The sequence below is a fragment of the Protopterus annectens genome, chromosome 8.part0, assembly GCF_019279795.1.
Source record: "Protopterus annectens isolate FY-2018-M chromosome 8.part0, PAN1.0, whole genome shotgun sequence".
Taxonomy (NCBI): domain Eukaryota; kingdom Metazoa; phylum Chordata; order Ceratodontiformes; family Protopteridae; genus Protopterus; species Protopterus annectens.
In genome coordinates, this window is record NC_056741.1 from 376,017,782 (window position 1) to 376,161,960 (window position 144,179).

Genomic DNA, 144,179 nt, shown 5'->3' on the forward strand with positions numbered 1-144,179 from the left:
CATATCCTGCAGGAAAAAAAATCAATTCTCCAATACACTAAATTAATGTAATTTAAAGAAGTTTCCTCATACAGGTCACAGTTGTTTAAGTGTCCCATCATTTTATGTAAGTTGTCATCCTTATTCATGACAACAACCCCACCCCCTTTATCCGGCTTCATCACTCTTACCCTTTTATTCTTGGCCAATTCCATTAACAATTTGTATTCTTGTAGACTTAATTACCTTGGCTAGAATAGCTATTTTTGTTTTTAATAAGGGACCTAAAGTCCAACTCAACCATCTTTTCAAAGATAATTAAAGGCAAGGATAAAGGAGGGTTAAAACTACTACTGCGCTTTAAAAAAATGATTAAATGAAACAGTCTGTCTATCTAAAATCATCCCTAAATACAGCCTTCTAAGAAACAATTTCAAATCAATGAGGAGGGAGTCAGTCTTGAAGTGGGCTGAAGGTACAAACGGTTTAGTTTTACTGAGCAACTTGGCATGTTCCACAGTACACTCATAATCACTGTAATTCGACAATTTAAAGTCACCTGAATAGTTGTGAACAAGTGTAAAGTTGTCCGTAAAATTCTCACTGTAGTTTATATCCTCATAAACCACCATCATCTCCACCACTGTGCCTGGTTGAATCTCCTCTGTTGTTGCCATTTCAGCCCCAAATTCTCCCGCCAAACTTTGTATGGGCCATTGTTCTGTTTGGCCCTTTGGTTTCTCATCTGCTCTAATCTCCATACCTGCTCCCCCTGATGCTGGTCTAAAGGGAAGCCATGTTCGTCATATTCTGCATCAGTAGTCAAAGACACACTTCCTTCCATGTTGGTAGCATCCTCTGCACTTGTTTGATTGGTAGATGGAGGTTTTGGATATGCCCTTCCCTCATCATATGCAACCTGGTCCCTTTCAAACTTTTTTTCTTTTCTAGCCCTCAGAGCCAGAATCTCCCAATCAACTGTTTTGAAAATGTCATTGTATTCCCCACTACATTGTGGAAATAACAAATCTTGTTGTAATATGCCATTGAGTCTGTTAGTTTCATGGATGGATACATCAGTCTCTTTTGCATTGTGTTTGATAATACATTCTAACAGCTCACAGCCATGTCTATTGAACATATTAAGTAGTTCAACATAGAAAGGACTCCCTGCTTTGACTCTGTTAGGAAATTTGAAGAGTCTAAGTCCTTTGGGAATCTGTTTGACTAAAACACTTTCTTTAAGGTAGACATTTTCTAGTTGCAACTTCCTACACTTGGTAATGGCTCTTTCACAAGCCAGTAATGTAACAAAAAAGGGTTGTGTGATTGCCAAAAGAGAGGGGAATGTCAAGCCAGGAATTCAAATCCCCTGATGGAAATACATTTACATCTGGTAAATTAGAATTGGACTCACCAGCTAAATTAGTTCTTTGACACACTGTAAGAAGACAGGATGGTGTTTGAACAAATTAATTGGTTTCATTAACCGCACTGTCTCATCTTTGATACAAAGTATTAACTTTGTTAGAAAGTTCTTGCACTAATGAGTGAGCCAACCCACACTGTGGGTAAGTTTCTCCATCTCCCCCACTTTGGCTCCAGAACCAGCCATGCTGCACAGTCACAAATAAGCCAATAACCAAAACACTGAAGACAAAAATCCAAAGCACAAACAGCAGAGCAGTCCCAAAGAAAAAATGAAGGCAAATGTAGGAGCAAATAAATTTAATGCAGACCAGGATTAAGTGCTTTCATAAACAAGTTACTTCATCAGAATCAAATTGCAAAAAGCATACACCATCCTGTTGGACCCCTCCACAGTATCACATGACACATCATTGCCTCTAATAAAAACTCTTAAAGCACCAATACACACTAAATATTAAAACAAACAAACAATAAATTGAAAACATAATCACACACCACAAAAATTCATAATACATAATAAACTGAACCACAATGATGCCTAAACCTTGTAATGCATTTAAAATAAAAAATGATAATAATAATAATAATGTGGAATATGTCAAGGAATATTAAATTAAAATAAAAAAACTAAACACAGTTTATACCACATAAGACTTGAGCCTTAATATACTGGCTATAGACAGTCCCTCATTTAAGCCTGGATGGTTAGTAGCATCCAATCTGAGCAGCCAAAGCAGTTCTCTTTTCTCCAAAATGTCATTCCAAGGGCCCCCCTCTAGTGTCTTGCAACACTTGTTCAAGTACAAAAAAGCGAAAATAGTGGGCAGGGAACTCCATATGATGTTTGGCCAAAGCATTGCTGTAATCCACCTTTATAATGTCATTTTTGTGTCCATATATACGTCCCTTGAATTTTGTCTTAGTTTTGCCAATGTAAAAACATTGGCACAATTGACAGATAGCAGCATACAACCCCACAGTTCTGACAATTACAAAAACCTCTGGACTTGATACACATCCCTTTTATACTAATGTGATCACACTCCAAAATATCAGGGCAATACCTACAATACCTACAATGGCCACATTTGTATGTGCCTGCTCTCTTGTTGCTATGACCATATTCACTATATGTGGGGGCTTGTTCTAAAAAATTCTTAATGATCTTTCCCCTCCTAAACACCACTTTGGGACCCTCATCCAATTTTTCCTTGGTATCCCTAAAAACGGAAAAAATAGGCCAGTTTTTAAACAAAATGTCCCTAATAAGGGGGGGGGGGGCTTTGGTTACAATACTCAGTGAAAAACACATGATTTTTCATAATAGAATTACATAACCCCTCTTTTTTGCCACTGGAACTATGGTATAATTGGATGATGTTAGTGGCACTATGTCCCCAGTCATCCTTTTCCGTATAGTGTCTTCACAAATGGGGGTGACCAAAATTTCAGGGTAACCCCTCTTGAATAGCATATCTTTAAGTTTTTCACATTCCATTACCAACATTCTGGCCACCCCCATGAACTGACCTTTTACAATTCCCAGTTTTTGATGCAAGGGGTGATTACTCCCAAAGTGAAGTAAGCTGTTACTATAAGCAGGTTTTCTATAGATGGTACTAACCCATTTCTCACTTTCATTGTCCTTGGAAATAGTGACATCTAAGTAATGAATGTACTCATAATGGGCAGTGTGAGAAAACCTCAAAAAGGGGGTAGAAACATTAACAAATTCCATGAACCCCTCTATATCTGCCAAAGGCCTATCCCAAATGATAAAAATGTCATCCAGGAAGCACAAATACAGCCTCCATGGCTTTACTTCAAAGTGGGTAAACTAAATTTTTCTTTCCCATTGTAATAAAACAATGTTAGCAAAAATGGGGGGCACATGAGACCCCCATAGCTACCCCTTTAGTTTGATGGTAGTACTGTCTTTATAGAAACACAAAATTGCATTTCAAAACCATTTCCATGCAAGAAACTAAAACATTCACTTTGTTGTTGTTAAATTCAGTGTGTTCACATAAAAATTCATGGAACCACTCAAGTCCCAATTTATGAGGTATCATGTTAAATAGTTATTTGACATCCAATGTTAGAAGTACACAATTCTTGGAAAATTCAACCTCCTTCAATTTTAATAAAAAAATCCCAAGAATCTTGGCAAATGTGACCAAAAGGTTTTAAAACATCCTTAAGCAACGTGTCTGCATATACGCCAAGGGAGTGGTTTTGGACTTAATGGCACTGACTATGGGATGCATAGGTGGATTGGTGGTGGATTTGTGAATCTTTGGGATCCCAAAGATACAAGGCACCACTGGATGTAAAACTTGTAAAAAACTTGTGAACTTCCCCGGTGATTTCACCTGTATCAACCATGTCCTGTAGGAAAAAAATCAATTCTCTGATACACTAAATTAATGTAATTTAAAGAAGTTTCCTCATACAGGTCACAGTTGTTTAAGTGTCCCATCATTTTATGTAAGTAGTCATCCTTATTCATGACTACCACCCCACCCCCTTTATCTGGCTTCATCACCCTTACCCTTTTATTCTTGGCCAATTCCATTAACAATTTGTGTTCTTGTAGACTTAAATTATCTTGGCTAGAATAGCTATTTTTGTTTTAATAAGGGACCTAAAGTCCAACTCAAGAATCTTTTCAAAGATAATTAAAGGCAAGGGTAAATGAGGGTTTAAAGTACTACTGTGTCTTAAAATATGATCAAATGAAACAGTCTGTCTATCTAAAATCACCCCTAAATACAGCCTTCTAAGAAACAATTTCAAATCAGGGAGGAGGGTGTCAATCTTCAAGTGGACTAAAGGTACAAACATTTCACCTTATATGTAAATGACCCCTTAAAGACATCAGGTGTTTCAGCTAAATGGCAGTTCTGAATACCTATGTTTTTTTTCTTTTGTAAGTCTGTTATGGATACATTCAAGCCAATAAAGCCAAACCCCACTAGCTGTGGACATGTATGTTTCAGCCTTATTATGGTTTCATCAGCACAGCTTAAGTAGACTGTTTGGCTAAACTTTGGAAACACAGGGTTGCTGTACCCAGCTGATGTCCATAACCATTATGGTGTCTGCAAAATATCCCATCTAACAATCTAAAACAATGAGTAATAAGACATGTTCACAGGTAGTGGGCTTTAGCTTTATAGCCATGTCTATAGCTAGTGGGGGTTGGCTTTAGTGCCATGTATACTCTGCTGATGAGGCCATAAGAAGGCTGAAATATGCATGTCCACTGCTAGTGGGGCTTGGCTTTATTGACCTGAATGTGTCCATAACAGACTTAAAAAAGGCAAAAAAGAAAGAAGTCATGAGCATTCAGAACTGCCATATTGCTGAAACACCTGATGTCCTTAAGGGGTCATTTGCATGTATCCCATGTTGCCTCTGATACAAGAGGTTTTAAGGAATCACATAATGGAAAATCTACCTTGGTTATATTTTTCTTTCAGTTTTTACTTATTGGTTTGACTGTGTGACCTTGTTACTTATTGTTTTAGTTTGTTAGTTGGGATATTTTGCAGACACCCTAATGGGTATGGACATCAGCTGGGTATGGTAACCCTGTGTTTCCAAAGTTAGCCAAACTGTCCATTTATGCTCTACTGATTTTATTTTATTTTATTTTATTTTACATTTGTCAACCGGGGGTGTCTGACTGAGCCGAAAAGGCCCTTTTTCAGCAGAGGCCCGGGGAGAAAAGCTCCACAAAGAAAAATTACAGACACATTTAGTTATTTAGACATAATCAGTATACACACAAATTACAAGAGACATGTTTTTACAGTGGTATGCGGCACAAACAATTACAGTGGAGAGAACAATCAAAAAATATATTAATTTTAAAAATAAAGGTAAGTAATAGATTTGTGGTGTACAGCTAAACTTTGGAATGTAGGTAGAATACATACATAGTACACAGGTACAGTACATACATTGTAGATTAGCCAGTGTTTGTGAGTAAGATTGAAATGAGGCTATAAGAAGGCTGAAACATGCATGTCCACAGCTAGTGTGGTTTGGCTTCATTGGCCTGAATCTATCCATAAAATACTTAAAAAAGAAAAAAAAAATCATGCACTTTCAGAACTGCCATATAACTGAAATACTTGATGTCCTTAAGGGGTCATTTGTATATATCCCATGTTGCCTCTGACACAAGAGTTTTCTTAACAACTTTATTAATTTTTAAATATAAACAAACATTTTCATAAGATATTCACAAATATTGCAACTTGAATAAAAATGAAAAAATTTATTAAACAAACATAACTAAAGCATTTACAAAGACACTCACAAATGTACGTTATATGAATCTTAGTGTACATTAACAATTTCTTAAATTAATAAATTATTTTCCTAGTAGCTCATGTAACTTGTTCCACATATTATATGAAGATGTATTCCTGATGGATCTTGATTTAATGGTCAATAGTTCCAAATGACAAACTTCAATAAGAACGTTTTTAAATTCATGAAAGGAGGGAGAAGTGTCAGATTTCCAATTTCTTGTTACAGTTTTCCTAGCAACTGCTAATATAGACCAAACCATAGTATTTCATTTTCTTTATGCACTCAGGTATTGGCATGTTAAATAGAACCATAGATTTAGAAAGTATAAATATGTCTGAAAATAAAGCTTGTAGAAAATTACTGATGTCATCGCATTACTTTTTTAAGAGTATGCAATCAAAAACATACGAGACCAATCTGCCGTCACTTCTATTTTACATCTCCAGCAAACATTGTTATTTGTACTGAATTTACTTATTATATAAGGAGTTTAAAAAGATCTATACACAAATTTCCATGCAAATAATCTCCATTTAATCGACAAGGTTGTCATATTAGCTGATTCTAATATAATTTTTTTATCTTGATCATTAGGTAAATAATTATTATTTGTGAAAAAGTAATTCCAGTAACTTTCAGGGTAACTATTTGTTTTATTTCTAACAAATTGATATATGTGTGACAGTTTACCTTTAATAGAAAATTTATGTTGTGTAGATAGAATCAAATAATGTAAAAGTTAAGGTATTGCATTTTTAATTATATTTGACATTAGATCAAGTTTATTTAAGAGAAATTGTTTGCAATCTTGTATATCTAATCATAAGTGTTTATCTATTTCAAATTCAGCAGTCAAATAGTTCAAAGATTTCAGTTCATCCTTTATCATCAGTTGAGACAGTATATTAGGTTCTTAACTTTAAACATTGACATTTTTATATAATAATAAGAAAAATAACTCCTTGAGTAATGGCAATGGGGAAAAGAAAACAAAAAACAAGCCTTATACATAGGGAATTAATAGATAAAATTTCCAAAAGTATTTAAGAGAAGTAGTGTATAATTAGATTTATACACACGGTGAGTATATGTGAAAAATAATCTTTTAATAAACAAATTAATTAGTCATTTGTCACTGACAAATTTGGGGAGTTACAGATATATGAATTATAAGAGAGTATCTCTAGATTTTTTTCCATTTAGCAGTATATTCTGTATCTATAAGAAGAGCTACAGATTTAATCACAGATGAAACTGAATATAATTCCAAATTAGGTAAACCTATGCCCCCATTAGACCAGTCTCTCATGTGATAAGTTAATGCTATCCTAGGTTTATTTGGGAACCATAACAATTTTAGAATCATCGAGTTGAAATTTTTGATTATTGATTTAGGAGTAGGTAAAGATATTGATTGTATGATATAAAGTATTTTTGGAAGTAAAATCATTTTTATAATTGAGAGTTTTTCTTCCATGGTAAAAGGAAGCTTTTTCCATTTACTTATATGATTTTTCTATTATAGATAGACTATGACTATAATTTAGTTGAATAATATATTTGATATTTTTAGTAATTACTATTCCCAAATAAGTTATTTGATCTGGTTGTGCTAAATATTTTTTATATTTATTATCTAGTATATAATTGCTTGAATAAATAGGAAGTATTTTGTTTTATTATCATTAAAAGTTAATCCAGATTTTTTTTTAAATTTTCCATAGTTTTAAAAAAAACTGTGGAAATAGATGAATTATTTCCCCCCAAAGTGATAAGAATATTGTTACTGAATAGCTGAATTATGGATGTCTCATTAATAGTTAACTTAAAACCTTCAATTTCTTCATCCATCCTAATTAAATTAGCCCAAGGTTCCATTATTAATGTAAAAAGTAAAGGGGGTAAGGGACAGCCTTGTTTGGTCCCTTGGTTATCGGTATTTTTTGTGAAATACTAGTACCAATTTTAATATAAGCATGACTTCCTTTATAGATGTGTGTGTAATAAGACTTATAAAGTTATTCAAGAATGTTAACTCTTTCATTAGTATAAATAAGTAATCCAATTAACTAAGTCAAAGACACAGTTTATATCAAGACTTATTAAAGTTAAACTTTTGTTTAAGTTCTTTGCAGATTCAATTAAAGTTGTTGTTGTGTCTTTCAGCTTTTCCCGGTTAGGGGTCACCACAGCGGAACTCCGGTCCACTAATGATTGGCAGATAGATTTTTTACATGCTGAGTTGCTAGCCCTGATGCACAACCTTCAACAAAGGAATGCCCATTCACGCATGTCACCACGCAGATTACGCTCTAGCTGAGAATAGAACTGGACAGCGTCTTACTGTGAGGCGACAACGCTACCACAGCACCACCACCACAGCTAGTTCTTTTTATATTATCATATGTATTTCTATTTACAATAAAACCTGTGTGATCTTCATTTATCAGGGTTGGAAGAAATATCTTTAGCCTATCAGCATATATGGCCATAAATATTTTATAATCGATATTTAATAGATAAATTTGTCTATATGAAGAACAATTTGTGGGGTATTTGCTAGATTTTACTATTGGAGATATAAAGGTGTATTCCTAAGAAGGTGGAGGTATGATGTTATTTTGAGAAATAGAAAAAACTTTATGAAGTAAGTTTAATGTTGCTTTGGGAAAAATCTTATTTCAGGAATAATTTCATCATTACCAGGTGCTTTATTTTGTTTTAGTTTGCTAATTAGATTTTGAAGGTCAGTGAAAGAAATAGGTTTATCTATAGAAGCAGTTTGTTTTTCTGATAATCTATTTTTAGTGTAGCTTTTAATGAAGGCTTTAATTTTTTTCTTTTGAATCTGCACTCTGTGCTTTCTGATTAATATTATGAAAACATCTCTAAATTCTGTTAGAATATTCTGTGGATCAGAGGCCATTTTCTTTTTTACTCGAAAAAAGGAAACCAAGCAGCTGTTCACGAATTACTGTAAGCCACAAGATACTGTAATTTTAACATATACAGAGTTTATTTAAAAACAAAACACGTTTTTGTCACTCTAAGGAGAGTGACTTCATCAGAAATGAGAAACACAACAATGTTAAGGCTTTAAAAAATCCGCTTAAAAGTAAATAGTAGTGCTAGCCAATCAACTGATCTCTTTTAGTTAAGAAGGCAATAGCATTTAAAGCAATACCAGCTAGTAAAATGTTAACAAAGCAACTCTGAAGTTCAATGAAAGGAAACAAAGTATACACTTTGTTTCAGATATCAGAACAATTGTCCATAAAACGTTTACTGTCAACTAATAGTAAAACAGGAGTCATAGTTTATAACAGTAGTCCTAAATGAGCCCAAAGTGTATAAAACATACTATTATCTACCCAAGGAAGAGTACTGTAAAACAGTGTACAAGACTATAAGGTCGTAATTGTCTGAATTTAATGTCTCATACAACTCTTTAGTTTCAATAAACAGGTTATATTACAGTTGTCATTAAGACCAGGACAAGAGAATATGTTTAATGTCAACTGCCATTCAAGTTCACGGCATTCCAATAGTGTTGAAGTTGGTCCCCCTCCAATATCATACATTAACTGGTCAATAACTAGAAATTGAAAAGAGTGACCAGGTTTTATATTAATGTGCTTGGCTAAAGCATTTTCACTCTTATTCTTAGAGACCGCATAAATATGTTCGTAAATTCTATCATGAAATTTGTGGTCAGTTTTTCCCACATAGAACGCGTTACAATTTTTACACACAGCTAAGTAGATGATACTCTTAGAGGTACAATCAAGTTTATGTACAATAGAGTATTTTCTACCTGCTATTTCAAAAGTACTACTAGTTTTTACATGTTTACACATCCTACAAGCTCCACAGGAAAAGGAGCCACATATTCTATTGTTGACCCTGAGTTTTTTACCTTCAAGGAGACTTTTTAAGTTAGCACCTCTCCTATAGATAATAGTCAGATGGGGTCCAATTCTCTCCATCAACAAGTTGTCTTTGTACAACAGGTACCAGTTCTTATGTAAAGTAAACTTAATTTGGTCACTGTCATTATTGAAGGTTGTAATAAAACAGGACTTATGAAGATAGCTAGTGGCACCTTGACTCACTACTAGAACATTACTATTAAGGTGCAAAGTACTGTTCAGTGTGTTAGTAGAGTACAGGTCATTGTTCATGTCAACTACATCAATGTTCACCTCATCATTAGTCATCTTATAATTTAAAATGGGGTTAAACAAACCTAACCTACGTTTATTTTTCACTTCTACTATTAGTTCTTGGACAAGGTGAATAGGGTACCCTCTATTCACAAACATATTCTCCAGTGATTGACATTCTACCAAAAAGTCTGCTTCTGTAGAACACTTCCTAGCTGCCCTGACCAATTGGCCCTTAATGATGGAACGTTTCTGTTTAAAAGGGTGTGCACTAGAATAGTGCAGGAAAGAGTTACAATATGTTGGTTTCCTGTAAATAGTAGAACACAACTTATTGTTGACGAGGACTTTAGTTAATTTAACATCCAAATAATCGATACTAGATGTATCAAATTTATGTGTAAATTGGAAAAATGTAGTCGTAGAATTAAAATACTCAATAAGTCTGTCTGCTGCATGACTGTCTCCTTTAAAGATGATAAAAATGTCATCTAAAAATCTTGTGTAATACACAAGAGAGTTTGATATTTCTGGCTTGTCAAAAATTAACTGTTTTTCTCAACAGGCTACGAAAAGGTTCGCTAGGCTCGCCCCATATGGGGAGCCCATAGCTACCCCGTGTTTCTGTAAGTAGTACTGACCATTAAATGTAAAAAAAATTGTTTGTCAAAATAATGTCTATAAGTTCAGAAACCAAATCAATGTCATTAGCTGAAGCATTTTTTTCTATCAACATTAAAGACACCCATTCAACTGCTTCCATGTGTGGAATAGAGGTGTATAAATCGACCACGTCGATGGTCAAAAAGTTAAAGTCATGGTCAATATACAGGTTGTTGAGGCTCTCCAAAAATGACCAGGAGTCTTTGCAGACTTGTGGAATCTGTTTCAGATATTTTTAAAGTATAAAGTCAACTACCTTGGCACCAGGGTATGTTAATGACGCTCTACCATCAATGAGGGGTCTCATTGGTGAGTTCAACATGTCTTTGTGAATTTTAGGGATTCCAAACATTATTGGTAACTTTGGAAAAGGGATGTTAATATAGTTGAATGTATCTAAGTCAATTTTAGCCTCAATAAATAAGTCCCAGAAATAGTTTTTAACTCTAGACAGAGCAATGTTGTATTCATTTAGCGATACCTTAGAGTATGCTGGATTGTCTAACACTAGTTACATCCTATTGTTGTAATCAGTTGTATCAAGGATGACCAAACCACCTCCCTTGTCAGGTTTAATACTCCGCACCATAGAGGATCTCATCAAATTCAATGCTTGTGTTTGTTCGTGACTAGGACATAGGATGGAACTATTGTTAGACAATCCAGCGTACTCTAAGGTATCGCTAAACGAATACAACATAGCTCTGTCTAGAGTTAAAAACTATTTCAGGGACTTATTTATTGAGGCTAAAATTGACTTAGATACCTTCAACTATATTAACATCCCTTTTCCAAAGTTACCAATAATGTTTGGAATCCCTAAGACATGTTGAACCCACCAATGAGACCCCTCATTGATGATAGAGCGTCATTAACGTACCCTTGTGCCAAGGTAGTTGACTTTACACTTCAGAAATATCTGAAACAGATTCCACAAGTCTGCATAGACTCCTGGTCATTTTTGGAGAGCCTCAACAACCTGTCTATTGACCATGACTTTAACTTTTTGACCATTGACATGGTCGATTTATACACCTCTATTCCACACATGGAAGCAGTTGAATGGGTGTCTTTAATGTTGATAGAAAAAAATGATTCAACTAATGACATTGATTTGGTTTCTGAACTTATAGACATTATTTTGACAAACAATTTTTTTACATTCAATGGTCAGTACTACTTACAGAAACACGGGGTAGCTATGGGCTCCCCATGTGGGACGAGCCTAGCGAACCTTTTCGTAGCCTATTGGGAAAAACAGTTCATTTTTGAAAAGCCAGAAATATCAAACTCTCTTGTGTATTACACAAGATTTTTAGATGACATTTTTATCATCGTTAAAGGAGACAGTCATGCAGCAGAAAGACTTATTGAGTATTTTAATTCTATGACTCCATTTTTCCAATTTACACATAAATTTGATACATCTAGTATCGATTATCTGGATGTCAAATTAACTAAAGTCCCCATCAACAATAAGTTGTGTTCTACTATTTACAGGAAACCAACATATTGTAACTCTTTCCTGCACTATTCTAGCGCGCACACCCTTTTAAACAGAAACGTTCCATCATTAAGGGCCAATTGGTCAGGGCAGCTAGGATGTGTTCTACAGAAGCAGACTTTTTGGTAGAATGTCAATCACTGGAGAATATGTTTGTGAATAGAGGGTACCCTATTCACCTTGTCCAAGAACTAATAGTAGAAGTGAAAAATAAACGTAGGTTAGGTTTGTTTAACCCCATTTTAAATTATAAGATGACTAATGACGAGGTGAACATTGATGTAGTTGACATGAACAACGACCTGTACTCTACTAACACACTGAACAGTACTTTGCACCTTAATAGTAATGTTCTAGTAGTGAGTCAAGGTGCCACAAGCTATCTTCATAAGTCCTGTTTTATTACAGCCTTCAATAATGACAGTGACCAAATTAAGTTTACTTTACATAAGAACTGGGACCTGTTGTACAAAGACAACTTGTTGATGGAGAGAATTGGACCCCATCCAACTATTATCTATAGGAGAGGTGCCAACTTAAAAAGTCTCCTTGAAGGTAAAAAACACAGGGTCAGCAATAGAATATGTGGCTCCTTTTCCTGTGGAGCTTGTAGGATGTGAAAACATGTAAAAACTAGTAGTACTTTTGAAATAGCACGTAGAAAATACTCTATTGTACATAAACGTGATTGTAACTCTAAGAGTATGATCTACTTGGCTATGTGTAAAAATTGTAACGCGTTCTATGTGGGAAAAACTGATTGCAAATTTCGTGATAGAACTTACGAACATATTTATGCGGTCTCTAAGAATAAGAGTGAAAATGCTTTAGCCAAGCACATTAATATAAAACCTGGTCACTCTTTTCAATTTTTAGCTATTGACCAGTTAATGTATGATATTAGAGGGGGACCAACTTCAACACTATTGGAATGCCGTGAACTTGAATGGCAGTTGACATTAAACGCATTCTCTTATCCTGGTCTTAATGACAACTGTAATATAACCTGCTTATTAAAACTAAAGAGTTGTATGAGACATTAAATACAGACAATTACGACCTTATAGTCTTGTACACTGTTTTACAGTACTCTTCCTTGGGTAGATAATAGTATGTTTTATACACTTTGGGCTCATTTAAGACTACTGTTATAAACTATGACTCCTGTTTTACTATTAGTTGACAGTAAACGTTTTATGGACAATTGTTCTGATATCTGAAACAAAGTGTATACTTTGTTTCCTTTCATTGAACATCAGAGTTGCTTTGTTAACATTTTACTAGATGGTATTGCTTTAAATGCTATTGCCTTCTTAACTAAAAGAGATCAGTTGATTGGCTAGCACTACTAATTACTTTTAAGCAGATTTTTTAAAGCCTTAACATTGTTATGTTTCTCATTTCTGATGCAGTCACTCTCCTTAGAGTGACGAAAACATGTTTTGTTTTTAAATAAACTCTGCATACGTTAAAATTACAGTATCTTGTGGCTTACAGTCATTCGTGAACAGCTGCTTGGTTTCCTTTTTCCGAGTAACTGAGTGTGTTTTAAAGTTTTTTTTTCCGTTTTTTTGGTTTGTTCATTTTCTTTTTTAGGTGAAAAAAATCTCATTAATATGATTAAGCTTACTAAGTCTTTTAGTTTTGTTAGCCAATATATTTAAAGATTTAGGAATGATTGAAAAATGTTTAAATTTAAATTTCTCTAAGTTAATCATAGTTTTATGATTTAGAATCTCCAAATATTTATTATTTAATGAGATGATTTATTTTTCCTTTACATTTTTATCTTTATTTCCCCTGTTGTTAAATTTTAAATTATCTAATTTAATCTGTATGTCTTGTAATTCTTTATCCCATAATTCCTTTTCCATATTATACCAAATGATGATTCTCCCATATAAGTAAGCTTTTAAAGTGTCCCAAATATATATTTCAAAAGTATCATTAATAGTATTTAACGTAATAAAATTTTGAATTTCTGATGAGAGAAATTCTTTAAAGTCCTTTAATTTTGTAATGTATGCAGGGATTTTTTAATTTGAATATTACACGTTGTGTTAATTATTAACTCAAAGGTTATGGAGTAAGGTTATGGAGTTGAGGTCTGATAAAGGGCAATAAATGACCTTTGATTTAGTTAGACTATTAATCAACTCATTTAAAATAAGAACTTTGTCTATTCTAGAGTCAGTATTATGTCTATACGAATAGAAAGTAAAAATAGTGAATTTGGTTCAGCAGAAATATTAGTATCTTTCAGAAGGTACGAGTCTATAAAATCCTTTAACAATTTATCTGACAATGTAATCTTCCTTTTACCAGTAGTGTTAGTGCCCTTATCATTTAATATGCAGTTAAAGTCCCCTGCTATCATAATGTTACCTTTGGATAAATGGACAATTTAAGTGCTGTTTAACTGTGTTCACCTCAATTCCTGGTATCCAATAAATATTTATAAGAGTAAATATTGTCTTATTCATTTCAATTGTAACAAAGCAAAACATTCTTTTAAAATCTTTATAGACTTCTATTATCTTAGGAAGAGGAATTGTGTTACTCCATAGTATAGCTACTCCTCTTTTCTTTTTTTTTTTTTTTTTTTTTTTTGGAGAATCTTATAAACTTAATAGTAAGGTATATGACTTAGTATTAAGTTTATTTATATCATCATTAGATGTGTCTATTGTGGAAAAACTAAATGTGATTTATGTAATATCAGAGCTTTGGCCAGCTAACATCTACCTGAAATCAGCTGGATGTATAAGTGAATTTAAGTACACTTTTAGCTGCTCTTTTGCATATAGTTCTGTATTTAATTTATTTATTTGTGTTTTTCACTGAATATTAACTCAACTGAAGTTGTGGCTGTCTCTCTACAGAGTACTTTTAAGAATTTCTGTGTAGCCATTGATAGCAGTGGGGTGTAGTTTCAGCTCATCACTGACATCCTGTCTTGCCTTATATAATTGGTACATTTTGAGTTATCTCTGCTTAATATCAGAGCTTTGGCCGGCTAACATCTACCTGAAATTAGCTGGACATATAAGTGAATTTAAGTACACTTTTAGCTGCTCTTTTGCATATAGTTCTGTATTTAATTTATTTATTTATTTGTGTTTTTCACTGAATATTAACTCAACTGAAGTTGTGGCTGTCTCTCTACAGAGTACTTTTTAGAATTTCTGTGTAGCCATTGATAGCAGTGGGGGTAGTTTCAGCTCATCACTGACATCCTGTCTTGCCTTATATCAGTGGTACATTTTGAGCTATCTCTACTTAATATCAGAGCTTTGGCCGGCTAACATCTACCTGAAATCAGCTGGACGTATAAGTGAATTTAAGTACACTTTTATCTGCTGTTTTGCATATAGTATTGTATTTAATTTATTTATTTGTGTTTTTCACTGAATATTAACTCAACTGAAGTTGTGGCTGTCTCTCTACAGTTAGTTCCCACCCACCGTCGCTGTTTTTGTTTTGGTATTAATGTTGGTGGCTTTGAAATTGCCTGCCCCTCTTGTAGATTTGTATTTAGATACTCCTTCTGGGCCCATCTCATTTGCTCACTCAACTGAGTGCAGTGAGATCATATTTTGATTTCAGGCACTCCTACTGTGTACAAAGAGAGCATTTGGGAAGGACAACCCCTCTAGCCTCTTAATCCTGCTCTGTTCCTTCCCTCAAAAAAAAAAAAAAAAAAAAATATGAATCTGCTCTTACTGTAACTGTCTTAGTTGCTCTTCTGTGTGCTATCTGTTCAGTCGCTCTTATTCTGTACTTATTACTGCTTGTTAGTAGCCTTCTAATTTACAGCCTTCTGCACTTGTTTTTTAGTCATTTGTTAATCTAATTGCATTTATTTGAACTGTATTTGCCATAGTGTTGCTACACACTCAGGTGTGCTGGCCTACACTGCAATCTGAATTGTATTTACTGCTGTTTTAGCTGCTTTTCTGTAACAAAAATAAATTTTCTAAGCTTATTTTCTGCCTTTCCTGTAACTAGTCAAGTCCAGATACAGACTCGCTGTATCCAGGACTGTTGGTAAGCTTCTGAGCCCCCCAAGCCTTTCTATGTTGGAGGGAAGCCTTCTAGCTTATCAGTGGGAGTGGTAAGCACTAGGTAGCCTATCTACCATGGGAAGAGTGGGTTTTGGCCCTGTAATTGTAGTTCATTGGCCATTTGGGCAGTTTTTCCATCTCTTTCTACTTTCTGGTTAAAAGCCCGTTTTGCGTTTGGTCCCCGCCTTTCCTATAACTAGTGTAATCCAGGTACAGATTTGCTGTATCCTGGACTGTTGATAAGCTTCTGAGCCCCCCCCCCCAAGCCCTTCTGTGCTTGAGAGAAGCCTTCTAGCTTATCAGTGGGAGTGGTAAACACTAGGTAACCTATGAACAAAAAAACAGTGTTTTGCCAGGTAAAGCACCCTCTCTAGAAGAGAAGCACAAAAATAACACAAAACTTAGAGGTGTGCACCATGAGCTGTAAGAACAAATATCAGTTGAGAAGTCCAAGTAGACAGGTAAGTAAAATCACAGTCCAAGAAAATCGATAAAATCCAGGTTTAATGACAAGACCAAACAAACAGGAAACTGCAGTAGTAAGCGCTTTCACGTTGTATCCAACGCTTCATCAGACATCAAATGCAGTATCAAACGGCTCATTTATATACATAATGAACATCAGCAATTGACAAAAGAACGAATCAGGTGCTGAGAATAATTAAGAGCCATAATTACATACATTAACAAGAACTAAAAACAAACATATAAAAATATGTTTACATATAAAATCAGTGCTTTAAAGGTCTATTCACTAGGAAGGGTCTAAGTGTAAATCTATCATTGAGTCCAAGCCTATGGGCTTGTAACTTCAGAATCCATTTCCCTTCTCTCTCCTCGGTGTTGTTCCTGATGTTACCCAGTCTACCTCCTTTGTGAACTAACTCCAAAACCTTGAATTTAAAAGAATGTGAAGAGTCATTATCTGAAACATGTTTTGCCAAGGCATTAGTAGTATTGGCTTTCTCAATTGCATAGGCATGCTCACGCATGCGTTCACGAAGGGTCCTGGTGGTCATTCCAACGTAAAACAGTTTACATGCCTGACACTCGGCCACATAAACCAAATTAGTTGATGTACAATCAGCATAAAACCTAGACACGTATCTGTGTCGTGTGAATGGATGAACAAAGCAATCTGAAGCAGCTATGAATCTGCATTGATTGCAGGAATGGCAAGGGTATGTGCCTTTCTTATTCAAAGCCCTGGCAACCGCTGGCTTCCTATCGTAACAAAGTAACCTATTTAAAGAATACATATTCCTATAGGCTACGTGGGGTCTAGTATCAACTAGTTTCCTTATGTTCTCATCAAACATCAACAATCTCCAGTTATTGTTGAGAACCTGTAGAACATAGCTGTTCTTATTTGTATAAGGAATGACTATCCTGTTAATAAAGGGTGTGTTCTTGTTTAATGGAGGATCCGTATGTGTTCTCTTAAGAAAGGGGACTCCTCGGCTAGTTCTAAGACGATCACCAGTTCGTATGTTTTTATATACTTTTTGGCTATCATATCCTCTATCTATAAAATTGTTGGCTAGTTGCATTTTGTGATTGTCATAGGTGGTGTCAAGAGTGGTTAATCTAGACATCCTCATGACCTGGTTGGTCACTATGTTCTCATACACATGCCTGGGATGCATACTATTTCGATGTAGCAGATTATTCCTCCAACAATCCTTTCTAAATAGTTCAGTCTCAAATCCGTTGACAGTCTTAATAATCTTCACATCTAAAAATGCAATATCATTATCTGAGTAAGTACAGTCAAAACAAAGAAACTCTGTGGTGTGATTTAAATAGGACACGAATCCTAGTAGCTGTTCTAATGTGCCACCCCATATAATAAAAACATCATCGACAAATCTATTATAGTATTTGAGATGCGTTAAAAATCCATTGTTGTCATTGAGGACATAGGTGTGCTCCCAATGTGCCAGTACCAAATTTGCGTAGGCATTGGCACATGGCGTGCCCATCGCTACACCTTTCGTTTGGAGATAATATCTGTTATCATAGAAAAGGACATTGTATTGGAGAACAAGCTCCAAAAGTGACATCCATCTAATGATAGTATGGCTGGGAAGCAATTTGTGTACAAGGAATGCCCTAATGTATTCCATCCCAATATTATTGGGTATGGACGTAAACAGAGATTTCACATCAAGGGTAACAAGAATATCACTCATGTTAAATAAAGCAGAGTTATGATATAAAGCCAGATTTTCCAAAAAATTGGTAGTATCCCTTAAAATCTGTTTTACATTAGAAACAATAGGTTTAAACATCTTGTCCAAATAAATGGAAATTGTCTCCGTAAGCCATCCCCTACTGGACACAATTGGTCTCAAAGAAGGGTTATCCAATCCTTTGTGAATTTTGGGAAGCCCTCTAAATGAGGGAACAAGAGGACTGTCGACCAAAAGATAATAGTACAATTCCTTATCAATAACATCAGTTAATAATAAATCATATAAATGACCATGAACATCCCTGATTAAGTTGTTAAGGTCATAGTTGTGTATGAAAAAATAGGTTTCACTGTCAGATAGCATCAATTCCATTTTGTTGGTATAAAAGGATTTATCCATAACGACTACGGCACCGCCCTTGTCGGCTTGCCTGATGACTAGATTCTCATTATTTCTCAAACTGGTAATAGCAGCTCTTTCATCTGATGTAGTATTGTAAAAGCATGGTTTTGTTTCTTTATTGTTATAAAGCTCAAATAAATCAAGCTCACAAGCTTGCTCAAACGCTTCTAATAGCGGATGTTGTTGAGGGAGAAAAGTAGATGGCTTTCTAAAAAGCATAGAACTCTTAGCATCAATATGGTGAGGTTCCTGGCCATAAAGCAATTTCAACCCTAGGTTCCTTGTAAACATTCTGATATCAACTATAATGTCAGTCAGATCATTGCTAGCGGAGGGTATGAACCCCAAACCTTTATTCAAGATTGAAACCTCATGTATGTTCAAATTATAGCTAGAAATATTTACCACTAGGTCCTGTGGGTGGACATCTGCGGTTTCTTCGCATGCAGAGCCGTCTCCTCGGAGTTTTTTCTCTTCACTGCCCTTCCCTGTGGAGACCAAGTCCTCTGTTCGAATGGTCTGAAGGGCAGTGGAAAAGAAGGTAGCCCCTCACCTAAACCATGGACCTCATTTTCCATCGAAACTACAAATGTGTCGATGGGAAGTTGCTTGCGTCTAACATCAATGCCCCTAGACCGAGGACTTAGTGTAAATCCAACCGCTTGAGGCTGTACATTCGTTCTGTCATTACCCTCAGCGTGTATCAACGCCTCAACGACAACTTGTTTGGGTGCAGAAATAGAAACGGTATTCACTGTATCTGCTGTAGAGTGCGTGTGTAAGATCTTATCACCTGCACATATTGATGACATCATCGATTCAGTCGATTCCCGTTCGGGAGCTGGATGCAAGTTGGAAGGAACAGCTGACTTGTTGGTTGTAGAATTAGAGTGACGTTTAGTGTTATCACGTGGCCAGGAAAAGACCTGGCCATTCTGAAAGTCTAAAAAGTCCCTCTCGAGCTTCCTTTTCTTTTCTTGTAGGGATTTGAAATCCACAGAAGTCAGCGAATGTTTCAAATCCGTTGAAAGTATGGTCAATTCGTGTTGCCCCACAACACCGGAAAGCTCTCCCTCAATGGCTTTAATTTCTTCAACAAGGGAGTTGACAAGAATATCATAGTGCTCAATTAGGATTTTAATATAAGTGAAACTGGTATCCATGTTGAGCTTCTGCCATTTGGCCAGGAGCTCCGGTTGTGTAGTTCTGAATGTGGACATTTTCAAAACCCTTAAGCCCCTCGGAATTAATTTGAAGCTAAGGCAAGCTTCCATGTGCAGTTTCTGCCACTGCACACTGCGTAGCTTTTGGAGCTTATTCTCCAATTTCCTAGTAATAAGGACGATATTCATATTATTTCTAAAGTCATTGCTAGTATTCTCAGTTCTATTCAAATCGGCAGTAGTTAACTTCAAAAGTGGATTGTCAATGAAAGTAACTAGATCATTCAAACGAAACATGTTGTTAGAAGTATCAACACTCACCGGAGTAACCGGAGTAGCAGCCATGTCCCAGCAAAAAGGTAACAGTAGCAATGCAAATGAACAAAAAAACAGTGTTTTGCCAGGTAAAGCACCCTCTCTAGAAGAGAAGCACAAAAATAACACAAACTTAGAGGTGTGCACCATGAGCTGTAAGAACAAATATCAGTTGAGAAGTCCAAGTAGACAGGTAAGTAAAATCACAGTCCAAGAAAATCGATAAAATCCAGGTTTAATGATAAGACCAAACAAACAGGAAACTGCAGTAGTAAGTGCTTTCACGTTGTATCCAACGCTTCATCAGACATCAAATGCAGTATCAAACGGCTCATTTATATACATAATGAACATCAGCAATTGACAAAAGAACGAATCAGGTGCTGAGAATAATTAAGAGCCAAAATTACATACATTAACAAGAACTAAAAACAAACATATAAAAATATGTTTACATATAAAATCAGTGCTTTAAAGGTCTATTCACTAGGAAGGGTCTAAGTGTAAATCTATCATTGAGTCCAAGCCTATGGGCTTGTAACTTCAGAATCCATTTCCCTTCTCTCTCCTCAGTGTTGTTCCTGATGTTACCCAGTCTACCTCCTTTGTGAACTAACTCCAAAACCTTGAATTTAAAAGAATGTGAAGAATCATTATCTGAAACATGTTTTGCCAAGGCATTAGTAGTATTGGCTTTCTCAATTGCATAGGCATGCTCACGCATGCGTTCACAAAGGGTCCTGGTGGTCATTCCAACATAAAACAGTTTACATGCCTGACACTCGGCCACATAAACCAAATTAGTTGATGTACAATCAGCATAAAACCTAGACACGTATCTGTGTCGTGTGAATGGATGAACAAAGCAATCTGAAGCAGCTATGAATCTGCATTGATTGCAGGAATGGCAAGGGTATGTGCCTTTCTTATTCAAAGCCCTGGCAACCACTGGCTTCCTATCGTAACAAAGTAACCTATTTAAAGAATACATATTCCTATAGGCTACGTGGGGTCTAGTATCAACTAGTTTCCTTATGTTCTCATCAAACATCAACAATCTCCAGTTATTGTTGAGAACCTGTAGAACATAGCTGTTCTTATTTGAGTGTCAGGCATGTAAACTGTTTTATGTTGGAATGACCACCAGGACCCTTCGTGAACGCATGCGTGAGCATGCCTATGCAATTGAGAAAGCCAATACTACTAATGCCTTGGCAAAACATGTTTCAGATAATGACTCTTCACATTCTTTTAAATTCAAGGTTTTGGAGTTAGTTCACAAAGGAGGTAGACTGGGTAACATCAGGAACAACACTGAGGAGAGAGAAGGGAAATGGATTCTGAAGTTACAAGCCCATAGGCTTGCACTCAATGATAGATTTACACTTAGACCCTTCCTAGTGAATAGACCTTTAAAGCACTGATTTTATATGTAAACATATTTTTATATGTTTGTTTTTAGTTCTTGTTAATGTATGTAATTATGGCTCTTAATTATTCTCAGCACCTGATTCGTTCTTTTGTCAATTGCTGATGTTCATTATGTATATAAATGAGCCATTTGATACTGCATTTGATGTCTGATGAAGCGTTGGATACAACGTGAAAGCGCTTACTACTGCAGTTTCCTGTTTGTTTGGTCTTGTCATTAAACCTGGATTTTATCGATTTTCTTGGACTGTGATTTTACTTACCTGTCCACTAGGTAACCTATCTCCCACAGGAGGAGTGGTTTCTGGCTTAGAAATTATAGTTTATTGGCCATTTGGGAAGCTTTTCCATCTCTTTCAACTTTCTGATTTAAAAGCCTGTGTTTGTGCTTGTTTCCTGCCTTTCCTGTTACTAGTCTAGTCCAGGTACAGATTTGCTGTATCCATGACTGTTTGTAAGCTTCTGAGACCCCCATGCCTTTTTGTGTTGGAGGGAAGCCTTCTAGTTTATCAGTGGGAGTGGTAAGCATCAGGTAGCCTATCTACCACAAGAGGAGTGGTCCCTGGTCCAGAAATTGTAGCTATTAGCTGTTTGAGCAGTTTTTTCCATCTCTTTCAACTTTCTGGTTTGAAAGACGCACTTGTACCTGTTTCCCACCTTTCCTATAACTAGCCTAGTCCGGTTACAGAGTTTCTGTATCCAGGATTGTTAGTCAGCTTCTGAGCCCCCAAGCCTTTCTGTGTTGGAGGAAAGACTTCTAGCTTATCAGTGGGAGTGGTAAGCACTAGGTAGCCTATCCTCCATGGGAAGATTGAGTTTTGGCACAGAAATTGTAGTTTATTTGGCCGTTTGGGCAGTTTTCCATCTCTTTCAACTTGCTGCCTTAAAAGCCTACGTTTGTACTTGTTCCCCACCTTTCCTGTAACTAGTCTAGTCCAGATACAGATTTGCTGTATTCCAGGACTCTGTGTAAGCTTCTGAGCCCCCCAAGCCTTTCTTTGTTGGAGAGAAGCCTTCTAGCTTATCAGTGGGAGTGATAAGCATTAGGTGGCCTATCTCCCACAAGAGGAGTGGTTCCTGTCCCAGAAAGTGTAGCTATTGGCCGTTTGGGCAGTTTCTTTCCATCTCTTTCAATGTTCTGGTTTAAAAGCTGCACTTGTGCATGTTTTCCACCTTTTCTGTAACTAGCCTAGTCTAGATGCAGAGTTGCTGTATCCAGGACTGTTGGTAAGCTTCTGAGCCCTGCAAGCCTTTCTGTGTTGGAGGAAAGCCTTCTAGCTTATCAGTGGGAGTGGTAAGCACTAGATAGCCTGTCTACCATGAGAGGAGAGGTTCTTGGCCCAGAAATTGTAGTTTATTGACCATTTGGACAGTTTGTCCTTCTCTTTCAACTTTCTGGTTTAAAAGACCACATCTGCGCTTGTTTCCCATCTTTCCTGTAACTAACCTACTGGGTAGCACTAGAAAGCCTTAAACTGATACAAGCCTTCTAGCTTAGGAGAGAGACTTTGGAGTGATCAAGTATCAGTTTTCTGTACTTTCCTGCTGTACTTAACTGTTTTCTGCCTAAACACAGATTTCCCAGAGTTTATTGTGATTTAAAAACTTGTTTTTTTATTTAACTGTTGTAGGCTACACACTAAAGTGTGATAGCCTTTTCTGATCGTTTGTAGTTGTTTAAAGCTGTTTTAAGTGTATTTTTTACTGTTTTTGCCTTATCTTTTCAAAAAAAAAAAAAAACAAACAAACAAAATTCCTTGTTTCCCCGCCTTTCAAGCTAGTATAGTCCAGTTTTCAGGCTAGTGCTGAATTCATGGCTGTGATACTAGTTTCTGGGTTGCCCATACCTTACTTGGATAGAAGGAAGTTTCTCTGTTCACCTGTGAGAGAGGAGAGCTTTGAGCAACCTATCTGTCCCTGGAGGAGTGGTTCCAGCCCAGAATTTAGTAGTTTATTGGCCATTTTGGGCTAATTTCTCTCTCTTTCATTTCCCTACTATAAAAACTGCATTTGCACAGTTTTTCGCACTTGGCAGTGCTGGTTAGCTATGGTTAAATTATTCCCAGCTTCATTAAGTCTCCTCTTCAGTTTTCTCTCAACCTAAGCACTCAAAAAGCATCTTACAGGCCAGCACTTGATCAGACCTAATAGCAAGCACTAAAATACCCTGACACTGATTGTCCAGCAAGGGCAAGGCTCTTTATTCACCCCTCACCAACCCAGTGACCAAGCAGCTCACCTTACTATTTAGGCATGACCAAAGGGGAACTTCAGGTGCACTCTCCAGTCCAGCTGGTGAATCTGGGTATCCTGAGGCAATGTTACAACTGCCTCATGTACACAGACAACCCTCTTCTCCTACCACAAAACACTAACATATGCGAGAGATGCGATTATACAGCCAAACTGGAAGCTAAGCTGTCTCTTCCCAAGACTGGAACAGACAGTCAAGAGGAGAAGGTTAACACTTGCACCACAACAACAGTCGCACACAGACCTACTAAAACAGCACTGGCAAAAAATACACATAAATACACAAAATCATACTCAGTGGCTCTAAATAAAAACCTGCAAAAGCATCAGAGACCTCTAAAGTAGACACCCAAACAACCTGCACTTCCTGTTACAAACCAGACAACACATAAAACACAAAATCAGCCTGCCGCACAATCACAGGCCTTAATGAAAAATAACATACCTAACACACTAGTAATAGGTGGCTCTATAGTCAGGTACACTGACGTCCCACTCACTAGGCTGGACAAGCAGAAGGTTACTGTTAGCTGCCTGTTGGGAGCCAGAATCCACCACATAACACAAGCACTCAGGTCACTCCAGAACAAGTACAAATATGACTCTGTCATTGTTCATGTTGGTGTGAATGACCTGAGATGTACCTCCCTGGACTACATGAAAAGAGACATGGAAGAGCTCTCTGATCATATAGCCCAGGCTGGCATGACCCTGACCCTGAGTAGCATGCTGCCCTCACCAAGAATGATACCTCAGTATAAAGAAAAAATGATCAATTTCAACAATTGGCTAAGCTTCTGGTGTCATTCAAAGGGGATCCAGTGTCTGTTAGCCTGGGGCAACATGCTCGACAAGCCACGTTGCTTCACAAGAGATGGCTTGCACCTGTCACCCCTAGCCTTCCAAATACTGGCCAAGGCTCTTGCTGTCCCCATAGTGCCTTTTTTAGGCAAGGCTCAAAAGTCAAACCCACCTCCATAAACAGCACAATTAACAAAAAACTGAGGGTTATGCTACTCAATGTCAGGAGTTTAAATCTCAAAATGCACATGCTCGAAGCACTCCTCAGTATGGAGAACGTCAACATCTGTGCAGTAACTGAAACCTGGTTCAAGACTCCAGAGAGCACCCCAGCACTACTGGGCTACAACTCATACCACACGATTCAGCCACAGAACATGGACCAAAACACAAAAGGAGGGGGTTTATCCCTATTCATCAAGGATACCTACACTTCCAGGTTAGTGGCGTAGCATGATACCTCTGAGATCATCCATGTGCAACTAACATCGAGCAAATCTGCAATGCAAATTGTGGCCTGCTACAGATCACCCTCCATGACCCAGGACCACCACTCCACCTTTCTGGAGACAGTGGAAAACATGAAGGTCCTACCGAACATCCTGATATTGGGCGATTTCAATTACCCTACCATTCACTGGGAAAACACTCTAGTACAAATTCCCAGGCCCAGCACTTCCTGGAATTCGTCAACTCAAACGCCCTGGGTCAGCTGGTAAACTCCCCTATCAGAGGTGAAAACATATTGGACCTGGTCATCACCAACATGGGCAACAGGTGTTCTACACCGGAGGTCAACCCGTCACTGGTTAGATCAGACCATAAACTAATCACTCTGGATGTCCACACCCCAACACCACCCCCAACTAAGGAAACCACAGTAAAAAAACTTTTCTAAAGCAAACTTCACCTTACTTAAGACAGAGCCCCCATGCTAAAGCATAATGTTGCCCAAGATGCAGAAACCTTCACAAATGCACTCTATCAGCACCTACAAGGATGCATGGATCGTGCCATCCATAGCAAAACCAAGACTCACTCCTCTAAGAGAAGGAAACCAGTTTGGTGGACCACTGCAATAAACAGGCTATACAATAGAAGGAGGAAACTAGTTCAGAAAAAAAGCAAATCCCAAGAAGGAAAGACATCCCTGATCAGTATCAATAAGAAAATGAGGTCCCTCATGAAATCATCCAAGGCTAACTTCGAAAGAAAAATAGCCAAGGATTCAAAAGATAACCACAAAGCCTTCTTTAGCTATGTTAAGAATCTAAGTAGCAACTTGCAGTTATGCACTGAACTAGTGCAAAATAGCACAAAATATACTGAACCTACTGATATTGCCAACATCCTGGCAGATAGATTCAGTGCAAACTTCACCCCCCTCACCTCCAAAAGGGCCCACAACAATACAGGAAAAGTGTAGTGTCCCAAAAATCACAGATGCACAGGTGAAAACAGCCCTTTCAAAAGCCAAAAACACAGTGTCAATGGGACAAGATGGTGTCCCAGGCTGCGTCTTGCATGAATTACAGAACAAACTAACCCCCCACCTAAACACGCTATTCAACCTCAGCCTCTCCACAGGCTACGTGCTCAGAGAATGGCACACAGCAACGGTTATTCCTCTCCACAAAGGAGGGGCCACAACTGACCCTGGTAACTATCGCGTCATAAGCCTGACTAGCCTGGTCTGCAAGGTTGTAGAGCACATCATCATGGAACTCATTAACAAAGACATTGGGAACCTCCAAACACTTGACCCGACCCAGTTCAGCTTTGTTAAGGGCAGATGATGCCTACTAAACCTGGTTAACTTCTTTGAGACAGTCACCAAGGCCATAGACGAGGGAAAGGTGGTTTACACAGCCTACCTTGACCTTGCCAAGGCTTTCGACACCATTCCCCACTCGGGTATTACAGCAAAACTCACCAGCTTGAACATAAACCCCCTACATCACGAGATAGGTTGCCAACTGGCTTACAGACAGAACACGCAGGGTAAGGATAGCGGGCTCCAGGTCCGACTCTAAACCAGTCACAAGTGGTGTCCCACAAGACTCTGTCCTGGGACCCCTACTGTTCGGCATATACTTCTCAGAAGTACAGGCAAACACAGGAGGACTATGGCTAACCAAGTTCACCGATGACTGCAAACTGGGAGCCATAACTGACTCTCCGGCTGACACAGACATCCTCCAAAAGGGCTTTACTGAGATGGACACCTGGTGTCAAAGTCATGGCCTCAAGCTAAATGCCAAAAAATGCATAGTTATCCCATTTGGAAAAAACAAAACACCCACGAATTACCACATAGGTGGCAGCCCCCTTAATACAGAAGAGATAATAAGAGATCTGGGGACCCAGGTAGATAGTAATCTCTCCTTTGACAATCATATTGCCAAAGTAGTTAGGAAATCCTTCTATGTGGCCCATCTAATTACTAAAGGGTTCGCATCTAGAAATAAAAAGGTTATAGTGCCCCTCTACTCGTCACTCATTAGACCCATCATGGAGTACAATGCCCCATTTGGGATGTATCTCACAAGACACTTCCAACAGCTGGAAAGACCACAAAAGTACCTCACCAAGAGGATTACTGGTCTCAAACATATGTCCTATGCAGCCCGACTGAAAAAACGTTGGCTGTACTCAGTGGCATATCGCTTACTCAGAGGTGATCTTGCCTGACTTACAAAGCTATGTCCAACTCAGAATTGATGGACATGCTCCACCTAAAGAAATCCAAGTCACTGCGAGCCACTCACCCTACTAAGCTAAACCTCGCCACAACAATAAATAGAACATGCTGGAGGGATAGATTCCTGTCACAGAGACTCCCATTGCTTTGGAACAAAATTCCAAATTACATCAGGCAGAGCCCCTCACTAACACTCTTCAAGAGAAACCTTGACAAGTGGATGGGTAACAGAAAATACACCCCTGGGATAACTTCATTGGTGCTGCTTGACAGAGGATCAGTTAATTAATCAATGGGGCGGCGAAAGCTGACACACTCTGGCTAGGCTTATAAATGCCCTCGGGCAGATAGCCTAGTACATTCCTATGAACCTATGAACCTATAATTTAAGATATTTAAGTAAACTTCCCCTCTTACAAGGATTGTTTAAACCATTAATATTAATGGAAATACCTTTTAAAAGAAACATATAAGTCTATTACTATCAATTTGGTATATATGTTGACCATTAATATACCTTGTAAAAAAACATGAATAGAGATCCATCAGGTAAATTATTATTGATAGGAAACAATAATTCAAGTGATGTCCAACTAGTAATCACATTTAAGTACAAGAACACAGTGAATGCCTGTAACGGTTGCAAAAAACAATGGAAATAGAAATACATGTAATTAAAATTACCCAGTCCCTTTCTGGATTAAAAACTCCTATTTCAAGTAGCATTCACTATCCAAATAGCCACCATTCCAATAAAAACAGCTAATCAGCAACTGCCATCATAACTAAGTTCTTTGAAGGTGTTCCTATAAAAGGAAATGAAAAGATTATCATCAGCTTTTATAATACTTTAAACTGCAAAAAATATAAATTTGAAATTGTATTTATCATTTTAAATTAACAAGAATGAGATTAAGTATAAATGTCTCACACTGAGTTCCTATCAGATTATTAAAAGAAGTATGACAAGGGATTCATGTTTTATCATTTTGCATTGAAGTTATGAAATTAAATGAAATCATTAAGCAGTGTAATAATAGCATACAAATTGGTAAAACAATCTTAATAATAAGTATCTATCAAATAAAACTGTCAGTTTTATAAAATTAGAAAAAAACTATATGAACTGAACTATAAAATTCAAATTCAGTTACTATAATCTTATATGCATTTAACTATTCAAAACAAGTGGAACTTTTAGCTGCCAATGCTATAAAACAAAATAGCCATGAAATGCTTACAATAAATAACATTGCATTTTAATGAGTCTTAACAAAAAAAAGGGGGGGAGACATTATTGGTATACTAATATATATTAGTGACACTTCATATTATGATGTCTGGATTTTATGTGAAGGAAAATATCAAGGCTATTGCTCCAGACTATCTTAAATCCAACATTATTATTATGAGCTATTTAACATCCCATAATATGTGTCTCTCTATACTTGTTCTACTTGCATTGATTATACACACGCACACACACACACACACACACACACACACACACATATATATATATATATATATATATATATATATATAGAGAGAGAGAGAGAGAGAGATACTTTTCTTTGTCGAAATGTCATTGTTTTTAAAAAGAAAAGTAGAGGACCACTTACGTGAAAGTGCACTTAAATGAAAGTGCACTTTCGCGAATATCAGTTCAATGAAGCGATAAAAAACACAAAAAGGAAATACAAACATTGCAGGGGGGCAAGCACCCCTCACACCCCCACTACTTAAATATGTTAACTCTGAGATCGCACTACAGTGGGGAAACAGGTAAATTCCCTTTTCCCCACTGTAGTGTGCTTCAGCGCCGCAGTATTTCCTGTTTTGTTTCTTATTGGTTCGTTGAACCGATATTGGTGTAAGTGCACTTTCGCGTAAGTGGTCCTCTACTTTTCTTTTTTGAAATAATGAAATTTCGACAAAGAAAATTAGACCCGTATACATATATATATATATATAACATATACATATATATGTATATATATATATATATATATATATATATATATATATATATATATATATATATATAAAAAAACATCCATCACCATATCCTGAAGTATTTGTCAATTTTTTTTTCTTCTTAATTTTACGACACTCACATTGGGAAAGTTTGACAACAGAAGATCCTACCATCTAACTGATATACATTTCATATTATGAAATACTGAGTAAAAATCATTCAGATTTTTTCACACACCTTTCAAACCATAGCCACTTTATAACTTATATTGTTTATGAAACCATAAAAGTTCAAACAGTTGTGCATAAAACTCATATTTCTACAAGTTAATTTGCTCATATAGTATACACCTAACTCTGAATAAGCATGTTTAGTAGTGTACGAACTTTTCTGCAGGAAGTGGTTTTACCATTAAAAGCTGGATTTTTACACTTAACTCAGGATCTCTTTTACATATAGGTTATATGACTTTAATCACTGATGCATACTCAATATCTTCCCAAAACTGAGAGAAGTGCTTACAAAATCCCCCCTGAATGAACCCTGGGCAATCTACTAGTGGGTGAGGTTCTATACATCACTATAATGCAATGATGAAAAGTTGGTTCTAGTACCCCAAATCATCCTGCAACCACCTGATGAATACATCAAAGTTGTAAGTCAAATACAGTTCAAAGAAGTTCTCAGTGCAAGACAGAGATATGTTCATTGTACAGAATATTACCAGGACACAAGTGCTTTTCAGCAGAATAAAGATACTAGACAAATAGTAGGAGAATCCCCTATTATTGTGTATAAAAAAAGGTAGAAATATAAAAATATTCTGGAACATACATATGCTGGTCCACAAAATGATTATATGAAGAAATGTGGCTCTTACCACTACTGTGTTTATATCCAGGAGGGATGGTCTTTCAATATTAATAATGTAACAGTGAAAATGACCAAAACATTTTCATGTAATACAAAGAAAGTTGTGTATTGTGCAGTCTGCACAAAATGTCCCTGTTTTTACACAAGTAAAACCAAGAGGAAATTGAAGAACAGGATCTATGAACATTTAAGGGACATAAAAAATAGAAAAGAGACTAATGCTTTGTCTCGACACAACATGGAATACTCTTATCATGCATTTAAATGTATAATACTTGAAGTAATTATGTTGGATGCAAGGTGTGGCCCATGAGCACTTGTTTTAGAAAAGCATGAAGCCTTATGGCAACTGAAAATGAATGCCCTACAGTGGCGAGGGCTAAATGATTGTTTCTCACTTGCATGTTTTCTAAAATTAAAAGCACTAGAGAGATGAATTAAAAACTATAAGGTTACATTTTATTTACATGATTTTTTAAGCTTATGTGTTTTCTATTTATTATTTTAGAACTAATATTCTGATTATTATATAATGAATGAAGTTTTATGATTGGATACATGGGGAGGGAGGCATGTTTTTTTACATATGCCTAATGCTATTTAAACTAGAAGGTAGTAGTAATTAAGTTATTCTGAAGAAGTCCTTGATTTAGCAAGGACAAAAACTTGTTTTACTTTTGTGGATCCAATGTATTTGTTGCAATAAACATCTTTTTTTGCAGTATCCCTACTGTGGAATCATAATTGGTCTTTGGGCATATATTGTGAATTCTCTTGCTCCGTTTGTGCCATTTTTTTCTTTTGGTTTTGTGTTGCTTTTTTAAAATTTTTTGGATATGTCCATAGCATTTGACACAGTCTCGCACCAAATCCTGCTAAACAAACTAAACCAATATCACCTATCAAATTCCATCTTACCTGGTTCCAAAGCTACTTAACTGACAGGTACCAAGATGTGAAATGGGAAAATTCTCTCTCTCCTCAGCTGCCCATAACTATAGGAGTCCCACGGGGTTCTATCTTAGAAACACTACTCTTCACAGTCTTCACAAATTACCTCCATACCTCCACACAGCATGCATCTATCATTCAGTATGCAGATGATACTACCTCAATCTGTGCTGCACAAAACATTCCCACACGCCTGCAAACAACTCAACTAGCATTCTCTGATGTTGAAAACTACCTTACCAAAGCCCAACTTATCCTCAGTCCAAAGAAAACTCAGCTTATGATTATAACCAGTTCTAACAAAACCACTGACAACAGTCAATTCACTATCTACTCCACAAATGTTACTCCATTCGCTCCAGTGGCACAGGCTAAGCTATGGGGAATAACCATAGACTCCCACCTAAAATTTGATAGTCATCTCAACTTAACTATTAAAAAAGTACATGCCAAACTGGGATCACTTTACCGTATCAAACCATTTCTTACCAACAACACAAGATCAGCCATTGCTCGCTGCCAGCTTCTATCAACCCTACTCTATGCATCTCCCATCCTGACTAATCTCAACAAAACTGAACTAAGCAAAATGGAAGCCTGCTATAACAGAATTGCCCACTTTGCTGCAAATTGCTCATATAGAACTCATCACTGTACTGCTTTGAGACAGCTCCACTGGCTTGACCTGCCCAGCCTCCTAACCTACAATCAGCTCTGCCTCTGTCATTCTATCCTTTACCTCCTCAATAAGTGTCCTGCCCTCAAAATCTTAGTACAACATCACTCAGCCAAAAGGACTCTTAGATCATCAAGCAAACTACTACTAGAAGCCACCAACAACTACAATAGCTTTGGAGACACACTATATAGTAGTTCAGTGGCTAAAAAATGGAACTCTCGCCTCACTAGCATACAAAACACACCATCCAAAGCCTCCTTTAAAAACCTCATTAGGCAACATCTCAAGGAAAGTTGGCAGTGCCATGACTGCTCCCCAGGCTAGTGAAAGCAGATAAGGTACACATACTAAACCTAGAGTACTTGATAGTAGTTTTCACTTTTACTCACAAACACTGGCTAATGTACAATGTATGTACTGTACCCACCTGTGTACTATGTACGTATTCTACCTATGTTCCAAATTTCATCTGTACACCACAAATCTATTAATTACCTTTATTTTTAAATTAATATTTTCTTGTTTGTTCTCTCCACTGTAACTGTTGATGTGCTGCATACCACTGTAAAAACATATCTATTGTAATTTGTGTGTATACTGATCATGTCTAAATATCTAAATGTATCTGTAATTTTTCTATGTGGAGCTTTTCTCTCTGGGCCTCTGCTGAAAAAGAACCTTTTCAGCTCAGTCAGACACCCCCAGTTAACAAATGTAAAATAAATAAATAGACAGCCTATATTCACTTGCTGGAAATGTTTATTGGTCTGAATCATCCAATATCACCCATATACCAAGGATGTTGCTTCTTGAAATTCAAAAATGTGGAAATCCAAGAAATTAAAAAGAGACAAACTCTCAGCAACTGCTTGATAAAGATTATAGTAACAATGAATCTGAATATAGTTTGTCACATTTCTCTGTGAATTTCCTATGTTCTAAATTTGTTCTAAATATTTCAAGATGAACCACAACAATGTGCTTGTTATGGGTTTTAGCACAATGAAGTATAGCAAAATTCAGTGGCAACAGTTTTATTTTACAGGTTCGTCTATGGTAAAACAAATGTTGGCAAAACAGAAGGCAACACTCAACTTTTACAAAACTTCTTTCTAACTGCTCAGGTTTATCCCAGCATGTAAAATGTCAATCAAAGCCTTTAACCTACACCACTGATCAAGAAATCCAAAACTAACTTTCAACTCTGACGGTATAATTTGTCTCTGAACACTGCAGTATATCTGACTATGTTTTAAGCAGAAGAGATAGCAGGGACCCTGAGAAATTAAAGTGTTTCACCTTTTTATTATTTGTTTTCCTTCCATATGCCTATTTAACTAGATGCGATAGTAATATAGTGTCACCTGTTTCTAAATATATAAATCCTACATTCCTAAAAGCATATTAAATAAGTTAAAAAAAGTATTAACTGTGCATATTCAAGATGAATCAATCATTTTATTGATCCTTTAATCCATTCGGGACCTCTGACTGTGGTGTAACATTCTTTCCTGCTGAAAGGACGTAAATTCATAGTTCAAAGTTTGCTGAAAGTCAGATCGCACCACAATGAAGTCAGAATGAACTATCCAGCATCCAGAAGGCATGAGACAAGCTTCCCCATCCACATAAATGAAGAAAAAGGAGACCAAACAATTCCAGTGGGAAAGTGTGAGTGGTTTTAGCAATTTTTTGTGGAAAAGACATCTCGTTCAGTTAATTAAAACATGTATAGAGCCAGGGACTTTCAGCTCGCAAAACCAAGTCTGTCAATAACCACCCATATGAACAAATGTGTTCCACAACCCACAGCATATAAAATACAAAGTTCACTGTACCAAACACAAAACTATGAAAAAAAAAAAAGAATCATTACAACATATAAACAACCTAACAAATAATATAAACATTCCCCTTTTATAAGACACTCGTTTTCCTTCTAGAGCAGAGATTTATTATACATAAATGTAACATCATCTTATAAAGTTCACCTGGGTTTCATGTCCACAAATAAAACTCCTATATATGAGTCAGCAGTGGAGATCATTCAGGATTTTCTATAAGCAACCCAATACCTGTACACAGTAAAGAGGAAAAAAATACATAACTATTCATTTTTTTTTTTTTTTTCTTGTCAAAAGTTTTCCATGCACCATTGTCAGCTAGTCTTTTTAGACTTGCATTAGCCCATTACATTTCTTCAATTTTACCTAGGATTTTATTTGTTCTAATAAAGGTGAGAGGTGCATCCAAGTCTTCAAAGGTTTTTGGTCCCTCTTGCAAAAATATTTTCAATCTGACCGGAAACAACAGATAAGTTTTTCTTTGGTTCTTTTTTAATCCTTTAACTAAAGGCAAAAATAGCTTCCTTTTAGCTATAACCATCAGGGAATAGTCATTGTCAAAGCAAATAATGTTATCTTTTATTTTAATGGGAGCATTGGCCCAAGCTATTTTAAGCATCATTTCTTTGTCATGAGATGAGAGAAATCTTGCAATCACAGATTTAGTCGAGTTACTCTTATTAGTTTTGAATGACACTAAAGATTTGTGTGCTCTTTTGATGCCATAAGATAAAGCTTCAGGGATATCAAGTACATCATGCAGTCAAGTAGTCAGAAAATTAACCAAGTTGTTGCCTTCAATATTGTCCGGCAAACTTAAGATTCTAATATTATTTTTATGTGACCTGTTTTCTAAGACATCAATTTTTGATTGAAGTGTAATGTTCTGTTTTAATAAAAATTCTGTTGCTTTCTCCTTCCTGTAGTCTGCCATCCATATCATTCAGTGCTTGCTCAATTCCAGTAATTTGTGTCTTCTGTTGCTGAAGATCCTCATGTATGATTTCCATCTGTTTTGAGCATTTCTCCTTGAAAATGTCCAACTTTAAGTCCATTTTATCTATTTTCACCGAAAAATCCTGGATGTTAGAAAAAAGGACTGTAATTCCTTTTTAAGAGTAAGTTCTTGATGGTTAGCTTTAGAGAAGCTCATTTTGAAGCCCACTGATGAGAGAAAATTAGCAAGTTTAATTATGATAGTTTTTAACAAAAAATCCTGCCATAGAAAAATTGAAGTGACAGAGCTGAAAAGCACATCATAGCCACGCCCCCACACAAAAGGTTTTAAGAAATCACATAATGGAAAATCTAGCTTGACTAGATTTTTCTTTCAGTTTTTACTTATTGGTTTGTCTGTGTAACCTTGTTACTCATTGTTTTAATTTGTTAGTTGGGATATTTTGCAGGACACCCTAATGGTTATGGACATCAGCTGGGTATGACAACCCTGTGTTTCCAAAGTTAGTCAAACAGTCCATTTATGCTGTGCTGATGAGGCTATAAGAAGGCTGAAACATGCATGTCCACAGCTAGTGCCATTTGGTTTTATTGGCCTGAATGTGTCCATAAAACACTTAAAAAGAAAAAAAAAATCATGGGCATTCAGAACTGCCATATAACTGAAATACCTAATGTCCTTAAGGAGTCATTTGCATTATTCCTATGTTACCGTTAACACAAGAGGTTTTAATGAATCACACAGTGAAAAATCTAGCTTGGCTAGATTTTTATTTCAGTTTTTACTTATTGGTTTGTTTGTGTGACCTTGTTACTCATTATTTTAGTTTGTATAGCAGATGATTAAGAAATAATAAAAGACGCTGTCCGGTTTGACTCTCAGCTAGAGCGTCTTCTGTGTGGAGAGATGCGTGAATGGGCGTACCTTCGTTGAAGGTTGTGCATCAGAGCTGGCAACTCGGTACGTAAAAATCAACTGCCAATCATTAGTGGACCGGAGTTCCACTGTGGCGACCCCTAACCGGGAAAAGCCGAAAGACACAACAACAACAACTCAGCAATGGTCTGAATTAATTCCTTAGGGTATTATCCACTTTGACCATAAATATATTGTTAATATACCAAAAGAAAATGCTTTAAAAACAATGGATAAACAAGTAATGTACCACCGATTATATCTTTACTTTAATGAAAAAAAAACCTGAAGTGTTTAGAAATAATTAAAAAAACTTGCTTTTGTCCACAGCATTAAATAAAAAGACTTTGTGAGAACAACAGCAAAGTAAATCCTGTTTCACCATTATCTATAGATGAATCACTTGACCATTAATTAATCATTAAAAGCTATTTCAAAAAAATGCTTTTCTTTTTAAAACATGAGTAATAAATAAACAGAAATCATAATACAATTGTAATATTTAAAAAATAAAATCCGTAGCTGTAAAGCTTGCATGTATATTATTATAAATATTATAATCACTTAATTCTAAATAGCAATATCCTTATATGCTGTATTCACCTAATGACATGAAGCATGCATGTATATATGGGTATTTTGTAGCATTGCAAACATTGTTTGGTTGGCTAAGTCTTTTAGTGATAGGTGTGTATTATTTAAAAATGAATATGATAAATTTTATTCATAATTCATTCACTATTACATTTGAATGACGCTTACTTTTTATTCTGGGCTATAATCAAGTTGTACTCATGGTAGAATCTACTTTATCTTAGCTATGGCTTTAGTTTGTGGTGTGAAGCTGGTACCTTTTTTCCTACAGGTATATTAACAATATTGTAACCAAGTAGACAAGTAGAATCAGCACTGCAGAAAGTCTATGATCTGGTCTCTGCAAGTCAATGATGTGATTACTTTTGTTGGCTGGGCAGGACAGCACTATCTGTAGTCATTTAAGCAGCCATGGTTAAGTAGAAAACTAATAGCTCTTTACCAAGAGGATTTTTTTGTTACTCATCTCTGCAACTCTGTGAAGAGAATGCCAACTGAGAGGTTGCCCAGGGCACCGTCTGACCTAGCTACATCTCTGCAAAAACAATTACTGAAGTTCACATATACAAATCGCTTTCTCTCCCCAATATTTTTATGGTACATATGCTAACTGTACTCTCTCAAGCTTAAATGCCAGCTGTGTATGCTCTGACAATATACCAGGCTGTCTAATCAACAGTAATAAGCATGTCCTCTTTAAATTCCCTCCTAAAACTGATCCACTTAAGCATAGGCATAGAGTATGCTCTCTTGATAATTAATTTATCATTAAAAGCTATACCATTTTTTTAAACTTGTGTAAAAGATAAACACAAATCATAATATACTATAATATAATATAATTGTACTATTTCAGAAATAAAATATCTAGTTGTAAAGGATATATGTACATTCTTATAAATATAATAAATTTAATTCAAAGTATTATGGTTACTGCTGACATATTATATCTGATTTCATAAGCTCCGAAATAAAAAAAATATATGGTTTTGTCAAAAGCAGAGCACGTCCACTTAATTTAATAAACTTCTCCAAGAAAGTCACTGAATCTGTAGACAGTGGCCATGTTTATACAGTGTATCTGGATCTGGCCAAGGCCTTTGACACTACTTCAGTGCTAGAATGGTGAATAAGCTTACATACCTAAATGTAGACCCATATGTGGAAAGATGACAAACTGGCTAATAGATAGAACTGACATAGTTAAAATAGCAGGTACCACCACAGAAAGCAAAAAGGTGGTTAGAAGCATTCCTCAGGGCTCAGCACTGGGATCTCATATGCTCAGTATCTGCTTGTTGAATCTCTAAACCATTAACCAAGACATATGACTAACTAAATGTGACAATGACTACAAATTATCAGCTGATACTGTGTTACTACAGCAAATTCTACACAAATCACAATGCAGTGTATTAGAAATAGGTAAGTTAAATACAAGGAAGTATAACATTGTCACCTTTGGCAAATAACTCCTGACAGCAGCTTGCATTATGGTCAGCACCCCACTACAGAATTATATAGTTGTCAGAGATCTCAGTTTCTTAGCAGACATATCATGATCTTTTGACTACTGTGTAGCACAAATATTCAGGAAATCCTTCTGTTTAGCTCAGTTAATAAGTAAAAGTATATCATCTAAGTCAAAACAAGTTATTATTCCTCTGTACTCCATCCTGGTCAAAACAATTATAGAATATAATGCTCCTTTTAGTATGCATCTATCCAAACATATCACACAGTTAGAAAGACCTAGAGGTTCCTAACTGACAAAGACACCAGACTAAAGGTCCTCAGCTACCAAGAAAGGCTTCAAACTCTATCTGTATACTCTCTCATAGACATCTACGTTTTTAGCATTCTGTGCTATTATTGACCCACACTTCACTTATCTCATACACCTTTGCAAAACAAATGGTTGCACAAACACTCCAGCTAAGGGAAAGAATCTCAATCAACAAACAAGACATGCTGAAGAGATGAATTTATTATGCACCATTTCCATACCTCTGGAATAATCTTCCGTTACATAAAAACAGTAAAGAGACAGCCAAAAGCAATTGGATAAGACTGATTAAAAGCACATACATAAATCAAAGTTCAAGAAAAACAACAGTCAACATGGCAAATACAAGAACTTTAATAAAACAAAAACTGTTAAAACCAATATTTAAAATTCAAAAGATTAGTCCTTTCATGCCCTCACCAAATGCTTCTTCAGATCTAAAACAAGAAAAAGCAAGCACCATTTAAATACATTCTTTAAAATCACTGCCTCGATGCACATGATTTCAATAGTGGCTTTAATGGGACATGCTCATTAAGCCCCTTGCCTTTATCACCTTGCAACTCAAGTATCCATTTTGTTTCAGTACAATCTGTTTTAGTTTTAACATCCCCTCCTCTGATGCTTATACTAAAAAGAGAATGATGCCCTTGCTTCTTTTAAGGCAAATCTTGACAATTGGATGGGCACCTGTAAATTTCATTCTCCTCTTGACTTGTTTTGCTATCATGCAGGGAGGATTACCCTGTGACAGAGGACATTGAGAAGAAATATTTTGCTTTGTAAACTCTTCATATCTGCAAATATGTGTAGTGGCCACCAGCAACTTGATTACAGAAATATGTTACTGACAAATTAGTTAACCTCAGGATGTCTCACCAAGATAAAGCTATGTGAATCGAAATCGGACACAACTTAAATCTTTGAAATACCTCTGCCATAGAGTAACACATATTACATACCATCATTTAAACATACTACATGTAGATCAGCATTCTTCTGTGGTGAATGGGCATTTGAACAGTATAAGCAGCTTGGTATTTTCCTTGGTGCCAACAGCACTAAGAAATACAAATTAGAAATACAAAAAACTCCATGTGTTCCTGGAAAGGATATGTTGTTAATATACAGTCAAGGGGGGAGGGTACAAGAGTTAAGACATATAACTATGTAGCCAAGGCCAAAACATATTTGATTCTGCATTTACTTGCTTAGTTAACTTAATTGGCTAAATAAATTTCTTTGGTAGGCTGTTACTTGCAGCTTTCTTTCTAGTCATGACTATTTTAAACATTTAGCAACAGTCCCACACCAGTAAAATAAATCAGTATATTACCTTAAATCACTGATGAACTCTGACTGACAGAAAATACATTAAACAGGCTCATCAATGATGAGTTGCATCAAAACAGAAAAACGTTGAACTAAAGTAATCACAAATGTAAACAACCTGTTATATTTGTAATCACATAAAACTACTCAAAACTTAGCTTTCACACGGGGTGCTTCACACCCCACATCCCCAATGTGGTACTTCTGCCCTCACATCCCCAATAATTTGCTGGACAGCGCAGTGGTGTAGTGGTACCGTTGTTGCTTCATAGCAAGAGGTTCTCCAGTTCAGTTCTTGGCTGGAGTGACTTCTGTGCAGAGTCTGCATGTCCTCCCTGTGTTCTTTTGGGTTTTCTCCGGGTACTCCGATTTCCTCCCACATTGTAAAGACATGCAGCTGAGAAATGTTGCCATTCTCTTTGTACATGAAGGAGTTTCACATTGATAAAGGAAACACTAGTAACATAATTCTGAACTTTCTGAGAAATCAAAATAGAAAGCCCTTAAGGTGGACAATTGCAACTGTCATCTGGGTGAAGAAAAAGACAAGTCTATCTATAAGTAAATCTTTCTTATTTTATGGAGGACAGGACAGCAGAAATGGGTGGCCTTTTGTATGCCACTAGTATATACAGTAGGCAGTTTTAAGATCAAAGAAGTTATCGCCAACAACTGTCATATTATAACAGGTACCCAAGTTTTGATTCTGTTTGTAGAGAAGGCACCGGTGTTTATTAACAAAAAAGATGGAAATAAAAAGAATATTTCAGAAAACATTAACAAAGATATTGTTGAAGTTAAAAAGGGTTTCAGAAGCAAAAAGGGAACTTTTAAGTGTCTCTCATGTTCCCTTTATAGATCTACAGCCAACTGTCCAAGCTTTTCTTGTACTTCAACACAAACGTCTTATGAGGTAGAAGAATATTTTGACTGCAATGCTGAATTAATAGTGTTTACAGTGGAACTGTATGTGCCAGCATTGTGATGCATTTTATGTAGGAAAAACAAATATAAAGCTGAGGAATTACATTTATGAACATGTACATGCAATTAAAGTGAAATGTGAACTTAAAGCCTTATATAAATATACAAAAAAGCTATACATTTTAAGAAATTAATATTTTATGTTATAGATTATATTGTGCTGAACTACAAGAGTAATAGAGATTATTAGCTAGAATTTCCAGAAGTAAAACAGTAAACTGAGTTGAATACATGTATTTGTCCAGGACTGAATGATTCAATTAATCATAAGTATGTGTTGAAGCACTGTAGTAAATATAAAATATGTAAACAATGAATTCTATTGGTTAAGGAGCTTGGTCATATGACTAAGGTGCATATATTTGTATGTGTGAGAAAACATTTTAAGCAGTCTGCCGAAGAGTTCTAAGAACTTTGAAAGCACGTTTTGACTTTATTTTTTATTGTATTAAAAGATTTATTTAAGCTGCTAGGTTTTCTTGTTCTTTTGGTTAACCCTCTTTCTGTGTTGCTTCATAGTTGTATACCAGAGAGGTCATTTTGAATTCTTTGTAACTTCTGAAAACAAACTAGAGAAGACTGTGGATAAGTTCTTGAAGAACAAAATACAGCAGTGAATGGTCATACCTTAAAGAAGAACATGGGATCCATGAGCTAGTGCGGACATTCCTAGGGTTGGCTAAATGCTACAGGAAACTTAGGACTCATATTTCAACAATAGCCAACTCTTCAATTAATTTCACTAAAGAAAAGTTATCTCTAAAAGTTAAATGGAAGGAAGGAAAATGTGTCACAGACTGTGTACTGGGCAAGCTTCCCTGCACCCCCTGTAGGTGGTTGTGTCCCTCACAATCCCCTACTTTTATATTCTAACTTGAGCTTAAATGATCTCACAGAAAAGAAAAATATTTTGTTTTATTGCACGCAAAGTATGTACCTCTTTCCAAGGCTGTATTACCTCAGAGATAGAATATGATAGCAGATAAAAAGTATGTAATGTCTTGTTTCAGCTCACCTCCCTTCAGTGTAGGAAGCCACTTTGCAAAAAATATATATATTCCAGTTATAGATAGTTTGGAATAATATTTTTGATTGGAATATGCCACTAGAAGCCAAAGCAGAACAATAGTAGATATTTTGTCACCAAATAAATTAATAAAAAAATAAATGCTCTCGAGTCTGATAATTTTATGGCAGAGGAGACAAGAAGACAGTTGAGTGCCTTCAGATGTACAGTAAAGCAATTTTTCAAGATTGAAATATGTTCTAAACATGCAGTCTCATCTTACCTGCTCCTTGAGAAAGACCCCAAACCCATATCAGTAAGTGAGCCTTGATCAGATCCACTGTTTGTATAGTTGCCCAATAACAAAAGCATGCCCATTTACCCCCTGCCGGTGTTTATGAGAGTGGATGCCAAGGATCCAAAAAGGACTAGTGCAAATACTAGGTTAGCAAATAATAAAAATTAAGTTTAAAGTTTAGTGAAAGCCTTCAAAAACTTTGAAAGCACTGTGACATCATTGTTACAGCAGTCAAAAGGTATTTTATCTAATAATGACATGATTTCTGCATTTTGATTACATAAAAGTCTTACAGTAAAATTCAGCCATATAATTTATTTAACATTTGTTTACTGGGAAATTCTGACTTGGAACGAAGCCAATTTTCAGCAGAGGCCCAGGGAAAAATACTCCACATACGCATGTCTTTGTAATGTGGGAGGAGACCAGAGTACCCAGAGAAAACCCACACGAACATAGGGAGGACATACAGACTCCACACAGACGGCACTCCACCCGGAGAAGCTCTTGCTGTGAGGTGACAATGCTACTACTGCACCACTGCACCATCTCAAAAAAAAACACAGACACTTAGTAAAAGACAAAAATACAAGACAGAACACAATCCAGATCCTCCCTACTAGTGTTGACAGACTACTCTAATAAAAAAATAATATAAAGCTAATTGTATCCTTATGTGCATTGTGGAGTTCTTTCCTTCTTTGGTCTGCTTGTAAGTACATCTTTGACTTAGTGACACTAATCTTGTCAACAAAATATAATGAACAATATACATGTTAGATATAAGACACAGTTCTACAATGTGTAACCTATTTATCTTATTATAATGAAGGAGACTGCATCTGTGTAAGATAATGTTCTAATACTTGTAAACATGCACTGATATTTTTTTGTCTTTTTTCTTTTTTTTTTTCTTATTAGTGCAACCACACAAGTTGTCAAGCCAGTATGCCATCATCATTTGCCTTGTGACTATTCACCTGTTGTTGCTGGTGGGATTTCTCTTTTGTTGCTGTAAGTAACTTTAACTTTTAAATGTTTCTATTAGCAGAGAAAACTAACTAGATATAAGTAGTTTGTGACATAATGCTGCAAACTGAAATTTGACTAAAGCAGGATCGATGTGTAACCACACACACACACACACACACACACATATATATATATATATATATATATATATATATATATATATATATGTATATGGATCTAGGACAGTTGATCGAAAGACCAACTGTCCGAATCCAACCCTACTGAACACCGTTTACCGAAACTGCTTTCACCGAAAAAGCAGTTTCGGTAAATGGAAGGTAAAACACACACACACAAAAACAAAAAAAAACACACACACCATGTTTACGCAGGGGGGCTTCAACCCCCTGCACCCCACACACTGCTACTTTTATATTCTCACTCTGAGAACGCACTACAGTGGGGAAAAGGGAATATTCCCTTATCCCCACTGTAGTCCGATCTCGCCCACTACCACTTCCCCCCCGATTCCCTGTACTTTTACAAAAGTTTCACAAAAGCACTTTTTTCGATAAAAAGTGCTTTCACAAAATTTTGACAGCCCGGTTCACTTTTGGTGAAACAGTCTTTCGGTAGACTGGCCTAGACCCATATATATATATATATATATATATATATATATATATATATATATATATATATAGCTTCGTATCCTTCACTGAAAGACCATTTCACTGACACCCATTTCACTGAGACCAAATCACCTAAAGTTCATTTCACTGAAAGTTCATTTCACCTAAAATTAATTTCACTAAGAAGTAGTACTCTAAGGCAAATCAAATGTATATGTCCTTTCCCCACTGTAGTGCGATTCTGGTGTTAGTATATATAGTTAGGGGGATGTGGGGGGTGTGGCCCTCCACTTAATTTGGTTTTCTTTTGTCTGGTTTTGTTTTGCATTATTTGATAAAACCCAACTAGGTGGGGGGGGGCTACACCCCACACACACCCCAATGTGGGGGGCTGTGTCCACCACATACCCCCTAACTATATATACTAACACCAGGATTGCACTACAGTGGGGAAAAGGACATTTACCTTTGACTTGCCTTAGAGTGCTACTTGTCAGTAAAATGAGTTTTAGGTGAAATTAACTTTAGGTGATTTGGTCTCAGTGAAATGGGTCTCAGTCAGGGGCAGCCCGTGCTATCACACAGCCGGACTGCAGCCCCTTCAACTTCAAACTACTGATAAAATAAAAAATAAACAGAAAAAAATATTTTAAATTTCGCGCATGCGCACTGCTGTGGAGACAGTCTTGCGCATGGAGCATGCGCACAGCAGTCCTGATTGAGAATCATGGACAGGAGCGCTCCCACAAGTCTATGCAGTTTTAAACTGCATAGACTGCCTGGGAAAATGCATCGGGGTGCAACGTCAGCAGTCAGGGGAAGATCTCACGATGGGCAGGGATTGGAGGTCACAACAGGCAGGGTCAGATTTGCACAGGATTTCTGCTGCAGTCTCATCGGGATTTACGTACTGGATGTATGGTGGATTTGCGGACAGGGATTTGGATTTACTACAGGACCAGGTAAGTGGAGTGTGTGTGTGTCTGTGTGTGTGTGTGTGTGTGTGTAAATGGCTCAGGTGGGATGTACTGGTGATTAGACTCATGGTGGTGTGGTAGGGAATACCTCAGGCTTGAACCCTGTACCTTGTATGCAGGTGTTAAAGACCTGAATTCCCTACCCACCACCATTTGTAAAAAAAATTGCAGATTTTTGCCTCATATTTGATCTGATCTATTCCTCATAATATCTGTGGTTTTTAAATATTGCAATGCTTGAAATCTGATGGTGCAGTGGTAGCACTGATGCCTCACAGCTGTGGGTTCTTGGGTTTGGTTCTTGGCTGGGGTGCCTTCTTTGTGGGGGGGTTGTATCTTCTCCCTGTGTTTGTGTGGGTTTGCTTTTGTGTCCTCCCATGTTACAAAGACATGTCTGCATTATTTCTTCCTGGGCCTCTGCTGAGAATTGTTTTTTTTTGTTCCAAGTCAGACTGTCCTGATTAACAAATTGACAGGCATTTAAATTTCAGACTTCAGGTTTCTGAATGTTTGCTTCCTTACATATTTGATGGTGCAGTGGCAGTATTGTTGCCTCACAGCTATAGGTTTTCTGGTTTGATTCTTGGCTGGGGTGCCTTCTGTGTGGAGTCTGCATCTTATCCCTGTGTTTGTGTGGATTTGCTCTGGTGTCCTGCCATTTTACAAAGACATGTGTCTACAGTATTTCTCCCTGGGCCTCTGCTGAAAATTGTTTTTGTTCCATCAGAAGTAAAATTGACAAGCATTTGAATTTCAGACTTCATATTCTTCAGAAAATACATAGTAAAACAACTTTTTATTCTAGCAATAAATATATAGTAACACAACCTTTTATTATAGCAATTTTTTAAGTTTATGACTATTTGAAATTTGTCCTTATTTTTGGGACTGTAATACCCTGTTATTGGCTTTGTCCAGGTTTTTTGTGCTAAGGTTGACAGCTATGGCAAGAACTGAATTCACTGAATATGTTTGAGGGCTGTATTCCCTCATTACTGGGTTTGTCCAGGTGTTTTGTGCTAAGAGGTTGACAGCTATGGTGAGAACTGAATTCATTAAATGATAGCCATTTAAGTTTCAGTCTTCCTCTCTTTCACAAAGCAGCTGATTTGGCATAGTGGTATGTTGCTCTTGACTGTTTTGCACAGGGACCTTGGCAGTAAAATGTACTGTGGTAACACAGCGTTATTCTTTCACAAAGCAGGTGATTTGGCATAGTGGTATGTTGTTCTGACTATTTTGCACAGGGACCTTGGCAGTAAAATGTATGGTGGTAAAACAGCATTTTATTCTAGCAGCTTTCCAAGATTATACAAGCAATGTTTAATGTGTCCCTGGTTTTTGCCCTTTTGACCCACCCCAATAAATTTGGCTTTTCCAGACTTCTTGTGCTGCGAAGTTGAGATGTAGTTGAGTATTGCGTAGATTTTACAAGGAGCTGAGAGCTGCAGGGGAAGAGAAGTTTAGTGCTGATTATGCTAAGTCAGCTCACATTGCTAATAGCACAACAGGTTGTGTACTTGCTTTTAATGCAGAAGGTTGTTGGTTCTACTCCCATAAGGGGTGAATGCTGCTGTACTGAAAGTTAAGATGCTAACTATGAGCCTGTTATCAGTTTGCCATCCATTTCCTATTGCAATATTACTAGCTTATTTTTAATGTAATTTAGGCAATTTATTCCTCAGGGGCATCAGACACTTTATTTTTCGGTGAAGCCATGAAATATAAAGGTGATTGCTAGCAGCAACCTCTTCATTAGTTACAGATTTATTTAACGTGGAATTATTTAGATGACTTTTTTACTACTTCAGAGATTGTGCATATTATTTACTGATAATGGTGGTCTGTAGAATTGTGCATATTTACTGATAATAGTGGACTGTAGAAGTTTGAGTAGACTTTTATGATGGAAATGTTCTGAACTGGGCAGTTGTGTTTCATTGTTTACTGGAAAAATGTTCAAAGCAATAGGAAGGTGTATCAAAGAGCACATGTATGTTTGATATGCAAGGGGCCTATGATTTAAAAGCAGCCCAGAATTATTTTTTATCTGCCACGGGTAAAATGTATTTTTCTTTGAATGTGGGTTTTAATGTTGTTTCAATGAATGTGAGTTTCAAGGGCAGAGAAGTTTTAATGCCAAGTTTGTTGAGCAGGTGTCTTAGTGTTTGTGCTGTAAAATGCAAAATAAAACTTTCAAATGAAGTTCAAATCATCATAGAAGTAAATCAGTATGCACATTAGTGTTTATGGTAAATGGAGTGAAATAGCAAAGTAATGGATCATTGGAATGGCTGCAGGCGGAGGCTCCATTCGACCATGGTTTTGTGAGGAGGAAGGATGGCAAACTTAGACAGCCCCAGCTGAACTATACCTCCCAACTGTCCAGATTTTCAAAGAATGAATAGATTTTTTGCTTCTTATTTTTGGTTTGTTCCTCAAAAGTTGTGGTTTTCTGGCAAATCATTTAGGAATTAAGTCACTAAATAACGACACACTAGTTTCAGACTTTATAACCTTCAGAAAAATGCATGCTAAAATAAGACCTGTTCTATCAACTGTTCCAGTTTATACAAGAGCAATTTTTAGTTCTGTTTATATGTTCCCTCAATATATTTGGCCTTGTCCAGATTTATTGCATTAACAGGTTGAGAGGTACATGCAAATAAATTGCTTTATAGAATTAGGCATAGCCAAACCTCTCAACTGTCCCTGATTTTCTCTCAAAATGTTGCTCTTCCCCTAATGATCCCTCCACAAAATAGCAATTTTGGAAGAAAACATGGAGGGTTTATAATTAAGAAATAACTGTAATAATCAGATTACTTTTGTTTCAGAAATGCATGTAGATTATTTTATTTTATCAGCTGATCAAGTTAGCAGTACTAATATTAAAGTGTCCCTTCTTTGACAGGTTCCTAGCTGTATTGTGTTGCTATTTTATATTTTTACATCACATTTTTGGTCCATTTTTCATAAAATTGTGTTTTTTTGGCAAATTAGTGACAAATAATTAAAGACTGAAGTTAGAAAATAATGACAGACATTTGAGTTTCAGATTTCATACCATTCAGAAAATTCATACTAATGCAAGACCTCTAGTAGCTTTCTAAGTTTATAAGGGCAGTATTTTAAAAATTGTCCTTATTTTTGGGCCTCTGTCCCATTTCTTTGTATGGCTTTGTCCAGATTTCTTGCTCTGAGGTTGAGAGGTATGACAAATGTGTCAGGGCCATCATAAGTCAGCCAGAGACATTTCAAACTGTGACATACTTGTTGCACCCCACTCCCGCATGTAGTGATTCTGGATGTGTCGAAGCAAGGCAAGGAGTAGTTATGCAGTGTAAATGTGCAGAGAATCCCACCCATCCAAGGTAGACACAAGTACAAGAGTGGCTTTTCATCTGTCCTTGATTTTTACAGAATGGTCTGGTTTCTGCATATTTTTTGTACTGTTGATTTATGCTTATTACTCAAAGTGCCTGTTGCTCTGTGTTTAAGTAGCAATACATTAATGACCATCAGGTAAGCTTGGCTGAGATTGCAAGATGCAAGTAAGCTTTAATAAGCATACTGTTAAAGAATTGCCAACATTGAAAGCCTTTCTGTTGCCATGTAGAGAATACTTAACTAGATAATGTATAAGCCTTGGGTATTGAAATGCATATGCCAGTATTTGTAATAAAGGACAGAATTACATTAAGAGTCTCATTACACTTGGAGACTTCCAGTCATCTCTGCAGGCTTTACCCATAAACCAAATGCCAATCACGTGGTCCATAACCTGTACAGTAATCCTTTTAAGCAATGTATCTTGAGCTTATTTCTTGTTTGCTTTTCATTTTTTACTTTGATCATGTTTTCCCCATGAAACAAGTAGATGTCAGGCAGCAGGTCTTTTTTTGGATGAGGAACATTTTTACAAGTGGGGGCATCAGCGATTTCTACTTTCAGCATGTTACTTGTTACTTTAATAAAGCTGAATATACATTATAATTAGAACTGCAGTGCAAGAAGTGGTTTGAATTGAGTGCTGCTTGTTTTTCTTATACTTGATTTTGACTGGCATTCCATTAATGTATTTAAAAAAAAAGTAATTTATTTTTTCATGCCTCACAACCTTTTTTGTTCCCATCTAGATATTAAGCTGTCATGCAGCTAATGCATTGAAATATTTTTATACTTCTACACTTCATTTTGTCTTGATTGGACTCTCATAATGACGGTTTGGCACCCAGTGCAGTATATTTAGTTTTTGTGGTTTGCTACTACATGTGTGTGTGTGTGTGTGTGTGTGTGTGTGTGTGTGTGTGTGTGTGTGTGGTAGGGAATACCTCAGGCTTGAACCCTGTACCTTGTATGCAGGTGTTAAAGACCTGAATTCCCTACCCACCACCATTTGTAAAAAAAAAATTGCAGATTTTTGCCTCATATTTGATCTGATCTGTTCCTCATAATATCTGTGGTTTGTAAATATTGCAATGCTTGGTATTTGATGGTGCAGTGGTAGCATTGTTGCTTCACAGCTGCAGGTTCTTAGGTTTGATTCTTGGTTGGGGTGCCTTCTTTGTGGGGTCTGTATCTTCTCCCTGTGTTTGTGTGGGTTTGCTTTTGTGTCCTCCCATGTTACAAAGACATGTCTGCATTATTTCTTCCTGGGCCTCTGCTGAAATTTTTTTTTGTTCCAAGTCAGACTGTCCTGATTAACAAATGTTAAATAAAATTGAAAGGTATTTGAATTTCAGACTTCAGGTTTCTGAATGTTTAATTCCTTACATATTTGATGGTGCAGTTGTAGTATTGTTGCCTCACAGCTATAGGTTTTCTGGTTTGATTCTTGGCTGGGGTGCCTTCTGTGTGGAGTCTGCATCTCCTCCCTGTGTTTGTGTGGATTTGCTCTGGTGCCCTGTCATTTTACAAAGACGTGTCTGCAGTATTAATCCCTGGGTCTCTGCTGAAAATTGTTTTTGTTCTGTCAGCAGTAAAATTGACAGGCATTTGAATTTCAGACTTCATGTTCTTCAGAATACATAGTAACACAACCTTTTTTTCTAGCAATTTTCTAAGTTTATAAGATGAATATCTGAAATTTGTCCCTATTTTTGGGACTGTATTCCTCCATTATTGGCTTCATCCAGGTTTCTGTGCTAAGGTTGACAGCTATGGCAAGAACTGAATTCACTGAATATGTTTGAGGGCTGTATTCCCTCATTACTGGGTTTGTCCAGGTGTTTTGTACTAAGAGGTTGACAGCTATGGTGAGAACTGAATTCACTAAATGATAGCCATTTAAGTTTCAGTCTTCCTCTCTTTTACAAAGCAGCTGATTTGGCGTAGTGGTATGTTACTCTGACTGTTTTGCTCAGGGACCTTGGCAGTAAAATGTATGGTGGTAACACAGCATTTTATTCTAGCAACTTTCCAAGAATATACAAGCAATGTTTAATGTGTCCCTGGTTTTTGGGCTTTTGACCCCCCCCCAATACATTTTGGCTTTTTCCAGTTTTCTTGTGCTGCGAAGTTGAGATGCAGTTGAGTATTGAGTAGATTTTACAAGGAGCTGAGAGCTGCAGGAGAACAGAAGTTTAGTGTTTTGCCTTGTTAATAGCACAACAGGTTGTGTACTTGCTTTTGATGCAGAAGGCTGTGGGTTCTACTCCCACAAGGGGTGGATGCTGCCGTACTGAGAATGTTCTCCTTGGTGAAGATACTAACTATGAGTCTGTTATCAGTTTGCCATCCATTTCCTCTTGCAATATTATTACTAGCTTATTATTTTTTAATGTAATATAGGCAATTTATTCCTGAGGGGCAACAGACACTTTATTTTTCGATGAAACCATGAAATATAAAGGTGATTGCTAGCAGCAACCTCTTCATTAGTTACAGATTTCTTTAATGTGGAATTATTTAGATGACTTTTACTTCAGAGATTGTGCATATTTACTGATAATGGACTGTAGAATTGTGCATATTTACTGATAAAGGTGGACTGTAGAATTGTGCATATTTACTGATAATGGTGGACTGTAGAATTGTGCGTATTTACTAATAATGGTGGACTGTAGAATTGTGCATATTTACTAATAATGGTGGACTGCGGAAGTCTGAGTAGACTTTTTTATGATAAATGTTCTGAACTGGGCAGTTTTGCCATTATGGGTGCGTGCGTTTTATTTCATTGCTTACTGGAAAAATGTTCAAAACAAATTTAAAACACCCTCTAACAACTGTACTGTATTGTACAACGAATATAATTTTAGTACAATGAGGAAGGTGTATCAAAGAGCACATGTATGTTTCATATGCAAGGGGCCTATGATTTGAAAACAGCCCAAAATTAATCTTTATCTGCCACTGGCAAAATGTATTTTCTTTGAATGTGGGTTTCAATGCTGTTTCAATGAATGTGAGTTTCAAGGGCAGAGAAGTTTTAATGCTAAGTTTTCATTGTGAGACTGCATTGCTTTGTTTAGCAGATGACTTAGTGTTTGTGCTGTAAAATACAAAATAAAACTTTCAAATGAAGTCCAACTCATCATAGAAGTAAAGCAGTATGCACATTAGTGTTTATGGTAAATGGAGTGAAATAGCCATTGGAATGTAGTCCGATGTAATAGGCATCACAAGGTGGGAGCAGATTGCATGAGAAACACACAAATATGATTGAATCACTAGACAGGCCGCTGATTCCGTACAGTCAAATGCAATGCCGTCGCCTAATGGGCAGCCATTCCCGATACTATAATCATGTAGTCCGATGTAATAGGCATCACAAGGTAATATTGTGGTCCTCGCTCCCACCCAGGGGTGTGAGTGACAGATGCAAGCACCAATGTCGATGCATTTGCAAGTGTGGGAGCGAGTGGGTGTAAGTATGTTTGGCTACCAGTATGCGAGGATTGCACTGGTAAAGCAATGTAGAGGCTAAACGAGTGTAAGAGGCTGTAACCAGAGGTCAGCAGTGCTTAACACTATGCAAACCCACGCACACCTGCTCCCAACTGCTTTAATGTGCCTTACTCCCTCCATATCTAATGGGCTTGTTCTGCCATGCAACCAAATAAATGTCCTTTGCATGGGTCAGAACCAGGACCCTGCACATACAGCTAATGTGTATTACCAATACGCCATGGCGGCTATACAGATAATGGACAGTACCACAAACATATCATACAGCACAGTCATTCAATAGTATAGGAATGTATCCCATCATGTAGATGTATATGTGAGTGTTTATGTCCAGCATATAGGTATATACATATATAGAGATGTATCAGGAACATACCATGTGGCAACAAAGCATTACAAATGATTGAAATGGGAAACACCAGCGACGCCTGTATTATGTAGTGGTGTTGTTCTATGTGATCTCAAGACGCCCTCAGACAGACATGTGTCAGTCATACATGCAAATAGTTGTACATTGGCCGTATACATCACTCTGTGCATGTAATGTACATTAACACAACAGTACCTGTCCAATCATTATGTGTGAACAGTACTCTTGCAAGGTGCTGTGTGCAACATCATCATCATGATAAAGGTAAATGGGGTAACTATAGAGGAACCGGTAGTGTTGTGTGTACAATGGGGTCGTCCTCATCACGTGTACCTGGACCATGTAGGAGTGATGTGCATACCAGGATCGTGCACCTGAGGGACAGGGGTGAGGATAACAGGAGTATGTTGTGATGCATATTGCAAGGGTTTCATGTGTCCAGTGGGCACGTGTGTGTAATGGACAGCTATGTATAGGGCAGATGCTGTCCTAGGAGCCGATTGGCCTTATGTTTCCATAGGTGAGGGTCAGATGTTGGGGAAGGAGTGTAGATATGGCCGTGGAGGATAGCTAGGATTACAGAAAGGACAGCATACAGGGTTGGTATATGACACATGTGGGGGGATACACCCCAGACGGGGATGGGTGTTCGGCATTCACAAGCCCATGGGAACAGTGGAACGGAGGTCCCCAGCCATGGGCAACTGCCACTGTACCTACACAGCTGCAAAGGAGGCAGTGCTGGGGGCTGTCAAGGAGGGACAGCATCACCCTGTAAATGTGACACTCCGCCCTTGAGCTGGCATACCTGGCTTTGGAACCCCTTAAGGAGCCACCAACGCAACATGTCTGGGACCGCATGACAGTAGACATGTACCTGTCTGGTCCCGCTCCCAGGGGGGACATGCTCCATCCTCAGTGGTGGTGCCACCAGAAGGTGGTGCAGAGCCAACAGAGGTTGATGTCTATGGCTGGACCCCAGATGTGCTAGTGCCTGGTGCTATGGTCAGCTGAGGTGGGACAGGAGGTTCTGCTGGGACCTCCCAACCCATTCAGCCTATGGTGTTGCAATTTAAACCCACATATGGCTTAGTGATAGACAACAGCATACAGGATTACCTACGACAGTATGCATAGATATCACCAGCAACCCAACACAACAGATGGTATACATTTGCAGAGGGAGTACAACACATGCATATATACTGCATGCCATCTATACAATGTGTAGTAGACGTGTAACCGCAGCTATGAACGGTTGCCCATTATTGGCTTGTCACTAGGAACCCCACACAGTGTCTGTCATACCACTGTCTCATGTGACACATGTCCAGTCAGGGATGCGATGACTGCCACATCCCTATCATCATGTACTGTCTGCAATCCTCACACCATGCTTCTGCTGTGCACAGATGTGTGTTCAATGTGTAACACAGGAAACAAATGGTTGCACACACTGACAGTTCACAGATGGCCCTACAGATGTGGGTCCCTAATGAACAGAGTGCTGTCATGTCTGTATTATAACATGCAGAATAGCCATTACCACACACATGTTAAACAGGCAGTAGTCTCAATGCAGCATAGCTACACCTACATGCTGTAGTCATGTGTGGCACATCACCCTCCTGTCTTTAGGCTATTTCCCACTGTGGAAAATGATTGAGGTACATCCAGATATCATCTGTGATGCTGTGTCAGAATACCACATCCAGGTACCACTCACAGTGACTGTGATGGCTAAATAACAACATGTTTCCCTAGATAGTGTACTGTGTTTATCATGCGGATGGCTATGGGAACACCATCACAGCTGTACCATATGCAATCTGCTAGAGAAGGACTGCAATAGGTGCAGAGGCCATCACCTGACCATATCCATCACTTACAATACACATGTGCTGCTGCTGTGCAGGTGTACTCCTTCACATCCACCAGAGACTGTGTGGGTGGGATAGGCAAAGTACACCAGGGAAGGGCTTGGAGACTTAATCATAAACATTATCTGCCACACGCCGAACAGTACAGGGGTCAAACCCCTGACTACTCATTACTATTACATGTGCATGACGTTACTACATGTGCCACAAAGGCGACATGTTGCTGTGCTGTAAGAACATATATGCGTGTAGGCGAGTGACATCTGCAACAGAGATATAGTAGACATACATTAGGTGTGGCACACATGGCTGTCCACGTGAATGGATGCCATTGTCACCACAACCACACTCTCTAATGGACACGCATTGACACCTTTGCCAGGACCACAAATACACAACGTATTTACTTAGTTTGCCACACTGCAGTAATGCACAGGACCACATGCACCACAAGGGATATCTGGAGGTTCTATGAGCTAGGGTATGTGAAAGTGCTTGACATCTGTTGGTATGCCAACGAGGGTTATACTGGGAGTGACTGTGGTTGGGAGCATCACCACCCACATGCAGACACAGGGTGCTAGTACTGGCATGCAGGTATGCATTGCTTCATGGGAGTGTAGTGGTTGGCTGTGCAAGATGGCTGTACAAGGCTGGGTGAGGGGTAATCCTTGGCATCGCATCACCCGACAATGGTGTGCAGTGTAGGGGTGTAGTGTCTGCAATGTCCCCCACAGATGGGTACTGCATTATCTGGCCTGACATCCTGGTTACCAATGTGTATGGCCATAGCTTTGCAATGAATGCCATGTCTGTGTTTGATAGTCCTTCAAATGGACATTGCCTGGGATGTGCATGTCCCACAATACTGTACAGTGACATGTACAGGTGTACCTGGTTTGGCAGACACATGTTGTGTACACAGCCTGTTATCCCCCGATATGCCAATACTGGCCTGGTGTGGCAAGACCTGCTTATAGTGAGCAGGTCGACCATGCACCTGCATGGATAGTATGATACAGGTATTCTGTGGTGTCAGTGGCATGGGTCCATACAGGGCACATGTGTACAGCATTGTCTGTCCTCTGTGGATCACATTTGATGGCACCACATTTGTTGCAAGCATTCAGTGTGGAACATAGAGAAGGCACAATGTCCGCATATATGTGCCTATTGTACCACTGTACAGGGTGCCATGTCCTTTGCAGGCCACTGCATTCACATCATGCCTACTATCTGTCATCAGTGTGCATGGTACTAGCAACATAGCGGGATATCCTAGGCAAGTTTGTTTGTGCATGGCACATGGGTGCGGGACATATACCAGGTACTAGTAGGGCTGCATACTTTGTTCACCAGGCCTTTTGCCAGATGTATGGGTATGGCTTGCCAACACGGTCCTGTGGCTGACTGACAGCTGTACTCCTCGTGAGGTGGCCAATGTGTCATAAGACGGATACCATATAGGAAAACTACAAAATCCTCTCCCAAACATGTCCAATAGTAAGACAATCACGGCCACCTCTGCACAGGCTCTGACAGACAAACACACACTTGCCATGTCCTGTATACAAATCCCTACCGTATCACACTGCAGCAATACATGTTTAGGGCACGCACTACAAAGCACTGTACTTGTCTCATACAGGGAGACACACACTTGGCATGTCTGGGATTAGAACACTGACTTAACTATATTATTACACTATAGCATTACGCAGTTACAGAACTTGCTACCGAGATTACTGGGACACAGCATTCCCAGAGGTGTATTTCTAGATGGGTGACATCATCAGCCTTGCTAAAGGTGGGTATAAGAATTGTATGAAGTGTGAGCAGTCTAAAAGCATTACTCAGTTCTCAGGCAGATGGGGACAAACACACACAGACACGGCAAGTCTGGGATTAGAACACTGACCTAACTACTTTATTACACTACAGCATTACGCAGTTACAGAACGCACTACTGAGATTATTGGGACACAGCACTCCCAGAGGTGTATTTGTAGGTGGGTGACATCATCAGCCTTGCCAAACGTGGGTATAAGAATTGTATGTAGTGTGAGCAGTCTAAAAGCATTACTCAAGTCAGACAGCACACACAGCAAGTGTGGGATTAAAACACCAACCTAACTACTTTATTAGACTACAGCATTACGCAGTTACAGAACGCGCTACCGAGATTACTGGGACACAGCACTCCCAGAGGTGTATTTGTAGATGGGTGACATCATCAGCCTTGCCAAAGGTGGGTATAAGAAATGTATGGAGTGTGAGCAGTCTAAAAGCATTACCCAGTCCTCACGCAGACAGGGACACACACACGGCAAGTGTGAGAGTAGAACACCGACCTAACTACTTTATTACACTACAGCATTATGCAGTTACAGAACGTACCACCGAGATTACTGGGACACAGCACTCCCAGATGTATATTTGTAGATGGGTGACATCATCAGCCTTGCCAAAGGTGGGTATAAGAAATGTATGGAGTGTGAGCAGTCTAGCATTACTCAGTCCTCACGCAGACAGGGACACACACACGGCAAGTGTGAGATTAGAATATCGACCTAACTACTTTATTACACTACAGCATTATGCAGTTACAGAACGCACTATAGAGATCACTGGGACATAGCACTCCCAGAGGTGTATTTGTAGGTGGGTGACATCATCAGCCTTGCCAAAGGTGGGTATAAGAAATGTAAGGAGTGTGAGCAGTCTAAAAGCATTAATCAGTCCTCAGGCAGATGGGGGGACACATACAGACACACACACACACAGCAAGTCTGGGATTAGAACACTGACCTAACTACTTTATTATACTACAGCATTATACAGTTACAGAACGCGCTACCGAGATTACTGGGACACAGCACTCCCAGAGGTGCATTTGTAGGTGGGTGTCATCATCATCCTTGCCAAAGGCGGATATACAAATTGTATGGAGTGTCAGCAGTCTAAAAGCAATTTACAGTCCTCTGGCAAATGGAGCCAGACATACACACACACACACACACACACACACACACACACACACACACACACACACACACACACACACGCCAGTGGTGGGAACGGAACACCTGCCTATTTATAGATCACTATTACAATACTACATGCTGACAAGTTGCGCCACACAGACTACACATTTCAAGGCTGTCATTATGACCTTCTAGAAATGCGGACATCAACAGGGATGCTGGCAGTTAAGATGTACATACCTGTGAACCTGTGTTTTTAAAGTAGGAATCCATCCTGACCTGGAGTATGCCCATCTGTGGAATGGATGACTACTATCACTATACAGGGTTACAATGGCCATGCCCATACACAGAGGCACATAACTGACACAAGGTGTCACTGCGCATGCTCACACACTTAGTAGCATAGGGCTGTTCGGAATGCACTATGTGTCTATCTACACAAGGTCATACTGGGCATGCTCATACACTTAGTAGCACAGGGCTGACTGGGATGCACTCTGATTCTAAATATGGAAGGCCATAGTGGCCATTTTATTACAGGTAGACATAAAGAACACATTGTAATGGCTCTGGTGTTAGTAGTTGTCATTGTTAGCAGGAACGCTGCTCTACATATATTTGACACCTGTCTTTTACACAATGTCTGCTGCTGTCCATCACCTTAGATGTACCATCCTATACCAAGCACAGTATCACCACTCACAGTGATGTCTTGCTAGGAGTGGAAACAGCTTGACCAACACAATGAGTCTTGCTAGAGGTGGCAACTGCTTGAAAAACACAATGAGCAAATGTCCTGCTGTACGTATGAGGTTGTCCAGTGTTTGTCATTCTGGGATGACATGGCTGACAGTAGACAGGCCTTTGACACATATCACATGCATCCATGATTCAAGGGAGTGGGGATAATACCCATGCCGCATCCGCCCATACAATGCCATTCCAAGGCAAATGTCCAAAACAGAGGATAACACCATGACACCTACAGGACAACTGCATTGTTTTCTTATACTAACCAGTACTAGAAGTATAGCATCCATAATCACAGCTGGTCACTGTAGATCCAACAATGGGGAGTACTGACATCTGTGTAGTGAGGAACACCTGGCTGATGGCTCTGTAGTGCACAACAGCACTACCACCATATACCTCAGAACCAGACATGTGGGCCATAACACAGGTACGGACTGCTCCAGGTGGTGGTGTCCCCACATACATAAAGGCCACTCACATGTACTGACCGGTACCCCCACGAAAGGCATCACAGATGAGTCATGTGCAGGACACAGTGTCACATGCTGCATTCTAAGATGTAAACCTCAGACACCAACATGCCCTCGGACCACCAACACACATCCATATATGTTGTAGGACATATACGAGTACACCACCATGTGACCCTTGACCAGTGGACTGTACCAAGCTCTACATCAACTGTAGTGAGTACCCATGTACTGACACATTTGCATCATGTGTTATGCAATGCAATGATACCACTGTCTTTAACCAGGTCAGCTGTGCACATACCAGGGGCCCTCAGTACTTTCCAGCATTAGCGGATGACTGTTGCTGTACAACAGTACACACCCTCATGTATGGATATGACATACATGTACATGCCCTGGGTATGTACATGCCACACACACACACACACACACACACACACACACACACACACAACATACATGTAAATAGCATAGCTGTTGTTGTCCTTTGTGCAAACAGGTGGCTATAGCCATTACACACATGCACATGAATGTAGGTCCATGTCCGCTGAATGCTAACAGTACATAAGGTGTGATATCAATGTTGACAGAGGTAACATTCCCTCTGCACCAGTCGCCCATTACACCTATCATAACATACAACAGTCCATGTGTCATGTATGTCATTACACATGTCCACCAATTGCAATGCCTACAAACATGCCCAAATGACAAGATTGTAGGACCTACACACATGTACATGTAGTGTTGTGCATTCAGATACCATGCGTGTGCATTTGCTGATGTATGCAGGTGATGTGTATCCTAGTACATCATGCAGTTGCAATGCAGCCTCAACATTGCTAACTGTATATGGTGATATGCTAATTGTACAGAAAGATGTACCTCAGGTATGGACAGATGTGTGGAAATAACTAAGTGGTGGGGCATCTTTGCAGATGGATGTTTGCTGAGGACAGCTCACAGGTGTGACACAAGCGGTCCTACAATAACCTGTGTAACCGGTAAGCAATGGTTTCGTTAATTGAAGGACATAACACACAACTTAGACAGCGGTTAGGATGACAGCGAAGGTAAATCACTTGACACCTGTTAACAGTTAAGGCATCCCATGTGCATATATCAGCACTGTTGCCAAAGGAAGTGTCAGTACAGTTTGTAATGCATGCAGTACTGCTGTAAGTCTGTCATACATATCATGTGCTAGGCAGGTCACAGTACTGGCATGTGTGGTTGCGTGTGTGTCCATATATGTCACATATGGTGGGGAATACATCTTAATTATTCACTCTCCTGTACACTAGTGTACACATCTGTACAGACTGCAATGTAGAAAGAAGGACATAGGCAGGGGTGTGTATCTCACACATGTGAGGTATCTGTATGTACGTGACATAGGTGTGTTCAATACTGAATGCCATAGTGTGTGTATGTATATATATGTATGCCTGTCTGGTCCCTGGAGTGAGGATGTATGTTACCATACTGAACTGATAAGACCCCTCCCCCCATCCAGGTGATGCATTCTACTATCCGTGTTGATGTCCCCAATCTTAGGCCATACTGACTACCTGTACATGTGTATTCTCTGTGGCACATCATGTAGGTGCACAGTACTGTAATGATGATTTGCACATAGGCAGGGGTCCTCACCTCACCAGTAGCAACTGTGTGCGAGTGTGTGTTACTGTTTTGGTGAATCCGTGAGTGTGTGGGTGTGTTACTGTGTCACTGAATACATGTGTGTCAATACCTGAGTGTGTGGGTGCAGTTGTGTGTTTTGCATCCTGTCATGGGAATGTGTATTACTGATTCCCAATGAGGCATCACACTTCCCACTGACCTCTACCCTTGTAATCAGCTAGACCACTCTCTTACCTCACCACTCCATGTAACTGTACCTGTGATGTCACCCTTTATGGATGTCGTGTCTGTAGCCACAGTAGCTTAATACACAGCTATCATGCTCTTGGATCAGTACACGTGTTTGGAATGTGGGACATTCTCACTGTTATGTGGCAGCTACATGGTGCATGCTGGTATATTCATACATACCTGTGACTAGTCCACATTGACATATCGGACACTAACTGCAAACACTGACATCCACCAACATGTGCAATTAGACGTGAAGGAGGACAGCAGAACATCATGACCAACATGCAGTTACTGTTGTTACACAAGACACATACTGTTAACAGTACGAAATGCATTGTACACCTGTAGTACATGGTATGTCTGCTGCCTGTCAACAGTACTCAACAATTGTAAACTACACTTATCTTCCTAGTCTGTTCACCCTGTGCATCAGACCATATGAGCATGTCCTGCACCAATGGTGTGGATGTCAGAGATGAGGCACAGGCATCATCATATGCACAGGGTGATAATGTTTACCAGAGGCCTAGGCTGCACCATTGGATGACATCATGTGTGCGGGTTAGGGCCTTTGATCTAATTGGGCATGTGTGGATGTTATGCATTGTGTGTGTTGCGGTGCCCTACATATGTTTCCAGTGTGTGCGTGTACATATGCACACAGTTCTGCCATGTGTCTGGCCTACACAGGGGTATTATTGACAGCTGCAGACTGTACCGGCCAGGTTTTACAGTTCACGGTGTCCATCCATGGACATGTGACCTGTGCCTGCCAGGGGTTGCACGGGCACTACCAGGCAGAGGTGCAGGTTGGTTACTGTCTGATGTCACTTGTCCACTGGAACCATGCCCCTGTTGGGACCATCCCAGGCCATGTGCATGTGGCCTGCTGTGTCATGGTGTGGATAGCACAGCACCAGATGCACTGCTGCTGCTACCGCCACTATGGGAGCGGACATGTGAGGTAGCTCGTACACGTAGACCTGAAACAGGTGATGTAGCAGGGCTACGTCCACATGTCCAATGCTTCACTCCTACCAGATGTTCCAACACAGGCAACTCAAGCTCATGGATTATCATGCCATGGTCAAGGACTCCAACCTTGTCACCCAACCGTCTAGCCAAAGCTTCAGGAATCTGCTGTTAAGCATTTACCATTGCCTGGATGTTGTTGTTTAAAGAACAAACAGCAGCCCTCTGAAGCCTCTAATCCTCTCTTTTGTGCCATTCAGCATGTGCCTGTGCCTCCATTACAGCTTGAAACATGCGTCTAGTGACAGCAGCTGCTGCTCTCTGTCTTGCAAGAGCATGTGGGCCAGAGGTCCTCCTACAAGCAGCACTGGCCACGTGCCTGTATGGGGCACCACCAGTCAGTTGGCTGACACCATGGTGTGCAGGCACACCTTCCATAGCCCCCCACACTTTCTGGTTCCAAGCTACCACGTGCCAACTGTCCTTCCTCTATGGCCACTGGTGATGGGGTATGTGCAGGCATGGGATCTGTGTGCGGGTATGAGGGGGATATAGCTGGAATGGCAACCAATGGCACAGTTTCAGCCCCTTACAACTCTGCCTGTGCCTCAATCATACGTTCATCATCACGGCTAAAGTCTGTGGGGACACTAACATCAGATGTACCGCAGGAGGGCAACGCACCTACATCACCTGTGAGGGCAGCCAAGAACTGTACATTACAATCTATACAATAAGACACACACACAGACACACACATGCAAACACACACACACACACACACACACACACACACATGTGATATGACAGAAGGCATGCAACATGCATGTGATATGGCAGACGGCATGCAGCGCAGACAGTAATAGTGGTAGTTGTCATGCATCCCTGCATATGATATGACAGAAGGCATGCAACATGCATGTGATGCGGCAGACGGCATGCAGCGCAGACAATAATAGTGGTAGTTATCATTCATACCTGGGTTGCACACAACAGCATGCATGTGTCATAGCAGATGGCATGCAAATTACACAATCATAGTAGTAGTTAGCATACATCCCTGTGGTACACCATGTAGACCAGCACAGGTTAACAGTACACCTGCCTGATGTGTGGCATATGACCTTGTCAACCACATGTAGTATAACATGTGATCTGCTGACGTGTGCAATGACATGCATACATGTTTAACACAATGGTGTCCTTTCAAATATACAGTGGCTTAATGGTGTCCCAATGCAGTGTTGTCTGTCTGCCCTACAGATATACTGCACATTTAGCTGATGTGCATGGCCATTGCAGGGAATCATGAGGCATCTCTATTGCTATACAGTGTGAGTTACAGACACAGTTCATAGCCATGACTGTGTTCAGATACAATACATATATACTGTGGAATGTGACCCACGTCACTGAGGTGTATACACACTAAACCATGATGTGGAAGTTGTGACACAGGTCACTGAAGGGTATACGGATGACACCCTTGCACATCTGCAACCATATTGCTGCTGCCTGGCAACTATGGCCAGACATGGTGAACACGTTGATATACCTTGCCCCACATGACATCTGTGTACCACACACACACACACACACACACATGAGGAGCAAGTATGACATTGATGTCCGACACCAGCAAGGGAAATGTGCTGTATCTATGGGCTGATGTGTATACTGTACAGGTGACTGCTGTCATGTTGTGACACCCTCAAGATGTTCAATACATCTTATGTGGTGGATTGATGTCACGCCTACACAAGATGTGCACAGGCCTGTAGGATGTCTAGTGTTCCACATTTACAATATAACCATTACACAAAGGCCATAGTTGGACCATGTGTAGCCATTGTACGACAGAGTGTACACACAAGCACATCACGTCTACTGTGTGTGTTGCCTCATGTCTCTGGCCATCCTTCATGGCCATGTGTGTACATGTGTTGGCCAAATTATTGTGATGGGCATCTATTTCACATGCCTGTGTTGTCCCATATGACATACACCCATAGATATCATATGCTCCACTGACAACAGGATTATGCAGACAAAGGGTGGTATGTGGGATATGTTTTCAGGTTAGTTAGGCAGTGTTGCAACCAGGCCACTAGATGTCATGGACATGTCAAGATAGCCCATCACATTGTGTGACATTCATAGCAGGGCTATGATCCACACCAGTGAATCCTGTGGGCTGGCCATACTCCAGCCCACTGTGTAGTACTGTTTGTATTCCCCACATGTGTAGTTCTGATCTGTAGTACATGTCCCTACAGTGAACAGCACCTCCACCATTGTATGCACAGCTGTCCACACATCTGGCAGTGAAAGTTTGTGATGATTCATGTCGGTGAGGTGATTCACATAGTTTGCAAGTGTTGCACATGGGTAGGCATTGTGATGCATTGCAGGTCCGACCTGTATATTGTGACAGGAAAATACATTATGTGTACATGTTGTAAATGGCCACATGGCAGATAGATCTCTGCATTACGATGCCTGATAAATAATAACAGTCTCACCTGCAATGGACTGCTGTCGCAGCGGAATGCCAGAGGTACCTAAATAGGAATAACACAGCAGTATGAGCATTATCCACACCTGCATGATGGCTACAGTGTGCAATATGCAAGTTAACACATACACCAGTACATTAGACTATACTATGGTGTATGCACATGTGTGCATACACAGAGTAGCATACTATAGTATGTGGCATGTGTGTATATATGCCTTGCATATGATGTTACATTACATATTGTACAGTAACACATGCAACTATATGGAATATAGTTGTTATAGGTGCAGTACTGACTTACCAGGCAACTCCAGGCTCAGTGGTTGAGAGACACCCACCTCCACAATATCAGCTAAAGCTTGTGGAGCTGGTTCTGCAGGTGTCCCCAGGTTGGCCAGTAGCTCCTCGGTACATGTGAGTGGGGGCTGGGTTGGTGGTCCACCACCTGTTGCACCTGGTTCCCTGGTGATTGCATTCACATGCTGTTTCACCTGTCTAATGAGGTCTGTACAGTGTCTGTGCACCTGCTGGTATGTGCGGTTGTTGCCACCCACATCATTAACCCTCCTGCGAAGTTCCATCCACAGGACATCCCACTGCTGAACAGGATATCATGATTGTCAAGTAGGTATGGGATGAGGGCCTCATCCTCCAAGCAGGTAAAAGGGGGTAGCCTTGCACACGGCATACCTAGAAGACATAATGATGGAGACAGGTCACAGTAACTCACAGAGACATGCAGAGCTACAGCTGAACATACATGTGTATTGCATTTATTATGTTTAAATAGTTGTATTTGCAAATCTACATGACACTGACGTGTTTGTGTCACACACATGTGACACTCAATGGTGAGTGGATATTATCACCATATATGTGCGTGTGTCACCAGATTACATTGCTCATACTCCATGTGGATGCTGTCTTGATATGGGCATGTCTGTTTGCCTGTACTGGTGTTCCTACCTATCAGCACATGGCTGAATGTGTCCACATAAATGCAGTCAACCTTGATGCTGTGTATATGTCACATATAAAGATTTACACTGCCTTAACAGACATGACCTGTGACCCTGCAGACTTGATCACATAAGGTTTTACATGTATGTGTTCTGCCATATACATCTACACAGCACTGTACTGTAATTCAACATCCTGCTATGTATCACCTGTGTTGCACATGTGATACACATGGGACACTGCCTAGCCAGATGGTATTTGCAGGGATGGATATCAACTATAGCATGTACAGTCAAAGTCAACTAGTAGGCTATATGCCATAGGCCATGTATGAATCTAGGATGAAAGGTTACCTGGCAGTAGCCGACAGTCGGGTCTCTGGGGCCTAGTGGAGCAGTGCCACATTACTGATCCACAGGGTTGATGATACATTTACCATGAGGTCGTCACACCATGTCTGAGAGGGGAGCGATCTACAGCTTAGACGGACAGGAATGCATAGTATGGCAGGACTATGTAAAGTGTATGGGACAAGGATCTGTCCAGCATGCGAAAGGTGGATGTCCATGAAGTATGTGTTTGAGATCAGGATGTGTATGTGTAGCATGTCCAACATCACTGGGTTGGACATGGATTTATTCAGGGTATGTATCATGCTACTTAGTGGAAACGGGGAATGGGAAGACTGGTGTAGGCCATCTGCACATGGCCAATACCCCTTAAAGGAAATATGTGATCTGATATGGGTCACTTGAGTGTTGTGTATGGCTGGACAATGATCTCTATATTCATGGATGGCACCCTGTCATTATTAGGGTTGCCACATATGATTACCTGACAGGTGTGGTGATGTAGCTATCACAGGAAAGACAACTGCCCAGCTGCATCCCTTACACACAAGTGTCCATTACGTTGACCGCTGCCTAGGTGGTAGTTCATGGGTACAGGGATATTAACATAAGGGTGACAATGCAATATGTAGCTGTCAGATTGTAGCCATATGTCACACACACCTCACCCACAAAGCCCCTTCTGTATGTTGTCCACAACATTCTTGTGTCGGCTATTGCTCCTAGGTAATAGTCATTTGCATACTTCAATAGGCAGATGCCTTCTGTTTGTCTGTGAGGTATGGACTACAATGAGGGGGAATACAATTAGTTAACCCTGTCTTACTGTAGCTGCCACTGGTGTGATGAGCATGTATTATTCAGACACCTTCTGTAGTGTTGGTTCTACCAGCAGTCCCGTTGCAAATCACTCCTGTGACATAGGAATGTCCATCTAGTATACTGAGTGTAGGTGGAACACAGTATGGGTGATGATGTCCTATGACCTGACAAGGTTATGATATGCAGTGTGAAATCAACCTTACTGTCATCTACATCTGTACTGCTGACATCAATTATTTGATCAAGGTTCATGGCCTTTCAGACCAGACTCAGCAGGGTAGTAGTGCAGTTCTTCCCATTATCAGTGGTGTCTCCCCCTTTGTGGGTTGTGATACCTGTTGGTGTGCACCATTCAGTGTGTACACAGCCTGACATGGAGCTATGTTTTACATGATGTGTATGTGGAGAACATATTGTTTTGCCATATGTGTATGATACAACCTGTGATGTGGACAGGTCCCATGCAGCCTGAGTGCGGCTTGTACCTGCATAGTTGTGGTTCCATGGGCCCTGTGGTGTACATGGATATATGATTGTGTACCTGTTTGGGGGGGACAGTGTGTTTATGTTATCCAAGACCCTATCTGGATTGCTTATTCATGCTCAGCACTTGTTCAGAACTTGTAAGCACTACGTAAGCTAGTAATTACTACAGCACTCAGTCTTCCTCATTACCTAGAGATAAACAAGTTTTGTACATACTTTTCTCACTTGCTTAGAGTAAAATAGCTCTTGTACTCACTTTTCTCACTTATCTAGGGGAAATTAGTTTTATATTCAGGCATGTCCAAGAGTCAACTGCCAGTGTTCTCTCTTGTTTATCTGATGAATCTGGACATCTTGAGGCAATATACACATTGCCTCATGTACACAGACAACCCTCTCCACCTACCACCCAACACTACAACCTGTGAGAGATGCACTTATCTAGCCAAACTGGAGGTAAAACTCTCTCCAACCAAGCCTGGCCCTGACAGTCATGTGGAGAAGGTAAACATTCGCACTACACCACACTCATCACATAGTCTCACTGAATCTACCCCACCATTAACTGAGAAGACTACTCATGTACCAACTCATTAGCTCAACACTTTCTGGAATTCATAAACACCAATGCCCTGAATCAACATATCCACACACCCACCAGGGGCAACAATATCCTAGACCTAGGCATTACCAACATGAGTGACTGGTGTTCCACACCTGAAGTCAACTCCTCGTTGGTCCGATCTGACCATGAGCTGAACACTGTTGATATCCACATCCCGCCCCCATTAAGGGAACCACAGTATAATATGTCTACAAAGCCAACTTCATGCTTCTTAAGACAGACGTGGTGAACGTCATGACACCCATGCAGATGGACAATACCGTTACAACTGCTGAATCCTACACAAGTGCACTCTATAAGCACTTACACAAGGGCATGGATTGTGCTATCCCAAACAGAACCAAGACACTATACTCCTAATTAAGGAAACCAATTTGGTGGTCCTCTGCCATAAACAAACTGTACTACAGGAGGAAGACACTGTTGCAAAAGAGAGTACAATCCCATGCATGGAGGAGCTCCCTGGTCAGCCTCAGTAAGAAGGTGAGATCCCTTATAAGATCCTCCAAAGTTAGCTATGAAAACAAAACCGCCTCTAATTCCAACAACAACCACAAAGCATTCTATAGCTATGTCAGATATCTCAGTGTCAACACCCAGATCTGCTCTGAGTTACAGCACAAAGGCACAAACATTACAGAACCAACTGATATTGCCAACATCCTGGCAGACAGGTTCAGTGCTACCTTTCCCCACTCCCTCTCAAAGCTGCACACTCTAAAGCCAATATCACATCATCTATGGGATCGGACAACATCCCAGGCTGCGTTTTACATGAACTTCAGAACGTACTGGCTCCCCATCTATGCACCATGTTCGTACAAGAAAAACACACTGAACTGGTCACTTCTTGAGCATACGAAATTTAATAAAACGCTAAAATGACAACGTTTTTCGTCCGACCTCAATAGTTGGACTTCTTCTACCATACAACAGCTGTTAAAATTCAAATGTCTTATTTATAAACTTCCCACCAAACTTTTGAGACACTTATTTATCTCTTAAAGGTATATGTTGTCAAACATTGTTTCTTCAAATGTATCGCTGACTTTGACACTAACCTAAAGTGAGAATCAAATTTATAATCACATTTATACATGTCATGGTTTATGCACGATGTTCAATAATAGCCTCGCATCAGGCTTTGTGCCCCCTGAATGGTGCACAGCAACAGTTACCCACTCCACAAAGGTGGCACCACAATGGACCATGGGACCTATTGCCCTACTAGCCTGGTCTGCAAGGCTATGGAGCACATCATAGATCTCAGTCACAGAGACATTGGGTACCTCCAAACCTTTGACTCCTCCCAGTTTAGCTTTGTTAAGGGCAGACCATGCCTCCTAAGGCTGGTGGACTTCTTAGAGACAGTTACCAAGGCATTAGATGAGAGTAAGGAGGTCCACACAGCCTACCTAGATCTCTCAAAGGCTTTCAACACCATTTCTCATTCTGGTATTATCAACATACCCATCCGCCTGAACATTAACCCCTACGTCATGTGATGGTTTGCAAAGTGGCTCACGGACAGAACCTACACAGTGGGAGTTGCATACCCTAGGTCTGACTGTATACCAGTTACAGGTGGTGTCCCCCAGGGCTCAGTCCTAGGACCCCTCATGTTCGGTGTATAATTCTCTGATGTACAGGCAAGCACAGGAGGGCTTTGGCTGAAAAGGTTTGCAGACAACTGCAAACTAGGGGACATCATTGTTTCCCCAGCTGTTACAGACACCCTCTGGAAGGGTCGCACTGAGACAGATACCTGGTGTCAATATCATGACCTCAAGCTGAATGCCAAAAAGTGCATAGTCATCCCCATTGGATATAACTAATTACCTGTGGACTACTACATAGGTGCTAGTCCCCTACATACAGAAAAGGTAATAAGGGATCTGGGAACCTCAGTAAATAGCAATCTCTCCTTCGATACCCATAATGACAAGGTGGTTAGAATATCCTTCTACGTGGCTCCCCTAATCTCTAATGAGTTCTCATCCAGATCAAAGGAGGCCATTGTGCCTCTCTACTCATAACATATTAGACCCATTAAAGGATACAGCACCCCATTTGGGATATACCTTACAAGACAACTGCAACAGCTTGGAAGTCCACAACAGTGCCACACCAAGAGAATTACTGACCTCAAACAGATGAGCTATGCAGCCCAACCTAAGAAACTCCAGCTGTACTCGGTTGCATACCGCATACTCACAGGTGATCTCTGCTTGACATACAAGGCCCATGTCCAACCCAGTATTGCTGGATATGCTCCACCTAAACAGAGGCCCCTGAGAGCCACATGCTCTAGGGAAATACACCTAACCACAACGATGACTAGGACGTGCTGGACAGATAGATTCCTGACCCGGACACTCCCCATGCTTTGAAACATGATTCCAATGTACATCAGGCAGGGCCCTCACTAGCACTCTTCAAGGGAAACCTTGATGTGTGGATGGGAGACAGACATGTACCCCGGGGATCACTGCAGTGGCTCTGCTGGACAGAGGCACAGGGAACTAATGGCTCTGCTGTTCAGAGGCACAGTGAACTAACCTATGGGGGTGGAAAAAGCCAATACACTCTAGCTAGGCTTATAAATACCCTTGGTAAGACAGACTAGTACCTACCTTTGCACTTATTACATGTCTTATGTGCATGGATAGTTAACTAGCTCTTCCATTTTACTTTGCTATCATGCTGATAAACTGTCGGGTGACTACAAGTCATATGTATCCTGTTATTGTGTATTGTAAATGCCAATAGACATAACTAATGTTTGCCTAACATAACAGTAATGCTATGTAACTTGTAATACATATCTGCCTACAATACTGTACATTACACAGTTATTGGCACAATATCCCACAATGCAAATCATAACTGCACAGTGGGCCAACCTTTGAAATGTTATTCTCAGTAATACACCCATATATATGGCTACTGTTACAATATATCAACACATACTATCCCCTGTTATAGCACATACTTGTTGGACCTGCCCTGTCACAGACAGCGGCTGGTGAGGAATATTTGCGTTCAAAGCCCTTATATAGCATCCCTTGTGGTGTTTGCCTTGTGACCTACAGCAGTACACACATAAATACTACAAGCTTTACTATGCTCAACAATACATCACTACAAGATAACTGTTTCCACTATATGGATTGTGTGCACTTTAAATATTACAGAACAGGTACTAAATACACAGACGTACTGACTGTTCGTCATACCTTATTAGTAACCCGAGGTGTCGTTGACTGTTGATTCAATCCTTTTCAGTTTGTTTTTCAATCTTCTTTGTACGTTCTGCTGGTATATATGGATGGTTTGAATGTGTGATAAGCCATCCTTTTCTAGATAAATATCGGTAACATGTGGTATCCTGACCACTAATTCGTGTTCCAAAGTAGTTAATTAGATGCACATCAGCTGTGCAGTTACTCCATTGGCTGATACCATGGCAACAGTGGTGTATAACCGAGTACTCCTTTTGAGCATTGTCCGTTTGCCTTACTTTCAAGGAGGACAGCCCGGATGTGTTGTTTGTGATGTATTACAACAGCTATATGGAGACAGACAGAGATATATTAGCTTCATGACTCCCGTGGATTGTGTGTAATGGCTAGACAATGTTGTTGCACATGTGAGTATGGCTGTTATATTTCAGAACATTGCTACTTATGCAGGATTTGTTTGTACCTGATACTTCTGCAGATGTTTAAGTCTGGCAAGGATGTTTGGGCAGCTCAAGGCTGTATGGCTATGCATGAACTGTCATGTGGTTTAGAGTGTGCTCACCAGACATCCTTGATTTGGTGTACATGTGTATCATACTGTGCTGTTACTCAGCAATTGGTAACACATCCTGGTGTACACACAACCCTCTAAAACGGGATTAGTGCAAACAAACCCTGTAACATCAGCAGCTGTTCCATTGTATAACAGTAACTATTTCACATAGGGTCATGTTAGTGTGTCTCTGACAAGGTATGTTAAGGCTTCTGCAGATGTCGTACAGTGAGGGAATGATTTGTGATGTTATTACAGTTTGTATTGTAATTTGTTTGGGTGTGGGGGTGATGTTGGTGGGTGTACATAGCAGATGCAGGTGTGTAGGAACTGCTTTTATACATAAACGATATGTGCCTGAGGGCTCCTTCCCTATTTGAACACTTATCCTTTAGTGGACTAATACTATGGTAATTGCAGGCCGATTCATTAAGGCACTGTTATGTGGTTCCTGTATAGCATGCAGGTGATGTTAGTCCTTGAAACCCTTCGGTAATACATCTGAATGTAATAATGTGTTGCTACATGATAGCTGTGTATTTCTGTCATAGGTATTTGCAGTCATTGTAGTTGTGTTGGTGACTGACCATCTTTGGCTAGGGTTGCCACCTTTTCATATGGCCATAGTGGGACATTTTCGGGACACACATCAGATTTTACAGGCCGACACAAACCCACGGTCAGTACAAGGGAGAGAACTTTCCTTTCTTGCCTAAATATAAGCTTATTCTTGTAGCGGTTTAGTTGCTTATCCTGTTTCATGTAACATGTAGGTATTTTAGATACAGAAAGAACTATTGTATGCAACTATTACATTACATATGGGACATAATTATGTCCTACAATCCCAGGACATTTGCCACATTTAATATATTTGGTCAGGACACAACTGCCCAAAGAGGGACTGTCCTTCGCAAAGTGGGACAGGTGGTAACACTGTCATTGGCTCATGTCCATAGCACATATTTGTAATAGTGCAAAGGCATATACTCACCATAACCTTTGTTCATAAAGGTTGGTCATGGCAGAATGTGTGTGATTGCTATGGTCCATGTTATACTCATATATGAACACTTCAACCACTGTATATGGGATACCTACGGAATCTTGAAACCACACAGTTCCGACGCCCACAGTACCGGGCCCAGACTCCCATACCCCACATTACTGACAGCAGCAGTAACTCGCGAAAGTAACATGAACATGGAACACACACATGCACACACAGACACACTGCTACCCACCACATCCAAACAAACCATCCTACACTACGTATGAGCAGGTGGGCAAGCCCCGCTACACCCCCCATGTAGGTGTCTGCATCCCTCACACACCCCCTACTTTAATATTCTACCTCCTAGATCGAGCAAACAGACACACAAAACTAACCCACACCCACACATTATAGTCTCCCAAGAACACACATCACACTCAGAACACACACTTACACACACTACAGCCCTCAGAAACATACCTACACACAGTAATCTACCTGAACCGCAACACCAGAAGCACTAACTAATTGTCCCTTAACATCATGATTTTAAACCTCGTGCATCTGGTGTTTCAGTACTGTGGTCTTTTGGACCTTAAACCTCGGGATTACATGCGTCAGTATGTCAAGCAGTCTGTATGTGGAAGGTATCCCATTTATATGTATCTCCATGGTTGTGTAGATGTTGTTAACCTATCTATATATCTACATATATATGTATATCCCCATATATCGACATATCTCTCTCTCTCTCTCTCTATATATATATATATATATATATATATATATATATATGTGTGTAAAACCTACACCTTTCATTGGGTACATGCCGGTTTGTCCTATTTCCACACATTCCTACCTTTTGTGTTTTATCCTGTCAGTGTACACAACTGCCATTGGTACATCTCAGGTAGCTTACTGGTATGTTATTGTGAAGATTGTGTACATGGTTGCGTGTTCTAATCCTGGCAGTGGTATTTTACCTCTCAGAGCAGGCAATGGTAGTGTAAGGGTGATTAATGCACATTTCAACAGTTGTGTGTTCCACATTTTATTTTTCTGTGGAATACTACCTATATATGCAAGCTGTGTTTAAGGTATACTATGTAACATGTAAACATCTGAGAAGATTCCTGTCAGAGATACTCCCCATTATTTGGAACGACATCCCTGATTATACAAAACCCCTCAGTAACACTTCAGGGAATCCTTGCAGAGTGGGTGGGAAACAGTGGATACACCCCAGGGATCCCGCAATTGGCTCTGCTCCACAGAGGGACAGTTAGTTAATCGATGGGGTGGTGACAGCAGACACTTTTGCCTATGCTTATGAGTGGCCTCAGGCAGTTGGGCATGTACCTACTTATGTATCTATGAACCTCTACATACAGTATGGGTACATGCTGATAGCTTAATTTACTGTTCAGGTATTGACTTACCTTGTGCCAATGGCAGTTGTATGTACAATAGCTGAGGGCTACCTATGTAGGATGCACACAGTAGACCACCTATATATGACAGGTGGTCGTGTGTGTGTGCCATCCATGTTTGCTGTGTGTGCAGGTGGAGAAGGGTGTCAGTCTATAAGTGCCTACACTGTCAGTGTGTGTGCTATACTTTCCCACTTTGCCAAGGCATGGGCATACTGGGCACGCAGCCATCTGCCTACTGGGGCTAGCACAGTGTGTTTGTGATCTGAGTCCCTCTGTGCCTGTGGGTCCCTTGGCAATGGTGGTGGGCTGTGAAGGCCTTCACCATTCTGTCCCTGCTGCAGCTATTTCCACAGGATCATATTGTGTAGCATGGCACATACTATGAAGATGTAGGCACATGTGCCTGGAGAGTACTGCAAGGCTCCACCAGATATGTCCAAGCAACGGAACCATGATTTCAGCATCCCAAACACGTGCTCTATGATGATTCTGGTTTCTGCATGTGCCTCATTATGGCATTCTTGCATGGCTGTGTGTGCATTTCTGATGGGAGTCATCATCCACGGTTCCAGTGCATAGCCAGCATCCCCCACCAGGTGGCCATATGGGATATCCCCCTGGCAAATACCTGATACAGCTGTGAGGCATGCCAGATGTGGGAGTTGTGATAGCTTCCCAGGCTGCCAGCACACACATCCATGATAATGCCCTGGGCATTGCACACGACCTGGCAGTTGATGGAGGGGTATCCCTTGCAGTTTATGTAGCGCCTACCCTGCTCACTGGGTGGTGACTTGATGCATATGTGCGTGCAGTCTATTGCAACCAGTACCTCCAGGTAGTCTGCCACATGGTGGAAGAGACACATATTGCTGGTCAACTCCTCCTGCGCTCGGGGGAAGTATATGTGCTCATTGGCATGTGGTAACATGGCATCCAGGAACTGGTGGAGTGCCCTGGAAGCAGATGCCTGTGAGATCCCCATGATATCCCCAGTTGGCCTTTGAAAGGTACCTGTGACTAGTATTCTCAAACTTACACATACCTTCGTGTCCACTGGGATGGGTTCCCCTCTGTTTCTTCTGGCTCTGAGGCATGGCCGGGACAGCTCAATAAGTTTCTGTATAATGTCCCTGTCCACCTTGTAATGCTCTACTATCTCCAGATCATGTAGCCCCTGGTAGGTTACCCTGGGTCTGAACACTCTTCTCCTCCTCCGCTGCCTGAGATGGTTGTTAGCATCATCCTCCACACCACCATCAGATGCTGGTGAATCAAAGCTATGGCGACCCCTAACATGTACATATTAAAAGTTCCCCGTCTGTATACACAAATGGTGAAGAGTGTCTGGGAATACACAAGTGTGTGTGTGGGGCTTTCACACCTTATACTATTGTGCAATGGATGATGCTGGTGTAATTTGGTGTGTTTGTGGAATTCCAGCTGTGGGGTATCTTAATTATTGGTTTTACAGCAGGTACTGCTATTGTGGGGCCTTTGGTGTTGACTTACGCTTAGCTGCTGTTATTCATCTATTGCCCTTTACTTCAATTTTCAACCCGATTCCCCTCCCATTGTCAGGCATGCATCCAGCTGCCGGCTTTCTTATTTTGTATTTTCACAACACAGGAATGTGTTATGTAACTGATGTACTGCAAGTTTGCTTTGTTCTGCTGTGACAGTTGTCTTTTCTTTGCTGTATGGCACCTCCACTTTCCTGTCCTGCAGGTAGCTGCTAGCAGCCTTGTTAGCTGTTGTCAATGGCCCACTGTGAGTTCCTAGGTGTTAATTACTCATTGTTTTCATCCACGTTCACATGCACTTTCGGTTACCTTGTGTTTTCTCAGCTAAGGAAAGCTATGGCTATTTCCACACCCCTATCCTGCGGCTTTGCTTAGCAACAGGCAACCCAGATTAGCAATGATCCAATGTGCTTACAGCTAGAGTGGCGCACCCCTCTCTTGATGTCATGTTTACCTCCAGGCGACTCCTTGGTGTTGTACCGCTACGCCATGTGGTACATCCTTATGCTGGCAGGGCATTTGCGATTCAGTATTACTTGACTCATTTGCATGGCATTGACTACTAATTCCTAGTTACCATGGAGAACACTGTCACAGACCCTTAGCAACCCTTGCACCATGGTTGTGGTGTAGCATGCATGCCATTGACTATTATGGGGAATTCATGAATTGTGTTACATTGCAGTTTTATGACATCTAAATATATTTTCCTTGTGATCCCATTTGCACACAGATGCACTGCAGTTTTACTTTGCGTTAGTGTGGCCATGACATTGAATGTTATTTTTTATGTGTTGTGCATAGCCATTGGCATATATTAACATTATAATACATAAGTTTGGTCTGCTTTCACGGCATCCAATTTTATGTTTGAAAAAATGTAAACTGTTTTTTTGGTTTACATTTCTTCGTGCTTATGCTACGCCTGCACCACTTCATGAATTGCTATATAGCTTCATTTGCATGCTACACTGCTGGGCATGGGGTAATTAGCATACATGCACCTCTGGCATACGTTGGTAGTGCACTTGGAAACAGCTCGTACCTGAATCGCTTGGCGGCCATATTTGGCGCTAGATCGCCGATGCTACTCCGGCGCCTGGCGCAAGCTTCATGAATCCCAGGGCAAGTCTTTTACCCTAATTATAGGATTATATATTAGTCTAGTGATTTAGTTTATATTGCAGTCTGTGGAGGATGTAAGGCATTTTATATTGGAATGACAACAAGAATTTTTTTGAAAATCAGTATTAGAGCATGTTTATAACATTAAAACTAGAGACTCCAATAATGCTTTATTTAATCATGTCTCTGAACATCTGGAATATAAAAAAATTGCTTTTTGGCTTAGAAAAGGTCTTAATGGATGCTAGAGGGGGAGATTAAAGGAATAAAATTGAGCAAATGGAGACTAACCTGCAATTGAAATTACCGGCCAATAAAGTCTCTGGTTTGAATAATTCTGTTAATACCAAGTATTTTTTTAAAAGAGAGAAAAGTCAAAAAATATTAAATTTATATATTGCTTATAATTGTAGTAGATTATTTGTATTTGGTTTTGTTGTATGCATTATATTTCTTTAATTTTTGCATTAGCTGATCAAGTCATATGATGTATGTGAAAGTTATAAAATGGTCTTTGCTTGTTAAAATGGTGTTCTGAGGAAGTGCATTATACTAAGGACAACATCGCTTACAGTTATTAAATTATTGTTTCTGGTTTGTAGGTGCTGTGGTTTTTTTTTTCATTTTTTGGTGTTGCACCTTGGAAAGTTCATTCTTCTTCAGTTTGCAGTTTGTTGCATTGGTTTCCCTGTATTCCAGTCATTATGAGTGATAGAACAATAAATGGTAATTCTATTTTCGAAGGAGGTTTGGCCACTAACCAAATGGTTTTAGATGCACTTGTGGCTCTTCAAAGTTCTGTTGTAGCTCTTAGTCAAAAGGTGACAAATTTAGAATCTTCACAGAGATCTTTCTTGATTTGTCAGCTAATGATACTGACGACACCGTAGTATCATCTATTCCATTAAGATAAGGCAGCCATTTTGAAGTTCCAACTACTAGTTTGAACAGTGCAGGTACTGTCAATAGTTCTGGTTGTCTCTCTCATCACTTCAGTATGAACCACTTCTATTCTACACAAAAATGTCCATTTTTGGATTTTATAGGTGCAGATATATTTTTACTTAACAACGATAACAATTTGTAGCTACTAGAGAATCACTTAAGCAGTTTGAAAAGAAGAGACTTAAATATATATTGTTGATTTATGATAATTTATATCTTGGACATTGTCTCAAACTAAAGATAGTACCTAATGGCTTGCGGTTGTTTAGATGGCTTAACAGTATTACCACCAATGATAATATTTATTTTGAACTCAAATGATTTTTTCAGGAATACTAAGCTACAGTTATTAAATATTCTTATGAGACACAGTGAAGAAGTATCACAACAGTTGGATGATAGCCATAAAAATCTTATGAATTTGAACACATTAAATCAGGATATCAGGCTGTTTGGTGTAGTTAAAAGAGACAATAGTAATATTGTTTCTAAGAAACAAAAAACAGATAAAGAGAGATCTAGATGCTTATAGGAATGGCATGGCCTACTTTTAAATAATTCTAACAAGTTGCCTGTAACTTCTTCTGGTCTTTGTAACTCTGTAGATCTTTCTGGTGAGGTTTATTTAGAAAGGCAGCAAGAATTTTCTCCCCTCATATGGTCATCCAGGTTGGCAGAAAAAGAAGCACATGGGGCCAGAAATTTTGGGGGTACAGATCCTTCCAGAAATCTACAAGCTGGTAAAATATACAATCCCATATCAAATGGAGAGCTGAAACGCCAAGGATGTTTTTGAGAAGGGAAAAGAAGAGAAAGAGGGATAGGTAGAGGAACGTTTTATTAAATTTGGGCATTTATAATAGTTTTTTTAGGTAATTCCTCTGATAATAATGTTAGTAGATTTAACATACTGTGCAAGTGAATATTTTAAGTAAGGGGTTTACTTTTATTCCTGACAGTAGAAGTAATATTGAAAGGACTATGAAAGAACTTTAGGTTGTATGTATATAAACTGAATTTAGCATTTTTATTCCAGGATTCTTAATTAATAAACAGGGGGTTATATAAACCATCTACATATAATCCACCCCTCATACCTACCCTTCAAGATTTTTTAGATAGGTGTGAGGATGGATAATTCCAGAACTTGGATAATAAAATCTAGCAAAGCTAGACTTTCCACTGTGTGACTCCTTAAATATCTTTTATTAGAGATAAATATATGCAAACGACCCTTTAAGGACATTAGATGTTTCAGCTAAATGGCAGTTCTGAATGTCCATGGCTTTTTTTCTTTTCTTAAAGTCTATTTATGGACAACTTCAGGCCAAAAAAGACAAACTTCACTAACTGTGGACAAACATATCTAAGCCTTCTTATGGCATCTTCAGCACAGCATAAGTTGATTCTTTGGCTAACATTTAGAAATACAGGGTTGTTGTACCCAGCTGATATCCATAAACATTAGGGTGTCTGCAAAATATCCCAACTAACAAACTAAAACAATATGTAAAAAGGTCCCACAGAAAAGACAATTGGTTAAAAAACAAAAAGAAAAATGTAGTAAAGCTAGACTTTCCACTGTGTGATTCCTTAAACCTCTTGTATTAGAGACGACATGGGATATATGCAAATGACCCTTTAAGGACATCAAGTGTTTCAGCTAAATGGCAATTCTGAATGTCCATGACTTTTTTTTTCTTTTTTAAAGTAAATTTATGGACAAATTCAGGCCAATTTTGTTTTTTAACCGATTGTTTTTTCTGTGTGACATTTTTGCTCATGGTTTTACTTTGTTAGTTGGGATATTTTGCAGACACCCTAATGGTTATGGATATCAGATGGGTATGACAACCTTGTATTTCTAAATGTTAGCCAAACATTCCACTTATGCTGTGCTGATGAAACAGGCATGTCCACAGCTAGTGAGGTTTGACTTTTTTGGACTTTCAAAGAGAGTGAAAGAGTTTGGCATTGGCCACATTTCCTCATACTAATCTGATACTGCTACATATGAGTGAGATTTTGCCCCTAAGCTGGTAATGCCACAGTGAAGTGCATTTTTTCATTTATTTGGCCAATACCAACATAACAACAACAGTTCTGAAAGCTTTTTCTGCTTACAAGAGGTAGACATGCAATTAGCAGCTCAGACATGTGACAGCACAAGCAGGGAGAATGGGTAGACCTATACTAAGGTTAGTAAACATGCCAAACATCTCTCTAGTGGACCTCAGGACTTCACCAAAACTCAAAGAAAAGACAGAAGGATGTGATACTGGACTGAAAGAAGAAGACATGCCTACATTATGGGCCAGAGCAGGACTCATAATCAAGCCAGATTGTTCACTCAGCCTCATGTGTGAATATGTCAACACATGGAGAAGGTGAAGGATGATGACACTGTTGCCAGTATCTTATCCCTCACTTCAGGGGATGAGTGCAGATAGCGACATCAGTGCCCTATACATGGAGAATTTAACAGGACAGTTGAGCTGCCAGGGGAGAGAGAATTTGATGGTCACAAAGGGGTGCCAGACCAAAAATAATCCAAAAGAAGATTACCATGTCATGGCTGAGGGAACCAGATAGACAGATTTCCTCTAACCCTGGTAGGCCAAACATGTAAATAAAGTATCCCAGAAATGCCTAGAAGATGTCTTCGTGTGCAATGTGTTCAACTCCCAGGTCCAGAAGAGCGTCTTTCTATGTAGAGTCCGAGTCAGCCTCTCCTCCCACAAGAGTGTAGACTACAAACCTTCTTAATATAAAATAACTGGTTTGGAGCTCAAGTGTTTAAACCACAACTAAGACACTTTTAGAATAACAGGCACAATAAGTCTTCAACCAGCAATACCCAGATCACAATGGCATAGGCAATCCTCTCCTTCCTAATGTGAAATAATTAGTTTGGAGACCAAGTACTTAAATCAGAACAAAAACACTTAGAGTAACAAGCACAATAGTCTTCACCAGTAATTCCCAGCTGAAAAGAGTGGTGGCTACCCTCTCCTCCCACAAAAGCGTTGACCAGAATCTTTCTTAATGTAAAACAGCTGGCCTAGATCCCGAGGGCTTAAACCAGAACAAAGAAACGTTTAGAATAACAGACACAATAAGTCTTTAACCAGCAATTACCAACTCAGAAGGGTATAATCAACCTCTCCTGCCACAAGAGTATAGATCACAAACCTTATTTATGTAAGATAAGTAGTTTGAAGCCCAAGTGCTTAAATAAAAACTAACAGGCTTAGAATAGCAGTTACAATGTAATCAGGCTACTAATGAGCAGTAATAAATGCAGCAGATCGAATGTAACTGAATACTTTAAGAGTGTGCAAGAAAAAGCTAAATAAAGTAGGAAGAAGCACAAATACAGTAAAAGCAGCCAAATAAAGTGCATTTTTTAGTAAGTGGGAAAGGAGGAAACAGAAGATAATTCAAGTTTAAGAGAAAAAGGGGATTATTTTCATTGACTAATGAGTGCTGACAAGCCAGGAAGGCAGAAGCTGCAACAGTTGCTGAAGCAATAGCCCAGGTATGGGAGGAGTTTGACATGGCAATGGAAGATTGTTTTTATTTTTGGACAAATTCAAAGAGGTTCTGGCATACCATGTATTTGTATGGAAAAGCGAGGTAGGATGTTGACCAGGATTTTCTCCAAAGGTGTTGAGAAATACTGATCTTATCCATGGACAATGTTGAGTGGTGGAAGAAACAAATGGTGGAACTGGGTCCATTTCATCAGGTAAGGTTACTGTGGTGTTTAAACAATTTACTATTACAAGGTTGTGAAAGGTGATGAGATCCATTCAGAAATGTCAATGTAGCTCAGTATCATTTAGGTGTCATAGTTAGTATACATTTTTCAATGGTACATGGATTGCTTGGACAGTACCTCTGGGCTAGCAAACATGAATAGTGGTCAAAAAAATACAGGATAGTGTGTTTGTGTATCAATTATGAAGGGATCAAACTACTCAGAATTTTTAGAAAAGCATATGACACAGTGCTTTATTGGACATTTTCTAAAATTGTCAAACCTCTCATTCAGGACCAGCAAGGAAGATTCCCATATTCCTTCCTAGTTATGGAACTATATAACAACACTTTGCACTTGAACAGTGCAAGGAGCTGAGAAATATCATTCTACATTTAACTACAAATGTTTAGTGCATCTTTATTGAGCTGTAGTGCTTGTTTGACTTGTTGTTCTCTGCCTGACTAATCCTGATCTCTGTCTGCATTTGATTTTGGATTGAATTTATTAATTTAAGGTTTGGTTACTTCTATTTTTTTTCTTTTTTTATATATTGCATTTTGTTTTGTTTTGTTTTAAGTTTTTTTTTTTTTTGCTGGTTAGGGTCAGTTAGAAACGAATTCTTTTGAAAACAGTGACTAGTATCTAGCTAATTAGTGGGAGGAGCTGAAAAACAGCATTTCTCATTTAACTACAAATATTTAGTGCATCTTTATTCAGCTGTAGTGCTTATTTGATTTGCTGTTCTCTGCCTAACTATTACTGATCTCTGTATTTGATTTTTCCCACCCACTCACCCTGCTCGTGTTGTAATTTTAATCTTGGTGGCTTTTGAGTTGCCTGCCCATACTATAAATCTCATTTTGGACCCTTCTCCCAGTACCATCTCATCAGCTCATTCTTCTGAGCACTGAGAGATCAGCTGGGAAGGCCCTCCCCTTATTCTCTTAAACTTAAATTATCTTCTGTTTCCTCCTTTCCCACTTACTGAAAATGCACTTTATTCAGCTGATTTTACTGTATTTGTGCTTCTTCCTACTTTATTTAGCTTTTTCCTGCACATTCTTAAAGTGTTCAGTTGCATTCGATCTGCTGCATTTATTACTGCCTGTTAGTACCCTGATTACATTGTAACTGTTATTCTAAGCCTGTTAGTTTTTATTTAAGCACTTGGGCTTCAAACTACTTATCTTACATAAGGAAGGTTTGTGATCTACACTCTTGTGGCAGGAGAAGTTGCTTATACCCTTCTGAGTTGGGAATTGCTGGTTGTAGACTTATTGTGCCTGTTATTATAAAAGTTTCTTAGTTCTGGTTTAAGCCATTGGGGTCCAGGTCAGCTGTTTTACATTAAGAAGGTTTTTGGTCTACACTTTTGTGGGAGGAGAGGGTAGCCTCCACTTTTCTCAGCTGGGAATTGCTGGTAAAGACTATTGTGCTTGTGTGCTCTGATTTAAGTACTTGGGCTCCAAGCTAATAATTTTACATTAGGAAGGATTGTGGTCTACACTCTTGTGCAGGAGAGGATTACCTATGCCCTTATGATCTGAGTATTGATGGCTGAAGACTTATTGTGTCTGTTATTCTAAAAGTGTCTTAGTTCTGGATTAAACACTTGAGCTCCAAATTGGTTATTTTATAGTAAGAAAGTTTGTGGTCTACACTCTTGTGGGAGGAGAGGGTAGTCTCCACCCTTCTGAGCTGATAATTTCTGGTGAATGCTTATTGTGCCTATTGTTATAAGTGTGTTTGTTCTGGTTTAAGCAGTTGGGCTCCAAATCAATTGTTTTACATTAGGAAGGTTTGTGGTCTACACTCTCGTGGCATTACTGTCTAGAAAGATTTTATTTATTTTTTTTTTACTGCTAGAGCATTTAGTTTGCTCATAGCTCAATGCTGCTCATCAAGCTCCTTGTCTTATTAACCTATTCAATATTTAAATTTCCCTCACTCCTCCCTAGTAGATCAGTAGCCATGGATATGCACTTCACAACTCTATCTGTGGTCAGTCTAGTTGAGATGGGTCTTCTGAAGGGTTTACCTTCACTTTATTGAACATGGTTTGTGCGAGCAGGCATTTCCGCGAATCTAGTGAGAGAATCACGGAAAGACTCCTTGTACAAATGTCAAAACTGTTTTAGCTGAAAACCATTTTCAACATTTGTCTATGTGTTTGAATGGCTTAATGCATTCGCATTGTAGCCATGCGAACATATGGTAGTCACCATTGTGAGTTTTGTGCGGGTGTCCTTTCAATGGAAGGATGTCGCACAAAGAATGTTCAACAAAATGAAGGTAAACCTTCTGAGGCATTGTAGCAATTGCCTCATGTACACTGACAACCCACTTATTTTTAACAAAACAGATAAAGTATGTGAGAGATTTTTTGAGAGATGTAAACACACTTTAATGCTGGAGGCAAAACTCTCTCATACAACCAAAACTAATCCTATAGAAGTTGTCAGTGACACTTGCATCCTTGCCTATTTCACAGGGTAAAGATCATACACATTGAACTACTTGTGCTGAAGCACTTACAGATAACTTTCCAAACACACTAAGATCTCCTGCACAATACAATCTAAGAATGGGTCCTCAGCCGTCACATAAACACTCCATTAACACACCACCCACAACTACACATAGTCATACTGTATCCAATGCCCCAGTGCCTCTACTGTTAAGTCCTTAAAGCAAACCAGCACACAGCCAAATTTACTGGTCACTGAGGATTCTATAGTGAAACACATCAATTTCTCTCTCACTAGACTGAGTAAGAAGACAGTCAAGGTTAGCTGCCTTTCCAGGGCTAGGATCTGTCATGTCACACAGGCACACAGGTCATTAAACTACAACAACCAGTATGACTCTGTTGTAGTCCATGTGGATGTTAATGACCTGAGGTGTACTACATTTGACTGTATGAAGTGAGACATGATTGAGTTCATTGATTATGTATCTCAGACAGGTATGAGCCTAGAACTGAGCAGCATGCTACCTTCTTCAAGGATGATGCCATGTTACCAAGAGAAAATGATTGATTTTTACAATTGTCTTAGCTTCTGGTGTCAATCCAAGAGACTATAATATTTGGCGGTGTGGTAGGACATGGTTGATAGACCACGCTGCTTTGCCAGGGATGGTCTGGATTTAGTCTCTTTTAACTTCTCCCATTTCAGTCTACTATATTACAATCAATAGATTTAGTACATTGTACAAGTGACCTCTTGCTCTCACTTCACTTTTCTAAGCACTGCCTCTTCAATATGTGCCGTAGCATACAGCTTAATATATTTTAGCATAACACACATCACATGTGGGAATGTGAAAGCTGCTGCAGCTAGTTTAGGCCAAAATGCTTATTTTATTTTTTTTTATTTTAATAGCCCTATAGCACTAACACAGTGGGCAAAGTAATAGCCTCATAGCCCTACTACAAATTGGAGTGCAGTGGATCTTTGATTAGTAGAATATGCCAAAAAATATTTGCATGATCAAGTCAATAAATGAGCCGTCTTTAGCTGTAAGAGTAGATCTTAAGCCTTAACTTGAGGAAAGCCTCAAAGTTAACAATCTCATTAAGCCTGGTCTGTCAGTGTAAAGTCTATCACCATTTGTTTTCTTGAAACTGTCCATTCTCTAGAAAAACATTCACTATACTATTGTTCATCATTGTGATTATGTTTATTCCATAGTTTCTTTTACATGACAGGGTAAATTACAAGCCTTTGACATTCACAACAGAATTGTTCTTCCAAACTGCAATATTCTGAAGTTCATTCATGGTTCTATGTAGATGAGTTCAACAGAAATTAATCTATAACTTTTACTATTTTTTTATTTACTGGACTCACTGCTTTAGTATTTTCTCCCACCCACCAAAAAATCATTTAGGAGTTCATTTCCTTCAGGGCTCAGTTGTACAGAATCACCACTGTTGTTATTTCAAGTTCTGACTCCAGAAGCACCAGTATTGCTAGTAGCAGAGTGAAATGAACAATCATTGCCTTTTTCACTACCAATAAATAATTTAAACCTTTTCTTAAGTTCTATAAACAAAAAATACAATGCACATCAACACCCTGCTATCAAGCAAGTCAATGATAAGAGATCTGGGCCCAAGGTTGATAGTTCCCCTTTCTTTGATCATCATGTTACTGTAGTTAGAAAATATTTGTAATATATTTTTTTATTTTTTGTTGACTGGGTTATTCCCACTAGGTTAGTAGACTCTTTTCATGGGAGAGCAGAGGTGGTATTGTTACTACTTGGGGAAATTTGGCCAGAGCATCAAGAAACTTCCTTTACTCTTTTCGATGGGTGCCATGGGATCTTTTACATCCACCTGAGCTACCACCAACTCAAGCAGATGAGACTTCAGTTTAATGTCTCATCCAAAAGGTGGCACACTCAAGAATGGAGCACCCCCCCCCCCTTATGCTGCACTGCAGGTCAGCAATCAATTGACCTAGTGTGGGAATAGAACATGCAGCATTTTCCCCGAAAGGCATGTGTGCTATCTAATACACCACAGAAAACTGCATATGTTTCACAACTGATTCCCAAATGCACCTCTTCTAAAACCGAGGAAGTAATTGTTCTCTTATCCACTTCCCTGATCAAACCCATAATGGAATGGAATGTACCTTGGAAGACACATCAGAAACTCAAAAAATGTCAGACGTTCCAAACAAAAACAATCTCCTACCTTAAAATCTTAGCTACTAGGAGTGACTGGAATCCTTTTCATTGTACGCTCTGTTATTTAGGCTCCAACTGGGAGATCTTCACTTTGTTTACCATGCCCCAGGGATCCTGTTATTCTTAACCACATTTTTACCCAACATTAGTATAAGAGACCTTAACTTATATCAGGAAATAAAATTGGATGGAGGAGTGGGCTCATCACCAAGTGACTCCCCTGTTTTGGAATAAGCTTCCCCTACAAGTCAAGCCATGTGATTTCATGTCATCCTTCAAATATAGCTTAGATAACTGGATGGATAACCCTAAATTTACTTGGAACTTACAGCTCCTGACCTCCTTGAAAGGGCTGGTAGACCCTATAGGTGGTTATTGGCAAAGCGCTCAAAGTCTCTGATTAAAGTACCCTGTATATCCTATGACCTTATGACCTAATTCATAAATTGTCAGTTGTTAACAACGTAACACCCAGGGCAACTGCCCCTTCACTCTACCCATGGGCCATGGACCACAGTTTCAGGATGCTAGCCTACTATAAAAGGCCACAGAAAGCACAGCTCAAGTCTGAGCAGATTGTGCAGAGCTGTGGCTTTAATACCAATTAAACATTTAGCAGAACAGCAAAACAACTGTTGTTTGTGTATAAATGTAAAACCATGAGCCCTGGTACTGCAATACAGGTCAGCAGTCCATCTACCTGCATGAGCCCACACTCTGATTACTGTCCATAATATCACATATGCAAGCTGTACTGTATTAGACAGTCAGGGGATTAGTCACCTGCAGCCATCAATACAAAGCTCAAAATCAATGACAGTGTAGAACATCTATCCCAGCTGTTACCATGGCAGGCATAACAACAGGAGTTATACACATGAATATACATAGGTTCATAGGTGTGTACTAGGCTAATGGCACTGGAGCCTTTACAAGCCTAGCCCATAGAATTACCCTGGTGTCAAGCCACCTGACCTTAGTTCCCAGTGCCTCTGTCGAGTAGAGCCACTGGAGTGATCCCCAGGGTGAATATTCTATTTCCCATCCACTCATCAAGATTTCTCTTGAAGAGGGCCAGTGAGGTGCTCTGTTTGACATGTATGGGAAGTCTATTCCAAAGCATGGGCAGCCTCTGGGTTATGAACCTGTCCCTCCAGCATGTTCTGTTGATTGTGGTAATGAGCTTTAGGTATCTGAAGCATGTGGTGCTGAGGGATTGGGATTTCTGTAGATGTAGCATTTCTAACAGAGCTGGGTCAGACATGGCTTTGTAAGTCAAGCAGAGATCGCCTCTAAGTAGGCAATATGGAGTTTTTTGAGTCTATCCATATAGGACAAGTGTTTAAGGCCTAGGATCTTCTTTGTAAGGTACTTTTGTAGCCTCTCCAGTTGTTGCAGGTGTCTAGTGAGGTACATGCCAAGTGGAATATTGTACTCATGGCAAATGAAATATTCCTTGGAGTTTTAATGAGAAAAAATGTTATTGCTGGCTTTGAAATAGTGTACTATGTTAAGAAACTGTACATGCCATACTATCCGATTGCATTGCACTATCTATTCACATCACCATTCTCTCATTTGTGACTTTTCCCTCCTAAGGAGAAACACCCTGCATAGCTCTCAGCTGTCCAGATTGTCAGAGAATGTCCAGATTTTTGCCTCATATTTTTGGTCTGTTCCTCATAAAATTTGTGGATTTCTAGAAAGTCACTGGGGATTGAAGTCACTAGGGCTGGTAACTCGGCACGTAAAAATCAACTACCAATCGTTAACGGACCGGAGTTCCGCTGTGGCGACCCCTAACCGGGAAAAGCCAAAAGACACAACAACAACAACAACAACAACAAGTGATAAACATTTGAGTTTTAGACTTCATATCCTTAAGAAAATGCATGACAACGCAAAACATATCAGTATAACAACTTTCTAAGTTTATAAGGGTAATAATTAAAATTTGTCCCTATTTTTGAGCCTTTGCCACCCACCCATTATATTTGGCTTTGTCCAGATTCCTTGCACCAAGAGTTTGAGAGGTATGACACCAGGTCCCCTGTGTCATACCCTTATGTCTATCTGAAGAGTGAAATTTAAAAAAAAATTATCTGAACATGCCCCCTAACACCTTGCATCTAGGGTGGCTGCCCCTTCACCCTACCCTAGCTATGCTTCTGCTCCTAGGTTAAAGGCTGCACAAAATGACCCTCTGCTTTATACGTAGGTCTATCTATAATTTTCACAAGCCTGTCTAAGCCCATTTCATGAAATTATAAATGACATTCCATAGGATTTATACCATTACTATCAGTGTGCTGTAAATATACATCCCTGTGAACCTCCTGTGAGACTAGGCTGCACAAACCAAAGGTATCATTATAACCAATTAATTCTTACCTATAACCAACCACTCCATGGTCTAACATACTTACTGAGCTGATATCACCAAATCATACATTTTAGATCAGCATCACAATATGTATTTAAAGTTAAAAAATAAATTCTTAGGTGAAAGACAACACAGATGCTACTTATCCTCTGTAAAGAACAACCTTCCACCTAAACTCACTAGGATAATTTGTATTGATAGGAAAAGTAAAAAAAAAAAGAAAGGGGTAGCTATTTTTTTTTACGCAACATATTTCAACTTACCCCCCACCAACATACATAATGCTGAAATAATAGTCTCCTTTCTCAAACTTAACAACCACACAAGCACCTGCTTCATTGATCTATATATCCCCTAAGGCAATAATATCCCATCATAGTCTCTGAAGAGAAGAAGAACTCTCCTGAGTAACTGGTAACATCCCCAGGAAACAATTATTTTAGGTGACATAGTGACTGGAGCTCAGTCACTATGAACAAATCTCAACACTCATTAAACATATATAGATTCACACAATTTATCACTACCCCTGCTGAGTATAATAAATCACACAGTAACTCATCAATGGTAGATTGAATTCTGGTATCTGATCCTAGTAAAATTATATCCATCAGCACTCTCCCAGACACACTTAATGGCCATCTGCCAACTTATGCCTACAGGCACCTCATATGTATCCCAAAACAACACAAACTTAACATTACATAACATAACATTATTCATAACATTACAAAATGTGATAAACAAGCATTTACATCTACCATAAGAATATTTAACTGGAACATATTGAAATACCTACCATTAGAAGGTGTAACACTGGAATTTAAGTAGGTATTTCTAAATACATTCAACATAATGGCCCCCATGAGGTAAAAAACTAAATCCTGTCCCTATGGCTAACACAGTCAACAAAAAAATAATGAATCTATAAAGAAGATAAAGCCTGGAAATACTGGCTTAAACAGATAACACAACAGAGACCCCAGACTTTCAGTCAACTCTGTAGCCTCACTAAAAGTAAAGTCACTGCCGACAAAATAACTAATATGTTGCACTCCAAAACTCTAACTAAAACAACCCTAAAGCTTTTTAACCCTAAACCTTTTTGGAGGCCAACTGCCAACAGTTTCAACTCTCACTTCTTCTAAGTTGTTGCCAAACTCATTAAAACCAATAGCAATACTAACTATCCTAGCTATCACTGACATCCACAATAATCATTTTACTCTAACCGATCCTCACATCCGCAATCAAATAATTTCTACTCACATTAAAACCCACCACCCTAGCCATAGACAACTTTCCAGCTGAGTACTTAACTAGCTTACCCAGTAAACACATTAATCACTAGATCAGTTCAAGAAAACAATGATCCAGCTATCTGGAAAAATCTTGCATCCTGCCTTTGCTCAAAGGAGGACGCTTTGTATAGCTGTCAGACTACAGGGCAATTGTCATCCTTCTGTCACTCTCAAACATCTTAGAAAAATGTTTTATTATTTGAACCACTTGAAAAACACCAAAAAATGAACCACTTACACCAGAGAACTCCACGCTCCTTGTTACTGGAAATAGTTCTGGTTATTTGTAATTCAAAGTTCTGAATTGATAGCAGCCAAAATTATTTAGTGCAACTCAGCAAAATAGTAGCAAACAAGCTCATTCCAACAATATGCTTAAAATTAGCAGCAAACCAGTCTTGACCATAAAATATTATGAACAGCAACACTGATATCTCCTAAGATATGGCAAAATGGCTTTCTCACTATTCTTAGATATGTCAAAGGCTTTTGACACTGTCTCACATAACAAGTCAGTAGGCAGTCTTCAATCCCAAAGGATCATGGGTTTGCACCTCTATTGGACTGATTTGAGCAGCATCTTCTGTGGCTGTGCAGTCCAGTCCAGGAGTGGCAGCTCCTTCCACACTCTGAGCAGCAGCAGGCAGATGTTGATCTGGTATAATGGGCATGGATCTTCCTGAGGGGTCTCCTTGACAAGGTGGTTTCATACATAGAGAGAACTTCTTTCACTTCCCATTTCTAGGCAATCTTGTCTGAGGCAAGAGAATACCAGTGGTTCATGCTGATGGAGAGAGCACTAAGGTCACACTTGCATATGTCCTTGTAGAGCAATTTGGGTCCAGCACACTGATGTCCCACTGACCAGACTGAACAAGGAGAAGGTCACTGTAAGCTGCCTGTCAGGTGCCAGGATCCACCACATAATGTAAGCACTCGGGTCACTCCAAAGCAAGTACAAGTATGACTCCATCATTGTCCATGCTGGTGTGAATGACCTGAGATGTACCTCTCTGGACTACATGAAAATAGACATGTAGCCCAGGCTGGTATGTCCCTGACCTTGAGTAGCATCTTGCCCTCACCAAGAATGATGCCACAATATAAAGACAAAATAATCAGTTTCAACAATTGGCTAAAGTATTGGTGTCATTCAAAGGGGATCCAGTGTTTGTCAGCCTGGGATGACATGCTCGACAAGCCACGTTGCTCCACTAGGGACGGCTTGCACCTGTCACCCTTAGGCTTTTGTATACTGGCCAAGGCTCTTGCCACCCCCATAGTGCCTTTTTTAGGCAAGGCTCAAAGGACAAACCCACCTCCATAGACAACCCAAAGATAAAAAAACTAAAGGTAGTGCTACTCAATGCCAGAAGTCTAAATCTCAAGATGCATGCACTCGAGACTCTCCGCAGTATGGAGAAAATCGATGTCTGTGCAGTAACAGAAACCTGGTTCAAGGCTCCTGAGAGCACCCCAGCACTACCAGGTTATAATATACCATGCGTTTCAGCCCCAAAACTCGAACCGAAGCACAAAAGGAGGGGAGTATCTATATTCATCAACGATACCTACACCTCCAGGTTAGTGGCACTGCACGAAGCATCGGAAACCATCCATGTGCAACTAACAGCGAGCAAAACTGCCTTTCAGTTTGTAGCTTGCTACAGAACACCCCCCCCCCTATTACAGGAACCCCACTTGGCATTCCTGAGAACACTGGAGAATATGAAGGTCTCTCCAAACACTATGTTATTGGGTGACTTCAACTACCCAAACATTGACTGGGAAAACTACTCAAGCCCAAACACCCTCGCCCAATGGTTCCTTGAATTTATAAACTCTAACGCAATGGAACAACTGGACACCACTCCCACAAGAGGGAAGAACATATTGGACCTGGTCATCACCAACATGGGGACTCTATGTTCCACACCAGAGGTAAACCCCTCATTGGTAAGATCAGACCATAAACAAATTTCCCTGGACATCCATATCCCGTCCCCACCCCCAGCCAAGGAAATCGCTGTAAAGAATTTCTCAAAAGCCAACTTTGCACTTCTCAAGACAGAGGTGGAATCCTTCAAAGCCCCTGGGCCAGAGGATAATACAGCCCAATCCACAGAATCCTTTACAAATGCATTCTATGAGCACCTGCAGGAATGCATGGATCGTGCTACCCCAAATAAAACCAAGACTCACTCCTCCAAAAACAGGAGACCAGTCTGTTGGACCCCGGCCATAAATAAGCTATACAACAGAAGGAGGAAGCTACTACATGACAGAGCAAAATCACAAAAAGGGAAGGCATCTCTGATCAGTATTAGCAAGAAACTTCGATCCCTCATAAAATCATCAAAGGCCAGTTTCAAAAGAAAAATTGCCCTAGACACTAAAGATAATCACAAGGCCTTCTTTAGTTATGTCAGAAACATGGGTGGAAACTCCCAGATATGCTCTGAATTGTTGCTTAACGGTACAAAATATACCAAACCTACAGACATAGCCAACATCCTGGCAGACAGATTCAGCGCAAACTTCTCTCCCCCTTCCCCCCCAAAAGAGCAAACGCCTATCCCAACTGAATGTAACCTCCCTGACATCACAGATGCACAGGTGAAAGCTGCCCTCTCCAAAGCAAAAAACACAGCATCTATGGGACTGGACAGTGTCCCAGGCTGTGTCTTACATGAGCTCCAAGAAGAACTGAACCCTCACAATAAGTCACTGTTCAGACTTAGCCTTACTACAGGATATGTACCCAAAGAATGGCGTACAGCTACAGTGGTCCCACTCCACAAAGGTGGTGCCACAATGGACCCCGGAAACTATCGCCCCATAAGCCTGACTGGTCTGGTCTGTAAAGCTATGGAGCGTATTATCATGGAACTCATAAACAAAGACATTGGGAGCCTCCAGACACTGGACCCTACCCAATTCGGCTTTGTTAAGGGCAGATCTTGCCTCTTAAACCTAGTTGATTTCTTTGAAATAGTTACCAAAGCCATAGATGAGGGCAAGGTAGTCCACACAGCCTACCTGGACCTCGCAAAAGCCTTCGACACAATACCCCACTTGGGCATCATAAATAAGCTTACCAGCTTAAATATCAACCCCTATATCACAAGATGGGTTGCAAACTGGCTCAGAGATAGAACTCACATTGTCAGAATCGCAGGTGCCATGTCCGAATCCAAACCAGTTACAAGTGGCATCCCACAGGGCTCAGTTCTGGGACCTCTCTTGTTCGGTATATACTTCTCTGAGGTGCAGGCTAACACAGGGGGATTATGGCTGACAAAGTTCGCAGATGACTGCAAACTGGGGGCCATAATCGAATCTCCAGCTGACACAAGCATCCTCCAAAAGGGTCTCACAGAGATGGATGCTTGGTGCCAGAGCCACGGCCTCAAGCTAAATGCTAAAAAGTGCATAGTCATCCCATCTGGGAAAAACAAGGTGCCCACAAATTACCACATAGGTGGTAATCCATTAAGAATAGAAGAAGTAATTAGAGATTTGGGGACCAACGTAGATAGTAATCTCTCCTTTGATAATCACGTTGCCAAAGTGGTTAGAAAGACCTTCTATATAACCCACCTTATCATGAAAGGGTTCGCATCTAGATCAAGATAGGTCATTGTGCCCCTCTACTCGTCACTCATCAGGCCCATAATTGAATACAATGCCCCTTTTGGGATGCATCTTACCCGACACCTGCAGCAACTGGAGAGACCCCAAAAGTACCTCACCAAGAGGATCATGGGCTACAAACAGATGTCCTATGCAGCTCGACTAAAGAAACTCCAGTTCTACTCAGTTGCTTACCACCTACTCAGAGGCGATCTATGCCTGACGTACAAAGCCATGTCAAACCCAGAATTAATGGACATGCTCCACCTCAAAAAATCCAAGTACCTTAGAGCTACACGCTCCAGGGACCTAAACCTCAGCACAAAAATAAATAGGACATGCTGGAGGGACAGATTCATTTCCCAGAGGCTCCCCTCACTCTGGAATAGATTCCCAATTCATGTTAGACATAGCCCCCTGCTGACCCTCTTCAAGCGAAATTTGGACGCGTGGATGGGAAATCACAAATTCACGCCTGGGATCTCTCCTGTGTCCCTGCTAGACAGAGGCACAGTAAACTAATCTTAAAAGGGTACCTTCTGTGACCTACTTTACAGAGGCACAGTAGGCTAATCTAATAGGGAGGCAGAAGCCAAATACACTCTGGCTAGGCTTATAAATGCTCTAGGGCAGATAGCCTAGTATCTACCTATGAACCTATAAACCTATGAACCTTTCAGCCCCTTCCACACTCCAATCTCCAAAAACGGAGGTTTTTCAGTATTTGGCCATCCATCATGCATGACACATGACTCAGCCAATACATATGTCTCTGTTTCAGGAGGGTGATCATGGAGGTAGTGCACATCTTCTCAATCACTGTGCTGTTGGGGAGCTTGTCCTGCCATGAGTTACCAAATATGCATCTAAGGCAGCACATATGGAATACATTGAGCCACTGCTCCTGTTCTGAGTGAGTGTACAGTCCATGTAATGTGCTCAAAAACACAGGCTGTGTAAACCTGTGCCTTGGTGTGCACAGTGAGATTATTATTAGCCCATACTCTCTGTCAGCCTGGAAATTGTTATGGCAGCTTTTTCAATACACTTGTTGGTCTTCCTGTCAAGCAACAAGTTCTCAGAGATTGCAGAGCCTAGATACATAAACTCATGTACAACCTCCAGCTCAGTCACTCACTATGATGTATGGGTCATTGCCCACATTTTGGCCCATTACATAGATATTCTTTAAACTGATTCTGAGGCCAAATTCCATATGTGCATTTGCAAAGGGAGCCATGAGTGACTGAAGTTCTTGCTGAGTGTGAGCCACAATAGCTGTGTCATCAGCGATCAGGAACTCCTTTAGATGCATTCTAAGCACCTTTGTCTTGGATCTAAGTCTCGAAAGTCTGAAGAGGTTGCTGTCTATTCTGGTTCAGAGAAAGCTACCCTCTGTAGCAGTTCCAAAGGCAAATTTCAACAGAACTGAAAAGAAGATACCAAACAATGCTGGAGCCAGTACACAACCTTGCTTTTCTCCACTGAGAATCTCCGAAGGTTCGGATGTGGATCCATTGTACTTGATGGTTCCCTTCATGCCTTGGTAATGATAAGCAGTATTGGAGGACAGTTGATTTTTACCAGAATTGCAAACAGACCTTTCCTACTGATGAAGTTGAATGCCTTGGTTAGATCAGTGAAGGCACTATACAAAGGTTTGTTCTGCTCCCTGCACTTTTCTTGGGTTGCCTAACAGAGAAAACAATGTCTATAGTCGATTGTCCAGCTCTAAACCTATCTGAAACTCAGGGTAAACTTTCTCTGCAAGAATGTGGAGCTTCTTCAGGACAACACGTGCAAACAGTTTCCCAGTGGTACAAAGAAGGAGATGCCCCAATAGTTGTTACAATCACTTCTGTCGCCCTTATTCTTTGACATAGTAACTATCTTAGCATCCCTTATATCTTGCGGTGCACTACCTTCTCTCCCGCATTGGCAAAGTATTGCATGCAGGTCTGAGATTAGGGTAATGCTGGCACATTTAAGGATTTCTGAAAGAATACCATCTTTCCCAGGGGCTTTTCTTGAAGATTATGCTTTTAGTGCATCATTGAGTTTCTCCAAGGTGGGGTCAGCATCAAGTTCAGTCATAGTTGTTAGAGGCTCGATGGTATTCAGGGCTCTCTCCATAACTATGGTCTCTGCCATACAGCTGCAAGTAGTGTTCCAGCCAGCATTCCATCTGCTTAGTTCTGTCTTTCAAGACCTCACCTGTGGCCGACTTAAGTGGGACGATCTTTCTTTGTGATGAGCTGATGACTTGCTTGATCCTATCTTATATTCCTTGCATGTTACCAATGTCCATGGCTTGATGAATCTTGAAGCAAAGTTGGAGCCAGTAATCATTTCCACACCATTGAGCTACCTGATGCCCTTGACTTAGAGCACACCAGAGTGTCTGGAAGTTCTTCTCATTGGGCAAGAACCTGTATACAGCTAATGCTTGTCTCTTCTTCTCAATCAGGGGTGGCAGTACTTCAGTGTTGGCTTCGAACCAATCAGCACACTTGACTGTCTTCTTCCCAAAGATATATATTGCAGTGTTATAGATAGCATCCTGTAGTGTTTCCCATCTCTTGTTGGTGTTAGTGTTATCCAGACAGGGCAAAGCCTCTTTAAGTGCTTGAACAAATTTGTGTACTTTTGAAGTGTCATGAGTCTTGTCTATTTCAATGTGTGGCCTACATTGTCTTTTAGAACAAAAGAACTTTTGCATTTGGATGTTCACCTTACTACACACTAGCAAGTGGTCAGTATCACAGTCTGCACTGTGGTAGCTGTGTGCTACCGACACTACCTAAACTGCAGTGTTTGGTGAGGATGAGGTCAAGTTGGTGCCAATGTTTCGATCTTGGGTGCTGCCATGAATCTTTGTGCTGGATCTTGACATTGAAGATGTTGGTTATGCAGCGATTATATTGGGAACAAATTTCAAGGAACAGCTGTCCATTTTCATTCATCTTTCCTGTTCCAAATTGTCCCAGACAAGATGGCCAGCTAAACTGGTCACTGCCAACTCTGGCAAGAATAAATAATGGTTCATGGAAAGGGACCTCACTGATGGCAGCACGAAGTTCATCAAATAATTTGTTCTTGACTTCCTGGGTAGAAGTTAAGTAGGGACATATATGCTGAAGATGTTGACCATGGCCACTGGTGTTTGTAGCTGAATTGTCAGCAGACTCTCATTTCCCATATTTGGTGGTATGACTGAGCCAATGAAGTTGTTTCTGATTGTGAAACCAACACCATGTTCCCTTGTCTCTTCTAGAAGCTTCCTGTGCCAGAAAAAAGTAAAGTCTTTCCCCCTGACCATCCAGTGGACAGCAGCCTTGTTTCCTGGAGGGCCACAATGTCTGAAATCTGCTCAACTCGTTGTTAATGACTGCTATCTTCTGAGCATCACTGATGTTCTGCAGATCTTCTGTAAGGCCTGGAATCACTGTCCTTACGTTCCATCTACCTAGCCTAAGGGCTGGTGTATTTTGTTGCTTTTTTGTTTTTATAGGTATATGGTTAATGATCCACTTGTTGGGGGGTTCCCTAAGCCCCATACACCCAGTGTAGCAAGTGGACTGTGGCGAGGCAGCACCTCATTGGTTGGGGGCTGCAGAGCTTAATGCAGGGAGTAGCTGCCAATGGGATCAAAGGATCTCTCCTACTATTGGAAGCAGCCCCTGGCACCTCACTCTTTGCCAACTGAGTGCATTGGCTTATTACTTGTAACTGCTACTTCTTTTGTTGTGTCACCACTCAAAGAGTGAAGCTGGAGTATTCTCGCCAGGGTGCAGGCCTGGGCAAGTCAATTTGAGGAAACAGTTGATGCACAGCAGCATTTTCCCCCTCTCCACACCACTGATGTAATCTAAAGGGAAAGGCAAGGCCAGTACAACTTGGCATCAGTGTCATCACAAAAGCTGCCAGAGTGAGGTTGAGTACAACCTCAGACTGCCTTAGGGGCTCCATCTCCGTATTTTTCCTTGGGGTTTACTCCTGAAGTCTTCACCATAACTAGGTGTTGCTGCAAGGCAGTGGGAGTTTACATAAGAGTTTATCTTCTCCTAGATGGGTTGCTATCCCAGTTGACAAGACTCAGCTGCCTGAAGCAACTGGTTTTAAGGTGCCAGTCACCTGCCTTTGCCCCTTCTCCTGTCAGTACAAATGGTTTTACAGGACTTAGAAACTAAGCCACACATGAAAGCCGGGAGCTGACCTAGGGTTGTCAGAGGCTATTAGAGATGCATGCCATAGGAGCTTTTTATAGATAGTAGAAGCGTATCCCCACTACCACCCCCAGTTAAGTCACACATAAAGGCCAGGAGCTGAACTTGGGTTGCCAGAGGCTATTAGAGATGCATGCCATGTGACAATTTTATAGATAGTGGAAGCTTATCCCCACTACCACCCCCAGTTAAGCCACACATGAAGGCAGGAGCTGGACATGGGTTGTCAGAGGCTATTAGGGGTGCATGCCAAGGGAGCATTTTATAGATAGTGGAATCTTATCCCCACTACCATCCCCAGCTATGACAACCAGAAACTACAGTGTATAGGTCTCTCACACTCCAGCCTTCATTGCTTCAACAGCCTCCATTGTTTATTTAGCCAAGAGATGCCAATCTGTAAATTGTCAATCAGCTCGATCTTTCTTTCTTCTGGTCACTGTTAGAGTACCTCAAGGAACTATCTTAGGGTTCCCACTTTTTGATATCTTCATAAATGACCATGATTATACCAAATACAAGAAATAACTATAGGAAATGTAGTCAGGAGACAATAATTAAACAGTGGAACAATATACTGCATTATGACAAAAACACTCACTTATTAGGTTACAGACCAGTTTTCTCACATAGGAAAGGGATCAACTTGAAAAATTCGTATGAGTAATCTGGTAGGAAACAGAGTTACAGGTCCAATGAAGAAAAGAAAATGGCAAAATGCTGATGTCGTAAATACTGCCATACATTTGGGAAGAGTCTAATGTGTTAGTTCCAGGTTATGAGAGCTCTATAGTCTGTCCAGAATACTGAAACTGAAAAAGGGAGGGAGTAGTTTATTTGTCCAGTTGTTCAGCATGTTTGGTATTCTATTTTGGGAAAACTCTAAGGTGATTAAATGTACATTTTAATGAATTCCTTTGAGACATAAAAAACAAAAACATGGATAACGCTTTGTGTAAGCACTCCCTCTCCCCTGTCATGTACAAGTTTTAAAAGGCATTTTTTTTTCTGGAGAGACTCCATAAGTCACCTAGAGGTGGACAATATATGAACACTCTCAAGTACAAAGAACCTAGATGGCAGTTGTTGAATGCCACAGTGCCCCCGGTCTCAATGAGACTGTTTCACTAAAGAGCTCTCTATATAAGAGAGCAGCTAAATTATAAAACACTTGAAGCTGGATTCAATAAAGCTGTGAAACTGCCAGCCTAGCTAGCTAGAATTTTGTAAATAATTCCATGTCATAGTAAATATTAATATGATCCATAGGCTTATCTACAAATGTAAATAACCTATATGTTGTATGCTGAGCTTCAAAAATGTAACCACAGTGCACCCTGCTGGAAAAGTGCAGAAATGTATATGGACTATGGTCTGTGAAAATGTATGTTTTCATAGTAGAAATTGGGACATACAGAGATAACTTGCAAACTCTAAGAAAATAAGTGGAAATTGTTTATGACTCTGTTATCTCTGGTTCAGCTCAAAGCAAACACAATGTCTAGAGTTTTAGGCTTTCCTATTGTTTGGAAACAGACTAAATGTTTAAAAGGGTCACACAGGAAAACCAATTGGTTAAAAACACAAAAAGAAAAAGCTAGCAAGGCTAGAATTTCCACTGTGTGATATGTTAAACCTCTTGAATCAGAGGCAACATGGGATATATGTAAACTACCCTTCAAGGATATCAGGTGTTTCAGCTAAATGACAATTCTGAATGTCCATGAATTCTTGGTGTTACTTTAAAGTCTTTTTATGGACAATTGCAGACCAATAAAGTCAAACCCCTCTAACTGTAGACATACATGTTTCTGCATTCTTATGATATCATTTTTACAACACAAGAAGAATGCTTGACTTTTGGAAACACAGGGTAGTCATACCCAACTGATATCCATAAACCTAAGGGTGTCTACAAAATATCCCAACTAACAAACTAAAACAATGTTTAAAAAGGTCACACAGGAAAACCAATTGGTTAACAACACAAAAAGAAAAATCTAGCAAAGCTAGAATTTCTTCTGTGTGATACCTTAAACCTCTTGAACCAGAGGCAACATGGGATATATGTAAATTACCCTTTAAGGATATCAGGTGTTTCAGCTAAATGGCAATTCTGAATGCCCATAATTTATTCAGAGGAAAGGTTTTATCAACATTATGAAAAATTAAAGTTTTAGTTAACGTAAAGTTATCTGAAAATAAAGCTGAAAGAAAATCATCAATATCTCTCCAAAAATCCCTTGGTTTAGAGCAATCATTGAAAATATGGAACTAATCTGCATTACATGATGTTAGACATCTCCAGCAAATGATGTTATTCAATATTTTGAAAGTAGTGGGTAATTCTTAAGTACTAATTTGTGAGAGGGCAAATTAGATAAGCTATTGCTCTGGGATTACCAAAAGGACGTATTCTATAGAAGATTGGGGATGAAAAGTAGGGTGATGTTGCTCAGTGCCCAGCTGCATTGCCTGCAGTGCAGAAATGTGCAGCTGCATTGCCCGCAGAGCAGCAGGGAACCTAGGAGGGTTTCACTGACTGGTGTCTAGGGAAAAAATAGTTTCTAGGCATTTGCATCTATACAAGGCACAACTAACCACCATTCTGTGGTATGCATCTACACGCAAATGTATGATTTATATACAGGCAAACAAACAGTTTTAAACTAGTCTGCCAATAGGAAATCACACAATGATCCTTCTTCCAGCAATGCCCAGCTCAGACAAGGTTATATCCACACTCTTCTGCCACAAGGGGGCAGGGGAGCCCTTCTTAATGTAAGATGGCTGGATTTGAGTTCAAGTCTATGAAAAATGGGCTAGCTTCAGCAATTCTAGATTTAGTCTATGCTAACTAATCAATATTTCAGTGCAATACAAGTGCAGGTAATAAGCAGGTACAAACAGTCAAAACAGTCAAAAAGGCACAAATTAATGCAGCAAACAGTAAAATACAGAAGAAAATTTGCAAATCAAATGCAAAATAAGCTTAATTTCTTGTTCTTAGCTTTGGATGGCTTGGATTCAATCAGAAACACTGTGATTCTCTGGCAAATAATGCCAAATGTAGAACAGTTCTGGTTAATTGAGCCAAAAACATGCAAAAGTGAGTAGTGTTTGTTTTAATACAGTACTTCACTGAAGGCAGTCCCTCTCCCATGTGCAAAATTATCGCATGTAATTATTTAATTACATCATGAACACATCTGTAAAAAAATTAGATTGAGCTGTATTCAAACCCTGTATCATCTCTTCTCAAAATACATTCTTACTGCTGTTACATTTGCTGCCACAGAGACAGGCATGCAGCGGATGTTTTCCTTCCACTCAGTACTGTCCAAAGTGCTGACTGCTATGCCTCTCTTTTTGTTTGTGCAAAGAAAACTGAACCACTAGAACTCTTACAATTATCTCAGTGAAGCAGGGACCCATGCTTGCTTATTGCTTAACTATGCGCAGATGGGGAAAACTGTACAAATACGGTTTTAATGTCCTAAAACTTATGACACAACATTTCTGATATGAACTACTTATGAACACCATAGTAGCTGTTAGCTATTTCTACCATAGCCACTATGGATAGGTACATCTCAAGTTGAAGCAGTAGTCATTAAATATGTATCTGACATCCGCAAACACTTTGCCATCAATTCAGCAACCAGCTGCTTGGTGGTGCACTATGGAAAGTGCTGATTAGCATGTATTATAGGTTCATAGGTTCATAGGTTTATACTAGGCTATCTGCCCTAAGGCATTTATAAGCCTAGCCCAAATTTTTGTGGCTTACGCCACCCCTTATATGAAAAAATACTGTGCCCATTAGTTTGTTGTGCCTCTGTCCAGCAGTGACACAGAGATGATTCCCGGGGTAAACCTACGATCTCCCATCCACAGGTCTAGATTTCTCATGAACAGAGTCAGCGAGGTGCTCTGCCTCACATGGACCGGGATTTTATTCCACAGCATAGGGAGTCTCTGAGTGATAAATCTATCCCTCCAGCATGTCCTATTTATATCCGTGCTAAGGTTTAAGTTGCTTGCTCTAGTGGTTTTGGTGGATTTGGATTTTTTGAGGTGGAGCATGTCCATTAATTCCGGGTTGGACATGGCCTTGTATGTCAGGCACATGTCACCTCTGAGCAGACGGTATGCGACTGAATAGAGCTGGAGTTTCTTCAATCTGGCAGCATATGACAGATTTTGGAGTCCCTTTATCCTTTTGGTGAGGAACTTTTGGGGTCTCTCCAATTGCTGCAGATGTCGGGTGAGATACATCCCGAATGGGGCATTGTACTCGATCATTGGTCTGATAAGTGAAGAGTACAGGGAACAATGACCTCACTAGATCTGGATGTGAATCCCTTCATGATCAGGTGGGCAATGTAGAAGGTCTTTCTAACCACTTTAGCAATGTGAGTGTCAAAAGAAAGGCCACTGTCAACCTGGGTCCCCAGGTCCCTGATAACCCCTTCTGTGCTTAGTGGATTGCCACCTATATGGTAGCTTGGGGTTACCTTGTTTTTCCCGAAGGGTATGACTATACATTTTTTGGCATTTAACTTCAGGCCATGGCTCTGGCACCAGCTATCTGTTTCCGTGAGTCCCTTCTGAAGGATATCCGTGTCCGATGCACTTTCCACTATGGCGCCCAGTTTGCAGTCGTCTGCAAACTTTGTCAGCCAAAGTCCTCCCATGTTGGCCTGTACTTCTGAGAAGTAGATGCCAAACAATATGGGGCCAAGGACCGAGCCCTGTGGGACACCACTTGTGACCGGCTTGGAGTCTGACACAGCGCCAGCAACTCTAACCCTGTGGGTTCTGTCCTTAAGCCAGTTTGCAACCCTCATTGTGACATATGGGTTTACATTTAAGCTGGTAAGTTTTTCTACAATACCCGAGTGGGGTATTGTGTCGAAAGCCTTTGCAAGGTCAAGGTAGGCTGTATGGACTGCCTTTCCCTCATCAATGGCCTTGGTGACTGTTTCGAAGAAGTCGACAAAGTTCAAAAGGCATGATCTTCCCTTGACAAAGCCAAACTGGGTCGGGTCCAATGTCTGTAAGTCCCCTATATCTTTGTTTATGAGCTCCATTATGATCCTCTCCATAGCTTTGCAGACTAGACTTGTTAAGCTTATGGGGCGGTAATTACCAGGGTCCGTAGAGGCGCCGCCTTTGTGGAGTGGGACAACAGTTGCCGTATGCCACTCCTTGGGCACGTATCCTGTGGTAAGGCTGAGATTAAACAGCTGCCTTATGTGCGGGTTTAATTCCTCATTTAGCTCGTGTAGCACACAGCCAGGGACACCATCCGGTCCCATTGATGCTGTGTTTTTAGCTTTAGAGAGAGCAGCTTTCACCTGCGCATTTGAGATGTCCGGGAGGCTACACTCGGCTGGGATAGTTATCTCTCCTTTAGGGGAGAGGGGTGAAGTTTGCACTGAACCTGTCTGCCAGTATGTTGGCAATGTCTGTGGGTTCAGTGATTTTGTATCATTTTGGACTAATTCTGAGCATATCTGGGAGTTTCCACCCAGGTTCCTAACATAGCTGAAAAAGGCCTTATGATTGTCCTTTGAATCCATGGCAATTTTTCTCTCAAAATTGGCCTTAGTTGATTTTATGAGTGCTCGTATTTTTTACTAATAATGATCAGGGTGACTTCCCTTTTATGGATTTTGTTCTATCATGTAATAGCTTTCTCCTCTTATTGTAAAGTTTGTTAATGGCTGGGGTCCACCAGACTGGACGTTTGCCCTTTGTGGAAAGAGTCTTGGTTTTATTTGGGATTGCCTGATCCATGCAGTCCTGGAGGTGTTCATAGAAGGCATTTGTAAGGGCTTCCGCAGCTTGGGTTGTGGTTTCCACTGGCTCAGGGGCCTTGAAGGATACCACACCAGTCTTGAGTAGTGTGAAGTTTGCTTTAGAGAAGTTCTTCACTATGGTCTTTTGTTTGGGGTGGGGCGGGATGTGGATTTCCAGTGAGATTAGTTTATGATCAGATCTCACCAATGAGGGATATACTTCGTGTGGAGCATTTTGTCCCCATGTTTGTGACAATGAGATCTAGTATATTTTCTCCTCTCGTGGGAACAGTGACTAGCTGTTCCATGGCATTTGAATTTATGAACTCCAGGAACCGTTGGGCTAGAAAGTTAGGGCTTGAGTAATGTTCCCAGTCTATATTCGGGTAGTTGAAGTCACCCAATATGATGGTGTTTGGAGATACATTTATACCCTCCAGTGTCTTCAGGAAGGCTGTGTGGGGTTCCTGAGTTTGAGAGGGTGGCCTGTAGCATGCTACAATTTGTAGAGCAGTTTTGCCTATGGTTAGTTGCACTTGGATGGTTTCAAGCTTAGATGCGTTGCCACCAACCTGGAGGTGTGGGTATCCTTTATGAATATGGATACACCCCCTCCTTTTGTGGTGTGGTCCGGGTTTTGGGGCTGGAACGCATGATATGAGGTAAAACCTAATAGTGCCAGGGTGCTCTCAGGAGCCTTGAACCAGGTTTCAGTTACAGCACAGACATCGATGTTCTCCATACTGAGAAGGGCCTTGAGTGCATGCATTTTGAGATTTAGACTTCTGGCATTGAGCAGCATTACCCTCAGTTTCTTCCCATTTTTGTTTTCTAGGGTGGTAGGTTTAGAATTTGAGCCTTGCCTAAAAAAGGCACTATGGGGATGGCAAGAGCCTTAGCCAATATCCGGAATCCCAGGGTGACAGGTGCAAGCCGTCCCTTGAAGCAGCGTGGCTTGTCAAGCATGTCATCCCAGGCAGACAGACACTGGATCCCCTTTGAATGACACCAGACATTAAGCCAATTGTTAAAGCTGATCATCTTGTCTCTATATTGTGGCATCATTCTTGGTGAAGGAAGGATACTGCTCAGGGTTAGGGTCATACCTGCCTGGGCTACATAATCAGAGAGCTCCTCTATGTCTCTTTTCATGTAGTCCAGGGAGGTACGTCTCAGGTCGTTCACACCAGCATGGACAATGACTGTGTCATATTTGTACTTGCCGTGGAGTGACCCGGGTGCTTGTGTTATGTGGCAGATTCTAGCGCCCGATAGGCAGCTTACTGTGACCCTCTCCTTGTTCAGCCTGGTGAGTGGGACGTCAGTGTGTCTGACTATGGAGTCACCTATGACAAGTATGTTTGGTGTTGTATTTGGCCTTAAGGGCTGTGACTGCTTTGCACACTGCTTTTGTGGTTTATGTGTTGCTTGTGGGGTGTCTTGAGGTAGCAGTTGTTTGGGTGTCTGCTTTGGAGGCCTCTGCTGTTTAGGTAAATTTTTACTCAGAGCCTCCGAGTATGTCTTTGTGTGTTATGTTTATTTGTGTTACTTATGTTTATTGCTCAGTTAGTCTTTATCCCATTAAAATCCATATAAAAAGACTTTTTACTGACTGCACACATATTTATACTGAGTCATGTGTGCCCTGCATCCATATACTTGAAAACTGGTATGTCAGTACTAGTTTCCAAATGTCAACTACACTACAGTAATAAGTAGGACAACTGCCTTCTTACATCATCTAAACTTTTATTACTGACAATAGACATTCAGATTGTCTTAAATATTTAAAGCAATTTTTTCACAAATATGAATACCATACATACACAGCTGCATCCATGCTGATCAGAAAAATTGTGTGTTTGTATGTGACAATAAGTGTACAATGTACACACCCATACTGAGAAACAAACAGCTGTACATGTCACAGTTCAGCTACATGCATTCCTGATAGCTTTCAGCATCTAGTTTGAGAAGCTGAGTTTGAAAGTATACCTGCACATTAGAAACACAACAGGAAATAGTACATCTACACTTTGCACACCACTCTCATAACAGGATATGTCAGCCACATCATATAATGATGATGGCATCATATATAAAGACCACTATGACAAGGCAAAAGCATACTTCAGGGGTTTTGCAGTTATTAACTACTGTGTTTGGAAGATGGGAACATAATACTTACATGTGTGTTAAAGTACCACAGCAGCCACATTATGCATGCATCTGTATATATGTGTAAGTGTGTGTGCATAGTCAGAGGGACATCAATCTGTATCCTACTATCATTAATCTAGTTACATACAGACATTGACAGTTGTACATGCATACCCAGCCATTTCATACAGGCCTCCCAACATCTTCTCCCAAACATACAATGAGGATGTTATCCAATAAAAATTGTCCAGCAGCAGTGTAAAAGTCATACTTGTTAAGTGTCTACTGTCAGCAATCCAGTCCCATGGAGTACAGGTATCTTGGCAGCCATATACTTGTCTACACATAATTTATTACAGGCCTCCCAACACTTTCTCTCAAACATCCAGTGATGATATCATCCACTATAAATTGTCCAGCAGCAGAATAAAAGTCAGACTTGTGCCATGGTGCTTGTGTTAGGTACTGAGTTCACTACTTGTTATAACAAGTTAGGTACGGGCTTTAATCTCACTGCAGTCAATTGGGGTATGTATAGTCAGAACAGCATGAGTCAATATCCTACTGTCAGCAATCAAGTTCCACTGAGAACAAATATTTTGACAGTTGTACATGCCTGCACATCATAGTTATACAGGCCTCACAACATCTTCTCGCAAACATACAGTGCTAATATCATCAGCTATAAAGTGTTGTCTGACAATGTAAAAGCCAGACTTTTGCTGTGGAACTTGCATTAAGTACTGTGCACTGTAGATAGTTAGATGGATGTCCTACTCTCACTGTGGTCAACTTGTGTGTGTGTGTGTATGTGTGTGTGTGTGGGTGCGTGTGTGCGTGTGTGCGTGTGTGCGTGTGTGCGTGTGTGTGTGTGTGTGTGTGTGTGTGTGTGTGTGTGTGTGTGTGTGTGTGTGTGTGTGTGAGAGAGCTTGTATTCAGTTGGCTCACATTCAAGAGACCATTTTAGAACAGCATGTGAGACACTCCTACTACCATCTTCTTCTCAGCAGATACTGCTATCATCAGCTATAAAGTGTTGTCTGACACTATAAAAGCCAGCCTTGTGCTGTGTGCTGTGGCTCTTGCATTAAGTACTGTACTCTATAGATGGTTAGGTAGGGGTTTTACTCTCACTGCAGTCAACTGGTGTGTTTATGTTCAGTTGGTTCATGTTTAAGAGACCATTTTAGAACAGCATGTGAGACACTCCTACTACCATCTTTTTCTCAACAGACACTACTGATGTCATCAGCTAGAAAGTGTTGTATGATGCTATAAAAGCCAGCCTTGTGCTGTGGCACTTGTGTTAAGTAGTGAGCTCTATTGATAGGTAGGGTTTATAGTCTCACTGCAGTCAACTGGTTTGTGTGTGCATGCAACAATCAGTACTGTGACAATTTTAGAACAACATGTGAGTCCACAGCTTTGTCAGATACTCCTTAGAACATCTTCTTGTAACATACACTGATGATGTCATCCTATATAACATGCACTCTGACAGCACTCAAGACAAGCTTGTGCTGTGGCAGTAACATTAAATACTGTGTTCTTAAGCTTCTTTACATAGATATGTAGGGGTTCTAATCTGTCACCAGACAACTTGCGTGGGTATATATCCCAATATTACTTTTGAGACAATTTCAAACAGAGATGTGACTCCACATCCATGTCCGACACTTCTCCCAACATTTTCTTCTCAGCATGCAGTGATGCTATCATACTTCATAAAGTGCAACATGACAGTGTTAAAGTCAGACATATGTGCCCCCCCCCCCGTTTTGACCTATTGTTTCTGGGAGTGGATGACTCACTGAGCCAATGTCCATTTTTGTTGTGCATAAACTTAGAGCAATAGTGGATGAGGTTCCCTCTGTTTTAAAATACACTCAGCATTTTGTGGAAACTCTGTTTGAATTTAATACAAATTATGATGTATCTAAATATGTTTTGGTGACTCTTGATGTTAATACACTGTTCACTGCTATCCCCACTATGAAAGGGGTGGAAGCAGTGAGATTGTTCTTACATAAACATCCAACCACAAATAAAATGTTACTCAGCAGTACGAATATCTCCCAGTGTACAGAAAAATAACAAAAATAATAATCCAAATAAACGTGCTGGAAGACAACCAAGGCAGTCATACAAAAAACTCGAACTGTAAAGTTCCAAAAATGCTCTTGCTATGTAAATATATATAAAGCAGGTCTTGTTTATTGTAAAAAACACACACAGTAAGCACTTTCACCGTAGCTTCATCAGACTGTTAAAATTCAAATGTTGAATCAATTACATTTATAAGCTACAATTAATGATGTATCGCAAATCAGTTAACCATTTCTAAGTAGTATTAAAGGAATACTGCAAGAAACTTTCAATGCTTGCAAGTACATTCACTTATGTATAACAAATAAATATATCTTCGCTAGTATTATAAAAAATATATTTTGAAATTGAATATTTATATCTGCACTTTCTAAATAAATTATATATACTGGTCATATAATTAAATATATTATATATGACATAATATGAATAAATAAAAAATATGTTATAAAAAGTGTATGTGTATATATATATATATATATATATATATATAGGAAATATGCATAATGAAAGATAAAAAACATCTAATATATAACAATTCTCATAAAAAGGTGTGCATTAAATTAATATAGTCCCTAATCTAATGAAGGTATATTTAAATAAAATTACCTGTTCTAAATGCTGTATCAAACTCAGCAAACTTAGAAAAGAGTAATACAATGCATTTGCTACTTCCAATAAATGCAGTGGTAAAAAATATAAAATGGAATTAAACATGACTAGCAATCGATACTTAAGCGCTTAGGGCATGTAGAATCTATCACTGAACCAGATAGTATTATGCCAAACAAAGTTAATGCACATGTCCCTATCGAAAGAGATATAATAGATAACACATATATTCATGTATTAAAAATAACAAATAATAAAGTATAATGTAGTATGTATAACCACATCTATATTAAAACAAAAACATAACACATAAACAATGTGTCTATTATAAATCAACATCCATAAATAAACATCCATTAATAAATACATGGATAAAATATGTGTATCTAATATAAATGCACATATTAACCCTAAACTTTTAACCGCCTAGCTCTTAATATAGGTTTTAGTGACGCCCTTTCATTAAGACCTTTACCCTGGTCAGATCGCAATCTCATGATCCAGTCTATTTCCTTACATTCAGTTTTGTTACGTATATTACCTTCCCTAATATTGGGTACAACAAAGTCAACAACCATAAATTTAAATGTATGGCCATATCCTTCTCTAACTATGTGTTTAGCTAGGGCATTGCGTGTGTAGCCTATCCTTATGGCATATAGGTGTTCCCTTATTCTAATACGGAACATCCTATTAGTTTTACCTATATAAAACGCCTGACATTATTGACATAATGCTAAGTACACTAAATTATAAGTATCACATGAACCTGTGACATGAAAATAAAAAACTTGTCCTGAATCAGGATGGATGAAATAATTCCCTGAAAAAATATATTCACAGTACTTGCAATGACCACATGGATAAGTACCTGGACATTCTGTCGATCTATCATGCATATAGGGATGGCATAGCATGCTTTTCAAGTTAGGTTTATTCCTAAATTGGTAAATAGGACATTCACCTACTTTTGTTTTGATGTCCTTATCAGAAGTAAGGATGGACCAATGCTTCTTTATTATATCCATTACTATATTCCTATCTTGAGTATAGTACATAGGTACCTTAACTGAATTAAGGGTATTTCCTCTATTTGGTGCACCATTAGTGTGTGCAGAATAATATGGTAGAGCTTTATTTAGCCTAATCTCTCCTATATCTTTCAAACACTTATTAATATGTGACTGTGTAACCGCGTTGAGACAATCTATGTCTAAAATTATTAATTTCCATTTGGAAATTTTGTTCTAATACATTCAATCTAGATATACGCATACTCTGACCTTTTATAATATTATCAAATATGTGATGTGGGTGCATACTGGATCTATGCAAAAGAGTATTACGATAACAAGATTTGCGATAGACTCCAGTATTGACTGAATCTCCCAACACTCTCTCTACATACACATCAAGATAATGTATCTTGATGTGAGAAAATTCACATGTAAATTTCAGATAAGGAGTCATATTATTAATTTCCACTACATACTGGTTTAATTCCTGTATGTACCATGCCATACGAGGAAGATGTCATCTACAAAACGCCTATAAAAACATACATGTTCCGAATGTATACGTCTCTTAAGCAACTATTTTGTGGATCACATTGCTTATGTGTTATGTTTTTGTTTTAATATAGATGTGGTTATACATACTACATTATACTTTATTATTTGTTATTTTTAATACATGAATATATGTGTTATCTATTATATCTCTTTCGATAGTGACATGTGCATTAACTTTGTTTGGCATAATACTATCTGGTTCAGTGATAGATTCTACATGCCCTAAGCGCTTAAGTATTGATTGCTAGTCATGTTTAATTCCATTTTATATTTTTTACCATTGCATTTATTGGAAGTAGCAAATGCATTGTATTACTCTTTTCTAAGTTTGCTGAGTTTGATACAGCATTTAGAACAGGTAATTTTATTTAAATATACCTTCATTAGATTAGGGACTATATTAATTTAATGCACACCTTTTTATGAGAATTGTTATATATTAGATGTTTTTTATCTTTCATTATGCATATTTCCTATATATATATATATATATATATATATATATATATATATATATATATATATACACTTTTTATAACATATTTTTTATTTATTCATATTATGTCATATATAATATATTTAATTATATGACCAGTATATATAATTTATTTAGAAAGTGCAGATATAAATATTCAATTTCAAAATATATTTTTTATAATACTAGCGAAGATATATTTATTTGTTATACATAAGCGAATTTACTTGCAAGCGTTGAAAGTTTCTTGCAGTATTCCTTTAATATTACTTAGAAATGGTTAATTGATTTGTGATACGTCATTAATTTTAGCTTACATAAACATAGTCAATATTCTAATGATATGATTTTCTTGATTTATGCATTACTGGACCTTGTTTTAGAGAACAATGCTTTTATGTTTAATGAATGTATTTATTTGCAGAAGGTTGGTGTAGCTATAGGCATGTCATGTGCCAATAGCTTTGCCAACCTTGTTATGGCTAGCTGGGAAGAAGAATTTGTTCTTAGTGAACATTTGTATTCACAATATTTAAAATATTTTAAGAGATGGGTGCATGACATATTCATTATGGGATGGCCTTGTTCATATGCTAGATCACTTCATTCTGTACCTTTAGAGTACCACTAGCTATCTTAGATTTACTAGACATATGGCCTTTGATGCCATTGATTTTTTATATGTTCATCTATCCAAAGGTGGAAGTGGCATGCTGGAAATGAGTATATATAAAATGTATTGCAGAAGAAATACACTTATGTATCATACTATTATGCATCAATACATATTTAGCAATATTGTCAAGAGCCAAACATTTAGACTGTTGAGGCTTCATGCTAATGATATTCAGTTTCATCGAGCCTTTAATGATTTGAGGCAGGAATTATTGGGTAGAGGTTACTCTAAACATGCTTTTACTTCTATAACTCAGGTCATGATAGAAGCTAGAAATAATTCTGCTAAGCCCAATTTTTCGAAGAGTTCATATAGTACATATCCTAGGAAGAGTGCAGTAAGAGATAATATGGTTAGACCAGTAATGACCTTTACACTTTTTATAACATATTTTTTATTTATTCATATTATGTCATATATAATATATTTAATTATATGACCAGTATATATAATTTATTTAGAAAGTGCAGATATAAATATTCAATTTCAAAATATATTTTTTATAATACTAGCGAAGATATATTTATTTGTTATACATAAGCGAATGTACTTGCAAGCGTTGAAAGTTTCTTGCAGTATTCCTTTAATATTACTTAGAAATGGTTAATTGATTTGCGATATGTCATTAATTGTAGCTTACATAAACAATGTTAATATGATATGTAATATTATACGCAGGAATTGGCCTATACTTATGTCTGATGAGAAGATATGTGAAATTATTCGCACTGAACCAAAGTTTTGTTTTAAGAATAATTTGTCTTTTAAGAGACAACTGTGCTATGGTCATAACAAGAAGTGTATGCAGGCTTTTAACAAGAAGGGTACTTTCCCATGTCGTGGATGCATGGCTTGTACATTTATTTCTAAATGCAAAACTTTTGTTCATCCAGGAAATGGTTTTGTGTTTAATCCAAGGTTCTGTGCTGATTGTTCTACTTGTAATCTGGTCTATCTGGCTGTATGTAATAAATGCAATTGTTTTTATATGGGGAAGACCTGTAGGTCTTTCAGAGAATGTCTTTTGGAACATGGTTATAGTGGAAAGAAAGATATTACTACTGCCCTGTATAGGCACGTGGTAGATTTTAATGATCATAGTTTTAGTTTTTTAGTGTTGCAATGCAAGAATAATAATATTGGAGGAGGTGATTTACGTATGTGGTGGTGCTGGTGTTACGTTGCATTCATCTTCTACACCTACACAGGTGCAATGTTCAAATCAGACCCAGTCTACTGCTGTGTGTGTGGATGGTGGTGCATGATCTTTTGAATCACTTGTCATTTCACTACCACTTAGGATAACCTTTAACATAGTCCTATGCATCAACCATTTTTTCTTCTTGCCACATGACATCCTTCCTGCAGAGGAGTGGAGGATGCCCTCATGTCAAATATGCATACACACATTATGAAACAGAGTCCTTCCATGAATCTCTGCAAGCCATCTCCAGACCATTGCATGTATGATTGCTAATTCTGTCATGGTGTGGTGCACGTCCCATATGGACAGTGGCAGTGTGTAATGTAATACAACAAATACACACATAGGCTTACTGTCTTCCATCATATAGATATGGGGAGTTTGTTTTAAATGGTATAATAATGTCTAGGATTTTATGTGATGTTGGCCATTAGCTTAATACTGTCCTATGACCTATGAACATTTGACAAGTCAGTGTTGCTGTCATTGATATGCTATATTGAGGTATGGATATACAATATGCCTACAAGAGGGTATTACAATCTGTGATGTCATCTAATGTACTGAGGGCCACTGCTGCCATTTCATTACATGCTCCTTCTATAACAGCTGTAGTAATATGCCTCCTTAGAACTGTTGACATGGTATGATAATTTGTTATGTATATTGTTGGCTTATTGAGACATGTGCTATTGTAGTGGAGCAGATCAACATTCCACACAGTTCTCATTCAACCATCACAGTGACATTTGAAGTATGGCACAGGTGTGCATGTGTCCACCTACCATCATTAAATGCTCTGTGACAGACATCAAAACAAATTCATACTAATTAGATGGGCATATAAGTCTTGTTCCATCCACATGTTGTAATGCTGTTATATACACACAAATATCACATTTTGATTCAATTGCAACCTTGTGAAATTCATTGTTTGTGCAGTTTTTTTGCTATTCCCAAGGATTGCTGAGGTGGTCAACAGCACCATTATGTGACTATCAGCATTTCTATCAGGAAATGTTCTGCATGAACCACAAACAACTGATTTATAATGTGTCCTTATATGGCATCAGGCCACTCAAACACAACTTTCCCATAAAACACATATAGGCATATGTTGTGCAAGTGATGTAATTACGTGACATTGGTACAATTTTATGACTGTGTGAACAGTACCAATGTGTGGCTTGTGATGCATGACCAAGGCTGTATTTGGAGATGTTGTCACAAATCATTTAGTTCAATAACTGAAATGTTAAGAGGAATACACAACTAAGCACAGAGCTGTTTGTGGATGTCATCAGCCATACTCAACTGGAAAAAATAGACAACCTACTAGCTGACAGTTTGTCTGACACTTCATCCCCCCTGTTGCCACTGGCCATCAGCCAAAATATACATGCAAATATTACTCAGTTTATCTTATCAGTAGAGCAGTTCATCTGCGTGCTCTGGGTAGGCAAATGGATCACATACATGACACATAATGTCGAAGTGTGTGAAGTCACTTCTGTCTAGAGTCCTGTGACCAGGTTTATACCTCAGGATTCTGTACTAGGCTTTTCCTGTTCATTATTTAAGTCTGAGAAGTAAAGACTAACTTACACATCCTTTGTCTAACCAGCTTTGTGGAGGACTGCAAATTATGGACAATCATTGAATCCAGGTATTGTATTGGTTTAATGCAGACATTATTAACACACACAAAAGATTGTTGCCACAACCATGGGAACACAGTAAATGAATAAAAATCATGGGGGATTACTTCCTTAATGAAAGCAAATACACAAGCTAATTACAGTATAGGCAGAACACCCCTGTGAACAGATCAAGTGGCATGTAACTTGTATGCTCAGATAGATAGTAAACAGAACGTCCACCAGCATGTGCCCACAGTGATGACTAATCTCTTGCATGTAGCACAACTCCTGAGTATGTGCAGTACATCCACATCAAAGGCATTATAGTCCAGTGTTCTCAGTCCTCATCACACCAGTAATTGAGTACAATGCACCCTACTGCATGCACCGCCCAACACATCTTCCAGGGATGATTTACTCAAGTGTATCACTTATGTCACAGTGAGCTCCCACACATCTTTTCAGCCATACCTGAGTATTCGTTTGAATGCATAAGCATTAGGAGTTGACAGTGCCAAAGTCCCTTCAAGGTGTTATACAAGATGCATGTGTGATACGTGTTCCTGTGATGCACCCAGTAAATACCTAGCTCATTTACAACATTGATGGCATGGGTTACATTTGTGTAAGTGTAGATTGTGGCATATATGTGCCATGCAAACCTGTCAGCTCGCCAGGGTTGCTCATAATTTAAACTACAGATGTAAGAGCGTCCCTCTTAACACCTCTGAAAGGTATTAATTGTTGAGGAAGTGTGCTTGATTACCCTTACAGATTACTGACAGATCATGACAGTTGTACAAGTGTGTCCATTCAGAACATGTATAATAACTCACAATCACATATTTTATGTCAACAACACAGATTAATGGTGGTATTATTCTGATATTGTCCATGATTGAGCATACTTCTGTCTCCTATTGCCCATGACCTTATTGCTATGTATCCTTTGTATACCAACTTTGTGGAGGAGTGCAGATCGTGGACAATCATTGAATCCAAGATTTGCATTTGTATAATGCAGACAGTATTAACACATAAATGATTGTTCCCAGAGCCATGGAGACACAGCAAATGAACAAAATTCATGGGGAAATTAGTTCCCTTGTGAAAATAAATACACAAGCTAATTACAGCAGACAGCACATCCCTATGAGCAGACCAAATGGTATGTGACCTGTGTACTCGGGTAGATAGTTTGTGGAACCTCCACCAGCATGTGCCTACTGTGGTGACTAATCCTTTGTATGTTGTATACTTGAGTATGTGCAGGACATCCACATCAAAGGGTATTATAGTCCTATTGTTCTCAGTTGTCATCACACCAATAATTGAGTACAATGCACCCTTTTGAATACCCTCCCAACAAATCTTCTGAGGATGATTTACTCAAGTGTATCACTTCTGCCACAGTGAGCTCCCACATGTGTTATCGACCATACCTAAGTATTTTTTGATACATAACCATTAGGAGTTGACAGTGCAGAACTTCCTTCAAGATGTTATACAAGATGCATGTGTGATACATGTTCCTGTGATGCACCCAGTAAATCCATAGCTAATTGACAACATTCATGGCATGGGTGCATTTGTGCAAGTGTGGATTGTGGCATATACGTGCCATGCAAACCTGTAAACTAGCCATAATTCCTCTTAATTGAAACTACAGGTGTAAGAGTGTCCCTCTTAACACCTCCAAAACGTGTTAATTTTTGAGGAAGGTGGGCTTGATTCCCCTTATAGATTACTGAAAATGATGGCAGTTGTCAAGTGTGTTCATGCAGAACTTGTATAATAACTCACAATCACATATCTTATGTCAATGACACAGATTAATGGTGGTATTATGCTGATATTGCCCATGATTGTGCGTGCTTCTGTCTACTGTTGTCCATAAGCTTATTGCTATGTGTCCTGCTTAGTTAAGTCCTATGGTGACATTACATTCATATTCAAGCAACTCATTTTGCACATCTTCACAACATGCACCTATCCTATTGTATATACCATTCTTGCTAAATGTACTCTCCAGTGATCGTGTCAGGATGCTTATATCACAATCAATCATCTCCACTGATATATGCATTCATGTAGCAATCACATACAATAACTGTGTGATAATATGACTATAGTCACACAGGAGGTGTATTACTTTTCATGCTACAACTGTCTTGCCTTTGTGGTATACCTACATTGACCTGCCCTTATCTGCTGTACATTACCATGTTTCACTTGTCCCCCTCCCCATCTTCATTCCTACTATTCATGACTGTGGCCCTTTTCAATGCACACACTTCCCCAGAATAATTATTTATAATGCAGTCTATGTAAACTTTATTTCAGTATGACTAAAACAGGTTTGCACAGTATGCTGCAATGACTGCACTTTCCTATAATGTGTTAGAACATTTTCCATTGCCTTATGACAAACACTGGTAGTCATTATGGTTGTCTTCACAATCATGTAAAACTAGTTTGCCCTTAGGTAACCATGTCTGCATGCCTACAGGTGTGCATACTGCTTTACAGAGTTTCCTTGCTGGCAACACTGTTGCTGGCCTCAAAACCACTCTTGTATTCGTGTAAGTGACATGTGCGACATGCATATGCAATTAGCACTGCTGCTCAATGCACTAACATGTAAACTCCATGTAGGCTTCATGCCAAACATACATGGAGTTTATTGACTCCCCAGGATGCTCATTTTGAATATATGTGTATATACATATACATATATATATATATATATATATATATATAGAGAGAGAGAGAGAGAGAGAGATGTGTGTGTGTGTTTATTTGCATTGGTACACATATATTGGTTATAGGCAAGGAATGGACATGATTGAGATAGAGATTCAAGGCTCATTTTTATATTTATTTACTTATACAGGACGTTCTTGTAATTGGGTTGTTTATTATGAAATTTTTAACATTTTTTGATGAATTTTTAGTGAAGGTACTTACTTGTATGTATTTATTAATTTTGTCTACCTGTTTTGTGTTTGGGTTGTTTATTTATTTATTTATTTTATTTTTATTTTATTTAACATTTGTTGACCTGGAATGTCCGACTAGGTTCCACAGAGCCTGTTTTCAGTGGAGGCCCGGGGAGAAATGCTCCAGATGCATGTCTTTGGAATGTGGGAGGAAACCGGAGTACCCGGAGGAAACCCACGCGAACACAGGGAGAACATGCAAACTCCACACAGAAGGCACCCCAGCCGAGAATCAAACCGGAGAACCTCTTGCTGTGAGGCGACAACGTTAACCGCTGCAAATTGTTCACATTTTTTGAGGAATGTTTTTAAAGACTGATTTTGGTGAATGTTTTTATACTCTCATACATTTGGCAATTTATATACATACAAAGTTTTATGATGGAACACACTATTGTTATATTTAGATTTTATTTTACTAAATTATTATTTTGCACTTTGCTGTTTGCACATGCACATTGACTGCTTCATCTGTAGATATATTAGGTTCTAAAGAAGTCTATGCTGAATTGTACATGACAAAAGCCCTTAACCTAGTGTCCTTTCATTTTATTTTATTTAATATTTTGAATGTAGTGATCATTAAGTTTAGTTTTATTAAACATTAACAAGTGGAGAAGAAGATGTTGTAGAATTATTTTAGCCATATTATTTTGGTTTAAAATGCCAAACAGTTAACCAAGAGTTCTTCTTTTCCAAAGAGCCTGGTTAGACAGCCCCCGATGTTTGCTAAATCATAAAGACACCAAACTGCTTCTTTTCTTTATCCTTAAATCAAACTCAGGCACCAATCCAGACTTCAAAATCAATTCTTCAAACAACACAAAGATTCAAAGGGTTTCTCATACTAAGCTGCTAGGTGTCAGTATACATACCTCTCAGCTGTATAGATTTTTGCAGAATGTCCAGATTTGTGACTCATATTTTTGGCCTGTTACTCATAGAATTGTGGTTTTCTGGCAAAACTTGCCACATTTTTGAGGACTGAAGTCAGAAAATAATGACAAGCCTCATATTGTTGGCCTGTTACTCATGCAATTGTGGTTTTCTTGCAAACCATTGCCAAATCTTTGAGAACTGAAGTTAGAAAATGATGACAAGCATTTGAGATTCAGACTTCTTACCCTTCAAAAAATTCATGCGCATCTCCTGGAGATGCATTTCCTAGCAGCTGCTAGTATTATCCATAGTATATACATATTGTTTTTCTTCATTTCTGTCTTTTCATTTACATTAAACAAAATTAGACCCCCGGATTTACTAAACTTCCGTGCAGGACTAATCTAGTCGTGCACGGAAGTGGCAGTTTAAGAGGAGGACGGCAGCGCACCATGCATATAAATGAAGACGCGCTGCCTGAACTACAAATTCTACATGGAGCATGGACAAGTGCAGGGGGCGTATCTGAGAGCAGAGCTCTCAGAATAAACATGCCCCTGCAAAGTAGAACAGAAGAAAGTGTAAATAAATGAGCGAGGCCACTCATAGGTGTCCGCATATCTCCACCAACAGTCCCCATGTGTTCTCAGCAACAGTACCTTTAAATAAAACAAAGAGACCTTTTTATTTTATTTTTTTAAAACCCAGAGTACAGCTAACCATAGGTGAGCGGGTGTTCCCGTCACTTAGCTATGGTTAAAGCAGCTGAAAAGGCTGAAGAGGATGACAAGAAATATATACGCAAATGACACAGCACAGCAATAGTGTAGTGGTTAGAGCACCTGCCTAACAAACAGGCATCCCAGTTCGAGTCCCACTGCAGCGCATATCATTTTCCATGTGAAATCTGTATATGAATGTATATGAACATATTTTTACATCTTTTTGCCATATAACCTACACAATAACATTTAAATGTGAACTGGAGTACTGCATTAAATGCACATGTGAAGTGTCAGTGTCATAATGAATAAGGCACTAGTAAGCAGGTTTAAGCACAAATAAGCGGTAGTAAGCGTGTGCGTTTGCGCAGGGGTAAGCATTGCCTACACAGATTAAGCAAAGTAGAAGCTGAGTGTAAGAAACTGTAACCAGAGGTTAGCAGTGCTTACCATCTTGCAAACCCGTGCAAACACGCTTACAACTTCTTTAAAGTGCCTTAATCACTCTGTATTCAACGGCCCATGTTCTGCCCAGCAACAAAATAAACTGTCTCTGCAAGGCTGAAACTCAGGACCCTGCACACTATAGTCACAGTAGTTAACCACTAAGCCATCATAGCAATAGATATGAATGAGGTATCAGCAAACTAATCCCCACCACAGGAAAATCAAACAAAACATGTGAACTGAATCTATGTATAGTGTGATGTTGTATAACCTGCCACAGAACATAAATATGTGAACTGGAGTACTGCAGTAAGCATAGATTTGAGGTGTTATTGTAATAAAGCATAGAAGTACCCAGGTCCCCATACAGTGTATGTACACATGAATCATGGATACCAGACACATATATAACCTGTAATGAAGAATAAATCATTGCCAAATGGCAAATATAGTGCTAATTAACTATTAAGCAATGCTAACTGCAGCACAGCTCAAGTTAGTAAGTGTAAGCAATGTGTAGGGGAGCCAATTCAATCTGCCTAGTGGTATACCTCTTCAAGCAGTGCCAACCTTATGTAAGCAGGTCTGCCCATAGCTTAGCCTTTTCAAAACTGGCCAATCACGGGGGAGTGTGGGAAAATGGCAGTATTTAAACCCCACAGGCAGGAATACTTCCTATAACTGGTTGTAGCTTCCTACTGCAGGCAAAATGGCTGGTGTGGGTGAAGGCACTTGATTTAGAGTGCAGCACTGGGACATCCAGGAGTCAAAAATCATGGTATGGCTCCTGGTAAAACACCATGATCAGAGACTACTGTAGGGCCAGTACCAGGGCTCGCAGTATAAAACGGAGGCCTGGGACAGTCTCGCCCGTGACTTTAGCAGTGCCACAGGTATCCCCTGGACTGGTGAGCATGTCAGGCACCACCATGCTGACCTGAAGCGGCGGAGGGGGATGTACTGGAACAGTGGATCCAGGGGTCTTGGCAGATGCTCAATGCCCCAGTACTAAGTACTCATTCTACTAAGTAGTAAATAATTGCCTAGCTTGTGTATACTATGGATAGGTATGGCTAAATATCACTGCATTTCTCTGACAGCTGTAGATGAGCAGGCTGCAAACCAGCAAGCCCATGATGCTAGGCTGCAAAGACTGCATCTTGAGGCAGGTTAGTAATCAGTCTGCATGTACTGTCATAACAAATAAATATAAGAACCTTAGAAAGTGTTGTACCAGTAGAAATAAATGTGTAATAGTCTGTGAATAAAGGTATAACCCCTAGATTGCTTCTGTTTACTCTTCTCTCATATGTTGGCGATCTGTTCCATACTATAAATAGTACTGTTGTATCTTAAGCAGTGTCACCCACACTGTGGTATGCAGATAAAATGGGTATGAAGTCCTGCATAACAATGTTGGAAGTGCCAAGAGGTCAGTCATATTGTACAAGTTAGGGAGACTTAGATAGAAAACAGTCAAAAGCTTTGCATCAGTTCCCTGATAGCACAGTGTACTGTGATGTTAGCTATAATATTTTGTCACACACAGCAGGGGTTTGAATCCTGAGAGTGTTACTAAGTTGTATGCATAATCATACCTCATAACTGTACAGATTTTGATACAATGTTCAGATAGAAAGCTGTATGCATAATTACACCCAACAACAGTACATAATTTGCTAGAATGTTCAAATTGCAAGTTGTATGCATATTCATACCCCACAACTGTACCAATCTGTCCAGCATGTCCAGATAAATGGCCCATATCACCAGTTTGGTACCCTGTTCCCCTGAAAATCCAGTGTGATGATCCAAGAAATGTAGGCAGCTGTCAGTGAAATATAACTGATAGTCAAACGTGTACATAGTCAGAGAATGTATATGGAAACAAACCTGTAATTCTAGCACCTCACCCAAAGTGTATGACAGCAATTCTTAACATATGTTGCATTGACACCTGCAGCCTGTCATGCCTGTATGTAAGACACAGATCACGTATATAATAATTTATAAACATACCAGTGTACACTATAAGGCCATTGTGTAGTGTAATAATACATGTAAGGAAAAAAAACACTGCAGTGACTAGGAATGTTGTGAAAACTACAAGGATATATTAGTTGTTAACTGAACTCTCTCTCTCACCCCTACCATATGTGCATAATAACCCAATGACACTCCTCAACTGGTATGTGTACACTCAAACTTTTGTTGGGACATATGTCCTAATGGTTTATAAATATTCACATTTGTTTCTATGCATGTGCCATGTTAAAATACACCCATATTGGTGGCCTGTTGCCATCAATGAAACCTGCATGCTCCTGTAATGGCCAGTGTTGTTCCATGTATGCATGTGTTCTGCTTGCACTGCAACTGTGTTAAATCTGGTGTGTTGGGTTAATGGGAATACCTATGCATGCTGTTATAACTAATCCTGAATGCTGTTGACTGTTATTAACCCATACCTGTCATAAACCTGTGACAACACAGCTCGTATGGGAAGGCCGGTCCCAGTGGACCCACCTGTCCCACCTCAGTTGGCCATGGCACCGGGCACCAGCACATCTGGGGCCCAGCCTGGGACCTCCTCCTCCATGGGCCCTGCTCCACCTTTGGGTGGAACTGCTGCAGGGGATGGGGCTCGATCCCCCTCGAAGCAGGTGTGAAGGGGCACCTGTCACCCTTCAACAGGTCCAGGCTGTAGTGCGTAAAGAGCTCACTCTGGAGTATTGAGAGCGGCTACGCCAGCTTGAGGGCTGAGTGGTGCTATTAGAGGGTGAGCCTGCCCCTCCTACACAGCCTCCAGCACAGCCATCTTCGGGGCTGTTAAGCTGCAGTGGTGACTGCCCATGGGTGGGGACCTCAGTCCCACTGTTACCAGTTGGGGGCTCATGGGCTTGCGACTTCCAAACACCCCTCCCCATCCAAGGTGTTTACCCCCCACATGTGTCATATACCGGCCCTGTATGCATCTTGTATGTCTTGTCTGTAATGGAATCAAACAATCCCTGCACGAATGGCATGTGCACAGCCAAACACCAAAGTCAATTCCAAAAGAAAAGGCCAGCACCCGACTCCTGTAGCATAGGCAATACTATTTTATTTCAAAATGAAACAGCAAAAAATGTAACCGTACACCAACATGGTTGTACCGGTTTCGGCAAAGCCTTCCTCAGCAACCAAACATGATGCAACAAATGAAAAAACCTAACATGCTGTCTTCTTACTTGTAAATAGGTTCGTACTAGATGCAAGGAGCACCCTCTAATGCATATATTCATAAAGCACAATTTGCTATCCACATAAAAAATATATATAATTCTATATATAAACAAATATAATTATGTGTAAAAAAACACATATAATTATGTGTAAAAAAACACAATATGAATCTGGATACTTCAAAAGTGGTCATTCAGACCCGGAGGAAAAAATGCCCCCAATTTGATGATCCACATTTTTTCTTTGTTAGTAAGCATTTCATGTAAAACATGAGTTTGTTTATGTCAAATGTAAAGGTGTGGGAGCGAAAAGGCAAGATGTCCACTGTTAAGTACAATGTCAGCGTTAAAGTAGCACCAAAAAGCTACTAAAAAGAAAAAGTAGTACTTCCAATAAGTTAAGCAATTTCTCAAGTCCACGCTCTGGTCAATAAATCCACTCAGTAGTTATAAATACATCCAATGCTAAAACGCATATACACCAGCATTCCGGCAGTTTTCACTTCACCAGCTATTTGCATAGAAGAACGGATCGACCAAACGACAGTATAAAACTTAAATTTATTCAGAAATAAGAAAAACGGCAAGCGCTTTCACCCGTAGGCTTCATCAGGCCATTAATGATTATACATTTACATTAGTTAAATGCATTTATATACATTTGTTAGTGATGACATCACTTCCTACTATTAATTATTATCGTATTAATCCATAGCACTTTAATTGCATAACAACTAAAAAACATTTCATAAAGCTTTGCCGTATTAGCAAAAATCCTTTTCATATAAATACTTAAAAGTGTACATACTACTATGAATGCATAATTCTTTATTATTCCCTATCTATTGTATAAAGAGAATATGCGGAACATATATATAAAATATAAAAAACTTTGGCTAAGGCTCTCATAAAAACAATATACAAGAAGGACATACATGTAAGAATATATAATCTATGCTTCTAATAATATAAGATGTAATTTAACTTAAAAAACTAAATGTTCCCCCTAATGTATGACCCTAAATAATAAATTAATATTACTACTTCATGTTAATTTGATTCCATGCTAAACAATATGTATAAAAAATATATATAAAAATCTAGTTCCTAGCACTATAGTATATAAGAATAGTGGTCTGATGTTTTAAGCTATGTATGTAAAATGTAGCTTAAAAGTGTGACTTAAAAAACAAAAGTGTATCATCTGATATAAAGCCCTATGGCTAATTGATGTTACTACTTCAAATAACTCTATTTCCATACGTAACATTATGTATAAAATCTAATTCCTTACATAGTGATGTACAGAAAAACAGTGATCTAGTATTGTCAGCTGTATGCCTAAAATAACTTTTAAAACTAAGTTAAAAATGGTCACAAATCTAATATCTCAATAAACATGGACCCCATAGGTTCAAATGAATGAATCTGCTATCAAACGCAGCATAACATAGAGCTATGGACAAACACTAATGACCTATACATAAGTATAATAAGGCTCAGACAGGTCTATGACTACTTTATATTTACTATATCTATCTATTAAACATAATTATAAAGTTCGCAGTGGCTTCCATGAAAAACTATAAGAGACATGATTTATCACTACCCCTTTTGACTTGGTAAGAGATATATTAGACTAGTCTTGATGTTTATGGACCTTTAAATTCCTAGCCCTAAGCATAGGTTTAATAGGAATTCTGTCATTAAGTCCTGGATCCCAATGAGCCCTCAATCTGATGATCCATCTGCTCTCATGTTGTTCAGTTATGTTACGTATAGGTCCACTTCTAACTGTAGGAATATTAACTTGCATCACCATGAATTTAAATTTATGTTGCGTTGAGTTATTGATTATATGTTTGGATAATGCATTTTTATCTGACCCTATCCTAATATTATAATATTGCTCTCTAATCCTTTCCCTTAGCCGTCTGTCCATCTTCCCACGGAAAAAGCTGGGCAAGACTGGCATATAGCTAAATACACCACGTACGTAGTTTTGCAATTTGCATTGCAATAAAATTTGAAAACTCGCTGTGTTATAGGATGTATGAAACTAGCTGACTGATCTATCGTGTGACAGAAGTTACATTTTCCACATGGTCGAGTGTTAGCAATTACATTACTCATCTCATAAGATCAACTCTATTGGAACTACAAAGCATTCTATGTAAATTTAACTTATTCTTATAAATAAATTTAGGTGCATCTCCTTCTACCTCTGAGACTGCTGGATCAGCTTGTAAAAGGTCCCAGTATTTCGTATAGGCACTTCTAATCTCATTAACATCTTGTGTGTAATAAATAGCAACTGTGGGCCAACGATTGTTAAAATTATTCCTTACATGTGTTATTTGCTTAACACTTTTGCTTTGGTCAGCAAAATATGGATATACACGTCCTTCTCTTAAAACTTCTATGTCAGTTAAACCTTCATTTATTTCCTGAGGTTTATACGATCTTTCTAAAAATTGTCGTTTAAGTTCTATCATCTCCTGATTATATCCTTCCTGTGTAGAGTTCAACCTAGATACCCGCATGGCTTGCCCTTTAACCACATTCTTAAATACATAACCTGGATGCATGCTGGATCTATGCAAATAAGAACTCCTATGGCATGTTTTCCTATATACTCCTGTGTTAATGTAGCCATTAAAGATTTTTTCCACATAAACATCCAGATAAGATACAAAACTTTGTGATGCTATCATTGTGAACTCTAAATATTGTATCACTGAGTTCATTTCTTGTACAAAATGTTTCAATTGTTCTTCGCTTGATTTCCAAATTAAGAAAAGGTCATCTACAAAGCGAACATAGAATCCTACATGCTTCTTATAAGAATCCAGTGTAAACAATAATCTGTTCTCCCAGTCAGCCATCACTAGGTTGGCGTAGCTATTGGCACACGATGTGCCCATAGCCACGCCATCCCGTTGAATATAGATTTTTTGATGGAAGGTAAAGATATTATTATTTAATACTATACTCATTAATGTGCATATAGTTTCTATTTGAGAAGGAGTGTGATGTGGTGCTAAGCATCTACGTATACATTCAACACCCTGCTGGTTCGGAATGCTGGTAAATAATGATGTTACATCTAAGGTTACTAAGGTTACTAACCAATAGTTAGGTATTACTTTTTCTTCTTCCATATATTCATACAACATGAGCAAAAACTGCCTGGTGTCCCTTAATATATATGTATAATTTTCTACTATGGCTCTTAGCTTAGATTCAATATATAATGATAAAGGTTCCGTTATCCAGCCCCTTCCAGCTACGATGGGCCTCATAGGTGGTGAGGTTGGATTTTTATGTATTTTTGGGACCCCTTGAATACAAGGTATTCTGGGATTATCAACTTGACAGAAATCATACAAATCCTGACCAATTCGTCCTTCTTGAAATAAATTTAGGAGCTCCATATTAACCTTAGTAATAATAATATCAACCCTTTTGGTACTAACCTGTTCATAACACTGACCATTATCTGACATGTTCATCATACTGACTATGTATTTATCCATATCCATAATAACAGTGGGCCCTCCTTTATCAGCTGGTCTAATCATTATACTTAAATCACGTTTTAAATTTTCAAGTGCCTTTCTGGCACCAAAGGTTAAATTTCTATGGCATTTTCTACCCCTATTGGCCTCATTCTGTTTATGTAATTCTTCCTCTACTAATCTTGAGTATGCGTCTAACAGCGGATGTAAGGGTGGTACATAAGTACTAGGTTTTCTGAGTATATGACTATCTATACGTGTTTCTGTACTACCATAATCTATTTTTAGCTGAACATTTGTTACGAATAATTTTAAGTCAGTTATTGTTTCAGTTATATCACTTTTTGTAGTGGGTATAAACGTAAGTCCTTTCTCTAAGACCTCTGTCTCTTCTTTAGTAAGGACTTTGCTGGATATATTCCAAATTAATGAGTTAAGTTTTTGTTCCACATTTTCTTTAACATTGGCCCTGTGTGCTCTTTATCCGTGGTTCTCCTTTTTTGCCTTCCCCGACTCACTGACCTGTCCCTGCCCCCTCCCTTCCATTTCTCTCCTATGGGGAAAGGGACCATGTCTTTGTTGTCGGCCCTGTTAACATTAATATTCAAAGTTTTTCTCCTCACAACATCTTCCCCTATGGGACTTTCTATCCCACTTAGAGTGATAGATACTTTTTCCTTTTCCAATGGAAGGTGTTCCTGACCTTCCATAATATTATTTATGCTACTAATAGCCTGTTGTGTATCAGCATATTCCTGATGTACCATTGCTGTCACTGTTATTTGATTGCTACTTTTATCTGTTGTCAGTGCATCATTCAAAGAGCTATTTGTATCTGTGTTACTATTCCTACTAGCTAAACGATGTTGTGCATTTTCATTTCCATCAACATTTAAGTTAATTGTTGGAACAGCGGATGTAAGGGTGGTACATAAGCCAAACCTCCCTATACTCCAATGTCACCCTCAATTGTACTCATCCCTCTTTTTACCCAACTTCTAACAACAATCTCTACTGCTTCCACCTCACCCTCTCTTACCCAAAATTATCCTCATCTAGAGATAATCTCATTCTAATAATTAAACTCCAAAGAATACTTGACCATTTAAAAAGATCCATAACTAGAGATGGTGACATCCACCCTAACCCTGGCCCCACCAGTAACCTAAGCCTAGACTTCGGTAGCACCACTAGAAGCCCATTAGGCTCACTCCATATGCTTCACCTCAATGTACGAAGCATCAACAACAAAGTTCACAACCTTCACGCTCTGCTAGAAATTCACTCCCCTGACATCATGTGTCTTTCTGAAACATGGCTCAAACCTATCACCAAGGATGAGGAAATCATCCCACCTGGGTATAACATCCTCAGGGCAGATAGAGTTACAAGAAAGGGTGGAGGAATAGCAGTCTTATTTAAAAACTCCTTGAACATTACCAGACATCCCCTTCAACCTCCAATTCTCCGTAACCAAGAATTGATTGCCCTAAAATTAACCCTAAATAACCAAAAAAGTATCAATCTCATAGTCACCTACTTACCCCCAGGGAGCAACACTGAAATCCTTGAACAAACCCTCAACTGGCTTTCCACCTTCTACCCACAAGAAACAATAATTTTAGGAGACGTTAACATTGACTGGTCTCTATACTCCTCTCATTCCAACCCTCTCCCTATTAACTTACATGGTTTTTCCCAACTTATTCTTTCTCCCACTAGAATTGGCTATCCCCTACAAAAAGATAGTACCATAGACTGGATACTTACAAACAAAGACCCTTCCAACTATTCCGTGGGTACCCTTCCCAATGACCTTAGTGACCACCTCATTACCTTTATAACAAAACATAAATGCCCAAATACTTACCCCCCCCTAACCAGACTTGTTAGGAACACCAAGAATTTCATCCCGGATCTATTTCTTGCTGACCTTAAAGCATGCAACTGGTCTATCCTAAAAACCCTTCCCCTAGAAGAAAGTGTATCCCATTTTAATGTCACTTTCCTCAAAATACTGGACTCCCATGCCCCAAAACGACTCATTAGAACTAGGGATCGCACCTTGGCTATCTAATGACACAAAAATAAAATTAAACTCAGAAACCTGGCATGGAACAAATGGAGAACCACTAAAACCCCTCTAGACCGTAACAAATTCCTTCAGCTTAGAAATTCAACTAAAGCAGCTGTTACATCCGATAAAAGCAATATTTCTATCACCTCCAAGATAAGCATCAACATAACCCTAAAAAATTTTGGGCTGGCTTCAACCAACTCCTCCATCCAGGTAAATCTTCCACCCCCACACCTGCAACACTTATGGATAAAGATCCAAGTGAGATAGCAAACTCTTTCAATTCTTTTTACTGGGACTATCCAGTCCCTCGCCAGTCAGCTTACCTCCCAACCACCCCCAAGGTTCCTAATCAACCTGCCTTCAGCTTAGCACCCACCTCTACCTCCTATATCCGTACCCTTCTAAAAAAACTTAAACCAACCACCCTAGCGGCTGACCAACTTCCGGCCAAATACTTGCAAATAGCTGCTGATGCCATTGCTTACCCTGTATCTATCCTTATTAACCGTGCAATCTCTGAAGCCTCGATCCCTTCTATCTGGAAAACCTCCTTTATTATTCCTCTCCACAAAGGAGGTCCCTCCACTGATCCATCTAATTATCGACCCATTGCAATCCTGTCTCCTCTATCCAAAATTATGGAACGCTGCATTCACAAGCAACTTATCACCCACCTTACCCAAAACAAACTCCTATCTAATTCCCAACACGGCTTTCGTCCACATCACAGCACCACCACTGCTCTTCTCTCCTTTGTTGACTCAATTAACTGCAACCGGAACAACAAATTAATTTCCTCTGCGCTCTTTCTTGACCTTTCAAAAGCCTTTGATATGGTTAACCATAAACAACTTCTCCTCACACTTGAAACCTTCAACCTTAGCAAATCCACCATTAGCTGGTTCAACGCATACCTCTCTGGTAGAAAACAAGCAGTACAGTGGCATAATAGGATCTCAGACCTTCTTCCCACTAATATCCCTCAAGGATCTATCCTTGGTCCCCTTCTTTTCTCTCTCTTTATTAATGAATTACACTCAGTCCTTCCCAATACCACCTGCATCCAATATGCAGACGACTCTACCCTTATTTGTTCTGACGTCTCTCTCACCAACCTTCAAGCTACTACCCAAATCTGCTTCTCATTAGTAGAAAAATGGTTCTCAAACCTAAAACTCCTACTCAATCCAACCAAAACCAAATTACTTTTATTCTTCCCTTCTCCAGCAATACCTCCCAGTCTACAATTTCCCAGCACCCAAACTCCTATCTTTGTTGTCTCTGCTAACAATGGCACCAAAATCTATCCAGTCTCCCACACCAAACTACTTGGGGTGACAATAGACCACAAACTTAGATTTGACATGCACGTGAACCTGACCACTAAAACACTGAACAAGAAACTTGGATCCATGTACAGGATAAAGAAATTCCTAACCCCTCACACCAAGCTAACCATTGCCAGAACTCACCTCCTCTCCACCCTCCTATATGCCTCCCCTATATTCTCCTTCCTTCACAAAAAAGAGCTTAATGAACTATCCACTGCCTATCACCACATAGCTAGATTTATCACCGGTATGCCCTACCGAACCCACCATTGCCTAAACCTTAGAACACTAGGATGGTTAGAATTGCCTAATCTTCTGAAATTTAACCAGCTTACCGAGGCATTCAAAATCATTAAACACCCTGACAAAACTCCCTCTCTCAACAACATCCTCACCTCCTATTCAAATCTATCATCCCTTAGGTCATCCAAAATTAGTCAAGTATTGACCATCAAACCAAACAATTCAGGAGGGGATGCTCTCTATGCCAATTCCATTGGCAAGTTATGGAATGCCCTTCCAAGCAACCTTAGACAATTGACCACTCTGGACCAATTTAAAATTCACCTCCGAGCGTTTCTAAAAACCCAATGGTTATGCCCATGCCCCAACCCTGATTAATATCCCTTGCCCATGACCCCTTATGGCCTAGACTAGCCACCATGTAACCCAACTCAAACGGGTCACCTTATAACCTTTACATTCTATCTTACCAACTCCTTTCATCCTACGATTCCATCTTTTTTACTTACTTATTGTTCTAACCCATAATTAAAAGCGTACCAACTTACTGTACTAAATGTCTAATTTCTGTTGTATTGCTTGGAATATTTGCCCTTGTATCTCTATTTTTTGGTACTTTTCTAATATCATAAGTGTATTTAACGTATTATACTAAATGTTCAATTTCCATGTAATGTTTGTAATATGTGCTCTTGTACCTCTGTTCCTTGGAGCTTTTCTCCCCGGGCCTCCACTGAAAACGGATATGTATCCAGCTGGACTATCCCGGTCAACAAATGTAAAATAAAATAAAATAAAATAAAGTTAACAGAATTTTGTAACACATTTGCATTCTTATTCATTTGCACATAATTTACATCTATCTTATCATTTACTTTTTTATTACTAACAGTTTTATCTTCTTTGGGCCAAGTAAAGACCTGGCCTCTTGCAAAGTCCTTTGTATCCCTATTTTTTTTATGTTGTTTTTGTTCCAATAACTTTTACTCAAATAAGTAGACATTGTCCAACAGTTTCTCCATGCCCTTATCGGCCACGTGTTTGGGGAACATGGAGTATATACTCTTCCGTTGTTCCATGACTTGTTCCCTTAGTGCCTTTTCTTCAGGTAACAAATAACTGTTCAACAAAGCCATATATTGTAAACTCGTATCTAGATTAATTTTTTGCCATTGATATAACAAATCAGGATATTTAGTACCTGTCGTGGGCATTTTTAAAATGCGTAGTCCCCTTGGTATAATATGACGCTCAATGCATACTTCAAAATGTTGCCTCTGTAATTGTAAGCGTTTAAGCTTAATAAAATCCAATTCCATCTTGCTCAATAGAAACGATAGTCCATTACTGTTTACTTCCAGCATGGCTCCATCGTCTGTGGTAATATCCCTGATGTCATACGCTTTTAGTGGGTTTTCCTTCCCATTAACGTAATGGTGAAATCTCGTAGTATTGTCCCGATAGTTTTCAGGCACATATGGTAGTTCTACTGGTATTTCACTCATTTCTGCCATTAAAACAATCAAACAGCCAAGAGAAATAAGTATTAAAATAAATATGAAATAAATATTGGCCGTTTGAAATGCTTCCCCTGTAAAGCTCAATAAATGTCAAATGTAAAGGTGGGGGAGCGATAAGGCAGGATGTCCACTGTTAAGTACAATGTCAGCGTTAAAGTAGCACCAAAAAGCTACTAAAAAGAAAAAGTAGTACTTCCAGTAAGTTAAGCAATTTCTCAAGTCCATGCTCTAGTCAATAAATCCGCTCAGTAGTTATAAATACATCCAATGCTAAAACGCATATACACCAGCTTTCCGGCAGTTTTCACTTCACCAGCTATTTGCATAGAAGAACAGATCGACCAAACGACAGTATAAAACTTAAATTTATTCAGAAATAAGAAAAACGGCAAGCGCTTTCACCCATAGGCTTCATCAGGCCATTAATGATTATACATTTTTTGTTTGATAGATTTTCTGTATGTATCTCACTCTGTGGAGCTTTTCTCCCCGGGCCGCTACTGAAAATGGAAATTTCTCCAGCTAGCCTAGCCCGGTCAACAAATGTAAAATAAAATAAATAAATAAATAAACATTTCATAGTTTCATAGTATAGTACTAGGCTATCTGCCCTGGGGCATTTGTAAGCCTAGCCATAGTGATGTGGCTTTTGCCACCCCATGAAATGGTACAAAAATGTACAGATAAAATCTAGAATACTGTGCCTCTGTCTAGTAGTGACACAGTGAAGGTCCCCTTATATAATAGAATTAGTTTACTGTGCCTCTGTCTAGCAGTGACACAGATGTGACCCCTGGGGTAAACTTACGATCTCCCATCCACTCATCAAGATTTCTCTTGAAGAGATTCATTGAGGGGTTCTGCCTAATACGAACTGAGTTCCTGTTCCAAAGCATGGGAAGCCTCTGGGTTATGAATCTATCCCTCCAGCATGTCCTATTCATACTTGTGCTGAGGTTTAAGTCTTTAGCTCTCGAGGTCTTGATGGATTTGGATTTTTTTGAGGTGGAGCATGTCCATCAGATCCTGATTGGACATGGCCTTGTATGTCAGGCAGAGATCACCTCTGAGCAGGCGGTATGCTACTGAATAGAGCTGAAGTTTCTTTAGTCTGGCAGAATAAGACATATGTTGGAGACCCTTGATCCTTTTGGTGAGGTACTTTTGTGGTCTCTCCAGCTGTTGCTAGTGCCGGGTGAGGTACATACCAAATGGTGCATTGTACTCAATCATGGGTCTGATGAGGGAGGAATATAGGGGTACAATGACATCCTTGGATCTGGATGTGAAACCCTTCATGATGAGGTGTGCAAGGTAGAATGTTTTTCTAACCGCGTGTCAAATGAGAGGTCGCTGTCTACTTGGGTCCCTAGGTCTCTGATTACTTTTTCCCTCAGTGGGTTGCTGTCTATGTGATAATTTGTGGGTACTTTGTTTTTTCCAAAAGGGATAACTATACATTTTTGGCATTTAGTTTAAGGTCGTGACTCGCACCAGTTGTCCATTTCAGTGAGGCCTTTTTGTAGGATGTGTGTATCTGCTGGTGTATCGACTATGGCACCTAGTTTGCAGTCATCTGCAAACTTTGTCAGCCACAGCCCTCCCATGTTTGCTTTAACATCTGAGAAATAAATGCCGAACAAGAGGGGTCCCAGGACAGATCCCTGTGGGACACCACTTGTGACTGGCTTTGAGTCTGACATTGCTCCAACGATTTTAACTTTATGGATTCTGTCCTTTAGCCAGTTTGCAACCCATCTAGTGACATAAGGGTTTACTTTTAAGCTGTTTAGCTTATCTATGATGCCTGAGTGGGGTATTGTGTCGAAGGCCTTAGCCAAGTCCAGGTATGCTGTATGGACTACTTTGCCCTCATCAATGGCTCACTCAATTAGTTAAATGCATTTACATACATTTGTTAGTGATGACGTCACTTCCTACTATTAATTACTATCGTATTAATCCATAGCACTTTAATTGCATAACAACTAAAAAACATTTCATAAAGCTATGCCGTATTAGCAAAAATCCTTTTCATATAAATACTTAAAAGTGTACATACTACTATGAATGCATAATTATTTATTATTCCCTAGCTATTGTATAAAGAGAATATGCGGAACATATATATAAAATATAAAAAACTTTGGCTAAGGCTCTCATAAAAACAATATACAAGAAGGGCATACATGTAAGAATATATAATCTATGCTTCTAATAATATAAGATTTAATTTAACTTAAAAAACTAAATGTTCCCCCTAATGTATGACCCTAAATAATAAATTAATATTACTACTTCACGTTAATTTGATTCCATGCTAAACAATATGTATAAAAAATATATATAAAAATCTAGTTCCTAGCACTATAGTATATAAGAATAGTGGTCTGATGTTTTAAGCTATGTATGTAAAATGTAGCTTAAAAGTGTGACTTAAAAAACAAAAGTGTATCACCTGATATAAAGCCCTATGGCTAATTGATGTTACTACTTCAAATAACTCTGTTTCCATACGTAACATTATGTATAAAATCTAATTCCTTACATAGTGATGTACAGAAAAACAGTGATCTAGTATTGTCAGCTGTACGCCTAAAATAACTTTTAAAACTAAGTTAAAAATGGTCACAAATCTAATATCTCAATAAACATGGACCCCATAGGTTCAAATGAATTAATCTGCTATCAAACGCAGCATAACATAGAGCTATGGACAAACACTAATGACCTATACATAAGTATAATAAGGCTCAGACAGGTCTATGACTACTTTATATTTACTATATCTATCTATTAAACATAATTATAAAGTTTGCAGTAGCTCCCATGAAAAACTATAAGAGACACGATTTATCACTACCCCTTTTGACTTGGTAAGAGATATATTAGACTAGTCTTGATATTTATGGGCCTTTAAATTCCTAGCCCTAAGCATAGGTTTAATAGGAATTCTGTCATTAAGTCCTGGATCCCGATGAGCCCTCAATCTGATGATCCATCTGCTCTCATGTTGTTCAGTTATGTTACGTATAGGTCCTCTTCTAACTGTAGGAATATTAACTTGCATCACCATGAATTTAAATTTATGTTGCGTTGAGTTATTGATTATATGTTTGGATAATGCATTTTTATCTGACCCTATCCTAATATTATAATAATGCTCTCTAATCCTTTCCCTTAGCCGTCTGTCTGTCTTGCCCACGTAAAAAGCTGGGCAAGACTGGCATATAGCTAAATACACCACGTGCGTAGTTTCGCAATTTGCATTGCAATAAAATTTAAAAACTCGCTGTGTTATATGATGTATGAAACTAGCTGACTGATGTATCCTGTGACAGAAGTTACATTTTCCACATGGTCGAGTGTTAGCAATTACATTACTCATCCGTGGCATAAGATCAACTCTATTGGAACTACAAAGCATTCTATGTAAATTTAACTTATTCTTATAAATAAATTTAGGTGCATCTCCTACTACCTCTGAGACTGCTGGATCAACTTGTAAAAGGTCCCTGTATTTCGTATAGGCACTTCTAATCTCATTAACATCTTGTGTGTAATAAATAGCAACTGTGGGCCAACGATTGGTAAAATTATTCCTTGCATGTGTTATTTGCTTAACACTTTTGCTTTGGTCAGAAAAATATGGATATGCACATCCTTCTCTTAAAACGTCTATGTCAGTTAAACCTTCATTTATTTACTTCTTACTACTGTTTATATATACTTCTATATATAAACAAATATGTGTAAAAAATACATATAATTATGTGTAAAAAAACATAATATGAATCTGGATACTTCAAAAGTGGTCATTCAGATCCGGAGGAAAAATGGCCCCCAGTTTGATGATCCACATCTTTTCTTTGTTGGTAAGCATTTCATGTAAAACATGAGTTTGTTTATGGCTAACCTTAATGTGATCAATAACCATGAAACAAAAGATGCCCGTAGGGTGTGTAGAAATGTGTTTATACAAAGAACTGGACCTCTTTTTATTCTTAATATCACTAAGATGTTCCCCCTGACCTTAAAAGGACGGGAAGTTTGTCCAACATAAAATGCTCGACAATTGCACTGGGCCAGATAAATCACCCAAGAAGTGCTATAATTAGCAAAACAAAGAACATTATAAACTTGTGGACAATTGTGTGAAGAGAAGGTCTGACATTTTAACACCCTAGGGCAATAGGTATGATGACTACATGGGTAACAACTCAATATTTAACCACCAAATAAATTAGTTTGAGTAGTTGAACATGCATCCTTATTATAAACCCTCTTATAGTGACTAAAAAGAGATCCCAAAGACCACCCTTTACAGAATGAATAATGACACCGATCCCCTATATAACTATTTAGGACTTCATCCGATTTTAATAAGTGCCAATGATTACGAATAATATTCATAAAACCAACAGTATTTCTCCCATAAGTTGTTACAAATCTAAGCAAATCTGAATTAACAGAATCCTGAACCCGATAAGATAATAACTCAGTTCTATCTTGCTGGTTCGCAAAGCGATTAGTCCTTGTGATGTCACCCCCTTGGTAGCCCCTACTCTTAAAACTAGATACAAGATCCCTTCTGTAATGGTCGTATGTGGAACTGCTGGAACAAATTCTTTTGACACGAAGGAATTGAGACTTAGGGATATTCTTGATCAGGAGCGGCCTTAGGTCAACTGGTGCCCTAGGCAAAAGGGCTCCATGGCGCCCCCCACCACATCACCCGGTGCCCCCATCCTGGTCTAACTACATTAAATAAACACAGGACACCTAGTTGGCCTATGCCTAAGGCCGGCTGTGTTCTTGATGACATGCTGGGGGTGGAAACTGGTAGCATGTAATAGGGTATTGAATTAAGGAAATGACCACTTTTGAAGTATCCAGATTCATATTGTGTTTTTTTACACATACTCATATGTGTTTTTTTATACATAATTATATTTGTTTATATATAGACATATATATTTTTTTATGTGGATAGCAAATTGTGCATTATGAATATATACATTAGAGGGTGCTCCTTGCATCTAGTACGAACCTATTTACAAGTAAGAAGACAGTATGTTAGGTTTTTTCATTTGTTGCATCATGTTTGGTTGCTAAGGAAGGCTTTGCCGAAACCGGTACAACCATGTTGTTCTACAGTTACATTTTTTGCTGTTTCATTTTGAAATAAAATAGTATTGCCTATGCTACAGGAGTCTGGTGCTGGCCTTTTCTTTTGGAATTGACTTTGGTGTTTCTCCGTGCACATGCCATTCCTGCAGGGATTGTTTGATTCCATTTGAGCTTTTTGTATCCTGCTGATGGCTTCTCCTGGATGGCATCTTTTAGTTTTGTTCGCAGCAGCTTGGAGCACCCTTGAACATTGCAGAATGTCAGCTATTTTTGAATTTGGGATGTCGTTTGTTCTTTAGAGTTTTGGTCACCCGTTTGGATTTTCTCAGTTTTATCTGGGTTTATTTTTACAGTTCGTGATTGTTTGGATTCAGGAATTGAACGGACTTTCTTTCTTCTTTTTTTCTTATGGCGGGACATTTTGAGGACCACGGATTTGCAAGTACAAACAAATGGTTGATTGTTTCATGTTGGGACAACCATTTTTTGAAACAACTTTTATATTGAATGCTAATATCATCCATTTTTCAATTCTGATGATGTTTTCCATATGATAAATCTAGACATTTGATTAATCTGTTTTGTCGGATGTCTGTAAGCCATTTCTATGTTCCTTTTACAATGTACTGCCATTATTGTTACTTTTTAGTTTTATATTTGATAAGGTTTGGGGTCAATTTTTGATATTGGAACCAGATCTTGATATTTAAAATGCGTATTTGTTTGGACAACATTTAGGCATAAGTATTATTTATTATATGAGTTTTGTTTATGTCAACTTCTAGGTTGGCTCTTTTTGAGTCCCACCTAATTTATGTTTGTCTTTATATGAGTTGTTTGCAGGTTTAACAATAACATGAGCGTGGGAAGTTTTGACTGTATTTGAACTTACTTTCATTATATGGCATCTAATATGTACTATATGTACTATATTTCAATTCTCTTTATGTGATGGTTTACAGTCGGCAGGGGAGAGGTGTGTCAGTCTTATTCCCCCCTCTCTATCTCTGGGCATTTGTTCTCTATGGGTTTGAGTTATTCATTTATCTACCATACATTCTTAGGTGGCATTTGTGATGAGATGGTAATTGGACCTGGGCATATATTTGTAAAGGACAATCTTAGATATATTTGATTTTTCTGGCCCATGGTTAGCATATGAGTAATCCCTTCATATGTTAAGTAAAGTGGTTCTTAGGACATCTAGTTAAGCTCTATTGAATAAATTTATTATTATCTAGTTTTTCACAACACTGACCAAATATATAATTTTTTTATCACCATTTGTTGTGGGCTGAATATTGGATTTTGGCCCGTTTTGGTTACATAGCGTAGAGCTTTGGTAGCTCAATATAAGCTTTTTTTGAGCTTGCTGGTTATTATGGTACCCGATTGGGCCTAGGTCTGTTGAGATTTAGTGGGAAACATATTATTATACTTTATATATTTTTCCTATTGTTTATGATGTGGAATATAAAAGTTGTTTTGGTAATATGACCTATCAACAATGGTGGTAATTAGGGTCATTTAATGGTCATGGTTGGTTTCATGAATTATATCTATTGATATATTGATTGTCCAACCATTTATTTATTGAACATATTTTGGGTTTAATTCATACTACTTATATGTGGTGCAGATATTTTTGTGTATTTTTTATTGACCCTATTGTTATTTTTGGTCAGTGATGGAATTAGCAGTTCTTATTAAGGGTCTGTCTTCAGACTCAGAGGATTTGGGCATTTTTGGCCTAGCCTCAGGTTCAAATGATGCTGTTTCTGGTGTCCAAGATCCCACTCAAGACTGCACTTTGGCTTTTGCCAAGCTAACTAAGGATCTCATTTCACTTTGAAAAAATGTCTAGCATTTAAAATTGTTTAGGGCCTATCAACGGAGGAAAATAGTTCCTAGAGGACTTAGGGTTAGATTACAGCCCATGGTGGAAGAACCGGATGAATGTCTTCTAATGCAATGGGCAGAAGCCCAACAACATGTTTCTATGATCTTTGTAGATATTTTGAGCAGTTTTTATGAGAGGAAGGTTGAGGAACAAACTACTAGTGTATTGATGGCCAGCAAAACTGTGGAGGTGTTCTCTACACTTTCGTGTTACAAAGATAATATTGAGAAACTTGGCAAAGAATTATCCACATTGGATTTAGGTTTAAAGGATAAAAAGGTCAAGAAATTCACCCAGGATGTGGGTGATTATGACAGGGGAAAGCCATTTGATATGCGACCTAGGGTCAAATTTGGTATTCCCATGGATGCATCCAAAAGAATGAGAGCCACTCGGCCTAAATCCATTTTGAAAAAAAGGAGTAGGGAGTCCACACCATCGGGCGAGGACTCGTCCTCCAATACGGACTGGGAGGAAGTTCATACTAGTGCTTCCCCTATTTCTAAAAGGAACAACTTAGAGTCAAGTTTTGTTAGCAAGGTCCTTTTAGGTATAAGTCCCAGAGACAAGGGGGAGGAAGCATCATAAATCCAGATGGTCTGGGGTTAATCCTTCAAAGGATGACCAAGATCTAGAATTCAAAATTAATAATGTGCATAACATTTCCTCTGTAGTATTGGCTGATCAACAAGTTGATATACTGAATAAAGGACTAAGTTTTGTGCCCGGGTTTTTTGTTCAGGAGCATTATTTTGCAGAGGATGTGGTAAAATTTTGTTGCAATTTGAATTTAAAATGTTTTTTTCATGGTTCAGATAATGCTGCCTCTGAGTTTAGGGATTTCCGCTTCAGGTCCTCCAGGTTCAGGCCACCTATGCAACCAATTGTACAAACATTCCAAAATGCAATCCTTAAAGATTTACATCTATATTTATATAAACAGGACAGGATGAAGGATAATTTGGATAAACAGCAGAGAATATGTTTAGAAAAGTTAATTAACAACAAGGAAATTTTTGTTCTTTCTACGGACAAAGGGGGAGCTGTGGTGGTCCAGGATTTGGGGGACTATGAATCTGAAGGTGATCGTCAGCTATCTAATAGCAATCACTATCAAGAAATGAAAGTGGATCCAACTATGCAATTTAAAAAGGATATTGACAATTTTTTAGACATGGCTAAAGATGAAGGCATCATTACTGATGAAGTATGTTACCATTTGAACGTTGATTGTCCCAGCAGGCAGTACATCTGTTTTCTGCCGAAAATTCACAAAGATCCCATAAGACCGCCCGGTAGACCGATAGTATCAGGCAGAGGTTCCTTGACAGAACCTATGTCTGAATTTCTTACCTTGTATTTAAAACAACTTTTGGTTTGTATACATTCAGGAATTCAGGATACTACTCAGTTCCTTTCTATTATTTCTGAGACGCAACTAGAATCTAATTGGCTTTTATGCACCTTGGATGTCATCTCCCTATATACCAGTATTCCCCATTGGGCAGGACTTTGGGCCCTGCAATATTGGTTGGATAAGGCCAACATTTACAAGCCTGGTTTCAATACCCTTCTGGTCTGTATGACAGAACAGGTCCTGATTCATAATGTTTTCTATTTTTAAGGACAGATGTTTTTGGCAGATTCAGGGCACCGCTATGGGGGCATCTTTTGCCCCCATTTATGTGGACTTATTCATGGCATATGTGGAAGACCAGGTGATTTATGATATCGGTCACAATATTTATATCAATGAAATGGACATATGGAGAAGATATCTTGATGACTGCTGGATGGAGTGGAGAGCTGATGTGGAATTCCTTATGGAATTTTTAGAATATTTGAATGGCAACATATGGGGTATTGATCTAGATCTGAAATAACATTTTTGGATGTTTTGGTAAAAAGAACAGATATCAACACTCTTGAGAGTGAGATATTTAGAACATTTCCTCAATTCAATACCCTATTACATGCTACCAGTTTCCACCCCCAGCATGTCATCAAGAATATCCCTAAGTCTCAATTCCTTCATCTCAAAAGGATTTGTACCAGCACTTCCACATATGACCATTACAGAAGGGATCTTGTATCCAGGTTTAAGAGTAGGGGCTACCAAGGGGGTGACATCACAAGGGCTAATCGCTTTGCGAACCAGCAAGATAGAACTGAGTTATTATCTTATCGGGTTCAGGATTCTGTTAATTCAGATTTGCTTAGATTTGTAACAACTTATGGGAGAAATACTGTTGGTTTTATGAATATTATTCGTAATCATTGGCACTTATTAAAATCAGATGAAGTCCTAAATAGTTATATAGGGGATCGGTGTCATTATTCATTCCGTAAAGGGCGGTCTTTGGAATCTCTTTTTAGTCACTATAAGAGGGTTTAAAATAAGGATGCATGCTCAACTACTCAAACTAATTTATTTGGTGGTTCAATATTGGGTTGTTACCCATGTGGTCATTGTACCTATTGCCCTAGGGTGTTAAAATGTCAGACCTTCTCTTCACACAAATGTCCACAAGTTTATAATGTTCTTCGTTTTGCTAATTGTAGCACTTCTTGGGTGATTTATCTGGCCCAGTGCAATTGTCGAGCATTTTATGTTGGACAAACTTCCCGTCCTTTTAAGGTCAGGATAGGGGAACATCTTAGTGATATTAAGAATAAAAAGGAGTCCAGTTCTTTGTATAAATACATTTCTACACACCCTACGGGCATGTTTTGTTTCATGGTTATTGATCACATTAAGGCTAGGCATAAACAAACTCATGTTTTACATGAAATGCTTACTAACAAAGAAAAAATGTGGATCATCAAATTGGGTGCCCTTTTTCCTCCGGGTCTGAATGACCACTTTTGAAGTATCCAGATTCATATTATGTTTTTTTACACATAATTATATTTGTTTATATATAGAAGTATATATATTTTTTTATGTGGACAGCAAATTGTGCATTATGAATATATGCATTAGAGGGCACTCCTTGCATCTAGTACGAACCTATTTACAAGTAAGAAGACAGCACGTTAGTTTTTTTCATTTGTTGCATCATGTTTGGTTGCTGAGGAAGGCTTTGCCAAAACCGATGCAACCATGTTGGTGTACGGTTACATTTTTTGCTGTTTCATTTTGAAATAAAATAGTATTGCCTATGCTAAAGAAGTTGGGTGCTAGCCTTTTCTTTTGGAATTGTCTTGTCTGTAAACCTACCCAACTTACCTCCCCAAATATACCTACTACCCCTCCCCAACATGCCACTCTCACCTGGAAAAAAAAGAACAATTTGTTCCCACAAAAAAATCTCGCCCCATGCATAGCTGTCCATTTTGCACACGTGTCCACTGGACACATCTAATCTGGTCTAACTGGCATCACAATGAATATATGTTGTCCACACCCCTCTCCCAGGGGTTTGAGGGTCCAAATGTGCTTGCAAATATAGTGTATATGCACAGCTGTTGCTGTAGAAGAAATGGGCAGCTATGGACCTTTCCTATACCTTTCCTGCCACATGCCTAGCTATTTTCAATACTGTCTTTCCCTCTTTGTGCCCTGTTTTTCACCACTTTCCTATCAACCCTTTTTTCTTTTCTTTTAAAGGAATTAGCGTGGGGGTAAGCAGCATTAAGCACTGTTAAGCAGTGGTAGGTGGGTTTGCGCGGGTTTGCATGGGTTTGCATGGGTTTGTGGGGGAGTAAGCTATGCCTACACAGGTTGAGAAATTTGAAGCTAACTGACTGTAAGAAAACATAGGCAGAAGTTGGCAGTGCTTACCATTGCGCAAACCCACTTACAACTGCTTAAAAGTGTCTTAATCACTCTGTAGCCAATGTCCCTTGCTCTGCCCAGCAACAAAATAAACTGCCTCTCCAAGGCTCGAGCACAGGACCCTGCACTCCATACACAAAGTGAATTACCCCTAAACCATGGCAGATATACATAACCTGAAGTTTTCACAAACATATCATGCAGCACAATCAGTCAACAGTACAGGAAATGTATTAATATCGTACCACACAACCTGTTAATGCAAGAAGTCTGGACAAAGTATGCCACACTGTGGGTACAAATATGGATATATGTCAGCTAATACTCTAATACACTTAAAATGTTGCTAGTTACACAGTTATATGTATTAGAACACATATGTAGAAGGAGATGAAGTCGGAAACACAAAGGTGTTGGCACTAGTTACTGACTTCAATGCTGCGATCATCCATGACAATTGCCCAATGAATGAGGAACAGGCCAAAATATGAGCCGAACATGCATGGACATATGGACAGATATATATCTGTAAATGTAGACAGACAGCTATATGTAGATATATATATGAATGTATGACTCACAAATAGTCAGATAACATCAGTTGTATATAGATACATACATATGTTCATATGTATGTATGTATGTATATATATATATATATATATATATATATATATATATATATATAGATAGATACATATATATATATATATATATATATATATATATATATATATATATAGATATAGCCATATGAGATATATATAGGTACATACACATATACACAAATGAAAGGTATCAGTAGCCATACATAAGTAGAAGTAGTGTGGAAGCACTGGATGCAAAGTATATCCCTCAGCCACAAACCCTTTAGCTGCCACCTGTGAAATGTGTAGTGTGGCAACCATTCCCACAAATGAGAATACTGACATTAAACATATACCCACCCACAATTCAAAGGACATGACACGACACACAGGTATGCATACACAGATAACCTTTATTTGTGTACTTTACAATAATGTATGCCAGTACTTACACCACATAAGGTTTGAAATATGTAATCAGTGATGAATGCAAGGCCCACACAAAATGGTAGATGCAAGCAATGGGTGTATATATACGATACGATGCTCTCCAGGCCAAGGTCTTCAATTAGTACAACAGTAGAAAAAGGATTTGCTTTCAGGATATGTAACAATCAACAATTACAGATGTAGTTCAGCAGCCTCCAATTACATCCTGTAGTCAAGCCCTAGAGGGAAAAGTAGCACTTGTGTTAATGTCACAGTATCTTGTACATAACATTGCTTAACCTAACATCTCACTATCACACTGAATGACCCTCGTCTTAACAGTTATATCCCTGAAAAGGTGTTATAGCCTAGATTAATGGCATAGAACCCGCCCCCCCATAAAAGGCTGTACAAGGGCAAGGGACACTGTGTACCACACACTTACCTCTGGAATGTACAAAGGCACATAAGTATTCTCCAGCTGTTGCCCCCATATATATCGACTTGGCCCAACGGTTGGTGTGAGAGTCCATGACATGACTGGGATGATAGCAGGAATGCTACTGGTAAATAATGATAGGCCATTACCTAACAACCCTTCCTGTATCACAGCAGGACAAAGACTGGCATATATGTGGAGGACAGAGGCAGGAACACAGGGCCATATTTGCATTATTGCTGTTACACACCCTGGAAATTGCTGGTGTTACAGGATTTGTTGCAGCCTACCCTTATGCAGGAATACAACATTGAAATACAAATGGATGGAGCCATGTACTGATAGCACTCAAAAGACAGAATGCCACAGATATATCGGTGACAATACCTGTGTGGTGCACAGACAAAACCTAACAGCCAATCCCCCTGATATCATATGGATAGGCCCACAGTTGAGAGCTATGCAGACAGAAAACATTCCATGAATAGGCACCATGTACACAGAAACCCTGTAAGAACAGCAAGATACAATGCATACAACATCACTACTCACGCTGTCTGTAGGTCTGGAACCTTACCCAAATGTGGATTATGCCTGTGTCTGCAAGGTCTGCTGTAAGAAGTATTGCTACCTGCTGTCTGTAACACTGATGTCCACACACAGGAAGGATGTCATCCATACTGGAAAGGTGAAAGGACAACGCCCACAGAAGGCAGCAATTTAAAGTACAGGGTTGCCATGACAGTGGTTATCTGACATACTACACAGCAGGCTGCATGCAATTAGCAACTGGTGGACACTGACTGGTGCAGAGGCCACCACCTGATCATGTGCAATACCAACAAAAGCATGATGTAATCTATTTAAACCAGCTCAATGACTCTACTGGAGAGACTGAGAGAGAGAGAGAGAAAATAAAAAAAAAAACTTCAAGAAAGGTCACAAAGCTCAGGGTTGTGTAACAGCAGAAAAAACATAACAGGTATGTGAAACAGATATGCATTTACTTGCATGTAGTATATGGCATAGAATAATAGGATATATAATGGGAAAGGATGTATATGTGCCATCAGTACTTGTTCCTTTAATGATGTTCTGCTCAACAACTGCACTGGGCAGTAGTGTCAGTCCCTGTGGGCAGTGGGACATACCTGTCAAATGTGCAGATCAGCAGTGAATGGAAAAGATGTGACCCATGATATCTGTGTTCTGTAAATTACTGTGGCCAACGGCTGATGGGGGTATTAATACTGCCATGATAGACACATGGGTGAGAGACCATACCACCTGCAGGACAGTCATGTTAAAGTGTAGCATAGCATGCCCAACTGCTATAGCAGTATGATATGCTTATCTAAAGTTTGTCACCATATATATCCCCTAATGTGCAGATCAGCAGTGAATGGAAAAGATGGGACCCATGATATCTGTGTTCTGTAAATTACTGTGGCCAACGGCTGGTGGGGTATTAATACTGCCATGATAGACACATGGGTGAGAGACCATACCACCTGCAGAACAGTCAGGTTAAAGTGTAGCATAGCATGCCCAGGTTTGTCACCATATATACCCCCTAATGTTAGTCTGTGTTCACATGTGACACCTGTCTGTGTTGCAGCAAGGCAGAACAGTTCAGCTGTAAGGTAGAGAGTTACATGAGTGAGGTCCAGATGTTCGTATGCACCCCACATACACATACATATATGTGTGATACATATTCACAGCTGTGTATGTCTACAGAACCTTGGACAGTTATACATTTATATAGGTATATAAACAACACATAATGATATCTACACATATATGCACATATGTATACACACACACACATATATATATATATATATATATATATATATATATATATATATATATATATATATATATATATATATATATATATATATATATAAATGTCGATACATGTCCCCTGCCATGACATGTGTGAGAGAACATCGCACATCAATACACAACATACCTACACACCAGTACATGGCTGCAAGATGGAGTGTGGAGTGTGGTGTGTAACTCATGTTGGGAACACATCGCAATTGTTTGAGAAGGTGGGATATATATGTTGGTGAAGGGTATTAGGCACATATTGGTATGTAGGTCTGGTTGGGTGACAAACAAGACAGCATACAGGGCTGTTATATGACACCTGTGGTGGTTAAACACTGTGGATGGGTAGTTACATTCAGAATGTGGAGGCTAATCAGCCCCCTACATGGGAACAAAGGGAACATTGTGCCCACCCATGGACAGTCATGTCAGCATCTACATGGACATAAAGGTGCCTGGGCTGCGGGATGGACAGGAGGAACATGCATGTCGAACCTTGTGTATGTGTACTGCATGCCTCCAGGTGATGTAGCACATACCCCATATCTCTGTGGAGCTCCCTATGCACAAGACCCTGGACCTAACTGGGTGACAGACATATGTTTGTGTGTGCTCCATGGGGGGAGGGGACACCATCCCCTGAGGTGGTTCCACATGAAGGTAGTGACGGAACAGTAGATAATGAGGTTCCATGGCGGGTCACAGATGTGATGTGGACTGGTAACATGTGCACATTAGGTGGGAGTGGTGTTCCTGCTGGCAAATAACCCTTACACATACTGGTGTGTAACTGTCATGGAACATATGTGGATGTAATAGTCCACACAATCCCAGAACATGTCCAACAGCATGCATAGACGTCCCCAATATCACAAAATGGCAGATGTGTAG